We start from the raw sequence: 144,179 nt of genomic DNA, 5'->3' as shown, positions 1-144,179 counted from the left end.
GTTTGTTAATTTTATCATCTTCTGCAGAGACGAAAAAAAGTGTACGGCAAAATCCAGTTAAGTTATGAATTTTCTAAATCATACAATGCATTTGAATTCTATTTATCTAGGGCATGCTATGCCTAAAAACTTTTCCAGATACACAGGTTTGCCTGTACTCAGAGAAAATTTTGAGGTGAAAATACGGCCATTTTAGCCATAGGGGACTCCACATGAACCTTTAACTTGGATCGTACTCTGAGGGATCGTATGTGTAAACATCTAAGCTTTTTCTCTTTAAGATTTCATTTAGTACTCCAAAGGTTAAATAAAATTCTTCAATTGTATGCATAAAATAACCAAAGTCATCAATTAAGGGAGCTACCATTTGATTTTTATGAGGGGGGGGGGATGGCTAGGATGAAAAATTTTGTCCTGCATTTTTTTTTCACTCTATTCGGTCCTGCCTTTTTTTTTTATAGTTTATCCTGACTTTATTTTACCTAAATTGTCCTCAGAAAATTGTCATCCTGATTTATTTTTTTGCAAGTGTCTCATCCTGCCTTTTGTTTTACTCAAAATTCCTGTCCTGCTTATCGTTTTCAAATTTCATCCTAGCCTCCCATAAAAATCAAATGGTAGCTCCCTAACTGAGGAATGATTAAATCGGACCCTCTCATGATCTCTTAATACCTAATGCTACAAGGTAGTGTAAAGCATGCACTCATCATTGACAGAGTTTGTATGGACTTATTACTATTATAGTATACTTAGACTAAATAACATATGATTTTAACTGTATGATAATAACATTAAATTAACGTTAACTCAATATTTTTAGAATTGGTGCTTAGCGGGCTGATATGAAAAGTTTATCACATGCTTCGATTGTTATCAAATGCATTCCGGTGATACTCGGCAAATTCCGGAAATACACCTCAATGTTACATTTTCAAACTATAAAAAATCTGGGGTCCCGACGTCCGTGAACATTTCAATCTTTGAACTTCGATTTTGGAACCACGTAAAAGGATCAATATATGAATCTGTGATTTTTCTCCATTGTTGAAGCACATGATAAAAAGATCATAACATGTCATTTTTCATATCTCATGTATTATCAGCCCTCGAGCCATGCGGCTCTTGGACTGATATTGAACCTAGGGATGATAATACATGCGATATGAAAAATTCAATGCAATAATCTAATATTATCAAACAATATTATACATACTTGTATTAACAACTAGGGTTTATTTGTTGTGTATGTTTAAAACAATTATAACATATTCCACCAACTGAAATGTCCAATATTTAGCAAAATGACCAAAAAAGAAAAGGTTGTTTTGGTGGACTAGCGTGGAAAGACAAAAAATTAGGAGCCGAAAATTCTATCTACTGTTTCACCATAGAGATTAAAGGGACTTGGATAGAAATTGATTGATTTATTGATGTTTCCCATCCAGTCGCCTTTATCTCAGTTTAGGGCGAAGAGACATCACCAATAAATACAATCAGTAGATCATGTAATACAGGTTGTTCAAGATGTAAGGTACTATCAATTTCTCAGCGTATTTGCTAATATTTCATTTAAAGGGTATCAATGCATAAAAATAGTTATAAACTGCATGCGTTCTTGCTAAAAATATCAAGAAAAACAATTGTAACCGACAACACAATTCTATTAGAAATACACCATACTTTATTAAAGTTTAAGTCTAAACTCCTTAAATGCAAAGTTTGAAATATGTAATTATGTATAAATACCATATACCAACATACCATTGCATATTTATAAAAGAAATATCAAAAATTATTTTATGGAAGAGATCTTAAAACTTTTTTCATTTTGTAATTGTTAGTGAAACAAAATTCCGGGGAAATTTGCTCTTTATCGTTAGGATACAACTTTGTAACATAAGATAAAACTGATGTCCCACTTCCCCAGAAATAACAGAATTTTGCATGACTAAAAATCCTCACTGCATCCTTTGAACTATTTTGAACTATACATATTCCGAATAATCGTCAAAACTAACACTGCTGTGCTTTCAACTGTGGTGAGATCATTTTACGTTTATTTACTATCTGATAAGATCCGAAATATAGATTCTCTATTCGCATTTCTACATAATTATTATGATTTAACAGTACTTAGTATATGCCAAATATATCTAAATCATATAAATTAGCCTTTCTACTTAATTTTGTAATTATCAAAATAAACCAATGAAATTTGTTCTTTTAAACAGTCATCTACAATTAGAGCAAAATAAAACAAAAAAATTGACTGTATATTCTTGCACGCCTGAGAAAACAGTATTTCATTTTTTTTGTTTATAAACAACAAATGAATACAAGGGTAATAACCAGAGTTTTTCTTTGACATTTTCTTATACTAAGAGGAATAACTCAAGGTCTTCACTTACCAGTTGCATTAATTATAGTCTGTTTTTTCAACTATCTAGCAAAGAATAAAATCATTTTCTCTGTAATGTTTTATACTTATACCACCGCAAAATATTCTAGCATGTCAAATGTCTTTGGTGAATTGATATATTTTGAAATTTCAAATTTAAAAAAAATAGGAAAGGGTGTGTGGGTGGTGGTGGTGGTGGTGGGGGGGGGGGGGGGTCATACTTTTTTTTAAAGATTGATAAAAATTTCAATTTAAAAAAAAATGGGGGGGGGGGTTGTCTCACATCGAAGCAATAGTAAACCAATAAATTAAGGAAGATTTGAATTCATCACAGCTTTAATTGATTGGACTGTATACTTCAGACCTCAGACAATTCAATTTACTTCTATTGAACCAGACATATATATTGTATAGGCCTTAGTCTGTCAACGGAGGTTATCAATGATTTGCGATAATGCAAATAGTAACTTAAGGATATGAATAAATATATTTTACCAATGAATTTAAAATACTGAGATCTATTCAATTTAACAAATATGTACTGAATAAGCATCATGTAAATCATTAAATGAAGAAGCATGAAATTTATAGTTTTAAACAAGGGAAATAATAATGAACATTCTGAAATTGATTATACTCGGAAGGGAGACAACTACATATACACTTTCATATTCAGTCAACGTGCATCACTGTGCATTATCTATAAATTAAGCGGTGAAGAGGAATTATTGTGTTCAATACAATGACTGTATCTGTATAAAAAATAGATCCAAACAACATAATAAAAGGTGCAAATAAGTCAAAAATAAGGGTCCTTTCAAGATCATTGTCTGTGTCAAGTTGTGATTGCACTGCGCATTTCAACTTCCTGTAAAATATAGAGTTATTGTCCTGTAAACCTAGTGGCAGGTAGAAAGGCTATATAAATTACACAAAGAAATTACAAGCCCAATGTTTTTCAAATATTTTTTGTAATTACATTTATTAATAAATTTAAATCATTTTAAAAATGCCTTTGATTTATTATACAATATTGCATTTCCAATACCTCTTTGTATTGAGAAGGCGATATAAATGTGTCAGAGGGACCACACACCGACCAAAGAGTAGAAAAAACAGCCGAAAGCAACAAATAGATATTCAACACAGTGCGACAATCACACAGTGCGACATTCACACACACAGAAGCGAGCTACAGTTGGCTCCACACCAAAAGGTGTACCAGTTCAATAAAAATAGATGTCACGCTAAACTCTAAAACATATAAATGGACTAGATTTTAAAAATGACTTTCAAAGGTCAGAGGCCTTTTCTGTATGATCTTGTAAACCTTTTAAGATATTTTCATATTTAGAATATAAGAAATGCAATATTTGTATCAGCATTTTTGCAATATCACTTTGGTTTTAAGGACCTGTATCGTCGTTGTAATTTATGTCATAGTTTGAAATTATTAATATCTTTTTTATTCTGATGTTGGTGTCTGCCTTAATATATATCATTATAATTGTAGTAATTAACCATTATTCAAAACGATTCACATATGATATCAGTTATGTTTATTATTTCTTAACTGCAACCCTTTTCCCCTTTTCACGAACGTGACCAACCGAATTAGACTATTTACCGGGTTTGTAACAACATGAGCAACACGACGGGTGCCACATGTGGAACAGAATATGCTTACCCTTCCAGATCTAGAGCATCTGAGACCACCTCCAGTTTTTGTTGGGGTTCGTGTTTCTTAAGTCTTTAGTATTCTGTGTTGTGTTTTTGAATCAAGTAAATGAATATCATTGAAAATTATTAGAAACATCGCCTACTATTGAAGGTTTGTTTACCGAATAAATATCAATCCAAACAAAATATTGATAGTTCAGTGTTCTAGTTGAATACCACTTAATTGGATTAAATTTCTTTTTAGGACAATGGCAAGTAACTGGTCAATCTGTGGTATTTGTGATTTTCGACATGTCACCAAAACATCAGTGGTGTGGTGTTCCGAATGCGACGAAGGACTTTGTGATGACTGCAAAGAACACCACAGCATTTCCAAATCATCACGTGATCATGACACCGTGCCTATTAGTGATTACGAATACTTACCAACTGAAGTTCTACAAATTGCACAGTCTTGCGGAAAACATAACCAAAAATACCAAATATTTTGTAAAAAGCATGACTGTCCATGCTGCAAGAAATGTGTTGTCGAAGAACACAATGTATGCAAAGATATTGTTGATATAGATGACGTCATCAAAAACGTCAAATCATCCAATGCCTTCCAGGAAATTGAACACACCCTTTCCGATATAGCTGAATATATACAACGTGTCGAGAAAAATCGCGAAGAAAGTTTAATTTCCATAAGAGAACATAAAGAACACATTGAAAACGAAATTCAACAGACTAGGATAGCAATTAACATTCATCTAGACACACTTCAGAAGAAGTTAATAGAAGAACTTAATTTAACTATTGATAAAGAAAATAAAAATATTAACCAATTCATGAAATCAGTTGATGAAAATGAAAAAGAAATCAAAGAATTACAATCTAGTCATTTGAAAATAAAGCAGCATGCTTCTGAACTACAAACGTTTCTTTCTTTGAAACAAATGGAACGCGACATTGCTACAAAGGATGAATATATACAATCTATCAACAAAAGCGGAAGTCTCAACCGTCATCATTTTTCTTTGAAGATCGATTCAATTTTAGAGAATTTGACGAGTAATGTTAAAAGATTTGGAGAAGTTGTTAAAGTGATTAAACCAAATGATATTCCTTTTGTTAGACAGAAGGATAAACAAGCCCAGCTGATAATTCCTGTACCAGCAAAATCTATAGATGGGACAATACCCCTAATGCGCCTTCAAATGAGGAACACAAAAGTCACGTGTAAACAAAAAATCTCTGTGTAGTGATATTTGACACATTTCTATGATAAACAAATGACTGAGCTCAACCATTAGTGTTAATTTAGAAAGTAAGAGAACACAGAATAAATGTGTAAAAACCATGGAGCTATTAAATGTGTTCAAAGTATTAAAATTTCAAAGAACTTATTGTGTTAAAAAAGGGATTTTTTACCATGAGGAGCCACATTGCAAAAGGATACTCGGGGTTTGCTAAATTACGGAAAAAAGAATCACACTTCGTACCCCGAAAATTTAACCACATATGTAAAAATGTCTCAGCTTCGAAACAAGCCATCATACATACACAAGTTTACGATATGGGCTGAGCAACAGAAGAAAACGTTACCATTATGGCCTATGGAGAAACAATTGCGCATATTGCCCCATCTGACTTAACACTAACGTCATTTCAGTCCGTTAAAACCTATAGTGGAGAGGTTAGAGGTTGTACAATGATTCCAGATGGTAGAATGGCGTTTACTTGTTACCTTAGAAGGGGTGATGTAATAGTAGTGAAACCTGATGGAACAAAAGACTTTGAAATTAAAGCAGGAAATGCCTTCGATGTTATATATGTAGTCGATAATACCATAGCTGTCACTTTTGGTGTATACTCAAATAATATTAAATTGATAGATACAAAATTAAAGAATATCAAGAAAACAATGATTGTTGGCTCCAGTAATGATGGCATTGCACTTACTGATAGCGACTTAATATATTGGGGAAGAGAGGCCGGATTGAGGAAAATAAATTTGAGTGACGATTCCGTTAGTACAATAATCAATTCAATATTAGTTGGTATGTCTTACGTAACTACATGCAACAACAAAATTATCTTTACAGAAAAAAATACGAACAAAGTTACATGCTGTAGTCTGCAAGGACAAACAAACTGGATTTTCAAGGATGAAAGCATACTGAAGCGTCCACTTGGTATATCTGTAGACAATGTTGGTAATGTGTATGTGGTAGGACGTGATTCTTGCAATGTTGTTGTTATATCCCCTGATGGGCAACGGCATAGAGAAATATTATCTGCAAAAGAAGGTCTTCACGAGCCTTCGGTTTTGCATTATGACCTGGCATCTAACAAGTTACTAGTAGCAAACTTGAAAGAAAAGGCAATTTTGTTTGATGTGGCATCCTAAACTTAACATGATAATAGATTTCTATGGTTACGTTGGAAATATTTTTTTTTTAAATTATGAAAAAGACCCCATAATGAAAACGTCTGTGTATTTTGTTATTGTATTCATAATCAAGTATTCGAAGTCATCCTCGTCAATAATTAAGTCCTAATATATTCGAACGATATTTTGCCATATGATTAAAAATATCCTCTGTCATACAAAACGTTCATCTTGAATTTGTGTGTAGCGTTGAATGACTGACAATCTTCATATACCTTAGATGTACTTCAGGTTTTAATTCAGCCCATAGTTATGAAAATTCATGTTATTCAACCATTTAAGGTGTGATATTTTTCATTTTATTAATCATTGCAAACCTTCTTAACCAGGTTTTTTTTTTTTTTTTTTCAAGAAATCGTCATCATATTCCGCTAATTAGTTTACATAAGTTAGCAATTCGTCGTGTGAATATGATAGTTATGTATTTCCCATTTTTCTTAAAAGTAAATTATAAAAAATACTGCACTCCGTCTAAAATTTAAAAACAGAAAGTCCCTAATCGAATAGGAAATATAAAGGCACAAAAGAGGGACGAAAGATACCAAAGGGACAGTCAAACTCATAAATCTAAAACAAACTGACAACGCCATGGCTAAAAATGAAAAAGACAAACAGAAAAACAATAGCACACATGCTTATGTGATAACAAATCCGGTAAATAGTCTAATTCGATAGGTCAAATTCAGGAAAGGGAAGGGGATTGTAGTTACGACGTAAGGAACATGTCCGATATCATTTCTGATACGGTTATTCCATAACGGTCAACCAACTCGTGATGGCGTCCGTAAAATTTACGAATTTACTCAACAAACGAATGGATGACAACTGTCACATTCTTGACTTGGTACAGGAATTTTTTTATGTAGAAAATGATTGATTAATCCTGGTTTTATAGCTTACTAAACCTCCAAGTGTTTGGTAAATTAAATATGAAGTTTAAATTATATCATTAATATTTGTATGCGACATAAGATGTTATTTGGGAAGCAAATTCACTAAGAGAATGAAAATGAGTTATTATAGACAAAAGGACAATTATAAAAATCAAAATCAATTCAAAGAAGAAACATAAGATATACAGAAAACAGTGAAAAAAGAACTTCTCGCTAAATTTTGATAGGGTTACACTAATACCGTTAGTTATAGAGAGTTTGTTCTGGTGCTTTGGGATGGTCGACAGTCCTGTTTGACTATATTGATATTCATGATACTCTCGTAACTATCCAAAAGTATTTCATAACCGATGAAAAGGAATCATACATATACGATAACGGGTCGGGAAAAAGTAAAATAACAAAACTACTGAACTCCTAGGAAAATTCAAAAAGGAAAGTCCTTCATTAAATGGAAAAATCAAAAACTAATACACATAAAACGAATGGAACTGTTATATTTCTGATTAGTTACAGGCACTTTCTCATGTAAAATGATTGATTGATGATTAGTTGCGTACCTTCCAGAATCAGATATTTATTCATTTCCAAGACGCCGAAATAAACATGCTATACAATATGTAGGTGCTGCAATTAAAGCTGTCCGGGAGGAAGGGTTTGAATATTTGGACTGCAACTGAAAAATATAGCGGTAAATATCTTTTGCTTAACCCTATACATACTAAAGGACATTACAAACAAATTATTAAACAATCTGTACAAGTACATCTTCTTACTTATTCATATAAAAAAAGATATGCATGAATTTATGAACAGAAGTATCTAATCAAGAAAGTAAATACAAAAATAATGTGGACTTGGAAAATGCAGTAACAGATTATTAAACATCAAAAGAGATAGAAAGTAAAATCACAAAAATACTGAACTTCAAGGAAAAATCAAAAAAGAAAGTCCCTAGTAATGTTATACAAAAGAAATAAGAAGAAAATACATAATTAAAAAAAAACAATAGACAACACAACAAAAACCCCAACAAGCAATCAATCAAGAGCTGCCCATGAAACTAATATTGACTGACATGCACTAATGGGTTGGATGCACATGGTTGCTTCGGAAAATCCTGTTCCAATATATAAGTCGTCATGTAGCTATCCTTTAATATATTATAACGGATGAAAATGCAACAAAGATGTACAATAATGGGTCGGAAAGTCTTTTGTCTGACCCTATAGGAAATAACTATCAAATTCTCAAACATTCGGTACAAGTAAATTATTCAATCTTTACAAATTACATGAAAGGTGTCAAAACATTTATGAACAGAAATATATTTGGGGAAAAGTAAATAAACAATAAAACACTTGGAAAATACAAAACAGGTTATTAAACCACAGAAGAGATAACAAAATAAGAATTTAAAACACATTCTATACGATTACATTGGATGCTGACAGTGACAGCACTAGAAGAGAATCTTAAAAGACATGTAAAACAACTATATGTTTCACTTATAATCAAATATAAATCACATTGTAATATATTTATGATCAAAGAATATACAATAGGTTAAAGGTTGTTAAACATCAGTACACACATTTCCAAATAAGGAAAAGGCTCATGTATTGAAAACAAATTAGCTACAATATTGTAACTTGTAAAGTAGATAATTATGTCAATGATACATCTAAAGCATTAATCCTTGTAGATGAAAGACAGTGTCCAACCAGAAGTAATAAGTTAAAAGCAAAATTCTTGTTTTAAATATTTGCACAACAGTTTCCCCATACAAATTATCACCGGGTGTTAATGGTGTTGAACTGTTAGTGGATGAGAATTGAAGAATTATGTCGACAAGAAGACAATAAAAAATCCAATGAAGTTGAATAAAAGTTATGACCGACAGAATATATTAAATAACTTCATAAAAAGCGGGTGTATGTGTTGTTGTATTGTATTTAGAATGAGAATAAGTTATGATATACAGAGACAATAAACCCCAAACAATCATTCAAATAAAAAAATATGACCGACATACAACAGAAAAAAAAAGAACTGTACAGGAAACTACGATTAGGTTGCACAATCAACGCCAATTACAAGGAGTTTAATCTGGTGCTTTGGTCCGGTGAGCAGTTCCTGTTCCACTATATCAGCCATCGTAATAATTCCGTAACTATATACCATGCATCCGATTTCACCTTTATTATGTACTATATGCGTACGCTTCATGAAGCTAGTTTGTCTAGTGAAATATTGCTTATTTCTATTTTAAATACAATAAAACTTTTTAACAAATCAATTAGCATGTTTAAGTTATATTCTTAGACATTTATATAATTTTAATTTAGTAATTGTATCAGTATATATTCACAATCTGATAAGATTGAATGATAATTGTTGCTATTTTTAGACATTATATATATATATATACATTTGATGCTATAATATATAATTTGGTAAGCACGATATCTTATTAGATTAAATGTGTATTTTATTGAACGAAAAACAAAGAAAAACGAAAAACGTTCTGTTCTTTCGTAAGGAATATTGCTACATCGTTAAATAAATATTACCCATACCTATATTATTCGGAATAAATTTTCACTAAATGATTATCTTTTTTCCAAACTCAAACTTTCTCACACCGATGCTGATTATGTTCACGATTTTATATTTTGCCATTGTACACATTTAAAAACTGCCGCGATTTAAGTTTATTAAAATTATCAATATTTAGAATTATTATTATTATTATTCCTTGGTATGTATTTGTAAGGTAGAATTTCCATAGAGACAATAAACCCCAAACAATCAATTCAAATAAAAAAAATATGAACGACATACAACAGAAAAAAAAAGAGCTGTTCAGGAAACTACAATTAGGTTGCACATTTTAATGCCAATTACAAGGAGTTAAATCTGGTGCTTTGGACCGGTGAGCAGTTCCTGTTCCACTATATCAGTCATCATAATAATTCCGTAACTATCCAATGATAAGACAGCATACATGTTTCTCGCTGCATTTATTGAAGACTTAAATAACAAAGATTCTCTTTCTGAGATAACATAATCTATTTTGGTTAAAGTCTTCATTCAAGCAATGCAAAATTTGAAATATCCAATTTTTCATAAAAAGCCAGTAATGTACCATTGCATATTTATAAATAAAAGAAATATGAAAAATGATTTAATGAAGAAAATCTTTAAGATACATTTCAGATTATGTCACTGTTAGTCAAACAAATTCATTGGATATTCGCCTATATCCTTATAAGATAAAACTGTATAATGGAAAATAAACCGATGTACCTCTTCACCCTAGAAAACATAATTTTGCATGACTCAAAATCCTTGTGTACTGTTTTGTACTACTATATATTTTCATAATGATTGTCAAAACTAACGCTGCTCGGCACTCAATTGTGGTGAGATTATTTTTACATTAATTTATTATCTTATTGAATTAATAGTCTAACATGTCTAAGATATTGAATTTCGATTGGAATTACAACACAAATAACATGTTTTAACAGAGCAAACTATATGTTGAATTGTTTTTTTGAAATATATAAAGTATGTAAAGAAACAACAATACTAACTTTTCAAACTCTTTTTTTTTTGTAATTACATTTATCGATAAATTGAAATCATTAAATGCCTGTGATTCACTATACAATATTGCATCCGAAATACCTCTTTAAAATTGAGAATGGAAATAGGGAATGTGTAAAATGGCAATGACCCGACCAAAGAGTAGAAAAACAGCCGAAAGCCACCGATTGGTCTTGAACACAGCGCGAAAATTCAACACCCTGAAGCGGGCTACAGCTGGATAGAAACCAAAATGTGAACTAGTTCAATACAAATGGACGTCACACTAAACTCCTAAACATATAAATGAACAGAAATTTAGAAAAAAACCATATAAGACTAACAAAGGTCAAAGGCTATTTCTTTTCGATCTGGTAAACCTATTAAGATAGTTTTATCTTTAGAATATTCCAAATGCTAAATTTGTTTCATTTTTTTGCAATATGACAGTGGTTTTAGTCACCTGTGTCGTCGTTGAAATCTATGTCATAGTTTGAAATGTTTATTATCTTTTGTTGTATTCCAATGTTCCTGTTTTCTTAAATAATTATTATTGGACGTTATAAGATACATCTTCTGGTATTGATTGTTTGTTTATTGTATAGAGATATCAATCCAAACAGAATGTTGATAGTTAATAGTTGAATAATATTGAAATAAATTAAATTTGTTTTTAGGACAATGACAAGTAACTGGTCAATCTGTGGTATTTGTGATTTTCGACATGTCACTAAACCATCAGTGGTATGGTGCTCAGAATGCGATGAAGGGCTTTGTGATAACTTCAAAGAACACCACAACATTTCCAAAGCATCACGTGATCATGACACCGTGCCTATTTATGAATACCAAAACTTACCAACAGAGGTTCTCCAATTTGCACAGTCTTGCAGAAAACATAACCAAAAGTACCAAATATTTTGTAAAAAACATAACTGTCCATGCTGTAAGAAATATGTAGTCGAAGACCACAATGACTGTAAAGATATTGTTGATATAGACGACGCCATGAAAAACGTGAAATCATCAAATGCTTTCAATGAAATTGAGCTAACCCTCTCTATAATAGTCAAGTATATTGAAAGAGTGATGTCGATAGCATGCACAGACTGAAAAAAGTAAAATATTCCAGACTAAAAAAAATATCATTTCAGCGAGCATCATTTTATATCTATTGACGAAAACATTGGGACTAATAGAAGCACGATAACTGTAATCGCCAAAATTACTAGTCAATAAAGTTTGTCTGTTGTGGATCAATATTTTAACCGAGTTGATAAAATTTATCTTTGAAGACGAAGTCCAATTCTCACGAGTCGTCACACTCTTATAAGAATAAACCCCCTCTGATGATAAAACGTGTCTGTGTCCTTGTGAAAACTTTCCAATTTCCCTCACTTCCTTTCAAATATAAGTCTGTTAACAGTATTGAAAATATTATTTTTTTTCAAAAAAAAAAAAAGCATATCTTCACGTAGGAAAAAGCATTATCGGACCACAACAAAAACAATTTGAAGATACAAAATAGACATTGTATAGCTATGTCAATAAAATCATCCTGGTCTTAACATCAAAGCAAACTCACAAATACTAACGGCTCGACTAACGGTAAAAATGTGAATTTTGAATTTTAAATCACGTTAGTAAAGAAACTTTGAAACGATAGAAACGACGAAATTAATGTACGTTTTACTGAAAGAATAACAAGATACATTATTTTAAAGCATTCAGAGGTTAATGCAGACATTGTAGAGCAGTGGAATATAAGAAGTAAAATAATCGGGGTAGATGAGCCAACAAAACTCCCCTCACTTATCTATATCGTACTCCATTAAGTGGGAAATAGATAAAATGGTTAACCATAACAAGAGAATATAATATCTACACCAATCGAAAATATAATTATGAACAAAAAAACTAAATGAAACATCCCCTATTCAAATTGTACTTTACAAGGTCATGTTCATGTTAAAACCCAATATCAATCACACCATACAATCTTGATAATGAAATAATACAAAATGATGAAAGGTTGCTCAACATCGGTGAAAATATTTACAAATAAAGACGAGGCAAATATATTGAAACAATTCATATAACTGCACTAGTGTAACTTATGAAGTAGATAATGATGTAAAGGATACATCTTACGAATTGTTCCTTGTAGATCAATGGCAGAATCTAATCAGAAATAATAAATTAAAGACAAAATTCTTGTTTTGAATATTTCAAACACTGTTTCCTCCTACAAAACACATGCTTGTGTTAAAGTCATATGAAACCTCAAATAAAAAAAAAATGATTCATATGTTTTTTATAACTAAATGGTTAGTTTTCATTATAAAACTTATGTACATGAACTTTTTTCTGGAGAAAATTCTTTGATTTGACCACATTTAGAAGAAGTTTACTTTGTTTTAATTGCTTGATTCCAGGAAGCTATTCGCTGACATATTATCTGTATATGCAAGTGACTTTAGCGTGACCCTCTCGTAAAAATTCGGTGATCGCAGTATGCATGGGTCTGTCATTAAAATAAAATATTATCTGATTATACATGTTATAGACGTGCTCAATATCCTTGCTTTTTTGTTGATTGTTTACTATAAGGTGATAATCGATAAACTACGGCTCCAAAAACACGACAATTGATTACCCGCCATGTTTTCACATAATAACAGACAGAGAGAAAAAAAATATGACGATTATACGTTATGTTTGCGTAAAAATATGATTTAATCGTGCACAGAAGACTAAGTTTATGATATATGCATGCATTGGTTCAGGAATTGGATAAACATTATTTTTCACCAGTCACTCGTTTCATATGACTTTAAACGTACAGTTAAATAAAATAATTCATGAGAAACCAAGGAAATTTCCTTGACATAGCCACCAAATTCGTCAACAATAAACAGTCAGTAAAAGTAAATCATCTAACCCTTTTGCGGAAACAGTTGTTTCCTTGCTTTGTTAACCCCATCTGGTGAGTTAGTATTATCGTACGTCAATACCACATATCGTTCTGTCAAGGACATTATTAAATCCATATTTTGTGATGTAGGCTGATTAATCATTATTCAAAAGGCTAAAGTCAAATTTTCAAACGCCATCCATGTCTCCCACGCAACCGATTGTTTTTCTTTTCCTGCAAACAAAAATACCGTATCCCAACCAGCAAAGGCATGCAACACATGAAGTGTGTGTGCTCGCTCAATGCCTCGTGCCCTCCCGAAATTGCCCTGATTTGTCTGTCTAGATGTCATGGAATTGTGAAACAGCCACGACAGAAACATCAGGATCAACTGTTCGAATCATGACTCGTTTAAGTCTGTGTTTCACGGCATCAGATACTTGAACCATGATTCTAGTGTTAGCCTCTTCATGTGAACATGTTGCTTTCACTTGAAACATCATTGCGTAGAGGATAACACAGATCATCCTAACATTTGTTGCTACAACTAACTTTTCCTCAAAATTTTGTTGAGCACAAGAAATAAAGCTTAAACGTTCTTTTGTATTGTCGTCATCTTTCAGAAAACTGTGCCAATTTTGAGGAACTTTGTTTTGACCCTGGACTCGCCTGTGTATATCATTTTCCCTTCAGTCTTCAAAATATTGTATATGTACGTATACCAGACTATATATCAACTCTTGTTACAGTTTCAAGGTGTTCCCTAATGTAAGGATAGAATACCAAATCAGCATTATCGGTAAAGTTACGAGATGCTGATGCTTTAAAGATATTTACAATAGCTAATCCGTCAATAACTAAAACATCCACCTCAGGAACATCATCTTGACGCTTTTGTCAATGGTTTCAAGCACTTTCTAAGAAAATACAATTTGGTTCCGAAAGGCAGTTTCTTTTCTGGCTCAATGCTGGCGGACTTCTATTATTTTTATAAGTAAAGAGGTCTGCCGAGTCGCCACCTCTTGTCTGGCAAGATAAATAGAACTTTCAAAATAACGACAAATCACTTTCAGTATGCTTATTTTGTCCTTCATTGCCGAAACAGTCTTCCCATTAGGAGTTATAAGAAAGGCCATTCTAATTTTCTTGATTGGTTTATAAATGAGAACACGTTTCATCATTGTAGCAGGATGAACACAATTTTTCATTAGCCGCTAGACTATTGCGCAAACAGACAGACGAATAAGACAAAACCATGAAAAGACATTCAGACGTCTCTAAACTTCCCATGATACATACAAATTGTCATATTTCCCGCGGACTATCAAACAATGAAAGAGGGACGAAAGATACCCGAGGGACAGTCCAACTCATAAATCGAAAATAAACTGACAACGCCTTGCTGAAAATGAAAGAAGAAAAACAGACAAACAATAGAAGACATGACACAACATAGAATAGAGAATAAGCAACACGAACCCCACCAAAAACTAGGGGTGATCTGAGGTGCTCCGGAAGGGTTAGCAGATCCTGCTCTACATTTGGCACCCGTCGTGTTGCTTATGTTATAACAAATCCGGTAAATAGTCTAATTCGGTAGGTCATATCCATGAAAGGGAAGCGGATTGTAGTTACGACGTACGGAACATATCCGATATCATTTGTGAAACGGTTATTCCATAACGGTCAACCAACTCGTGATGGCGTCCGTAAAATTTACGAAGGGATGATTTCAACTACACCATTTGGAACTCTTGGAAACTTGTTGCCTCAAACTATTATCGGAATCACCTCTGTTGACAGATTCAGAGATCAGCTGAGTAAATATCAATAAGCAAGTTCCTACCAAATCATATACATAAAGTAATACGTTTGATCACAATCTGTATAAACAAACACTTTAATTGTTATTTATCATGTTTACGAATTTGTATACATTTTCGCCAATTACGCATGTGCAACAACAAGGCTTTTCTTCCTCAGGAAAATATTACCTTAGCTGTTTTTGGCAAAACTTTAAGGATTGTTGGTCCTCAATGCTCTTCAACTGCGTCCTTTATTTGGCCTTTTTAACTTTTTTTGATTCGAACGTCACTGATGAGTCAATTGTAGACGAAACGGGCGTTTGGTGTAATTACAAAATTTAATTCTGGTATCTATGATGAGTTTTTTAACAACCAATGGATCGCTGCTGGTGGAGTTTTAATTCCCCGAGGGTATCACCAGCCCTGTATCCATCACTTATGTGCTGACATGAATTATCATTGATAGGGTCATATTTATAAATTAACTGTTTACAAAACTTTTGATATTTTTTTAAATACTAATCCTTTTCTACCTCAGGAATAGATTACCTTAGCTGTATTTGGTAAAAAGGTATTATAAAGATAGTCGGTAAGATAAATTCGTTAGCTGTAAAAACTTTTAGGAATTTTGGTCCTTAATGCTCATCAACTTTGTACTTTATTTGGCCTTTTTAACTTTTTTGAATTCGAGCGTCATTGGTGGGTCTTTTGTTCACCAAATGCGCGTCTGGAGTAATTACAGAATTTAATCCTGGTATCAATGATGATTTTATTTATAAGATGTCAACGAGTACTTGCTCGGAAGGCCGAATTCAATACTTATTTAAAAGCATATTTTCACAAGACTTCAATGTGTAACTAATTTGTCTCGGGTTTATCTTTTAATGCAAAATGTGTTTTAGCAGCATAGTCGACATAGTCTGTTCCTTCCGAAATAATTTGTTCATGTGCAGGACTTGTTGTAACAAAATTTAGAAACAGACTTTCATCTGAAGTTGTAAGTTAGATCATATTTCTAAACAAGAACAAAATCAAAGTACCCTGCGGTGAACCCTACGCAGATGATTAGATACAAATTAATATTAATAAATCACAACCTGTAAACTAACTTGTGTTTGTTAATCAAGACTTCTATGTAGACTTGATTGGTATGAGATCTACATTTAATGTATTAAATGTTTATTTGAAACTTTATCTTTGTTTAATTTATAATTAAAAGCAGTTTTGTAAAAGATAGGTAATATAAGATTTAAATTAAAATCAAGTCTAATATTTTGTTGACAAATTATGAGACAAGTCTTATTAGATATGAAAAATAATAACTCCACAGGAACAGATGATACAGATTATCTATCAAGTTGGACTTAATGAACATATTGATGGTTTTATTGGCACCTGTCTGATTTGGTTCATGGACACAAAAACAATAATTGCTATTATAGTGATAGGTTTACTTTTAGAAACGAAGGTTTTAATGTTACAAAAAAGACTGGCGATACACATAAAAAAGGATAAAGTTGAATATTGTAGTGATACATTCCCACATGTGGAGCAGGATCTGCTTACCCTTTCGGAGCACCTGGGATCACCTATAGTTTTTGATGGGGTTCGTGTTGCTTATTCTTTAGTTTTCTATGTTGTGTCATGTGTACTATTATTTTTCTGTTTGTCTTCTTAAATTTTTAGCCAGGCGTTGTCAGTTTATTTTCGATTAATGAGTTTGACTGTCCCTATGGTATCTCTCGTCCCTCTTTCATGAGTTCTATAGCAATTCTGTCTTTCGTTAGATTGTCAAGCAATGTGATCATATTATTATTAGGTCTATGAAATGAAAAAACCAAAATGTCACATCCCAACAAAAATCAAAGCTTTTCACCACACGTTCAAGATTTATTTGAGAACTCGACTACTCGCTATTAAAGCTTTTGCCCAAAGAAGAAAAACAAGAATGTGTAGGCAAAAACCAACCCCGTACAATTTAAAATCCTTCTTGTATACAGCAGAATATTTCAATTTGAATTTAATAGGCCAAACATATCACAATACATTAATATTTGAGACAAGAAGCTTATGAATTTGTGTGGATACACCAAATATAATGAAGATTCCTAAATAGTTTTTCCTATATAAAAAGTGTTGAAACTCTATCACTGGCTACGAGATATATGAAAAATCTAAAGTATGATTTGTTTTGTTCCATCACTAATGAAAGTGAAATAGTGAAATAATTATTTGCTTTTATCAGCTAAAATGGTTCAAATTTGTCAAATTAGGCTAATAAACATTGATAATGAATTATTCACTTGCATGATTCGACCTCATTAAATCCGTATTCATGTGAACTCCAATTTAACCCCGTAGAAAGAGATAGAATAACGCATGCATTGTCAGTGTACGGTTATTTAAAGTAAAGGAATGTCAACCTTGAAAGTGAAACAAAGGTAAATAATTTGATTGACTATTTCTAGCCCCAAAAAAATCTTTCATATAAAGGTAAAAGCGACGATAAACATAAATGTTTAGTCAATAAAACAAAATTTAACAGACCTATAAAAATTCAATTGCACGAGGTGCGTAGTCTATTTATAAATATGTGTATGTTTTCATCGCTTATATGATCATATAAGGTCAACTCGATAGTTAATTAGATGGCGTCTTGGCTAAAATTCTTACGAAACGAAGCTACATTCTTTTGAGACCATGTCCTGTAAATTGTTTATTTCATACTTTTAATAGTTTGGAAAAATGTTTTACATTGTTATAAATAAAATAGAGAATTTGAGTCAAATCGGTCCACATGAATTTGGCAGCTAGTGCCCCTTTAACAGATAGGACTGCATCTGTTAAATTTGCTCAATTCTATGTGGACTCAGTATAGTTTAGTGCCCCGCATGTTCTATAAATATTTTCTGAGGTCGTTTTTATTTGTTGAATTGTTGTCTTATTGCAAAAAAGTCGAACTGTCATTTTGATTATATGAATAATATATCGATACTTCTAAACAAACCTTTGCAAAACATTGTGCGTTTCAAGGTCTGATGAATTAGAATGAATTGAATTGGATTATCATACAAATCTTAGATTCAAGTTGTCAGTCCTTAAAGGGTTTCAACACCATTAAGTTGATATGCTACGTGAGAGAAATACATCTAAACGTGTCTTCAAACTGTAAGCAACATACGTTACATTAAAGGAGCACTATCTGTCAAATTCATGTTCACCGATTTGACTAAAATGCTCATATTTGATTTATTACAATGTAAAACATGTATCAAAATTATAAAAAGTCTAAAATAAACAAAATACCGGACATGGGCTCGAAAATATGTAGCTTCGTTTCGTGTGTATTGTAGTCTAGACACCATATAATTAACTATAGCATTGACCTCCGATTGCCATAGATGGGATATAAACATGAATATAGATATAAATAGATTTCCCATTAGTGCATTTGAATTTTTCTAGGTTTGCTCAATTTCATATTATAGATTAAAACATATGTTAATCATCGTTTTTATCTGTATAAGACTGAATTTTTGTAGATCGAGTCAGTCAATTTAATGATTTACCTTTGTTTCACTTTGATGAACACGTACGATGCATGCGTTATCCATCTCTCGCTAAACGGTTCCATTGAAATTCACATGAATACGGATTCAATGAGGTCGAATTATTCTCTTGCAAGTGAATAATTCATCATCAACTTTTCTTAGCTTATTTTGACGAAATTGAAACATACTGGCTGCTAAAAGCGATATATTATTTCACTATTTCCTTTTCATTAATGACTGAACAAAACAATCATATCTTATATTTCTTTTTTGTATATCTCGTAGCTAGTGTGCCTTTAAAGATGTTCATACTTTTTTATGAGTGATTGTTTCTTATAACTAAATAACTGTTCTTAAATATATGAGTACATGATGCCTTAAATACAAGTGGTTGATTACAATTGAAGTATCAAAATACGAAATAACTATTTTTTGGAATTAGTATCCCCCAAATAATAAAAAGATCCAAAGGACATCAAAAAGTTCATTTTGTGTTTTGTTTATGATGAAACATCATACAATAATGCCTTTTTCTTAAAGCTTGCTACTAACAACTTGTTAGTTAACGAATCATAGTGCACAACAGAGGGATTTGTAAGACCGTCCTTTGCAGATAATATTTGTCTATGCCGTTGTCCATCAGGGGAGATAACTACCACATTACAAGAATCACGCCCTATCACATACACATTACCATCGTTGTCGACAGATATACCAAGTGGATACTTCAGTATGTTTTCACCGTTGAAGTTCCATTTTACTTGTCCTCGCACACTAGCGCATGTGACTGTGTCCTTGTCAGGATCTGTATATATTATGGTGTCATTGAATGTTGTTACATACGACCAATCACTTAGTTTTGAATATATGATTGAACTAACAGAATCATCTCTCAAACTTATTTTCTTCAACCCTTCTGCTCTCCCACAGTAAATCAAGTTCTTATCAACTACTGCTATGCCATCATTTCTGGAACCAACATTCAATATTTTCTTGGTGGTCTTGAGATTTATATCTACTAAATGAATATCAGATGAGTAATAACCAAATGTGACAGTTATAACATTATCGGCTAAATATAGAACATCAAAAGCATTTCCTTGTTTAATTGTAAAGTCTTTCGTTCCATTTTGATTGACTACTGTAACACAACCTTGACTGTAACAAGTAAACACCATTCTTCCATCTGGAAGCATGGTACAACCTCTAACGTCTCTACTATACGTATTGATGGACTGGACTAACGCTAGTGCTAAGTTATCTATAGACTTTGCTGGTACACGAATCATCAACTGGGCTTGTTTATCATTCTTTTTTACAAATGGAACATCATTTGGTGTTGTCTCTTTAACAACTTCTCCAAACATTTTAACCTTGCTCGCCAATTTCTTCAAAGTTGTGTCTATATTCAAAGAAAAATGATGACCACTCAGACTTCCACTTTTGTTTATAGATTGTATAAATTCTTCCTTTTTAGCAATGTCATGTTCCATGTGTTTCAAAATAAGAAACGTCTGAAGTTCAGAAGCGTGCTGCTTTATTTTGATAAGGTTGGATTGATATTCTTTGATTGTTTTTTCATTCTTCTCAACTGATTTCAAGAATTGCTGAATGTTTTTATTTTCTTTATCAATAGTTAAATTTAGTGCCTCAATTAACGTCTGCTGAAGAAAGTCAAGATGATTGTTAATTGCCTCCCTAGCCTGGAGTATTTTGGTTTCAATTTGTTTTTTCTGGTCTTTTATGGAAAGTAAATGTTCTTCACGATCTTTCTTGACTCTTTCAATGTACTCGACCATATTAGAAAGGGTTAGCTCAATTTCGTTGAAAGCATTTGACGATTTAACGTTGTGCAAGACGTCGTCTATATCAACAATATCTTTGCATTCATTGTGTTCTTCGACAACACATTTCTTGCAGCATGGACAGTCATGTTTTTTACAGAATATTTGGTACTTTTGGTTATGTTTTCTGCAAGATTGTGCAACTTGAAGAACCTCTGTTGGTAAGTTCTGGTAATCATCAATAGGCACGGTGTCATGGTCACGTGTTGATTTGGAAATGCTGTGGTGTTCTTTACAGTCACCACAAAGACCTTCGTCGCATTCGGAGCACCACACTACTGATGGTTTGGTGACATGTCGAAAATCACAAATACCACAGATTGACAAATTAGTTGCCATTGTCCTAAAAATAAATTTATTAAATTTCAATAGTATTTAACTGAAACACTTAATAACAATCAACATTTTGTTTGGATTGATATCTCTTTACTGTGAAAAAAAAAACCAAAAAAAAACCAACACAAACATATACCAGGTGATGTATCTTATAATGGTCAATGTCATATTACAAAAAGTTCGAAACAAATTCTGCATTTAGAATATTGTACACAAAAATATCTGAATGGGTACTGAAATAGCCTCTGATTTTGAAAGTCTTTCATGTTGTTTTTCTTATTGAATTTCATTTATAAGTTTAAGAGTTGAGTGTGGCGTCAGTTTTTATTGAACTAGTATACATTTTGTTTTGGAGCCGGCTGAAACCGGCCTCAGGCTGCGGGATTTTCTCGCTATGTTGAATACCTATTGATGGCCTTCGGCAGTTTTCTGCTCTTACACAGGCAAAATTTGTTCACATGAAATTCACATGAAAAATTTCATGTGAGATTCACCTCAATCGAGCTTATACATGAAACTCACGTCAATATTTACATGTGAATTTCACGTGAATTGAGATTCACATGAATCTGATGTGAAATTTTTCACATGAATTTCACGTGATATTTACAACATTTCATGATTTTAACTAAATTTGAAAATTAAGATGTTATTTGAAATACTCTTTTTTTTAAATTTTTAAATTTTACGTGATTTTAATGTGAAATTCAAATGAGATTCACATGAAACTCACAATAACTTGTTTTCACGTAAGTTTCATGTATAAGCTCGTTTGAGGTGAAATTCATGTGAAATTGATGTGAGTGAAATTTGCCTGTGTAGTGTGGGTTGTTGTCCCTTTGACAAATTCCTTATTTCCATTCGCAACTTTAAGAAAGGTATTTCGGATGCAATATTGTATAGGAGTCACGGGCATTTAATTATTTCAATTTATCAATAAATGTAATAACGAAAAGACCATTGTAATTTCTTTGTGTACTTTATATTCTTTTGATTAATTTAACATATAGTGTGTTATTTTTAAACATGTTATTTGTGTAGAAATTTTAATCAAGATTAAATTTTTTTGGACTGTTAGTTTAATCAGATAGTAAATTAATGTAACAATAATCTCTGCACAGTGGAGTGCATAGCAGTGTTAGTTTTGACGATTTTTAAGAATGTGTATAGTACAAAATAGTACGAAAATGTGAAAGGGATTTTAAGTCCTGCAAAATTCTGTTTTATGGGACAAGGAAGGAAATATGTTTATTTTCTACTAAATATCTTTATGTATTGATACCTTACAAGTGACATATTCGGAAATACGCTGATAAATTGATAATACCTTTTGGCAAACATTGAGAAACTGATAATACCTTACAGCAAACACATGAAGCGAGTCAAATGATTTGTGTTTTAGTCGAGATAGAAAAATGCGCTCGTTTTTATATAAATTTATTGAAAATTGTCCCTCTTTTTTTATTGTTGTAAAATGACAGCAATAAAACAATTTATTTCTAATCGCAACAGATGTTTTTAAATCTCGGTCATGTATATATTGTAAGAGATGACAAATATATGATTGTTTCTATAAGAAAAGATATGCCCCTTCATCCATCAACATCAATGGAAGATAAATTGTCGGTGCATAAGAGAAGGGACAAATCTGTTTAACAAATACAATGATTTGGAACTATTTAAAACAATTTGCTAACATATACCATCCAAGCTGAATGATTTGCTGGAGTCCTATTGTGATTAAAGTTCTGTTTTCTATTTACTGCATGCTAGCGGACTTTTTCGACTTTTTCTACAGTGTCTTCGAAATTTTGCCTCTTGTCATCTTCTTTTCTTTTTTCTATTGTTACATATTTTTGTTTCCTCTTTTCCCCGAGGGTGACTGGAAAACAGAGGAAAAAAAACTTTGGTCTTTAACCGGCGGTCCTTTGAACAACTCTTTATGTGATCCCTAGATGACCTAGCTGTTGCAAGGCTTAATGTATGTTCATAACCAATTTTATAATAGGAAACTTTTACAAGGGCAATTCAAATCTACTCGATCTTCACCCCGAACGACTAAAATTACATGATCCACCTATTGTATTTATTGATAATTTGTTTTCTTCCTCAACCTAGATATTTGTAAATGGACATAAAGAAAACAATAGTATACAGCAATTGTTTCTATCCAAGTCCCTTTCATCTCTGCTGTAGTAACAGTAGATGGAAGTCTCGGCTCAGTATTCTTTTTCTGTCCATGCTCTTCCACCAAAACATCCTTTTCTTCTATTGGTGAATTTTCATTTGTTTGGACATTTTATTTCTTAAATTATGTTTTTATTGTTTTACACATCAACAACAAATTATTCTCAGTTCTTGGTAAACGTACATGTATGTATATTTTTTTATTATTGTAAATAGTTCAAACAAACTCTTGTATGGATGAGTGCATGCCATAAGCTACTATTGGTCATACGGTAATAAGTGATCATGAAAGGGTCCGATTTATTTGTTCCTTAGTTAAGTGAAGACTTCAGTAATTGTATGCATACGATTTAAGCATTTTGCTTAACCTAGGTAGTACTAAGTTATATCTAAGTTTAAGAAAAACTAAGATTCGATGATTTCTGCATACCTGCCCAGTTTTAAGGTTCATCATAAGGAATTGAAAAATATGGCCGTGTTTACACCTCCAAAATTACTATGAGTACAGACAAACTGGTACATCCAGGAAAGTTTTAAGGCATGGCAGGAACTAGATATATAAAAGTTTTATGAAGTCTACGTTTCAGAAAATTAAAAACTTACCTGGATTTTGATGTTCATTTTTTTCCAGTCTGCAGAAGATAGCAAAATAAACAAACACCCGAGTTTCATTTGATACGGTCCACTCAGTTACACAGTTTAAACCTGTTAAATCACCTATTGTGTACAGGTGTCTATTGTCCATCTATTGTCCATTTAGATCAATACTACTCACAACATTGATTATATGAGGGGAGCTTCTCAATCGTTTTCACTACTTAGTTAATTTTTGCACCTTCTGCAGGAACGAAAAAAAAATGGATAGCAAAATCTAGAAAAGTTTATAATTTTCTGAAACACAAAATGCATTTAAAATTTATATATCTAGTTCCTGCCATCCCTTAAAACTGTTATGATGAACCTTAAAACAAACGTATAACACAAGAAATATAAATAAACCTGACAATTGTACATATATAATGAAATGGTCTGTGAAGTTATGACGGTTTAAGGCTGTCAATAATATTTCTTTCGCCTCGTGCCAAAAACGTTCATTTTTGAAATTCTACCTTACAAATACATACCATGAAATAAGTAATGTTAACCGGAAAGAACGTGATTCTCCCTACATGCAACATACTCTAAATATAGATAATATCGATAAACTTAAATTGCGGCAATTTTTAAATTGTATAATGTCAAAACAGAAAATGGTCTACTTTATTAGCGTCAGTGTAAGAAAGCCTGAGTTAGGAAAAAGATAATTATTCATTCATAAGTTTTCAGGAAAAAAAGGTAACATTGTTTAAACGATGTAACAATATTCCCCATGAAAGAGCAAAGCTTTTTTTTTGTTTTGCATTGTTTTTGTTATAAAATACAAATTTAATTTGATAAGATATCGTTATTACCAACTTTGATAATATTATATCATCAAATCTATACTATTAAACGAGAAGACCTCATTTTGTGTGTCGCTTCTCTTCCTTTCACGATAAATTAATCATCATGCCTCTGTGTTCTATAGGTAGCATGCATAGTCGCATTTGTCATCCATTCTTATGATTATTCAGATTGAGTTATTTTTTGAAAAAAACGACAAAAAAAGGACTCCGAGTATTGAGTCCGTCATCAGACTGACTTTTAGTCAGAGATAAGACTTCCGGTTTGAAACATGCACAAGTACAACCGACCGTATGATAGATAACAAAAATGAAAAATAAATGAGACAATCAGAGCGTTCTCCATATCATGGTGTTTAGATCGCAAATACCACAACTATTATACCTCCTTCGAGAGGGCAATTATTTTTTTCGTGTTTATCTACATGTAAACTACGATTATACTATTTAATAAATAGAGACTCTCTGTAATCTGTCTACTGTTTTCTTTGAAATGTTTACTATTTAAGGGGTCATACCAGTTACATATATATTAAAATACGTAAAACATGTGGAAACAAGAATGTGTCCATAGTACACAGATGCCACATCGGCACTATATTTACTAAGTTTTTACTAAGTTTCCAGTTGATTGGACTTCAACTTCATCAAAAGCTACCTCGACCAAAAACTTAAACCTGAAGCGGGACAAACGGACGGACGAACGAACGAACGAACGAAAGAACGCACGGATGCACAGACTAGAAAACATAATGCCCATAAATGGGGCATATAAATTTATTGTTGAAAGTGAAAGTAGTGATTTGGCAAAAAATGAAAGTAGGGTAGAGATTAGAGGGAGGCAAGACGACCTTTTTCGGAACGTCGGGATTGGGTTATTTTAAGCTCGGGATTTGGGGATTGATCCTTAAGGGATACGGGAATATATTTTTCGATTTCGGAATTTCTTTAAATGCTGCATCTTGGGATTTAATGTTTTTAAGACCGGGATTTCGGGATCAGGACCCCTCCAACCACCCCTCAAATTAGCCTTAGTCGGTCTTAGTCCTTTATACAAGATTCATATCCTACCATTGTCATGTTCATAAGGCTCTCAAAAGTAAAAGCACTGATGAATTGTCCTAGAAGGTCCCTACAAGCATATTTCATTAGACTAATGATGGTCTATATATAAGTAGTTATATTTATTTCATGTATGAAGCGGTGCAAATTTTCAATTTAATTTGACTTTTACCAAAAGATGCACTGTAGCAAAGGAGAATAATAATTGTGGTCTGAGGCCAGAAACACGAAAATAATTGAATTTAACAGAAAGGAAACAAATATTGTACTTTGGAAAAAGGGAGAGGGCTTTTGATACCTTTTATGAAATTCTCTCTTCTACAAAAAATCATCCTACAATAGTTTACAACTGTAAATGCCTGCGATTTCGCGGGTGTGTTCTAGTGTATATATATATTGAGCAGGGTTTTAAGGAACACGTGATCAAGAAGTGGACAAAATGTTAGACTACTTCATTTTATGAACAAAATCTAGGAAAGAATTTCTTTGATTTTACCAAATTCCTTAAATTCATCTAACCAATTTAGAGTGGAAACAAAGTAAATGACCATTCACAGTTATCACAATAATGATTTCCTATGATCACGTTATCACCGACGAAATATTTAATAAAACAACAGATAATCATCAGTACTTAAATTGACATTCTTGTCATGCAACGCACGTAAAGTGAAATATCCCTTTCTGTATGGCCAAACGGACCTGTGCAATAGTCTTATACAAAGACCTACTAAATATTAGTCGAGAAAAACGGAAGTCGTAACTACTAATTCAAAAGGACCAGTTGAGGCTGATTGAGGCCAGTGTCAAAAAAGCTCAATGCTATGGAATGGCTGCAATACAGTGCATTACTTTTAAAAACAAATAATGTACGTCTCCCAGGTCCTGGTGGCCATTTTAACTGATTTAACATGCTTGTGACACTGATCATGTTATCGTAGCTGTTGTGTACGTAACAAGCAGCTCTTCTCTGTACCTAGTTTTATCTTTCTTTCATATGCGGGTCTCGGACACTAACACTATATTCTAGTGTGGGTCTTACTAGTGCCTGGAATGCTCTTCACTTTTTTTCAGCGTGTACAGTAACTGCAACTTTGAAATTTTGTTTTTAAAAAAAACAGGTTCTATTTGATACTATACTGTATATATGCTTGTTCCACTTTATATTAGTTTGTAGGGTAATGCCGAAATATTTTGCAGATGTTACTGATTCGAGAATGTGCTGGTGAAAGATGTGATTATGTCTGTAGTTATTTTCATCTGTGAGATAGTAAAATTGGCTCATTTATCAGGGTGAAATACCATCATAACAGCCAAAAACAAAGACAGTCTTTATTCATGTGTATCATCCAGAGGTTATGGTTCTAGTTGCTGAAACCAAAGATGAACGAAATTGCACATAAGAAAACCGCTTTTATTCTTCTGTTTCTTCAGAATTTAGTTTGAGCGAAATAATTGATATAAGGAATAAAAATGGAAATTAAATGTTACAAGTTTATGGATTTCTAAATTGCATATTTACTGTCGACAAAGTCTGAACTTTTTTCTGATAGATGTAAGTGAGTTTACAGCTGCTTATTTCATGTATTTGGCAGTAAAGTTTCGTTATGCAAAGATATTTCACAATGTATCAATAAAAGGTCGATATACCAAGGAATATTGTTTTTTAATTATATTTTTTTTTTGTTTGCCTGTTTTTGGATTTTACAATAACCTCATAATTTTATAGATCACAGTTACTCCATGTACTTACAACTTAGAAAGCAAAAAATGCATATTCAGGCAATTAAACCAGAAAAGACAAGACAGAACAGCCATCAACAAAACAATGATAACTTATCAATTTGACAATAGAAAAAAGACGCAATTAATATCTCATTACTATATTTCATGCATTTTGAAAGTTTTCCTGCAACTGACAAACATGATATAGTGATAATTTGCTTGTTTTATCGACACTAACTAAATTGCTCTTTTTAGAAAAAGAGAAAAGATAAAAATATTTATTTATTACTTTTATGTAGTCGGGAAGATGTTAATTAAGTCATCGTAGAGGAGTGTAATATAGCGACTCAACTATTCCTGGTAGATAGGTCAACAACATTTGTGTAATTTAAGTATCACTTTTTCATATCACACTGCCTTCAGTAAGATATGAGAAATGAGTCTTTGTGCGGAAAATAGATAAAAGGCTTAACCATAACAAGAAAAGCTTTTATCTACACCAATCGAAAATAGAATTACGAACAAAAGAAATCATGCAAACTAGTATGAAACATCCCCTATCTAAATTGCGCTCATATATCTTATCAAAAGATGTTCCGGGACATATTCATGTTCATTTTAACTTAAAACCCAATACAAAAGAGGGGCGAAAGATACCAAAGGGACAGTCAAACTCATAAATCTAAAACAAACTGACAACGCCATGGCTAAAAATAAAAAAGACAAACAAAAAAACAATAGTACACATGACACAACATAGAAAACTAAAGAATAAACAAAACGAACCCCACCAAAAACTAGGGGTGATCTCAGGTGCTCCGGATGTGGCACCCGTCGTCTTGCTTATGTGATTACAAATCCGGTAAATAGTCTAATTCGGTAGGTCACATTCATGAAAGGGAAGGGGATTGTAGTTACGACATAAGAAACATATCCGATATCATTTGTGAAACGGTTATTCCATAACGGTCAACCAACTCGTGATGGCGTCCGTAAAATTTACGAAGGGATGATTTCAACTTCACCATTTGGAACTCTTGGTTTAATAGCTTCCTTGTGAGCAGTAACCCTCTATCAAGAAAATCATAATAGGAAATGCAAGCACGGGAATATCGTATCAATTGGGAGATATATACCCCGTATGCAGGTGCTGCTGGAATGTTGCTACTTAGAAATGGAATTGGAAAGCTGAAATCATCTCTTTTGTCGTAAAGTTTTGTTTTCAACCGACCCTCATTGTCAATTTCTAGATGTAGGTCAAGATATGAAGCCGACTTAACTGTATCTGTAGTATCCTTTATCTCCAATTCGATGGGATAGATGCGTTCCACATAGTCACCAAATTTTGAATTGTTTAGTGAAAGAACGTCATCTATACAAATCATTCCAAACAATATTGATAATCAAAGTATGTACAATGTTAAAGGTTGGTCAACATCGGTTCAAATGTTTACTATTAAATAGACCTTTTCTCCCTGTTTTGATTCAAAACCTCCCTTATGTATGGTCATAGATGAGATACAAAAAAAATCTGAAGTACGAAAAAACTTGAAAAAGGTACAAAACTTTGTTCCGGAAATTGGATATAGAGAAATAAATTTTGACCCCATGAAAACAAAACAAAATATAGCAATGACAGTGAATAAATAAAATCAACGAAATTTGATCAACTTCTTGTAAGAAACCGAAAGGTCATTTTCAGGAACGGGGGAAGGACACTATGACAAAGGGACAATGTATGTTGTTTTCGGGACATTGAAATAAAATTTCATACGCAGGTACGTTAAAAAAATGCACTGCTTACAATGTTGTAACATTAAAACTAAAAGTCAATTATATTTTTTTTTCAAAATTTATCATGAAAAACATCAACTCTAACAAAATATCTTGAAGCGGAGAATTTCCTTAGACCTTCAAAATTAATATGTGATTATACCTCCAGAAATTGAATATGTACATCAACTAAGGTGAAGATCGGTTGCAAAATACCAATTTGGTCATGTTCACAAATGTGCTGCGGACGTACGGACAGTCTAGTAATTATTTTTCATAAATTTTGGAAAATTTCATAAAAGCTTTTACACCAACAAATTAATCGTTTTTTACATGCGGCAAATAATTGGTAAAGGACTCACATAATCATAAAATTGAAGAGAAAGCGGATTAGGAAGCAGAACGGTTGCTGTATTTGTTTTAATCATTCACCATAATATGTCGTGTAAATACATATAAAATAAGAATATTATATGACAGTTACATATATTTATTTATTTATTTGGTTGATATAATTATATTCTGAAGCTATATAGTCAAGACAGTATACAACCGCCAAACCAATATGTTACGTATTGATAATCATGATGGGTTTTGTCTTTGAGACGACCCATCCATTTTACCTGTAATCTGTAGGTGTCATTAGTCGGTGTTGAGAGATGTTGAAAAGGTCTAATAAGGACACGACACATATATTCAAAACAATTAAGCGGCAATATTGAAACTTGGGAATTATATAATGATGTAAAAGATACATCTAAAGAATTATTCAGTGTTGATGAAAAGCTTTATTCGATCAGAAATAATAAATCAAAGCCAAACTTCTTGTTAGAAATATTTGCAAAGTTTCCTCATACAACCAATCACCGGGTGTTAATGGTGTTGTATTGTATTTAAAATGAGAATAAGTTATAATATATATGTTACCAGTGGCGGATCCAGGGGGGGGGGGAGTTCCGGGGGTTGGAACCCCCCTTTTTTTGGCCGATCAATGCATTTGAATGGGAGCATATAGTTGGAACCCCCCCCCCTCATTTACTCTGGGTTGGGAACCCCCCCCCCCTTTTAAAATGGCTGGATACGCGCCTGGTTACAGTGAATTTGTATAATCAGTGGTTATGTAGAATCCCTGAAATTTTCAGGGATTATGTAGAATCACTGGCCAGTTTAGGGATTATATATAATCACTTAAATTTTAGGGATTATATATAATCACTGGAAAAAACGTCAGGGATTATACTTAATAACTGAAATGAAAAATAGTTTTAATTATAAAGAAAATTAATAAAAGTCAAATAATTCATGCTATAAAAATCATATTTTAACAGCATTACACTGTATAAACATAAATTGTAAAATGTCAATCCTTAGTTTTTCTATACATTTCGATGAGTAAGTTCTCTCTGAACTTCTTGTTCATTTGAACAAAAAAAAATGTTCCATAGTCTTCTTCACCATTTGTTTTACATGTACCACAAATAACATGCTCTGTGGTTTTACAAATAGAACATGAATATCCATTTGACGTAGGCTTTTAATAAACAAAAAAAATACATGTAAAGGTAATTATCGCTATAAAGGGAATCTTGATATTATTAATTTTGAAGTCTTCAACTTTATCTCAAAACCCTGTGTTGGTAATATCTTTAAGATCATCCTCTGTGTTTAAAAGTATTTTTTTTTTCATGAAAATGAATATGAAAGTAAAAAATGATAATTTGTCTATTATATATAAAACTTTTTTATCAAACAAACTTTTTTTAAGGATCGATCCTTATTTTTAGAATTATTCATAACCCCTGAAATTATATTTGGGAATTTGTAGAATAATTATGAAAATGTTCAGTGATTATGTAAAACCACTGGTCATTTTCAGGGATTATATATAATTACTAATGATTTTAGTGATTCTACATATTCCCTGAAAAATCAGGGATTCTACATAATCCCTAATTATACAAATTCACTGTAACATATATACCCAGATACAATAGATGTCACAATAAATTTAAGTTAAAAAGAAAACCAAGACCGACATAAAACAGAAAAAATAAGAGCTGAATGGGGAACCTAAGATTTAGTTGAACGAACTCGACCAATAACAGGGACATAACTCTGGTGCTTTGGACGGGTCAGCAGATCCTGTTCTGTTATATCACTCGTCATGATACTCTCTTAAATTTCCGTTATTGTGATGATAAGGTATTATACATGTGCAATAAAGGTTCGGTAAATGGTTTGTTGTAACCATAAAAGACCTTCAATCGGTACAACTAAGCCATAATAACATGACAGGTGTGCAGACATTTGTGAACAAAAAATGTAAGGGCAAAAAAGTAAACAAATAAACTATAAACACTTGGTAAGTGCTATAACAGATTATTAAACCACAAATTAGATAAACAAAAGGTGAAAAGTTGTTAAACATATTTCCATATAAGGAAACGGCACATGCATTTTTGTAAGTTCTGATGTAGATAATGATGTAAAGGATACATCTAAAGAATTGATCCTTGTTGACTAAAAGCTTTACCCAATCAAAAATTGTAAATCAAAAGCAAAGATCTTGTTTCGTGTAGTAAATATTATACTGACATACTTTCCTCATACAACATGTACAAACAATCACCGGGTGTTTATGATGTTGTGGTGTATTTAAATTGAGAATGAGTTATGATTACCTATATTGCTAGAGACAATAAAACCCCATAATAATAGTTATCAAAAGTACCAGGATTATAATGTAATACGCCAGACGCACGTTTCGTTTCATAAGACTCATCAGTGACGCTCATATCAAAATAGTCATTGACAGTCACACCTATATCTATATATATGGATGTGTTCTGACGAAAAACTATGCTTGAAATACCAGCGTCGCCAAAACAGTTTGAAAGGTACTGGTACAATTATTTCTGTCAATGTTAGAGCGAAAAATAATAAAGTCGGTGATCTTTCTCGCTTTTGAACAGTTTTCGTCATAACAGCAGTTTTGTTTTCCGAACCATCGTTTAAAAGCGAAGAGACGTAAAACTTTGCTTCAATGATTTGTAATAAACCGAGAAAAATAATGTACATGTGTATACATACAATAACACATTTTAATCACTAATTTAGTATTTGATATGTAAAAATTGCGTGATTTTAAATTAAAAACGTATAAATGGAGGATAATCTACATTAATTTTATAAGAGTATGAAATTAAAGGTTACTTTTAGAAACGGTCCAACATCAATAATGAGATGTAACACTATTGAGTGTTTTTTTGTGTTACAAGGCCCACTTTATTTTTGCCCTTATCTGACTAACTCTTACTTCCAGTGACCTTTCTAATTTCCACCCTTCATTCCGGCCGATCTACCTTAGCAGAAACAACATTTAGTTTTTATTGTTGATAGTTTCTGGTCCTAACCATGCATGGAATATTTGCCACTGGACGATAATCAAGAAACAATCATTTAACCAACCAATCAATCAACCAATCAATCAACCAATCAATCAATCGATCAATTAACCAATCGGTCAATCGATCAAGCATTCAATACATTGTTATTAAAGTCCAAATAACAACAAATTCGAATATGTCTTTCTGTTTACGCTATGAATGCATTAATTGATTTGTTTTCTGCTGAATCCGTAAATATTTTAACCAACAAATGAATACAATAAATCTGAAAATCGCTCATAGAAAGTTCAACTAAGTTTCAAAATGTTTTAAAACTTTAAATAAAATAAAATTGATTTTTTTTATGTTTTCAACAGTTTTGTTCGATAAATTGATATAACTATGTCACGAAATAGAAATAATTAGCTGAGAAACATATAAAACACGAACATTTTCATCATAACATTATGCTTAACTGCATAATGTAACAAAGTTTTTATTTTATTACTTTAATGTTCAGGAAATGTTTCATGTCAAATCGTCCTTGGATAAAACTGAACACTATGTTAATGAAGAAACAGTACTTTGGTCGAGATTGTACTAGCAGGTCAAAATGTATCCATGTTTTAGCATGTCGGGGCCTTTTCTTCTTCTTTCGTTACAGAAAACCATCAAAGTACTGATGTTTTCTTTCCGGCGCATGCCTGGTAAATGTTTCTAAATAAATTGATGTGGATAATTTTTGTGTCAATACATAGATTAACAAAAATATTTCATGTTTAAAGTAAACTGTTGTTTTTTGTCATATATTTTCGTATTTTCAATTTTTACAATTTTTCTTTGTTTTTAATCTATTATACAATTTTTATAGCTCACCATACGGTATTGGTGTTTTGCTTATTGATTACGGTCGTACGGTGATTATATCTTTTTACATCAGTGTCTTTTGGACTGTGATAAACAGTAACTGTTGTCTCGTTGGCAGTTATACCACGTCTACTTATTTTCTTATAAATTAAAAGTTATAAGCTTTGAATGCAAGAAGTGAGGACGGAAATTTTGTTTATCTTTCTATTATGGTTATGGTGTTACTTTCTATCTTCATCGTACAATTTGTGATTGCTGCCGTAGTATCTTTTCATACATGTATTTCCACTGGACGCTAAACCAACAATCAACTAAATGTTGATATTATTTGGGCTAAGCACTTGACTTCAAATATAGCTACATGTACATGTAGTTTTTTTTTTATAATTTTACGTGTTTAATTAGATATAATGTTTAAAAAAAATTAACAAGACTCTGTATATCCCAGAAATTCTGATATCTGTCAAATGTAGGATCAAATATCTAGATACAAAGCTCATTCAAGAGGGTCTGGTTTGGGGTTAACAGAATAGAGAATAATGAGCTAAATATCCAAAATTTGGACCCCCCCCAAAAAAAAGGGGGAATAATGGGATACTTAACTTGATACAAAGAATACTAAAATAGAAAGAATAGAAAACAATTGGCTAAAAATACAGAGACGAAGAACCCCAGTCCAGACCCTTACTATAAAAAAGCATATGAGTATACATACATTTTACCCATTAAGAGACTTAGTTCCCTGTTTTTGTTTACACCTTCATAAAAGCAGTACAAAGAGTAAAACTTTAAAATAATGTATTCCAGGTCTGAGGAACGTGTTAACCTCGTTTTCTGTCAGAACACGAAAACTATTTTTCTGATTTCAAGATTTAATTGGTAAAAAAATCACATGTTTCCAGGCAGCCCGAGTGACCCTATCCCACTAACCTATAACGTATATAATATTTAAACATTAGAATCAACGTCAAGCTAGGAATGTTTTAACCTCGATTTCGTGATTTCAAGATTTGTAAAAAATTAACATGTCTCAATGCAGTGTGGGTACCTCTATCTAACTCACTACCTACTTTTTTAGTTTGAGTAAAATTATACCAACCTTCATTTGTGTAGACACATTTGCAGAACCATCAAATTAGGCGCATTGTGTACATGGTCTAGCCTGGAATATATATGAAATACTTGCCAATGGACAACACCGCTTATTAGAAGCAGTCTAAAAAAAAGAAAGTTGAAAGTTTAATCGATTTAAATGTTCACAGAAGATGTTAATGGTCATTTGAATATATCTATAAATAATAAAAAAAATCATTTACTGCACAAAACGAAAAATTTCATTTGTATTTCTTTTTTACATTATTATTTTTTTTAATTAAAAATAAAATCTATCTACGACCACCATGTTGCGTCTACCCGTGAATTTTTTCGATTAATTTGTTTCTCCATAACACTCCTCGGCTGTACCAAAACATAAACTCTGCTTGTGATACACAGAAATTGCATAATCTGTCTTTTTTATAGATTTAAAACAAGCATTTAACTAATATGATTGTCAGTTTATATTACTTAACATTATAGTAATGTCATCTGAAAAACTTGCCATAGGAATGTACCATTTGATAAAGCAAGTGACGCGTGACGGATGTACAAGAATTACCCGACCATGTCATACCTAAACATGATCAGTTCATCTTAAATTATCAGTCATTTTCGTATTTTGTGTTTAGTAGTTAGTCATGTTTCGTTTTTGTTTGTTTTATTTGTGGATATTAGTTAAAATAATTTATGTTAATTGCTTAATCGACACAAAAGGTAAGATTTTATAGATATTATGTATTTCTAATTATTTGTTTTTTTGTTTTAATTTGGTTGTATTCATTTCGAACACACTTCCTAGATCCATATCTAACATGTAAATATATTGAAGAAATAACATCGATACTAATTAATTTTTATTTACTCGTCATTATTATTATTTATTTATTAATCTTTATTTATTATTGCTGTTTTTATCAAAAGGTTAATTTCAAAATGACATTACCATGCTTTGTTGCAAAACGTGTTTCCCTCTTCAGTACCATCCGCCGTCCATTCTTATTTTTCTTTTCTTTTTTATTTTTTGTGGAAAGGGGAGGGGGTGTAAATTCTTGTTTGAATTAATAAATACATTTTTTTAATCAGCGTAGTTTTTGATATTTAGTTAAATAAAAATGGAAATAAAATATTTGTTCGCTTTCCTTGTGATACAATTTTTGTATGCACCCAAAACACTAATGATCGGTTAACATATATACCCAATACCCTATAGAAAAAATATGGCAAATAGAAAAAATATGGCAAATATTTAATATTATGAAGAACTGTTTATTTATATTTTGGTGCAATCATGCATGCCAAACTGACTGTCACGTTTTTGATGTATTGAAAATTATGTTATTTCGCATGTATTAAAGGTTACATTTTTTAGTATCACTGACCATGAAGCGAAATATTATTTTGGCTATCATTTATAAAAGTCGTGATTTGGAGGAGCGTTGTACCACATCTTCTTATAGCTATAAATATAAAAGTTACAGCCGAGAGAGCTCAGATTAATATCTAGACATCGGGGCCTATTATAATAGCTGACTATGCAGTATGGGCTTGTTCATTGTTGAAAGTCGTTCGGTGACCTATAGTTGTTAATTTCTGTGTCATTTGGTCACTTGTGGAGAGTTATGTAATTGGCAATCATACCTCATCTTCTTTTTTATATTATATTACAATGACCTTCCTTGTTTAAAAGAATACACTTACTACATGTAATTTTCGCTGCCTTCAGCCTTACATGTACATTGTATTTTACACCTAGATGTCGTTAAATCAATACATGTAATTGGATATATCATGCATTAATCATGTTTTACCATAATATTTGATCTAGTAGCTTAGTTCCCTCTAAAATAATTGAAATCTATCTTTGTTCATTTACAATTATAATATCTTAGAACCTAATTATGCTTCATGGTCGTATCCAATTTTCATCAACTGTATTTTATACTGTTTATCATGAAATGGTTTTTATGCAAAACTGCATGGTATTGACTTATATTTTATGCCCCGCCCACAATAGTAGAGGGGATCATGTTTTTCGGTATGTGTGTCCGTTCGTTCGTGCGTCCGTCCGTCCGTTCGTCTGTACCGCTTAAGGTGAACGTTTTTGATGATGTTGAAGTTCATTCAATTTGTACACATGTTCCCTATGATATGATTTTTCTAATGTGTATGCCAAATGAGAGTTTGCACAATTTGCATGGTCCACTAAACATAAAAAAAATATAGTGCGAGTTAGGCATCCATGTCCTATGGACACACTCTTGTTAATGTATCTCATGGTATTACTTTCAGCTTGACTTTATTAGTTATAATTGTGAAGTCAGAAATATCAAGTTTGTAATGAGAAATGCCAGTCAAGTTTCTTTCGAGGTGCCCTGTACGATTCATCCCTGTTTACTTTTATTTAGCTTATTCAAACTTCCGTAAGTCAGTTTATTGTGCTAATTGAAGTTTATATGTATATTTGGTTTCAATATATTTGAAAGCAAGATTTGGTGTTTTGTAAATGAGCACAAACATACAATCGCATTTAAAATTGTTCTTGATTGTTTGAGACTAATTAATAAGGATAAACCAATCTGAACATTGTTTAATTTGTTTCTTGCTAAACGTCCAGCGGCAACTATTCCACGCATATGTAATACTAAATCCATTTAGTAGAATAATCGTCAAGTTTGTTAAAGCGAGATGACAACAATTCAATCACTATGATTGTCCGAAGTCAAAGCCCCCACTGATTGACTGTAGTAAAACAATATTGCCACTCCTGACGTTTTCCCGTCCGGAAATGATACCCTTGCTAAAGTGTGAAGCCCGTTTGGCTACACGGGGTGTATAGATTCCAAACACCGTCCTGCTTTAACAACATTTCATGATCTATTTATAGTATGATTGTTAATTTGTTGGGTATGAATAAATATGAATGAACTATGTGCTACTGAGCGTAAAGCTATATTGCATGGTTGTATAGCTCATGATGACAAGCATAAAACCGATGAAAAGTCGATGTGCCAGTTTGTGTGTTTTTTGTTTGTATGAAAGACATATAACAGTTTAATATTCTATTCAATTCTGATCAATTGATATTTTTTTTAATTGGGTTGACATATCTTGTTTAAATAGTCTCAAGTCTATAATTTATTTATATTTGGGTTTGCATAAGGTCATGATTTTCTCAGACTGTTTGTGATGGGTTTTGTTTTTGGTTTGAAGTCCTTCACACTTCGTCATGTCGAGGCCTTTTATAGCTGACTATACGGTATGGCTTTGTTCACTGTTAAAGTCTTATTTGCCTCAATAGTTGTGTCATTAGCAATCATATCACATCTATTTATTATAATTCTGTTAAGGCATATGTCTTTATATAATGACAAGCTCCTGAAAAAAAGTAATTAAACTTTTTTATCAGCACTTAATTTACTCATGTCCCTCCTACATAAATCTTATATAATTATAGACACTAACTATTTTTTGTCTTTGAATATCAGCTGTATTTAAACGAGGTTAAGAAACAGGAGTAATGCGAGCTTTGACTAAGCTTTAATAAGAAAAACTATCTTTCAATTAATTGATTGGTTATTGGTTGCTTAACGTCCAGTGGCAAATAGTTCATGCATGTTCAGGACGGTATGTCAGTTGATAAAAAAATTAGATAGATGTGAACTATTTAAACAGATATTTTCCAATATTTGATCTTATAATTCATTGCATTGGATAGTATAACGAACTTTCATGTCCGCTCGATAAATCTGAACCCCGATCCGATAGTAGATCTTTCTCGATCCGATTGCAATGCATGACCATCGTTGATTATTCTTTCACGATCATTTTTGTGAATGACAGCCTTGTAGGTGCGAATACGATATTGTCTTGTTTGTTTACATACATTGATCTGTGATATTCAATTAATATCAGTTAACTATATGTATATGTCATATACTTGTTGTTTGTGGTTTATATAGTACATAAAAAACAATAAAAATGTACATATTGATTGTAACATAAAACCATGTGATATATTAACTCTTTCTAGGGGCGGATTCAGGAGGAATTATGTAAGGGGAGCGTTATTTCGGAACACGGATCATATGCCTAGCAAAGCGATGCGAAACAAGTAAAAGAACGGTTTTACAACCGATTTCATTGAGTACGTAGGGAAAGGTAGAATCCTTGGTCAGCTTGCTTATGAAAATGAACCGTGAAGTCGTTGTTAGGTAAGGTATACTACCCTCTTTTCGAAGTAGGCTAGTCTTACAGACAGGTAGAATGTTTATCTGTCAGACTAGTCCACTCTTAAAGAAGGGTAGTTAACCTAACCTAATGATGACTTCGTGGTTCAGCTAACAAGAAAGCTTATCAAGGATTTTACCTTTCCCTATACACTCAATGAAGTCTGCTGTAATGCCAAACAAATATTTATTTTAGACCCTCTACGCTTTCCCTGATATCACAAATGTGTTCCAGAAGAAAATAATGGAAAAATAAAAACGACAATATCTATAAATAACTTGTATAATTTATTTCAGGAAATGTTGCTAGAATTCCAGAATTATCAACATACACAAAGAATTCCAAAGACTGCATAAATGAAAGCAAAATAGACTTTTCACTTAAATTCCAATTTGGAGAAAACTTGCTATTCAATGTGACAAAAACTCAATCAACTACTTTAAATAAACCTGTATATGTTATAAGAAAGGATCCGAAAGGAAATCTCTTTGTGATACAGGAAGCACTGCTAGACATTCAGGTAATTTAGTTTGTATACTATGATAATTATAGGGATCTTGTTGTTTTTTGTTGTTTTGGTTTGGTTTTTTTTTTTTTTTTTTTTTGGGGGGGGGGGTCCTTCATTTCTATGGTACCTCTATTTTTTAGGACATTTTTGCCTATGCTTTGTTTTGGGCATCTTATTATTAATCTTTTTTTTTTTTTTTTTTTTTTTTTTTATCATAAATGTAAATCAAATTTATAACAACTTTGAAAATAAAGAATATAGCAAAATACTGAAGGAAAAATAAAAAAACGAAAAGTTCTTTATGAAATGGCAAAATCAAAAGCCCAAACACAAAAAACGAATGGAAAACAACTGTCATATTCCTAGCTTGGTACAGGCATCAAATGTAGAAAATTGGGGACAAAACCTGCGTTTATAGCTGGACAAACCTCTCACTTATATGACGATCACATGTATGCAAAATTTCATTGGAAATCTTGCAGGTTTAAAGTTGACACTATATATTAGCATATAAGATAAATGCGTAAATAATCAGATTCTACTATTACAAGAAATCAAAAATAATTAAGAAGTCATGTATCCCATGACCGTGCCTTTTGGTTAACGGAAAAGTTGAAATCTACATGATTTTTTAAGAAGAAAAAAAAAAAGCTATTAAAACTTCACCGGCTTTCGATAATTAAAAAAGGCGAACAATTGATCATAAAAAGTTTGGAGGGCACAAGAAGAGCATTGCATCGTTAAAGAAAAAAAGTTTAGAAAGAACGCTACGTGCATTTTCGTTTGTATGTCTATTGCCCGACTCGTGTTTTTATTTAAAATTCCCGTGTTCTAACGTTTAATATAATGTTCTACTGCCACATTTATATAGTTTTAGGCAAAATTAGATTTAATCAAACGAATGAATTTAACGTATGTGTCAATTTAGCAATATACCATTTAGTCCTTTAGCTGTTTCTTCTTGGCTTAGTTTGGCTTACAATTTTTTATGATGTTACTATTTAAAGAAATAAAGAATTAAAAAATACATTTTTTTTCAAGTTCAAACAAAAGTTATTTTAATTTAACGGGAATTTATTGGAAATGATTTTTAATTTATACCTTTTAATACTTTGCTTGTTTTAACATTTTTATGATTGAGTGTGAATGTGTATTTAATTTTCATACATGCATTTTCAAAGGAAAATATTTGTATGGAATAGAAAAGTAACAATATAAATATTTTTTTGTTGTTATTGTAAAATGTTAACAAATATATAATCTGTTAAATGTTATCTAGTTATACACATTTTATTCTTAAGGCTACGAGTATGTACAAATTATGAAGATGCTATGTTGATAAACTGCTTTGAGCGAAAATCATACATTTCAAATCTATTAATACATACTTTGTTGTCTTTAATATTTATAATTTTCGATTTTTTATACCATTGATATTTTTTTGTATATTTTTGGGATTAAATTCATTGAAAGGGTTTTATTTTACAATTGCAACCAGTCGGTGAATTATTTCATTTTTTCCTTCTTACATCCAAGATCGTCTAAATATCACTTAATTTTTGCTTTTCCTTAAGCCAAAGTTTTGGAATAAAGGAATGTGGAAATCATTGTGAATAAACTGGGACTGATATACTATTCCTAGAAATAAACGACAAATGATATATAGATCTTTTTTTATCGAAATCATACACAAGGGAGAACTTCGCATTTTATATAATTTGCACAAATCAATAAGTAATATATTGTTTACATATTTCCATCGTTTGAGAGGCCATAAATATAAATGTTTAAACAGTAATGTGCGATCTAAATTCAACAAAAAGTTGTTATTTATATCTTTTGACATAACTCAGTATCCCGCCTTTAACTCTACTATGACATAATATTGTTTCATAAAAACAGTGTAAAAATCATCCGAAAATAAAATCTAACTATTTCCCTCGGTGTCAAAATAAACCTCTAAAAAGTTATCTAAGCAAATGAGTGTTAATTAGAAGCACATAGAAAGTAGTCTTTACAGAAATTGTCGCAATGGTGCTATGTAAAAGTGCTTCTTTTTCATCCATTTGCATTTTTAAACACATTTGTATGCATTTAAGGGGGTAGACCTAGGATAACTCTTTAAATCAGTTAAGTGTTTGTAAAAGTCAAGTTCATCAATGTATTTTAAGCATTTACCTGAAACAGATTGAAAATAATCTATGTAACCTAGAAGCTTAGAATATATTTTTGAAAATGGTTGACACAAACGTACTGATGATTTTATTATTTTATTATTTTACAATATTTATATAGCGCATTATATAATTTGAAAAATTACCCTAAGCGCTTAACATGAATAAAGAGTTATTTCCCTTAACCTAGGTCTACCTCCTTAAATCAGAGCAAAATCATCGAAAGATAATCTTAATACGGGAAAATATACTATACAATTCTACTTTAATTGTTTTTTTTTTTAAATCATATGTGCACTCTTCAAGAATAGAAAGAAAACTTCATATTAATTACCTTTCAGAATTTCCTATCGTATGACAATAGTATAATCTAGGATTTTTCATTTTTGATCATTTGGACTCCATTCTCGCACCTGAAGTAAAAGTTTCTATGTAAACTGTAGATGAATTTCAAAAGTATGCTTAACAGATACAAGAGTTTGGCTCACTTTATTAAAGGATGATCGCTTGTCATGTTAAATGATTTTTGTCAGATTTTCAGAATCCTCTGGTTTTATCTAATTGAATGCCTAAAAATGTTTTGGTTCCTTTATTAAATCCCTATCAATATATACTAGTTGTGTAATGAAAAGCTTGTTATTTAAAACTGAGTAACAAACTTCCTTAAGCAAAAAACAAAATGTGATAATACTATATGAACAGGAATAAGTGGTGCGTTACTCGTGTTGCTGAGTATATTTTTTATAGCCATGTATGACATAAGTATGTAACTTTTATCTAATTATATTTTAATTACAGAACGTGCAATTCTACGTGGATCCTAACCATGGAGCCTATCTATCATTCAATTGTATACAAGACAATACAGGAAAATATAAATTATATCTTGTAAGTACAATATTGTCTATTGATAACGATATAGTAATTAATATGTACAAATTTATGATTGCCGTAATTTATTGGTTTTTAATTAATATTACTTATTGGCAAAACAAACATGGATTGTCTCATTTCGGTATACCGAAAACCAAGACAAAACCGGATATATCCGACTTAAAATTTTGCAGGTTCTTGCATGGTCTATCAACTGATTGTGGAAAATAAGGAAGAAAATGTAACTATCTGATTTTGTAATAAAAAAAAGTTGAATTAAAGGCCGGTTCATGAACAGCACAATCAACGAGTTCATTCGGCAACGCGCATCAATAGTCTGTAGTGGAGTGAAAAGGGGGCCGGGTAAGAATATATTGTGTGATTCAAAAATTCTTTAAATAAAATAGTTTTTATCTCCATTGAATCATACATTTCAACAAAGTGATAGTGTCAACATTTTGGGCTTGAACATAAAGATCCTTTTCCAATGTATATGATATTGCATTAAGAATTAATTGTTGATGTGAAAGGTCGAAGATTTTTTTTTCTCGGAGAACACCGCCCCTTCCCCTTTTTTTCCTTCCCCAAAAAATATACACACAAAACAAGAATGGCTGGTACCTAAAAATGAGTTATTTTAGATAGCCGGTCTCTCTTTATATATACATAGCTATTTCAGTAAAAGGCTTGAAGTTTTATGAGGTACTGCGTGTGGTAAACATTGACTTCCGAACGATTAGAATAATTGACATTAGCCATTTATCTGTCGACCCCTCCTCTGTCGTATATAATGGTCTGTGTTGACATTTACAAAGCTGTGTACCACTGGAGACTGCAGGTCCGTGTATATTTTTTTTACGGAAATAGAAATTCTTTCAGTGTTCCCGTTTTCTTGAGAACCGAAGTTCTGATCTATTTGAATTTGCTTACGTTACATTTTTTCAAGAAATAATAATAACTGTAATTCAATTATTTGGTTTGATTTTGTTTTTCTTGCAAATTTTGAATATGTTGGTTTTTATTCTTCTCTCGCACTTTGACCATGAATGGTTTCTTTTGTTATGAAAAGGCTCCATATGTTACACAAATGGGTTGTTAGCAATGTCTGGCCTGTTGTTTTAAAATTTGTTGGATCTGATTTATTAAAGTCTGTCTCGAAATGAAGAGATTGTAGTGGAATTGTAAAAAATTTAAAACACATCAGTCATGCTACAAAAAATTATCACTGAAACCTAGCGGATCTGAGAACAAATATCATTAAACATGACAAATTGTTCTGCACCAGATGCAAATTCTAGCAATCAATGCTTTTGCAGTGAGATAATAAAATTGAGAATGGAAATGGGGAATATGTCAAAGAGACAACAACCCTGACTTGGGACAGGCGCAAAGATGCGGCGGGGTAAAACATGTGTTATGAGATCTAAACCCTCCTCCTGTACCTCTAGCAAATGTAGTTTAATGACCATTTGATTTTGTTATGGATTTTGTTCGAGTGCATGTAATATTGACTTTCAACTGTTGTTCCTATTTCCTGCATTTTGTAGAACAAAATATATATTTTCATTCTGCATTGTGCAAGATTAATTTGTTAAGTTCCCAATATTCCAGATTTTATTTCCTACAATGAAATGATTATCAACCAAAGCTCGTAGCTTAAATATTCAAAAAGCCAAAACCAAATAGAAACGAAAGACATGATTAAATCGAAAAAGAATAAATTAAACATATAAAAACTGAAATAAAAGATTGACCAATCCAGACATGAAATCGAAGCTTCAGAGCTTAGCATGAGTAAGACGATATCCCTATTTTCAAATTAGTTTCTAGTTTTACAACAGCAGCTGTTAATAAAAAAAAATATAATAATAATGAAAATAATTGTCTGTGTTTGCATACTATTTTTTTCCCGTTCATTAAATAGTAAAAATTAAGTCAGAGATAAATTGAAAAATATGGATTTTTAGGAAATAAATATATAAAAAGTGTGTGTTTTTTTTTAAATACTTCTATTGTTTTCTTTCATCAAATAATAAAATTAATTAAAGATGTTTTACACTATTAGGATCGGAAGGTAAACATTTAAGGTTAAGTGATAAGGTTAATGTTGATTTCCTAACATTCATTGAAATTGACATCTGTCTCTTGTCATCATTTCTTGTCATAGTGTTGACTCCGTAACACCACACTCCATAATAAGATACAGCAAAGAGACATAAAGCAGTAATTAAAAACCATGTTCTTTTGTAAATTGTCTATTTAATGTTTTGTAGGACAACAGTAACTGACACTGATGGGGATTAAGACAGACAAAAAATATAAAATATGAAAGCTAAACACTTTTGTTTACATGTTTAAGTAACATGTTATGTCGAAAAAATATTTGACCTCACACTAGCTAGGCTTAAATGTATAGTGACATGGCTCAACATGTAAATTTTTGTAGTTCGTAAAACAGAAAGAAAAAAATTGTGATATATGATGAAAGAGAATTTAAACCAAGAAAATTGTCTATGTTAATTTTTGTTCCCATTGTTACCACGAAGTGAGAAATTGAAAACGAAATTGTAGTGACAGAGAAAAGTGAAGGGGAAAATTGTCGAAAGATGGTCTATCACTTAGACTTACTGTGCCAAATACAATTATAAGCTTGCTATACAGTATGAGTTTTGCTCGTCGTTGAAGGCCTTACAATAAACTACAGCCGCTTATCTTTTACGTCATTTGGTATCTGCTGAGGAGATATCTCATTTGCAATCTTACCACATCTTCGTGGTTTCATGATAAAAGCTGATGTAGAAGGCGACACATAGTTAATGATAGACACTTTTGACGCAGGATGTCAATCTTCTTGGAATCGTCCTGAACTATAAAACATTTTATCGGTTAATTATATCAGAGGCGAATCCGGAGTTGAACCCCCTTTTATTGATGATCAATGCATTTGGATGGAGACATATAGCTAGACCCCCTTTTATCCAGGGTTGGGAATACCCATTTTAAAATTGGCTTGATCCGCCCCTGTAGATAGAAGCAATCATGTATCTGACTCCAACACCAAATCTCGAAATAAGGAAAAAAATATAAATGACGTACCATAACTAGTGACGAGGTTTCTGTCCTACTAAGACTGGTCGTTTACAAGATATAAATGATGATCAATGATGCAATTTTAAAATTAAATTTACAATAGTGACGTACGTCAACTAGTGACTAGGTTCCTGACTTTAGATAGATTAATCCCTTACAAAGTGTTAATTATTTCACGAAAAAGTTTATTTTAACTAACACAATTCAGTTAAAGAAGTTCTTAATTTAACAGCACTAATTAAGTTACCTAGGGTCTTAGAATATAAGATTGCTGATTTTTGGCAATCATACTGCACATTTGTTTCCCACCACTATGATTATAGGAGACATTAAAATGTTGTCTGGTCTTCCCGTCCGTCCTTCTTTTCCGTAGCAGGTTAAAGTTCTGGTGTAAGCTTTTCCGCCAAATCATCGCGGATCTTTGTACGCAGGTTTATTACGATTTGAAACTTTAAACATATATATGCCAACCAAGGGTTTTCATATTTCACTGAACATGTAACCTTTCCATGCATCATAATTTTGCAAGCTAGTGGGGCATGGTTTGCCCTGGACACATATTTTATTTTGACAGTCATTTTAAAGCAAGTGGGTTTTGAATTAATTGACGTGCAAGGATTTCTTGTTTGTAGCAATTTCGCCCAGGGTTCTAGGGTACTATTTAACACAATTGGTGCTAAAAAATAACTTTGGAAAAGTGTAATACCAATGATTCTGTAAAGCATTGTAGATTTCATTCAGAAATACAAAAAAAAGAAATCCAAATGTCGAAATAACTCATTGTTGAAGATGAACCTTTCTATATCTTCAGTGGATGGGGTTCTTCTTATTATCTTGCTTTGGGGGGGGGGGGGGCGGGGGTCATGGGGGGGCGTTAACATATCCTGCAACCCAATTTTAACTTATTCGATTATGTCTGTATATGCCTTTATCGCCATTACTTATAAATTTGATATTTCCTTTAAACATTGAAATGTACAATATTTAACTTGTATGTTGACAGACCGGTACATTCGTCCATGATGGTGTGGAATTTACATTATCTCCCGGAAATAAACAAATAGACTCCAACCAAGAAACATGGTATACAGTTGAGAGAAGACTACAACTTCAAGCTGGACATCATGATTACGTTCGTAAGTAGCCGTATATCCATTATTATTTAGTTTATTTAGGGTATTTTATACTGATTCATGATGATCGATGTTCGTAAGGAGCCATTGACTCATTGTTAGTTTGTTTTAAGATAGGAAAAAGCTGATTCATGACTTCGTTCGTAAATTGCCATAAACTTGTTGCTACTAACATAAATTTGTTTAAGATGGTAAAAACTGATTTATCCCTTTGTTTGTAATTAGTAATCATATCATTGTTACTTAGCTTGAGCTAATTCAAGACTATGTTCATACGTTGCCATAAACTTAGGTTGTTTACGATTGGAAAAAAAACCTAATTTTTATGGTACATGTACATGTTAATACATTTGTAAAAGTAAGGTAACACTATGTTTGCCCCTTGATGATATCGGTAAGTAGTCATATAAATAATTGTGGATATACATAAACATCCTATCGAAGTTTGCAAAAGCTGTATTACAGTACATATCGTGATTATGTTTTTATTTGTGTTTATAAATATCGAAAAAGTGAAATAAAATCAATTGGATATGTGAGTGCTGTTCAAAAGCTGCTGACTATGGATTGCTACTCATAACAAATAAAAAGAAATGCTTAGTTTTCTAAATGTACAAATAACATATGGAGAATATATTTCTAAGTCATTTTTTTAATAAAAATTTTACATGTTAATTTATATTTTATTTTCAGCACTAACACAGGCAATTCCAGCGACACATATAGACAGAATAAGAGGTCAACTTGAAGTTCATCGTTCCAAAAGACAAGTCCAGATAACACAGCCATTTATAATAGATGTATTAGTAGTTATAGACTATTCAATATACAAACGGTTAGTTTGTTCATATACAACGTACGAAGATTTGGTATGATTACCATGAGAAACATCTTCACCATGCAGAGACCGCATACTGAGGATGTAAACAACTTCGAGTAATAGTCAATGTTTACTGCCTTCAACAATGATCAACACGAACACCGTAAACTAAGCTGTAAAAGTTCCGAGAATGACAAAATGAGAAACGAGTCATTCTTATAACAAAAATACAAAAGTTTATTTTTTGTCGACATTGAATTTTTTAAATTCTAAATAATAAAAAAAGAAAGTAGAAACTGTGATTTACGATCGACGCGACGAGTACATGAGTATAATTAGATGCAGTATTTACACTGAGACAGTAACCAAGCAATACAAAAAGAAAGGACATACCTAGATGTCAACACTTGACAGTCAACACCATCCTATTGTCTATAAAGCATTTCAATTGTTATGAATATTATATTCATTATTTATTTGGTGTTGTCATTTGATTATGTCAAAATATATGAAATTAGATACATTTCCACAATTATGGTGAAACGATAGTGTGCCTTTATTCATGATGAACTCATTAATTTTCCTTTAAAAATCAACGAAACACAATTTCAACTTTAAAATAAATATATCAAGATATCGTATTGATATATTAGAACATGAAGAACAAAACCTTAAACTATTTTTTATAACCTTGATTTCAGATGGTTATCGAAAACGAAAAATGACAGAACCGCAAAAGATGAAATTAGAAAATACTTTTCTCATTTTATGAATGAGGTAAGAACTATATTTACAAATACAACTTACTTGATGATCAAACAAATATATCAATTAAATCATAATTCATTGAACAGTCATATGACAACAGTTTCAGTGAATATGGGTCGTGTTTCTGGAGGGAAACTAAGTGCTGTCAACAAATCAGAAGTATCGATCACACATGCGTTCAATGGTGTAATAATACTCAAATTAATTGCCAATATATCCGACACATGAAGCATTTAAAACAGTCGCCAGTCAACCAACCAATTAGATTTGTTGAATTAGTAACTTAACAATTTTTAATCTTTAGTTAGCAGGAAATGTCTCAGTAAAATATTTCTTTCTAAACAGTTAATATCAGTTCCAGAGAACTTTGTGACTAGTTAGTACGTTCCTTTTGACTTTTGTAATCAGTATCTTGGCAAGGTTCAAATATAATATGTTGCGCTTTTACTTTGCATCGATTCTCTAAATGGAACTTTGTGACTGGTTGATAAGTTCCGTTGGAACATTTGGGCTAGTTTGTTAGTTCCGGTTTTGACTAATTTGGCAAAAAGGAACTTTCTAACTTGTTGATATGTTCCGTTGGAACTTTTCAACTAGTCACTTTTTTCCGGTGGAACTTTTAAGCCAGAGGAAGAACAAAGTAACTAGTTAATAAGTTCCTCCGGAACTTTCGGCTAGCTAGTTATTTCCGCCCGGAACTTTCCAACGTCGGAACAAAAGAGCATTTACACCATCATCTCAGTAGTATTTTGTACTGAGATGATTTATAACAAACATAAATAAATAAAAAATGTTCCGTTTATAAATTTTGAAATAAACTCATCATAAATACCAGGATTTAAATTTTGTATTTGCAACAGACGCGCGTTTCTCCTACAAAAGACTCATCACTGCATGATGCTCGAATAAAAAAAAGCTTAAAAGGCCAATAAAGTAATCAAATAAAAAAAGCTATGATTTCAACTATTTCAGGCAGAATTGGTCTTAAACAAATTTGTATATTAATTAAGGTCATTGTGAAATAAACCTCATCAACGGTATTAGTTCAAAAACATTTTTATTTAAAAAATATAGCATGAAATGTTTACGAAATGTAAAATTATGAAGATTTGATGAATTGATATACAAAAAAGTAAAATAACAAAAGTACCATACTCCAAGTAAAATTCAAGTCGGAGATAACATTATCAAAGGGCAGATGCATTTCCTTATGTAAAATTATAGATTTAAACTGGTTTTGTAGCTAGATAAACTTCTCGCTTGTATGACAATCAATACATATATATTCCATATGTTGTTGATACTATAGCATTTTCGTATATGCCAATAGCAATAAACTTATTAAAATATTACAGATGATATAAAATATGAAAAGAATACATATTATGATCTGCTCACTTGTACCATCAAAATATAGCTCTTTCAATTCTATCAATCTTTATTTTACCATTGTATATCATTTTCAATTACAAGTATAAGAATAATCAGTTAAACTTATCAACGTACCAAGTGTTAATCCTTTCTTCCACTAAAGTGAAGTGCATTTTACTATCAATTACTAATTTTGTTTTACAGGTTGATATGAGATATAGGTCGATACGAGACGATGAGATTAATATTAACATACAAGTAACAGCATTTTTAATAGCAGACGTATGTATGCGATACAAAATTGGATGTATTTTATCTTTACCCTTCCGGGTTACCTAAGTTACATCAGTTTTTTAGTTGGGTTCATTGTTGCTTTAGTTTTCTATGTAAGCTTTGTAAACTTCTGCCTGTGACTGTTGTTCTTTCTTTTGCAATGACATTTTTAGTTTGTTTTCGATTTATGAGTATATCTTGGTACTTTTCAATTAAAAGAAATGTTAACAAATACCAATGCTTTTGAACTATCATTTTTAATATAACCGCATTGTTGGTCTAGTCGTACCAGCGTGCTCCTCGGGAGTATGAGAGATCGTAGATTGATCAAGGTCTAGCTGGCATTAGAGAGTACTGGCAACCTATAATCCACCATAGTCATGATTATTTGTTCTGCTAGGGTGTCATGTTGTCTTGTTAAAAGGCACGTTTGAAATATGCTTCACCATGTCAGTTTAATACAGAACAGGATTCATATCCCATTTCAAAAATATTCTTGTCCTGAATATTTGTTTGATTTGCTTAACTGACTTAACTAGCCATTTATCATCATTTATTTACATTTTTTTCTTTAAAATATTTTTATATACTTAAGGTATATTTGAACGATTATTTAATTGTATTACCTTGCATTTTATATATTCAGAATGAGCAGGGTTATCCATGGAGTGAAGTCAGAAAAGAAAAATCTTCGACTAGAGACTTGTTGAATGCTGATGCTGGATTGCGAGACTTTCGTTCTTGGGTTGCTAATACTGTTAATTTACCGTTACATGATCATGCCATTTTATTCACCGGGTAAATAGAGTTATTTTATGGCCTTAGTAGTAATTATTTACTATAATTACAGCAGATCATTATATATAAAATACATCTTTGTATATCTTGTTTGCTATTCTCAATGTACTGCAAAACAATTGAATAACATTATGTATTAAGTCAGCATGTGCAATCAAAAACAACATTTTTAATAGTTTGCACTATGGAAATGTATATAGTTATAACCATATCTAAACATTATACAATTTACATATGTTTATCTTAATCGTAACAGAAACGACCTGTATTTATAGTTTTATTGTTTTAATGCAAGTTACTAACGGTAAAGTAAGATTAAAATTTATCATGTTTTCTTCTTTTAGTTATGATTTGTATACAGAGGTGAATAAATTCAAACTTTTACACACCGCAGGTAAGAAAAGTAATTTTCAAAATCAATATTGATTAGAAATATTAGAGGCAATAGAACTTTACCAATGTTCAGATCTCTTAAATCGATTAAGAATGCACAAACCAAGAAACAAAAATGAGAGAACCAGGCTCGAAATTGAGACTAAACTTAGATTTAATGCTTGGCTTGAATACTTTCTATATTTTTACTATTACTGTTTACCAGTAACAGTTTATAGAGACTTTTAATTCCGTCTATGTTCTTTAAGTAAGTCGATTGCTAGTATACTAAAAAGTAAAAAAAAAGCACAAAAATACTGAACTCTGAAGAAAATTATCTATTCTTGAAATAGAAAATCCTTAGTATTTCGAAAACTTCAAAGTTTTGCAAACAGTTAATTTTTAATTATCAACATATTCAAAATAAATCATGACAACATAGAAATTCTGACTACTGTTCTGGTGATACCATTGGAGAGGAAACCTCATCCAGTAGTGGTATTGATCCTAAATAAATTAAAAAAAAAATGTAGTATATATCGACAATTTTTCTTTTAATATAAGATGTTTATCTCCAGATTTGTAATAACATAAGCAACACGAAGGGTGCCACATGTGGAAAACGATCTGCTTACCAAGTCCGGAGCACATGAGATCACCCCCAGTTTTTGGTGGGGTTCGTGTTGCTTGGTCTTTAGTTTTCTATGTTGTGTATTCTGTACTATTATTTGTCTGTTTGTCTTTTTATTTTTAGCCATGGTGTTGTCAGTTTATTTTCTATCTATGAGTTTGACTATCCCTCTGGTATCTTTCGTCCCCCTTTGTACAAAGGTATTATATAATTCTAAGGTTTTGTTCTTATCGTTCTATCAGTCTCATTACTAATGACTGCAGGAATTGGAAGTTTTATGTTGTATCTTTGGTCGTATCACGTATTTCTAATTACATTAGTCATTTGGTTAATGCTAAAATCATATTATCCTCCCTATCGTCGATTATCGTTTTCTTATTATTCCCTTTTTTACTGCAGTTGTCAATATGACTAGTACAAGTAATTAGATGATAGTTCCTTTTACAAATTAAAGCCACTTAAGTTTACCGATGTTCAAATCAATTTAGAAGAAAAAAAATCATGTTAATAAAACAAATCTGATAAACTCCAGTAAGAGTGAGACCGGTATTCTACTATGCAAACATCAACCGCCATGCAATTCGACATTTAGTCAATCGGGAACAAGACAGATAAATTGTGTCGCTAGTTAGTTGAGGCAACGAAACAACGGTATTGTGATGGTAACAGTAAAACTGATGTAGTGTCAATTCTTATCCTTTATCCTTTCATTTGTATTCGTTTAAATGTCACATAATAGGAACATACATGAATAGAAGGTTATAACTGAGATATGTAAATGCCTTTATACTAATAAATGGTAAGTTAACAAATTTAAGCTTGACATCAACACTTTGTCATAGATTCTAGTTTGAAGTCAACATATGAGTCAAAAGTAAAATCACAAAAAATACTAAACTCCGTTGAAAATTAAATCGGAAAGTCCCTAATCACATGGCAAAACCAAATGACAAAACACTTCAAAAACGAATGGACAAGATCTGTCATATTCCTGAACAGGCATTTTCAAATATAAAAATGGTGGATTTGAACCTGGTTTTATAGCGCTAAACCTCTCATTTGTACGAAAGTCTCGTCAAATTCCGTTATATTTACAACGATGCTTGAACAAAACAGACATAGGGAATAAAATAGTCAAAATATGGGTACAGCAGTCACCACTGTGTTACAATTTTAACAGAAACAATTTTACAAAAAAGCACAAAAGTATCTATCAAACATTGCTTTGCGTGTCTGGCGTCAGAAAAATTTATACGTCGCATAGGAAGAAATTTTGTCGTTCAATGTTTATACAAAACAATTTTATAATTTCACATCGGGAATGTTAGCATTCAGAGTAAAAAAATATTGAGGAAAAGATCAAGATATGAAGCAAACTTTCTACTTTCGGTAGTATCCTTAATATCAAGTTTACAGGGATACATGAGATGTAAACGTTCTTTGAAATGTTGGTTAAAGAGTGGTAGGACATCATCAATATATTTGAAAGCAAAAGAAGGGTATTTAGCAAGATGTTTTTTTTATCTTTAATTCGAGTTCAAAAACAGATTGGCCAGTAGTGTTGCACAATTGGAATTACCCATGGAAATACTGACGGTAAAGTAAATCCACCAATTCATTTATTATCTTGTTGTCGAAAATGTTTAGCATTTAGATAATATCCTCGTAAGTGTAATAGTTGTTGGAATCAGTGTGGATATGTCAAATCTTTGTTTGATGATAATTTCAAACAAATATAAAATGATACTAATTTTTACTTTTTCAGGATTAGCTTTTATTGGCTCCTTATGTAGACCAAACGGGGATAGTGTTTCTATAGTGGAAGATAATGGTGGATTTCAGAATGTTGGTACTGCTGCACACGAGCTAGGACATAGGTATATAATCATTTATACAAATCAGACTCAGAGTTCAAATGAAAATTAAAAAAGGAGAAGTCAACAAAAACTGACAGAATCAAACGCTATCAATTTGTAAAACTAAAAATATGTGCAGTATGTACCAAAATATGTGTAGTATGTACCAAAATATGTGTAGTATGTGCCAACTAAAATATGCGTAGTATGTACCAAAATATGTGTAGTATGTGCCAACTAAAATATGCGTAGTATGTACCAACTTTCAATTGATCACATTAATATGAACATAAATGTTATGTTTACAATTCCTAATGGAAATGTTTGTATCATTCTAGTTAGGGAAGTTTAGATCAAATAAGACTAAAATGAATTATGTCATGTGTGGGTTTCATCTAGTTCATAGTTCATATAAACATATTTAATCAAGCTACTGTATTTCAATTTTTTTGGTCAGATATATTTGTTTTTTTCATTCTACTTATTAATGTTATTTTGCTAAAGATGAATGTATGTGTAGGCTCTTCGTAATTCTTTTTAACAAAGTGAGCCAAAAGAGCGTATTCAACAGAACAAACTAAAACATTGTGTATTCATTAACAAAAAGACACAAGTGGCAAGAAATAAAATTACCTACAAGGAAAACCAAAGACCATCTCCCAACATATTTTAACTCATTAAAAAATCCCGAGTACTTTTTTTAGTTTCCAATGGTTAATGTTTACACCAATTCGGCTTATTTGAAAGAAGATACCAACTCACACTTCGCAAAATCAATAGCAAAGAAACATCTCTTTTATTGCTGTTCCTCGTCTTTCTATTCTTATTATTCATAACACCGAAGATATGGTATTTATAGTAACCAAAATTGTTAACTTTTAACTTTGCAGTCTTGGTGCCTTGCATGATGGTGAGAAAAATGAATGTCAGTCATCTGACAGATATGTTATGGCGACATCTACAAATCAAACTATCCCAGTGGAGAAAAGAATAAACCAATGGCAGTTTTCACGTTGCTCTGTTGAATATTTCCGTAGCTTTATTTCTGATTTAATGAGGTATGTAATAAGATTTGTGATAAAAATATTCTAACTTTAAAGTTTGACGTTAGAAACTGTAAAAAATGAAGAATTTTCAAAGAAGACAAGAACGTTAATAATATGGAAAGTCTGCCTTACCTAGTTCAGGTTGCATCTTAGCTTCTCTTTGTCTTATCCCTTTTGCAAATTTTGGGAAATGAAATATGTGTGTTGACACTTTGATACATTCCTCGTTTCCATTCTCAATTTTGATATCTATCACAAGTTTTGTTTTACATGTATCGCTACTAACATGCTTTCTTGGTATTCTTAAATGGAAGAGTTTATACACAAAGAAGAAGACGTATACTTAAAAAATTATTTTCCTTAATAGTGCATAATATGACGCAGGTTTTTTTTCAAAAGGGATGATTTTCTAAATATTGTTTAACATTTCACAGTGGAATCATACTTTAACTTTGTTTAAACCTGTTTATTGTCTTATGATCTTAACTATTTAACCCTTATAATTTTTATTAACCATGTATCTGCATTCAAGTATCACAGATCAAATTTTTCGTTCATTGTGTGTTAGTTTACGTTTTTTGATTGAGTTAAGCCTTCTTATTGATATTTTATACTGTTTACTATGTTGTGATGTAATACTACTGTTTCAGAAAAGGGAGAAGGTTTGGTACCATTAAAACGTTTAATCCCGCTGCAAATGTTTGCACCTGTCCTAAGTTAGGAATCTGATGTACAGTAGTTGTCGTCTGTTTATGTAGTTCATAAGTGTTTCTCGTTTTTCGTTTTTGTATAGATTAGACCGTTGGTTTTCCCGTTTGAATGTTTTTACAGTTAGTAGTATGTTTTGGGGCCCTCTATAGCTTGTTCGGTGTGACCCAAGGCTCCGTGTTAGGGCCCATACCTTGACCTATAAATGATTTACTTTAATTTATAAATTGTTACTTTGATGGAGAGTTGTCTCATTGGCACTCATACCACATCTTCCTATATCTACGTCGTAAGTCTACAATAAAAAATTTCAACCAGATTTGTATGATATTGAGGCACATAACACCCAAAAGATGAAAGAAATCATGACAAAGTCAAGTATGACATGTATGACAGATTATTTGTTGATGTTTCAATGAAGCAAAAATAAAATTTGGTGTTATAACACTTAGTGGTTACAAGGGATTTGTGGGACAAATTTTATAAATGCTGGTCTGGTGCTTACCTGGCACAATATGAAAAAATATGCAGTCTTATCTCTGTAAAACTTGATTAGTTTTTGTAATAATTCATTATTGCAGCAAAGGTGCTACTTGTTTGACAGAAAGTTTTAAAGATGCTCGAGTTGTGGACTCGAAAAATATGCCAGGACAAGTTTTTACTCCAAACCAGCAATGTCAACAGATATGGGGAAATCAATCTTACATTTGTCAGGTATAATGATCTATACAATAGTAAAAATTATTAGAGAACTTAAACAAAATAACAAACAGCTTCTCAAAAGGATGAAAAAATAAAAGCTGTAATAGCAGAAAAGTTAAAATATTGATCACGAAATCAGACAAATAGAAACTTATCTATGAGTGAAGTTAGCTACATAAAAAATGAAAATGCGAATAAACGATGGGAGCGGGTGGCATGTCCTGTCTCTTGTGCTAAACCTATCATGATGTCTCCCTGCACATGTACAAAATACCATATGCATTCTTATTCTCAATGTTATTTTAGATAAATCAAGAGCTTTAAGAAAGAAAAAAACATGAATTGTCGGTTTATCATGTTTCTGTACTTTATATTACATGTGGTTACTTAAGGGAAATGATCAGTTAGTAAAGTTTTCGGTTTCAGATAAAACTTTTCCGATCGAACTGGTCTATTTAAAAGCAACGCGGATAGTGTTTAATCTTAATTCTGAGATATTTCAAAAATGATTCTTATATAAATACATCAAAACTTTGTATGTTAACAGCAGAAACATAATTACAAATCATAAATCTCTTGTTTTATACATGCAGGGTACAGAGTTTGGAAATGCTAGCAGTATATGTACCTCTATGTACTGCCTTGATCCAAGTACGGATAACGATTGTGTACTACAAACAGCAGTGAGAGGAACATCATGTGGATTTAGAAAGGTAAACATCTCATTAGTTTCGAATCTAGTATCAACTAAAACGATAACATTACCTACAAAATAACACCACATACATTTTACTTCCCTACTTATAATTTCAATCATTGACTTCTCTAATTATGAAAGCTTCCCAACTAAATTTGTAGAAGATAAAAAAAAATAACATGTGTGTAAATAAATTGGTGATAAACTCGAATTATAAGGCAGTGTCACCAAAGATGTATTTTGCACGTTTAACTAAAATAAAACTCATCAATTAAGCTCGATTCAAAATTACCGGAGGTAAAATTATATACCAAGTTGAAGAGCATATTGAACCAAAAATTAAGAAGTTTGGTTAAATTTGGCACAGTGGTCTCAGAGGAGATTTTTTGGAAAAAAAATAATAACGGCTTATTTAGCCAGGTAGGTTAAAATGAGGTAACAGCGTTTTAGAAATAAATTTCATTCCTTTTTTCAGTGGTGTGTTGAAGGCCGTTGTATTTACTCCGACGATGCACCAGAAAAAGATGGTAATTGACATACAGATTAGCATAATTTTCATAATCAACCAATAGCTGGTATCTTACATTTCGTCACTTTTTCACGGTTGAAATGCTGTCTTAATCTTTCATTTACAATTTTTATTAGTTTGAAAAATATCAAAACTTTGTAAGCAGTCCTGTATTATCAAAATAATGAAAGCAGTGAAAAAAAAACATTTCAAACAACATTTATAAACAAGCAATTTTGCTTTTCCGTCATTGATGTATAACAAGTTTTGGGTGAAAGTTTTTTTAAGATTCGTTTTGTGTACAAGTCAAAACAATGTACGAAGTTCAAGAGCAAAGTCCTTAAATTCCGACAGGTTTTGCCAAAAAATCTTTGAGTACAAAATCTTAAGCATTTTGAAAAATTAAGTGTTTTTCTAAAAATTGTTGATTTACAATGTAACCTGTTTAAACCAAACCTCTTCGGAGTTTAATATTTTGTTAGTTTTGGGAGCTGCTACAAAACGTATATAATTTGATATGACTGGGATTATGAACATGGAAAGTTAAGCCAGGTTTTCGGTTTATGCAAGATCTGGTTAAGACAGGTTTCACTGTAACACGTATCTTCATAATTTTAGATAAATGCCCACATGGTGATCAGCCTGGCGTAGCATTTGTTGGACAAACATGTGAGGCTCTTGTGAGTACCACACCAGCATATTGTTATCAAGAGAAGGTCAGAAGCAGGTGTTGTGCCTCATGTGCCAAACTTTTTACCTGGCAAGCAGGTAAGAAAACTGTTTAAACTTTTGAGCGTATATCATGTACATATATGTGGCAACTTCAGGAATATAATACTAACCTAGTATTAAACGTGATCAATTTTTCAGTTTTCATTTTTAGTCAAAATCTTAAGATTTTTCAATCAGTAGTCTCATGACTTGAAAAGTGATTTAATCATTCTTATTTGAACTTTCCTGAACTTCATTATTATCAATTGTAATAAATGTATTCGCCCAAAGCTTTGGTGCATGAACTCTGGCTGTTCTTATGTACCCTATCAATTTACAGAATTTAATATTTTAATTACTGAAGTGTTTGGTTTGTTTAAATTATTGAGTTTGATGTATGCAAGTAACGTTTGGGATACTTGCAAACATGTGTTTAGATAAAAATAATATATATAAACACTGAAGATTTTTTTTATCAGCTATCAATACATTTAGATTGATTATCAAAAAGACGCATTCATTCCATGCAACATGACTTTATAACGGATGTATTACATGTAATTCAGATAACGTTTTGAAATAAGGCTATTTGATGTACAGTAGTTGTCGTCTGTTTATATAGTTCATACGTGTATCTAGATTCTCGTTTTTATATAGATAAAGGCACTGGCTACGGTTACATGGAAATGTAACAATAATAAAAATATTATTGTTACATTGGAGACTAACTGCCGGAATGCATGGTTGGGTAAGGACCTGTTTAATTACGAATGTAACAATAATTATTGAGGTTACGGTTACATTGCGTTATTGTTACATGAAAAACCAGGTGATCCGCAGGGCGCAGCTTTATACGACCGCAGAGGTCGAACCCTGAACAGTTGGGGCAAGTATGGACAAAACATTCAAGCCTGATACAGCTCTGAATTTGGATTGTGATCAAATTTTTGACATTACATGGTTTTTTTTTACACAAAACAAATGTCAAGATTTTACAAATCAATTAAAGATTTCTTCTTCAAACTTTTTAAATCACAAATTAAATAGTTGACACAGCATAGGTTTCTGACACAGAATGAATGTGGTCTAATGAACTTAAAAGTATTTTTTTGCCTTTGAGCAATTCACTGTGCTGTTGAATATTAATCCTCTCAAAAAAATGTTTGAAGAAATTTTCTTTTTATTTATGAAATCTGAAATGAGAAAAATTTAACCCCCCCCCCCTTTTTTTCACATCCCCGTTTCCCTTTTTCCAAAACTGATATCAATTCAAATTTCTAATGGAGTTTGCAACAATAACTACTCTTTTAAATACATCATAAAATATTAAAATGTAAAATAAAGTGCTTGTTATCACTGAATGGTAAAGATTGGTTGGTAGTAAAAGTGAATATACATTGTTTATTGTATAAAACAATAAAAAAAACTTCATCAGCAACATTTTATATTGGCAAATTTCCAATGAAGTTATTTACATAAAGTTATTGGCAAATAAAAATAGAAAATGACATCATAGTCATGTCTGGCAAATGTCCAACATACATTATCTAAAAACATTTTAGATAAGATAAGGAAAAAAAGCTTCATCAGCAACATTTTATATTGGCAAATTTCCAATGAAGTTATTTACATAAAGTTATTGGCAAATAAAAATAAAAAATGACATCATAGTCATGTCTGGCAAATTTCCAACAGATATTATCAACTACTATTCTATACAAAGAAAGATAACTCCAATTGAAAATTAATTGCTATTGCACAATATTGTGCAATTAGATATTTCTTGCTATTGTGCAATACTGTGCAATTGAAAATTTCTTGCTATTGCACAATACTTGATATGGAATCCTGATTTGGACCAACTTGAAAACTGAGCCCATAATAAAAATCAAAGTACATATTTAGATAAAGCATATCAAATAAGCCCAAGAATTTAATTTTTGTTAAAATCAAACTTAGTTTAATTTTGGACCCTTTGGACCTTAATGTAGACCAATTTGAAAACTGGACCAAAAATTAAGAATCTACATACACAGTTAGATTTGGCATATCAAAGAACCCATTTATTCAATTTTTGATGAAATCAAACAAAGTTTAATTTTGGACCCCCATTTGGACCAACTTGAAAACTAGGCCAATAATTAAAAATCTAAGTACATTTCTAAATTCAGCATATCAAAGAACCCCAAGGATTCAATTTTTGTTAAAATCAAACTAAGTTTAATTTTGGACCCTTTGGACCTTAATGTAGACCAATTTGAAAACGGGACCAAAAATTAAGAATCTACATACATAGTTAGATTCGGCATATCAAAGAACCACAATTATTCAATTTTTGATGAAATCACACAAAGTTCAATTTTGGACCCTTTGGGCCCCTTATTCCTAAACTGTTAGGACCAAAAACTCCCAAAATCAAACCCAACCTTCCTTTTATGGTCATAAACCTTGTGTTTAAATTTCATAGATTTCTATTTACTTATACTAAAGTTATGGTGCAAAAACAAAAAAATAATGCTTATTTGGGCCCCTTTTTGGCCCCTAATTCATAAACTGTTGTGACCTCAACTCCAAAAATCAATCCCAACCTTCCTTTTGTGGTCATAAACCTTGTGTTAAAATTTCATTGATTTCTATTTACTTATACTAAAGTTATTGTGCGAAAACCAAGAATAATGCTTATTTGGGCCCTTTTTGGCCCTTAATTCCTAAACTGTTGGAACCAAAACTCCCAAAATCAATCCCAACCTTCCTTTTGTGGTCATAAACCTTGTGTCAAAATTTCATAGATTTCTATTCACTTAAACTAAAGTTATAGTGCGAAAACCAAGAAAATGCTTATTTGGGCCCTTTTTGGCCCCTAATTCCTAAAATGTTGGGACCAAAACTCCCAAAATCAATCCCAACCTTCCTTTTGTGGTCATAAACCTTGTGTAAAAATTTCATTGATTTCTATTCACTTTTACTAAAGTTAGAGTGCGAAAACTAAAAGTATTCGGACGACGACGACGACGACGACGCAGACGACGACGCCAACGTGATAGCAATATACGACCAAAAAATTAAAATTTTTGCGGTCGTATAAAAAGCAATATACGATGGGACTAGTAATATATATGTACGAAATAATAAAAGTTGAGGACATTTATTACATACATTTATAACATACAATTTATTTACTGTAATTTTTTATTTACAATGACAATTTCTACAAATTCAGTAAGTTGTTTTTAAAGTCCGACACATTTTTGATGAACGAAATTACGTCCTCCACGGATACGTGTATACGTACATACATAATTTCTTAGTATTTAAGTAACAGTTAGCAAACTTTGCTTTTGATTATCAATTTGCGTCAAGTTATAAAGCTGTATGAAATGTATGTCTTGATATTGTTTCAGTTTCGTTTAAAACGCATCCCAAGTTTTATTTTTTTTTTCACCATAAACAAAATTGGTCCAAAGTATAATGGCAGTAATAAGAGTAGGTGTGCAGTTAAATACTTTAAAAAAGTGAAACCACTGAACTATATTTTTCGCCTTTGACAGTCACACTCCTAATCTTGAGTAGTATCTTTAAGAACATCAAAACCATTAATACGTAGTAAAACTATTCAAGTTGTACACCATTTGTTGAATAATAATATTTTATTATTTATCAGTATTAAATTACAAGTATTGTTTAGTACATATGAAAGAATGAAGCAATACAACTATAGAAGATTTAAGTTTAATCAATCTAGCGTACATTGCTGTTTTTCATGTAACAATAACGTAATGTAACCGTAGCCTCAGTAATTATTGTTACATTTGTAATTAATCGGTTTCTCACCCAACTTTGCATTCCGGCAATTAGTCTCCAATGTAACAATAATATTTTTATTATTGTTACATTTCCATGTAACCGCAATCGTAACTACTCGGCCATTCTCGCTACGCAGTACAATAGCGTTATTTCTTTATCGTGCAACCAGAAAGGCCGAGTTGTTCCGATTGCATGTAACCGTAGCCAGTTCCATAGATTAAACCTTTTGGTTTTCCCGTTTGGATGGTTTTACATTAGTAATTTGTGGGGCCCTTTATAGCTTGCTGTTCGGTGTGAGACAAAGCTCGATGTTTAAGGCCGTACCTTGACCTATAATGGTTTTCTTTTATAAATTGTTCTTTGGATGGCGAGTTGTCTCATTGGCACTCATACCACATCTTCCTAACTCTCTCTTAACTCTTTCAACAAGATGAATGTTTCATTTGTCTCTCTCGTCAGGTTGTGAGTATGGGGATAGAGTAAAGGGTTGTCAACCATGGCACTGCACAATTGCCACCCAAGACCGTGACCTCAAGTCAGAGTGTTGTTCTACATGTAAAACAGGGATACCTATCCCAGTGACACAGAGACCTACATACACAATCAGTCCCTATACTACGAAGGCTCCACCTGTAGTAGCTCCTACGTTGGACCAATGTGAGGATATAGCTACTATCAATGGATACATGTGCGAAAATTTCATTGAAAAGTATGGAAGACATGTATGTTACGATAGCGTAGTAAATTCCCATTGTTGTCAGTCTTGCACAAGAACACAGACTGAACCTACACGTGAGTTCTTAGTTTCAAATATAAATATATTAAACTACTGTATCTAAATTATATTCGTTACTGTTAATTTAAATATCATTGCCATGATTTTCCTGACACTTGAGAATGTATATTAATAGAACTACTATATGACAAATTTAATGCATAAATATCAATTTCCCAAATATTTACTTATATTCCGTTAAATTTGTGTAGTTTGCCATGAAAACCAAAATTTAAAGATTTGTCATAGATATACATAGAAGAAATACCAAATGGTTATTCAAACTATAAACAAATTGGCAATGCCATTGCAAGAAAAAAAACCGACGAAAACACAAACAACATTACACTAAACAAACCAAAACACGGAAAACTAAAGACTGAGCAACACGAGTCCTACCTAAACCCGTGTGATCTCAGGTGCTAAATATAGTTCTCATTAAAAAAAAAAGAAAGAAAATTTATGGTTTTGACTCAATAAAAATTGTTATTTCTCTCTTATTTCAGATTGCATGTATGGTGACAAAAATCCTTCGCTGTGCCAACATCATGCAGAAAATCAGACATCGGTTTGTGGTGCTTTAAAAGATTACTGTTGTCATTCATGTGGGTTGACCTTAGGATTGAACTCAGGGTCATCCATAGTGAAATGGACAGTTGTGTCCATGGCAACTAGTTTAATAGCTTTAATAAATCTTTACTTTTAAACCATTTTTAAACCTACTGTAACAGTGCCAAAACATGTTTTGCTTTTTAGTTTAAACAGACTGCTAGTCATTTTTATTTGTTTTAAAATGTTGTTACCTTATATTGTATATTTTTGTTTACATCTTAACAGATTGATGTAAGTTTGTTGGTCAGTAATATATACTATAAGTATACAGAAATTCTTGAATTCAGTAGTATATCAATAATTAATGCAATTAGAGTATAACACTTGTTGACAATGGCCGCTGTACCTAAGGCAAACAGCAAATCAAGTCATTGTCAAAAATAGGTTGTATAAAATCAGTATTATCAGACTATATGCCACAATAGAAAATAAAACCAAATTATCACCCTCCTTTCATTTTAATGCATTTAGTTACCTTATCTGAGATGATTTGAGCTACAGTACAGCCACCACAAGTGGAAGTTTCTTAGATTTGTTTATATGGATATAGGAAGATGTGGTATGAGTGCCGATGAAAAAACTTTCAATCCAAGTCACAATTTGTAAAAGTAAACCATTATAGGTCAAAATACAGTCTTCAAAACTGATCATGAGCATTGGCTCACATCGCACAGCAAGCATAAAGTGCCCCAAAAATGACCAGAATAGTCTTTTAACATTTGGTCTGTCTTTTTCTTTCATATCTTGTCCCCTTTGTTATCTTTTGACTTCTTGATTACCAAGATTCAGCGTAATTTATATTAGAGTAAAATAGAATAATTAATTATGTGATTTTAAAGTGTCTACCATGAAATGGCCATTAGAGGCCTGGGATATATATGAAGCTAGTGTAAAAAATTATGAAGTTTACTTGGAAATTTGCCGAAAAATCTAAATCTATTTCAACTCCATTTTTTTATATATAGAATGCTTTTATATATAGGTATTTTTCTTAACACCAAAAGATAATCTATATAAATTATGAACTAATACAGCATTTGTTGAGTCAAATTCAATTTCGTCTGATTTTTAATATTTTTGGTCTGCATTGTAATTCATCATAAAGTAATTTTTATGTATTTTATTTCATCATTATCTCTACACTTGAATGTTATCCAAGTTATGAAGTTCATTGTTAAGTTTTATCTCTGTGAAGAAGAAAAAATCAATTCATCATGCATCTTTTTTAAGAAAAAAGGCAGGTATTTTGTTTATAAGTAAAAAAAAAATAAAAAAGCAGAACAATTTCTTTTAACAAAAAATTTACACTTTCTAAAAGCATGTTCATTCTAGAAATGTATGCATACTTAAAAAAAAAAAAGAAATAAAAGGCCCAATTGGTGAAAACAATGTACAAAATTAAAGTTGTGTGGTAATTTTTGAAGTTCTACAAATACACTAGAAATTATGCATTTTGTTATGTGGAGAAGTTAGGAAAAACGCTATATTGACCACAATTTGTATACGTTTATATGTTTTAATGGACTCTGTTTTAACCAAATAATTTATACAATGCAGTCAGATCACAGAATTAAAAAAATGGGATTAGTTGTAAAAACTTTTATGAAAAATAATTAAAATTTATCTTATGCAGGTCAGTTCTAGTCCAGTAGCTTTAAATGGCTATTTTAAACAGTCGCTAACGCTAAAATTGATGGATAATTCTTACACTAAAGGAAATTCATATCATAAATATTCCTTCCTTGAAAATGCTTCTTTTCAGTTTTTATTTTTTCTTACTTTTAAAGGCAATTTTTTGTAATATCAATCCTATTAAAATATCATTTTATAAATGTAAAAGAATGATACTTGAATTGATTGTGATTGCAGGATGATTGATAAAAAATGTCTTTTCTACAAATATAATTTCTAAAACATGCCTGCCTTAAAAAAATCTTACAAAGAAACAAAAATATTTAAAAAAAAAAAACAGAACAAAAAAAAATCAATAATTAAGAAATTTATTGCTTATTGTTTTTTTTTACAATGTTTAACTTAAATGTAAGTTTTGTTTTCATTTGCAACAAGACTTTATTTATCTGTTCTTCTTCAGTTTATATTTTGGTAATATTGAGTGACATATTTAAAGTATGTTAAATGTTTAATAGTCATAATGTACATCATTAAAAATCATTTCTATCAATCTGTTATTTTTCTCTCATTATGAATCATATAAAAATGAAAAAATGAATAAATATGTTTAAAAAATGTCTGTGGTTTTTATGGTCATTTCAATGTTATTTAAAATATTTCTGCAGACTCACAAATGAAACTTTGTGTCATTACCAATCATATCACATATTCTTATTTCTTTATATTACAAGTTAAATGGAGAACTATATATAGAAATAAGTAACTGTGGTATGAGTGCCAAAGAAACTAATCTCCAGCGAACTCACAATGTATAGAAAGTAAACAATTATCAGCCTAAAACAGAGAGCATTGGCTCACACTGAACATCAAGCTATAAAGGACCCCAAATGACTAGTGTGGAACAATTTGAACAGGAAAAACAACTGTCTAATCTATATAAAAAACGAGAAACAGAAATACTTATGAACCACATTAACAATAACCACTAAACAACAGGTTCTTGACATATGCAGCGGGTTTAATTAAGCTTCAATAAATCTGACTTTTTTTCTAAATTTTGAAGCACGCATGAAGAATGAGAGAACCTTGAATTTTACCAAACTTGTAAATTGAAAATATTTAGGATCAGCATAATCATCTGTATTTGGGAGAGGAGGCTTGCTGATCTGATTGCCTTATACCCTCTATACACTTTTATTCATATGCACTCTTTTAACAGCATTTGTAGATATAAATTTCCTTAGCATAGTTCTGACATATAAAAATGCCTTCTACATGTTCTATATCATAATGCACATCTACCACATTATCAAGTTTTGTAAATGATAAAAAAGAATTAGAAATTATTTTTATTTAACATCATGACTTCTTTGACATTTTCCTCATCTGCCAATTGTCAAATTTACTGAATGCCGCACTCAACAATTCCTCCATATGACCAGTGAGCTGAAAGATAAAAACAAGTATTAAAAATAAAAATAGGATTTCTCTAATTCTTACCAAATCTGTACTTTTAAAAAACATTGATTATTATTCTTTGAATCAATGGGATTTTTGTTAGAATCAGTTCTTTATTGGTCAAAATTCAACATTCCTGATGGTGTCACATATTTTGCTGATCATTAAAGAAGATAGATAAGATTTGTCTACATGAAGTCTTAACTCATTAAAAAAAAGTAAATTGACACTTTTTACAGAAAACTTAACACAAAAACTGAATTCAATAAACAATAGAGCTATCAGTCACTTATGAAACCTCGATTAATGTTTTTGGTAATCAGGAAGTTAAATAGAGAAGCATCAGAAATGCATAACACCATCAAGCATAATCACATGAAGCTCTTATTAAACAGTCCGAAGAAAATGCGAAAAAGTTTTTTGTAGTAAACATATGGATGGATTCCTTAAATGACTTACATTCAATGCATAATGGTACTGTTGTATACTTTCTTTCAAAGGTTGCAATTTTGCCATCTGAAATTTCTCAAGTGTACTTTTCATTCGAACAACCTGAAATTATGAGGATCAGTATGATTACCTGTATAAATTGTAAGAAAATTCAAACACTATCCAGCTGTCACCTCTGTATAATTAGAAGAACAATTGAAGCTCATTGTGTAGAACATGGATAATTCAAAAGGAGTCTGTACATCATACTTTATTTTAGTTTTAAACTTTATAAATGTATTCATTATGAAGCAACTTATTGTCAATCAGTTCTGGTTATTATTACATCAGCAAATGTAGGACTTACCTTCAGATTGTGAAGGTGTGTTTCATAACAATAAAAACCAAGGCTCCCCAAATGTCTTTCAAAATGAGTTTATTCATTCATAAATTACAATGACTTCTATAAAAATGTTTTTCATGGTTTTTAGAATTAGTCAGGCCCGTGGTATTCTCTTTTGAATTGTTTTATATTTTTTCAAGACTGATCCCTTCCATGCTGACTTTAAGGTATGATTTTTGCTCATTGTTGTAGTCTGTACAGTGCTCTATAGCTTTTAACATTTTTGTCCTCTGATATCTGGTAAATTATTATCTCGTGGGAATTATACTACATCTCCTTACTTCTATATCTATGCTTTACGACACAACAGTTTTTAGGGTCTTGCATGTTTATATTTCATTTTGGTTTCATTTATATGTTTTGGAGATTAGTGTGATGTCTATTTTCGATGAACTAGTATACATTTTTGTTAAGAGACGAGCTGAAGCCAGCCTCTGGGTGGGAGATTTTTTCACTCTCTTGAAGACCCCTTGGTGGCATTTGCCTCTTTTCTGCTGATTAGTTGGGTTGCTGTCTCTTTGTCAACCAGCACAAAAATTGAATCATCAAGAGTTGAAATAGACACAATTTTTCATTGCTTTAAGATTTTTCTCCACATTATGACAACAAATTTCACAGTTTTCTTTAATTAGACTCTTTAACTAAAACTTAAACATTAAGTTTGTAATGTCTGAAGTAACATTTTATTATATTAAGCCAAAAGAGTGCAAACAAATACATGAAATGAAGTGTATAAACATGTGAAGCATGCATTGAAATTGTCAGACACATACGACAGATTTATTTTTTACGTGGTACCAATTTTCATGGATTTAGATAAAAATGATATTTTTGTAGATACTTGATTTCTTGTTTCTTTTTTCAAGTAAAGTAAGTCTTTATAAACCCCTCTAGACAGTAAAGTAAGTCCTTATACACCCCTCTAGACAGTAAAGTAAGTCCTTATCGTCCCTCTAGACAGTAAAGTAAGTCCTTATACACCCCTCTAGACAGTAAAATAAGTCCTTATACACCCCTCTAGACAAGTAAAGTAAGTCCTTATACACCCCTCTAGACAGTAAAGTAAGTCCTTATACACCCCTCTAGACAAGTAAAGTAAGTCCTTATACACCCCTCTAGACAGTAAAGTAAGTCCTTATACACCCCTCTAGACAGTAAAGTAAGTCCTTATACACCCCTCTAGACAGTAAAGTAAGTCCTTATACACCCCTCTAGACAGTAAAATAAGTCCTTATACACCCCTCTAGACAGTAAAGTAAGTCCTCATACACCCCTCTAGACAGTAAAGTAAGTCCTTATAAACCCCTCTAGACAAGTAAAGTAAGTCCTTATACACATGTTATACACCCCTCTAGACCGTAAAGTAAGTCCTTATACACCCCTCTAGACAGTAAAGTTAGTCATTATACACCCCTCTAGACAAGTAAAGTAAGTCCTTATACACCCCTCTAGACAGTAAAGTTAGTCATTATACACCCCTCTAGACAAGTAAAGTAAGTCCTTATACACCCTTCTAGACAAGTAAAGTAAGTCCTTATACCTGCAGGTTTATGTGTATTCATGGTATTCATGAAAATTGGTATCCAAAAATTAATAATGAAGCAACAGTATATTGTTACTGAACTGATTCCCACAACTACCTTTTCTTCTAATGATTTACTCTGTACAGGGAAACAGGCCCAGAAATGCCGTAATAATTCAAGTAATGCATTATACTGTGTTTTTAATTCTTCTTGCATTTCTTCTGGCACCATATCTGTAAAAACAATATGAAAAGAGTTTCTTGTAAAAACCAATTTTCTTGTAGTCATGGTAATTATAATTATAATGTTAAATGCATAAAACATACGTTATAGTATATTTGTCAGCCTATTTTCAAGGGATAACTTTCTCCATAGCTAAGAACTATATAATTCCACGAAAACTGTTTATTTAAAATTCTAATTCATGGATTAAAAAAGAGGAAGGATAGAATATTAGCTTGATGGAAGAATAGGGTATGTTGGAGAAAGACAGATCCTAACCATTGTTATAGATCATCTAAAGAGTTAAAGGAGAGAGAAATATATAAAGGGACATAAATTATAAAATTCATCAGTGAGTTTATGACATCCCTTTTTCATAATATATTTTAAGCTTCTTAATGACATAGATTATTCTAATATAAAAATCAGAGGATGTGGTATAATTGCCTGTTTTTTTCAGAATTGATTGAATTTTGTGTTTTAAACCATTATCAGCACTATTGACTATATCATGTCAGCCAGATTTTAATGATGGAGGCTGGAATGCCTGGAGAGAATCCAAACTTTTGGCAAGAAAACTGGCAATTCCCACTTCCCTCCCCCTCAATTCCCAGTCCCCCCCCTGAACTCACATTTCTCTCCCCCTCATTCCCAGGTTCCCTTAACCCTGTCCACCCCCTCTTAAATGTCAAGCAACTATAATGTTTAAATATCAATTCCTATTGGTTGTGGTAAATTAGAATAAAATAAGTTAGATATATTCCAGTTGGTTCTTGTATTATATGAAACGACTTCCTGTTGGTTGGTGTTGAGATACATGGTACATTCCTCTTGGTCATGGGGGTACTTAAAAAATGCCTTCCAACTCTAGTACCTCCTTTTTAATGGAATAGCCTTAATCTATTAAGATTAGAGTCAAATGCTCTTGCCACATGAAGGGGTTTGAACTCACAAGTTCAGCTTTTCAATTGACAGGCTAGACTACTAAGTTCAATCAGCCACTAAAGCCCTGAAACTGCTTTATGAACAAAGACCAAACTGACTTATTCATGTTATTTAACACATTACTTATTTACAAGCTATGGTTATCTTCCTTAGTCTATAGATGTCTAACCCCATATGCCGATATGGTTCTGACAGTATGATACTTACTGAACACAGTGCATCAGATATAATTCCTCATTATGACCAGACAATATGACTAAAAAATATGCAGGGTATATGTCAATGGAGACAGCAACTGGTAATATAAATAATCAAAGAACATCTAAAAGTCAGCCTCTAAAAGTCATCTTCTAAAAGCCTGCATGTTTGTTCATAAAGCACAGAAAAAAATAAACCTGCTTAGACTGGATTTTACTGCTAAACAGAAGTTCAGGTATCAGTTTTCTATAGTTTTTATGGTTTTCTATCAGTAATATTTAAGGTCAATGTACAATTTTTTTATTCTTTTTAAAAAACACAAATATACTGTTATCCTTTACTACAACATGTACAAAGCCTCTAGTCCAATATATATGATAATGCAGTATGATGTAGATTATTTAACCTTTGATAAAAACTAATTAGTATCAATGTAATATAAGCGTTTAGTTTGTCATAGAACATGTAGAATGAATTTTCTAAAATCCAAAAGACATACTTTTGAGACATTCATTCTTTAATGAATTTATCTAACTTTCCCATAGCAAAATCAATTTAAGTTATACTCACGTTGCAATTGTTGTTGACTAGTTCCATGCATTAGACTGCCCCCTGGTGACAATTCTCCCAGTACGCTCACAGCCGTTCCACTAGAGACAACCTTAAATTATGTACAAATAAAGTAAATATTTATATCAGCACATTTTGATTTTAATAGATATTCTAAACCCCAATAAAGTCGTCATTTCACTTGATATCTTAATCTATCTGCATGAATATGCATATAATTTTTTTTTCTCTCCAAGCTTTAGGAAATGAGCATTCATATAGAAATGTCTTAACACTACAGAACTGACAATTGATTTGATTTTGAATGAAAAACAAAATTTTGCTCTAACATTGAATACAATAACCAGATTGCAGGTGTACTTTCTTTTATTTGTGCAATATGAAATGTATGAAGAGCATTAATTATAAGCAGTTCTTCAAAAAAGAGATGAATTATTTGTCATAAAATTCTCAGATATGAATAACCAGTTGGTTTACATTACTGACTGCAATTTCAAGCATGTCTATCATGTCTATCAAACAGTTCACATTCTTTCTTTTTAACTTTAATTATAAAATACAAGATGAATAATTAAAATTCAAATTACTAACTCCAATCATGAATCTTTTTCAGGAATAGCTTACATTTTTTTCTTTTTAACTTTTTAATACAGATTTAAAAGATGTAAAATGTTGACTAAAATTACAAGCTTTTCTTTCAAATAGAGTGGGCATTTTTTCTTCTAAACTTATCACTATAAAACTTCAAGATGACTGATTCCATTTTCAACTTCTTTGTAAAACAGAGCTTATGTTTTTCTACTGGAATTTTTTATAAATACAATGGGATTTAAATTACTGACTCCAATTGCACAGATTTCCATCAACCAATCAACATTTGATAATTACCTGACATGCCTGAAATAGGGTCATTCTATCAACCAATCAGCATTGATAATTACCTGAGATAGGGTTAGAACCCAATTATGCATTTCCTGCGTAACATTTTGTGTCGCTGCTATCACATCTTCACTTGTTGTATATTTAGTTGTCATGACAGGAGTAGGTCCATGTAAATATCCCTCCATTTTATGTAATCTCAAATTTACACTAGAAGTTTCACTGGTGTCTTTAAGGTCAGAATAATTTATTTTCTCCTGCATTTTGGCTTTTTTAGTCACAGGTTCACTAGAATCTTTTGAAGAATGAGCACCGTTTGAATTATTTGAGTTTCCGTTAGTCAATGTTGGGTTACTTGTTCCTGAGCTTTCAAGAGTTTTAGTTGATTCACTATTTATATCACAAGCTTTTAAAACCATGGTTGAATGGTGGTTAAATCTTCGAATCATTGTTAAATTTGCGTGATTTGTACTAAAGGACTTTTGATCACTTGATGAACCACCATATCCCTACAATATAAAATACGTTAGCAGGTGCATTTACATGGTACAATTTGCCATCTTTCTTTAAATATATAATGTTGTTTTTAATATAAATTGCACCGTGTGAATACTGATATCTTTTAGTTAATCCAAATGAAAAGAGTATCTTTTGAACAAATTTTGTACAATTTATCTGCATATTCCTGTGAAAATGCAATTGCACTGTGTGAATACTTAAATCAGATGTCTTTTGATTAATTGAAATGCAAATCATATCTTTTGAACAAATTCTGTACGATTTATCTGTATATTCCTGTGAAAATGTTTACAAACATAAGCTAAAATCAAAATCATGATTGATAAATATTACACATTTATACTTCTTGTTTTTAATGATTGTTAAATTGTATCTATTTTTATGGAACTTTAATTAACGCAATACAAACATATTTAAGGTGGTACCTAACACTACAGGGAGATAACTCTGTTAAACGTTTTGTAAAAGGAATATTAAGCTTCTCAATGATCAAAATTGGTGTTTGTCAAATTGCTATATAACCAGTGTAATTTTTCTGACAAAATGGTTGGTTCAAAAATTTTTAAATTTTTATATTTTTTATTTAAGGCTAAAAGTAAATACTTTGACAAAATTTTATGAAAATTAAACGAGCCAAATTAATTTTAGTGAAAGTGTTGAGTACCACCTTAAATATAAAAATGTCAATAAGACAGCAATTAAATGGTATAAAATTACTGTAGATTCAATTTTTTTCGTTTGATACCAATTTTCGTTGATTTAGTGGTTACCAAGGAGACACGAATTCTAATGTACAACAAATTATAAATATCATTTAAGAAGGTATGAATACTTTGGCAAAACAGCGAAATCAAATATCTACGAAAATTCAAGTTTTTCTCAATCCAAGAACATTGGTACCCACAAAAATAAATGAATCGACAGTACTAAAAATAGATTTTTTAAATGTTGAAATATTTTGAGCGTTTTGTAAATTTCGTCAGCTTCTTGATATCTTTTCTTTGATGGGTTGGCTTCTAGTGTTGTTGAAAATATCATGTACCCAATGGAAAATCGACTTTTGCTAGTGAACTCAAAATATCTTTGATTGTGTCACATAAATGGAAACTGTGTTCCATAAGGGTCAATTCAACAAATCATGTCTCTTTTAGAAAAGCATTTACAAAAGTCAAACCATGACAGTCTCTCTCATCTACTGCATATATCTAAAATACCATCAATTCCTTGATTCAAAAGTTAAGGCATCATGCCAAAATTTGATTCTGTGAAAAAGAAGTGACCCAGTCTTTTTTCATTTGGACGACCAGAGCCAAATAATGAGATTTGAGCACCTCTGAGCATTAGGTATCACTATTTTCAAACTTGTAATAAAAAATCCTTCTGTGACCGATAAACTACTGTGGATTCCTTATTATTTGTTGGATACCAATTGTCAGGGATTTCTTGTTTATCTGGGAACCATAATAAATGAAATTTTGCTCAATCCAGGAAAATATAAGTGAATCCACAGTACTCTCCAAAAAAAAATATCTATCTAATGTTGTAAAGTTACTTATAACTGATAAAATCAATCAATCTAGATGTCCCTATCCAATGTTGGATAAATTGCAAAACTATCAAGAGACTTAACCGTGAAAAAATTTCCAACTTTACCATGTTAAGGATGTTCGCTAATCTTGTTATTGGAAATTTGTCAGATGTTCCAAACTCTGTTGTTTTATCTATGTATTGCCAAATTTTAACCCCTAAACCCAACTTTTGTTTTCAATTTTTCTTTATATAGTTTTAAAAAATCCATATTTAAAAGTCTTATAAAATCCTTGTTACTTTCTGCTAGTTCCATTAATCATATACTATCAAATTATGAGTCTTTTCAAAAAGCTAGTCATTTTGAAACAGATTACGAACATCCTCCACAGAAAATGTTTTTTTCTTTTGACAAAATACATACTTCCCCTTGAGACACATCAGCCCCTGCCACAAGATCTATCAATGGATCACTCACGTTCTTCTCAATTTCATCAGAGATTTCTGTAAAAAAAAAATAATACATGCAATTTCAAAATACTTCATTTTCGTCATTTATCATCAAAACATTGGTCAATATAACATGATTAACAAAAGGGTGGGATGTTTTTGAGCTAGTGTGACGTCTATTTTTTTTATAGAACTAGTACAGTTTTGTTTAGGTAACAGCTGTACCCTGACTCTGGGTACAAGATTTTCTCGCTGTGTTGAAGACCCATTGGTGGCCTTCTGCTGTTTTCTGCTTTTTGGTCAGGTTGTCATCTCTTTGACAAATTCACCCCTATATGTAACATTTTTACCTATTATGTCCTATTGTTTTGTTTACACATCATTGTCAATATAATGGAATTTGATGTGTCTTGTCATACAAAAGACAGGTTTTGCTATCTTTAAAACCAGCAAACCAGATTTAATCCATCATTTTCTGCATAAGAAAATGCCGTTACCAAGTCAGGAATATGACAGCTTTTTTTATAAATTTTCCTCAAAGTTCAGTATTTTTTTTTATTTTACTCTTTTTCATTCTCAGTTGTATGATATTAAACAACAAACAATTATCAAACTGGACTGCACTTCTATTAACAACTTACCTTTTTCATCATTTTTCGCACAATCTGAGAACATTTCAGCTTTGCTTATATTTGTTCTATCTCTGTGAAAATAATGTGATTGGAAGAACCGTGTCCAGAATTCACTTTCTGACAACTGATGTGGAACATATTCTAGATGTTTCTTCTTTACTGAAAAATAATCTATATACAACATGTGGATTTATTTTTTTCGTGGTTATCAATTTTCGTGGTTTAAGGAAAACTTGCAAGTTCGTGGATATTAATTTCGTTGTTTACCTGTACCCACGAAATCAACGAAAATTGTTATCCAACAAAAGAAAATTAATCCACAGTATATTTGACATACAAATAAAATGCCTTCCTGATTAATTTATATATATAAAAGAATCATAAAATTTTGCAATATATATGAGGTGAAATTAATTTAACCTGGGAATAAGACAACAATTCATTACAGAGTTAATTACACACATCCCGTCCCCTTTCACCAATGTAACCTACTGAATTAGACTTATTACCAGTTTTGTATAAACATGAGCAACATGATGGGTGCCACATATGGAGCAGGATCTGCTTACCCTTCCATAGCACCTGAGATCACCCCTACTTTTTGGTGGGGTTCGTGTTGCCTAGTCTAGTTTTCAATGTTGTGTTTTGTGTACTATTGTTTTATTTGTGGGTCTTTTTCTCCTTTTTAGCCATGGCTTTGTCAATCTATTTTTGACTTATGACTTATGTCCCTCTGGTATATCCCCCCCTTTTTAAAATGAGAACTTTATCAAAGCTTGTATTCATCAGGTCAGTCTTCTTATCTACTGTTCAATGATTTTTTCATTACTCTTATAGTTCAAATGCTTTTTTTTGTAAGGGCTATTCAATTAAAATGTATTTGGGAGGGTATGAAGGGAAATTAAATGATTGAATGTGGGTAATGGGTCTTTTATATGCTTCTATTACCATTTAAAAAAAATTCTAAAAAATGGTTCTTGGTTGTAGGGATATTTTTTGAATCCCTTCCTACCCTCCCACAAACATTTTAATTGAATAGCCCTAAAGTAAAAGACTTATTGATTTCTGTTTCCTTTAACTTGTACCTATACATCTTTCCTCTTCTGAACCATTCACTATATTTTCCAGATATAAGGCCATATGTAAATTGAAGGGAAATTTATAAGTTATAAAAGTTTTGGTCTAAAACTTGCGTCTTTAGTTTTTCTCTCATGCTTACCCATTGGATATGTTCTAAAAATAGATTCTATTATATCTGTGGTCAGGTTGTATTTCAGACCATTGCAGCCATCTGTCTCTGGTTTAATGTCTGCCTGTAGGAAAATTAAAAAAAAATATCATATTACAACAAAACTCATAAAAATGTTCAAAGATTTTTAAATTGTTTAAATCAGGATTACAAATTTCAGCATCATGGTAGTACCCTGATGGTTAACCCTTTCCCTTTCATGCATTTTAGACCTTTGCTTATCGAAAATACATTATCGAAGTTTAAATGAATACAGAATTCGCATCAATGGTCATACACATGCCATGTTGGGCTCAAATGAACGATAATTGGTAAAATATTTCAAAAAATTATGTTTGAAGATAATTCGTCATTTTTTGGTCACGTGGTATATTTCCAAAAGTCACGTGACTGTTGGAGAAAAAGTGAAAAAATACAAAATCCTTGGGCAAAAAGTCGTGCAGAGACATATTGGTGGGCTAATAGGGTCAGGTTTTGATGGAAACACAATGCCTCGAGTCTGTTGAAGCCATATAAGTTATCATAGTGGTATAAATAGACGCATAACGTGCTATAGGCCTTGAAATATCGATGTCCATAACATTCAAAATAATTGATTTTAGACGCTCTTTTTGTCCGATTTCAAACTTGGACCCTAGTTATTTGTCTAATTCGTTTTCAATCAATCAGCAACCTAAACTTTGTTTTTACAAGGGAAAATTCATTGAATTACCAATGCTAGCTCGATCTGGGACACCCTTGACTGAGCCCGATGGAGCAAAAGGGGTAACCAGGTGCTCCGCAGGGCGCAGCTTTATACGACCGCAGAGGTCGAACCCTGAACAGTTGGGGCAAGTATGGACAAAACATTCAAGCGTGATACAGCTCTGAATTTGGATTGTGATCAAATTTTTGACATTACATGGTTTTTTTTTACACAAAACAAATCAATTAAAAATTTCTTCTTCAAATTTTTTAAATCTAAAATTAAATAGTTGACACAGCATAGGTTTCTGACACAGAATGAATGTGGTCTAATGAACTTAAAAGTTTTTTTTTGCCTTTGAGCAATTCACTATGCTGTTGAATATTAATCCTCTCAAAAAAATGTTTGAAGAAATTTTCTTTTTATTTATGAAATCTGAAATGAGAAAAATTTAAACCCCCCCCCCCTTTTTTTTTCACATCCCCGTTTCCCTTTTTCCAAAACTGATATCGATTCAAATTTCTAATGGAGTTTGCAACAATAACTACTCTTTTAAATACATCATAAAATATTAAAATGTAAAATAAAGTGCTTGTTATCTCTGAATGGTAAAGATTGGTTGGTAGTAAAAGTGAATATACATCATTTACATTGTTTATTGTATAAAACAATAAAAAAAACTTCATCAGGAACATTTTATATTGGCAAATTTCCAATGAAGTTATTTACATGAAGTTATTGGCAAATAAAAATAGAAAATGACATCATAGTCATGTCTGGCAAATGTCCAACATACATTATCTAAAAACATTTTAGATAAGATAAGGAAAAAAAGCTTCATCAGCAACATTTTATATTGGCAAATTTCCAATGAAGTTATTTACATAAAGTTATTGGCAAATAAAAATAGAAAATGACATCATAGTCATGTCTGGCAAAATTCCAACATATATTATCAACTACTATTCTATACAAAGAAAGATAACTCCAATTGAAAATTAATTGCTATTGCACAATATTGTGCAATTAGATATTTCTTGCTATTGTGCAATACTGTGCAATTGAAAATTTCTTGCTATTGCACAATACTTGATAGTTAGATTCGGCATATCAAAGAACCCCAATTATTCAATTTTTGATGAAATCACACAAAGTTCAATTTTGGACCCTTTGGGCCCCTTATTCCTAAACTGTTAGGACCAAAACTCCCAAAATCAAACCCAACCTTCCTTTTATGGTCATAAACCTTGTGTTTAAATTTCATAGATTTCTATTAACTTATACTAAAGTTATGGTGCGAAAACCAAAAATAATGCTTATTTGGGCCCTTTTTTGGCCCTTAATTCCTAAACTGTTGGAACCAAAACTCCAAAAATCAATCCCAACCTTCCTTTTGTGGTCATAAACCTTGTGTTTAAATTTCATAGATTTCTATTTACTTATACTAAAGTTATGGTGCGAAAACCAAAAATAATGCTTCTTTGGGCCCTTTTTTGGCCCTTAATTCCTAAACTGTTGGAACCAAAACTCCAAAAATCAATCCCAACCTTCCTTTTGTGGTCATAAACCTTGTGTCAAAATTTCATAGATTTCTATTCACTTAAACTAAAGTTATAGTGCGAAAACCAAGAAAATGCTTATTTGGGCCCTTTTTGGCCCCTAATTCCTAAAATGTTGGGACCAAAACTCCCAAAATCAATCCCAACCTTCCTTTTGTGGTCATAAACCTTGTGTTAAAATTTCATTGATTTCTATTCACTTTTACTAAAGTTAGAGTGGGAAAACTAAAAGTATTCGGACGACGACGACGACGACGACGACGCAGACGACGACGCCAACGTGATAGCAATATACGACCAAAAAATTAAAATTTTTGCGGTCGTATAAAAAAGGGGGGGGGGCAATTTTGCACACACATTCTTTTAAAAAAAAAATTGTAGGTTTCCTTTTTGAAATTGAAAGTAAAGTGAAGTTAAGTTACATTTAATATAGGAAATTATTTTTCCAACTCCGGCAGTGAGATTCGAACTCTCAATCTTAGCGCCTTGGGATAGATCAGCGTACCCCTGCGCCACTGGCATTGTAGTGAATTTATCGAAATTTAAGTACTTAAGTCTACTACTACGAAAGAAATGGAAAAAAAAAAAGTAATATAAAGATTCTCACCCAGTTTGTTTTCTTTTTGGAATTATGTTTTCAGATGATAATTTTTTTGTTGCCAAATGCATGATTTTTATGCAAATCTAGGAGGAATCCACTCTTTAAACTGTCATTTTTTCATTGAAATATACATGTTTCTTCATTCAAACAAAAGTGTTTTCAACTTTAGTATACCGCAACACTTACGAAACCATGTTTTGTTACACCTATTTCAATTTTGCCAAAAAAATTCAGAATATTTTAGCGGTTTTTGTCTCTTTTCTCATAATATCTTTAAGAAATGACTTCAGATTTTTAACGTAATTCAAGTTTGTGATTGCGCTGCTACACTAAAAATTACATTTGCAACTAGTGTACAAGTTAGAACTATTAGTTTAATACTATTCTTCAACAAGAATGTGTCCTCAGTACACGAATGCCCCACTCGCACTATCATTTTCTATGTTCAGTGGACCGTGAAATTGGGTTAAAATCTCTAATTCGGTATTAAAATTAGAAAGATTATATCATAGGAAACATGTGTACCAAGTTTGAAGTCGATTGGACTTCAACTTCATCAAAAACTACCTCGACCAAAAACTTTAATCTGAAGCGGGACAGACGGACGAACGAACGAACGGACGGACGAACGAACAAACGGACGAAAGAACGGACGCACACACCAGAAAACTTAATGCCCCTCTACTATCGTAGGTGGGGCATAAAAACTCACTGCACAGTTATTGAAAAAAGACATAAATCCTCTTAAAAGAGCAGTTTTCTTTGCACTTCTTTTTGAGAATTTCCCTCAAAATTCCAAGAAAAATAAATGGTTTTTACAGAAAAATTACACATCAGTAAGGGGCGACTTGTTTATTAACTGATATTGATAGAGGTTTGATGCACATTAAATCGCATTGCTGGTTATCTGAGGATTAATTTGAGCCCTTAACCACATCTGTACGTCAGCAAATGGCGATTAAACATGTCTAAATGTCCCAAAAAAATCTTGAAATTGGTTTCACCGGTAAGCTGTACCGGTGTGAAAGGGAGAGGGTTAAATATCCTAAGCAGAAAACTGATTCCTTTTTTTTCAAAATCAACCAATCAGGACAAAGTAGAAGGTATGATAAGGGCAATTACTTTGATTGTGTTTAATATTGTAGCAGCTAGTTTAGCCGCTATATCTTAGATATCTATCTTTGTTGTACAATATGCTATGTAGCTAGCTTGTCAAAATGATGTCATTAGTAATAAAATTTTTAACACCATTTTGGGTTCTCTAATTAGCATGAATTTCTCCAGGCTATCTAGATCTACTTAGCGTCTAGGCTAGCTCAACAATCAATATCCAAAATCTATGTAGTACTACATAGCAGAGTCTCTACAATATTGAATGCAACCCTGATCAATGAAATTCAAAATTTTATTAAATTCTCAAATAATTTTAATTCTAATGGTTTAATTAAAACAACAATTAAGTTGATACATGTACATATGGTTTCATTTTTAGACATTTTAGCAAACAATATTAAATATCATTAAATACAGATATTTCACCTGTTTGAAGAGTGAAAGAGTTGACAGCTAAGTTTTGTACAATTGACATAAAAATTACCAATAAAAACCTGCATGAAAAGTTGACTATTAAAATACTTACTAGAAAAGCAGCCGACACTCCTACCACCTGCTTTCCTTCTGATTTTGTAGAAGTTGACTTTGACTGCATCTATAAATAGAGGTAATCTTAAAAATTATTTACTGCTGACCATACATGCCATAATAGCTCTCAATCGAAATACAAAGCCTTTACTTACAATAATCTGACAAAACTGGTCTTCTTTCCATACTTTCTGTTCATATAATTATTACATCAGCCAATGAAATGTAAGCCTTTAAATTTTTGAATGTACCAGCAAGTACATGTATCATGTGTACCATTACAACAAAACAAGAGGGTAACAAAGGTCTTTAAAACAGAAAGAAGAATAGAGCATTGTTATATTACTGTGGATTCATAATAATTCATATGATACCAATGTTCAAGGGTTCTTAAGGGTTTTGTGGGTACATGTGAACCATGAATACAAAAGTTCAACGAATGAAATTTTTTTATAGGTTTTGTGTGCACAGATTGGCCAAACCACAAAACCAAAGACCCATGAAAATGCAAGTTTCCTTCAATCCACGAAAAATTGATACCCACGAAAGTAAATGAATCCACAGTATTGCCAGGGAAGGGTAGACACAGTATCTAATTAATTGAATAAAAGAATAGTGTGACCATGTGTCCACTTTTAAATATGGAAGAGTCAATGTACTAATTGAAACTTAAGGTATCCGACCCATAATAAAGATTTACGGAAAATTTTCCGGAGTTCACCAAGGTGTCAATTTTTTCATAAAAAAGGGGCATAACACAAGAATGGTAAATCTGATGCAAACCGAATTCAAACTCAATCTTTTTTGGTGGTGAAAAGAATTTTGTATAAGTTTCATAACATTTGGTTGTGGCACACTAAAGTATGAGTGGGGAAACGGATTTTTATTTTTAAATTTCCATTTATAAAAGGACATAACCTAAGAACAATGAAGAATGATGAAACAACCAAATTTGAATTTGGTCTGTTTGGTGACGATAAGTATTGTGAAAAAGATTCATAATATTTGGTAGAGGCAAACTAAAGTTAGAGAACAGAAACCTATTCATGAACGTACAAATGGACTGGCCAAGGTTAACCTTAATGCCTTCTTACCCAGAGGTGGGGCATAAAACCCTCTTTAGCGCTAGATGTAAACATATTTCCAAACAGCACTATGGTTGGTCTGTAAAAGTGTAAGATGAAAAACACATTTTTTTTTATACATACCTCAGCTCTTTGAGCCCAGAATTCATCAGAACTCATAACTCCACTGACCACTAAATCCTTATATAACTGAAATATTTCTGGGTTATCCTGTAGTAATCTATAAAATAAATTGCAACATCTGTATGAAAAGTAACAATATTTTATGAACAAGAATAGTCTATACTGGCACTGAATAATAGATTGCCAATTCATTCACTGTAAATTCAAAATTATTGCGTGCATTTATTATTGCGATTTTGTCATTTTAGACTTAAATGCGATTTTAATTTTTGCAAGTTTTGAGAAAAATCCTGTTAAATTCATATTAAATATTTCAAAATGCGAGTTTTAATTATTGCGTTTACAACTCTGTCGCATTTTTCGCAATAATAAAAAACTCGCAATAATTTCTGAATTTACAGTATATATTTATATATTTTGATATACCCCGGTACTGTACACTTATCATTAAAAAAAAATTATGTTCAAAGCGCTTTTCTGGATTTACCAATGTTTACATTCATCATGAATGTTCAAAGTGGAATGCTTTAAATCCAAGGATGTAAAAGAACTAACATCTTAGCTAGCCAAGGGTTACGATCCACTCCCGTTCTCTTCACCCTTGGCGGATTGAGATAAAATTTCTGAGACACAAGGTAAGGATTTTTATTGGTTGCAGTCGAAACTCGCTGCATCCAATCAAAAAGCCCCAATAACATGACCACGTGTAAATGTAGAAAGTGTTTGTTAACAATTGCCACGTGTTTATTGTGCAAAAAGTCTTTACATCCCTTAACATACGACCACATTCAGTGACAATTTTAATATTTTTAATCGACTAATAGAAGTTCCTTTGTATATTTCTTACACAAGTGCATGAATGTTGATGTATATTTCGTTTCCGGCTTACCAAGTGTGTAGAATCTAGACGCCACCGTGTTTTTACCTCCAAACTGAAGAGTTCAAGTGCTACCATTGGTCAAGAATAATGTATTTGGAATGGGCGTGACTTTAATTTCCCGATAGATGGCGCAACATTGTTTTCACAAATGATGGCTTAATCTGCCAAGGGTGAAGAGAACGGGAGTGGATCGTAACCCTTGGCTAGCGAAGATGAAGAACTAAATCCGTTAACATGGTTAAAGGGGCAAAAACCCTATATGACCTAACAGAACCTTAAAAAATAAGCCAACTCCATCTGTTATGGTCAACAAATAAAATGATGTAACAGTGTTAAATTGTTGTTTTCATTTGTTATGGTCATTTGACCATTCTAAATTTAAGACATGTAAGAAGCTCCCTCAATTGTAACACTCATTGTCTCTGATAGTGGCATACAAAAATGTCTTTTTCTGTGTACAATAGTTGAACCCTATCACAAGATAATGTGCCAATCCCAATTATTAAACCTTGCCAGTAGTTGCCTTTGTTTGCCTAAAGTAGTTCCTTGTATTTGTTCATTATCTAAGATTACTATGGTGCAAATTGACAAATTTGTTATGTAAACATTGTTTAAATTGTTTTTTTAACAACTGTAACAATGGCACTTTGACTGTATCCAATTTCTTCACTGATGCTTCATGCCTATTCGATTAAATATGGAAGACAAATGTGTAACCAGTTGAATATAGAAGTTCAGGACAAAACCTAGCCATTTCCACATGGAGTTGATTGATTGATTTTTTGTGTTTTAACGCCACTTTTAAGCACTGCATTTAGGCTATTTTGTGGCGGACAGTTTTGATTGGTGAAGGAAGCCAGAGTGCCTGGAGAAAACCACAACCTTCGATAGGATTACTGACAATCTGACAATTCTAGTCAATTAAGATGGGATTCGAGCTCACATGGAGTAGAGGCATTACAACAAGATGAAGATTATCATGATTATATCTACTTTTAAATAAAAAAATAAAAACCTATTTTTCTCTTCCAGTTCACTGTTGAGTTTTCGTTTAAATTTTGGTAACAGTTGTAATAAGAGTTCTTTGACTGTATCCCTGTCCTTTACTGCTGCTTCCCGCCCTTTAGGATTGTTGAAGTGGAATGTGTTAGCACTTCCATCATGCATATTTAACTGTAATTGTACTTTCTCTTTAGTATCTGGTGAAATTTTCTGAGCTGAAAAAATATAATAAAATATTTTTCATGTGTTATTTTTTATTTGATAATAATAAAATATTTCATTTTTTTATTTGATAATAATAAAATATTTGATTTTTTATTTGATAATAATAAAATATTTCATTTTTTATTTGATATCTTATTTGTTCATTCTACAATGTTCTATGAAAATAAGATAATAATGTATGATTGCCAACAAGACTAAAAGACCAAATGATGAAGAAGCAAGTAGTATAGGTAACCATACAGTTTTTAACAATGAAGATCTCATTCTGTTCATTTATTTGAAAATTTACATGCATACATGTATATTATTTATAGAGGACTACTAAAGCCTGCCTTCCTATAGAAAATTAAGTGCCTGGACACAAAATGCTGGATGACAGCTTGAGCTACCTAATCTTTGAGGCTTGATGTCTGAATGCAGGCAGTGGCGGATCCAGAACTTTTCCTAAGGGGGGGCCTGTTGGCTGACCTAAGGGGGGGCCCGCTCCAGTCATGCTTCAATGATTTCCTATATAATCAACCAAATGATTAAGATAACCAGTAATTGGTAAAGTATTCGAATAGTAACTCAAATTTTCTCACCTTTGATATCTGAGTATAAGTAACTGTAGGTGAAGTTACTTTTGCTACCTTGCATCCACCCAACTCGTTCCCCCATCATGTACAAGTTTCCTTCGGTTTTCTTATTTTTGACATGGTTTACAATCAGTAATACTTCTTCTGATGATCTCCCAGACATCTGAAATATAGTTCATTGTCTTGTGACGATTTTAAAGGCATACATGTACATTGTGTACAATACAAAAGCAAGCTAAGGGAAAAAATGAACATAACAAAAAATTTACTTCTATAAGTATATTATTACTTTTAAATTGCTCCTTCAAGAAAAGAATATACAAGTTATATAACTTGTGCAAGAAGTACCCCTGACTGTTAAAAAATTTCATAAATAAATCTTTTTTTATTCTCTATACATGCTATAAAAAATATTATATTGGCAAGGAATCGTTTTAAGTATGGGCCAGATTGGCATGAAAGCGCACCAGCAAACAAGTGTTTTATTTTTTTACTATTTGCAGACCATAGAGCATATGGATTTTTCCTATTTCAAAATGTTACGAATTGCGACCAAGGTTTAGATTGCACTTATTTCCTAAAAATTCATTGTTTATTGTCCATGCATACAAATGTCAATGAATGTAGCTTGTCAATATATATGCCGGTCTGCAAATAGATATACATGATATAGGAAGATGAGGTGTGAGTGCCAATGAGACAACTCTCCATCCAAGGCAAATAACAATTTATAAAAGTAAACCATTATAGGTCAATGTACGGCCTTCAACACAGAGCCTTGGCTCACCCGGAACAATAAGCTACATGTATAAAGGGCCCCAAATTTACTAGTGTAAAACCATTCAAACGTGAAAACCAACGGTCTAATCTATATAAAAAATGAGAAATGAGAAACATGTGCAAATTACATAAACATATAAACAAACTACAACTACTTTACATCAGATTCCTGACTTAGGACAGATAAGATGCAAACATTTGCAGCGGGATTAAATGTTTTAATGGTAGTACCAAACCTCCTCCCTTTTTCTGAAACAATAGTATAACATCACAACATAGAAAAACACACGATAAAATATCAATTGGAAGGCTTAACTCAATCAAAACAGATAAAATTAACACACTATGAACGAATAAATTTGATCTGTGATACCTCAATGCAAAATCCACCCGAGCTATAGTGTACATAGTTTATAAAATATTAGGGACAAAAAATCAAGGCCAAAAAGCAAACAAACAAGTCCAAACAAAGCCATAGCAAGACACCACTGTGAAATACTTAATAACCCTTAGAAAATAATCAATTTTGAAAAAAAAAAAAACGGTTTTCATAATATACACATGATACACAGCTGACAGGTAAATGAAAAATAACTTTGTCGTTTAAAGCCAACCTTAAAAATATGTTTGTTTACTGTTTTTTGATTGTACCTTCAGACTGAAGGGTCGGTAGGTAGGAAAAATATTTTATTTTATCAGCCAAAATACAGTTTAAACAAGCAGTTACACTAAACCAAGTTTCTTGTGAAGAAAAAAAAACCATTTTAAAACAACAAACACTGGACATGCTGAAAACCAACATCAAATGAACAGGCATTTTCAGATAAAAAACTTTTTAACCAAAACTGAAACTTTAACATAGTGTCTTTATCCAGATTTATGACATAAAATATGATATAATTATTAAATACTGGAACACTTATAAACAAGGAATGTCATTATGACTAGAACTGTTTTAAAGAAATATATTCAGACATGTATGCTTCTTGACTAGAATGTTTTCATGAGTAGAGTATTTTCATCAGAAAAATGTATATATTATAGATTTATAATACAATTTAAAGAGTGTATTTTTAATAAAAAAAATAACCATTGAATCTTCCTCAATTGAAAAAAAGGCAACTTGAAAAAAAAGTATTAAGACATCCGACTGTTTTCATATTTCTAACAATATTTAATTATATGTGATAAGGTTATATTTTTGCCAGGCTTTAATGAAAACCAAAGAAATCTAAAGTTTGGGGTGAAATCCATAGCACCCCATTAAACATGTTAAAAGTAAATGGTCTGTACTGAAATGTTTTTAATGCATAAAAAAAATTGGCAGCATAGCTCCTAAGGACATGTTTTAATTGAATTCACACAGGCCACACAGTTTGGGTATATTTAATATTGTAAGAAAGAGAATAATTGCAATGAGTGGGGCAGCCCCCCTTATCCTAAAGGAGCATACTCATTGCAATCGAAGATAGATTTAATATAGAGAGAGTATATTTATTTTTCAAGCTAACCATTCATTTTCTCTACATCTTTGTGTAGTTAGGGTTGCTTCTTATTGATTTGGCATGATCTATATCCATTAACATTTCAAATGAGCCCTTCCTCCGTACAGGTGTGTTTACAGATATCCATGAAGATTTAAGTCACGGAGAAGTGGTTTCATCTTTGTCGTCTTCACAACGATTTGTAGAAAATATGCCATACTTCAAGCTGCTGTCGAATTATTTAACCACTGAAATTGGTTCCATAAAGTCAGGCTCCACAGATTCTGAACCCGATTAGTCCAAATAATTATGACGTCTTGAAAGGCTATTATAATTTTTTTCTTTGACGCCTTACTTCGACGAAGTAAGGCATCAAAGAAAAAGAAAAAAATTATAATAGCCTTTCAAGACTATTATAATTTTTTTCTTTTACGCCTTACTTCGACGAAGTAAGGCATCAAAGAAAAAGAAAAAAATTATAATAGCCTTTCAAGACATCATAATTATTTGGACTAGAACCCGATTTGTTTGAGACAGAATGGTTATCTTGTCAGTTATGAATATCCGCTGCATCATCGTCAATGATATCATCACACATCATTACATGTGCCTAAATCTGTATAAACAGTTTACTAATAAACTTTTTTGTATGTTATTTGTCTTAAAATTGACACGAGACGACAGGGTAAAGTACTCCTCCGTAACTTCATGGATACCTGTAAACAATTTCCATGTGCTTTATCATTAAATGATCACATGAACGCTTGACGGGAAGCTAAGAAAAACCGAACTTGAAATGCGTAATTGACCCAGACTTTAAATCATTTCTGGAAAGGACCCAATGTTCTGGATCGCGTCAATAGAGGTATTAAAAAAAATTTCTTCAAATTTAAAGCAATAAAATTTTCACAGTCGGGAGGATTTTCAAGGGTCGGTGGTAAACTGCAAACAAACAATATTTTAATTTAAGCCTAAGGTATACTCGTCTGAAAATAACAGAAGGACATATGAGCTACAGTTATGCAGCTACCTTTTGTTGTGCCTATGGCGGGGCATAAAAATGTGGAATGGACCAACACAACCAACCCCAAAATTGGTATTTAGCCAAACAAAGATTTGAATAGTGACACTATACAAATCCTTGGCCAAAATGACAAACAGTCAATTTGGTTCATGGACGAATTGTATCGAAAGCCTATTATTGACAGTGTTGTTGTCTACCAATATGTTTTTTTCTTTTACTGTTTAGACTTTTGTGTTTTGACTGTTTAAAGCTTTTGTTCTAAGAACATGTACAATGATGTATATAATTCGGAGTTTAGTATGGCGTCCATTATCACTGTACTAGTAGATATTTGTTAAGGGTCCAGCTGATGGACGCCATAGGATGTGTGAGTTTCTTGTTGCATTGAAGACCTATTGGTGACCTTCTGCAGTTGTCTGTTTTATGTTCGGGTTGTTGTCTCTTGACACATTCCTATTTCCATTGATTCTCAATTTTATCTGATGCTTTAACATTTGTTTATGTGAACTTATGTATGCCAAATTAATTTTTTATTCAGTCTAGCATCCTGCAAATAAAACCAATAATTATGATAGCATATAACATCAGACATAAAAATACAGATACATGCCGGCAACTTTCTTTCAACTTGAGACAAAAATTATCATCTCTATAGAAGATAAACAGATAAAGAGGAGGAGAGGAAACAGAACCTCGATAGACAAGAAATGAAGATTTTGCTAAAAATATGTTGTATATAGGAACTTACTTTTTGCTTTAATCTTTATTCTATTTTAAATGATATTTTTTTTCTTAACTGCAAATAATAATAATCTTGCGACATTTGCCGCACTCCGTCTAATTTACGACAATTAAAAACGGAAGTGAATAACGGTCATGCGCATTTGCATAGCAACATTGATGCCAGTACTTAGCAAATAATAAGATAAGGAAGAATCACATAAGAAACCACGATTTTATTGATATATCAGCACTAATCTGGTGTTCAAAACAACCAATAAACATGGAAGGTAACAAATACACGGATGAATTATACGAATTAAATGTTGACAGACAGTAAAAATGCAATGCCAAATTATGAACATGTTTTCAAGACCGTATTTTGACTTTTATGCAAATTTGTCACCCTAAGATATCATAAGATCACAAGTTTCCAACAAATTATTGTATCACAAATAAAAAACAAATGTGATGTCTTAACCCTCTTGCTGCCGACCGTTTTTCAAGGTTGCATTTCATATGCCGGAAAATACGACACCTCAACGTCTGTGACGTAACATGCCAAACAACAACGTCATTCGATATATGACGTCACGACAAAATGACCACTACATTTGGGACCAATTGGAGAAAAACATAACCCTGTTTATTCTTCCGTATTTTAATTGAAAGAGATACAGCATTGATAAGAAGCTTGCATACATTTATCCATGGACATATGTGTCCCTCCGGCACTGCCGGTTTGGACATATGTGTCCCTCCGGCAGCAAGAGGGTTAATCATGCAATGAGTGATTGTCGCATGGTGTCAACATTTTGCAAGCAAGCTCAGTGTTAGTCCAAGTCGTAGGAAGGCGTGCCAGAAAAAAAATAAAATAGCCTTGCCAAACGTCATAATTATTTGGACTAGCTCAGTGTCATTTCTCTTTTTGAATCAGCTTTGCAGTGTTATCGGTAATCATGTCATTTCTGATTACAAGTAATCATATTGTAATTGATTACATTGCAAAAAACAGGTGTAATCATGATTACTTATCCTTTACATTCATATACATGTATATGCTCACTTGCTGATTACAAATCTCATATATATGAAAATATATTGATAGGCAATATGAAAATAAGAAAATGTAAAGCATAAATGAAAAATCATGATTCTGTGATTGTGACATGTAAATACATCTTTATTTGTTGGAGTGAATCTGAAAATTTATATGTTATTACAGAATTAATATACATTCACATGTTAGACCATTAAAATATACCCGACCGACCCTAGTTAAAAAACCCAGACCCTAGACTTTTTTTTTTTCATTTATAAAAAATAAATTTCCAAACGATCAAATTTTGAGGACTGTGACCATGGTGACTTAAAATAATTAAAGTCATAGAATTCTGTCAGGTGAATTTCTATCGGTAGCATCTGTTATTGCCAAAATGGAAGAATTCATAACAGAATGCAACAAAATTAACTTAAAACGTATCACGACTTACTTTACAACCAAACACATGTAAAAATGACGGAGTTCCAGTTGGGGCTTGTATGATACCGGAAACAATTTCGGTAAACACACAATTTATATCCGGATTTTGACAATCAAAAATAAATAAAAATGAAAAATAATAAAAATTGCCAACCTACCTATTTTTTAAAAGTATGTAACTGGAACCACACATGTTTATATTTGGCCTTAGGGTAATAATTAGGTCACAGTATCCAAATTGCCCCAAGAATCTGTTTTGCCAACTGCAAAAAAAGTAAAAATCGAATAGCTTTAGTTTGAAACTTAATTTTTTTAGTATTTTTCTATTTCATAATAAGCCATTGTGCACAATAATCTTCCAAAGTAACAAATTAAATACATGAATATGCACATTATTTGTCAACAAATGCATTATAAAGACAATAATTGAAGGATCGCTAGAAACTTAAAGAAAAAGAAGAAGTAAATTTTGCATGCAAATGAACATCACATATTGATGTCAAAATTTTATGGGAACCTCTGTGATGTCCAGCAATTGTGGACAAATAGTGAAAGGTGTATTGCAAGCATGCATGGATCAACACATTTGTTGATAGAATTATCCATTGAAAAAAAGAAAACTTTGCATGCAAATTAACACCAAAAAAAGTTAAAACCAACCAGACATCCATTTCTTACAAAATGTATCATGTGTATGGTAATCTATTATCATGGACACATTACAACAACAAAAATATGTTTGTCAACAGATTAATTATCTATTGAAACTAAATACTTGCAAAAAACTTTGCATGCAAATTAATGTCAACAAAATTTTAAATATTATCAATGACACCCATTCCTTACAAAATTTATAGTAAGCATTGACTTAGTGATCACAGCAGACACCCATTCCTTACAAAATCTATAGCATCTATAGTAAGCATTGACTTAGTGAACAACAAAAAATACTGTAAACCAACTTATTTTTGTGGAATGTTCTACAATGTACAAATGTATCTGACTTCACTGTGATTTATTTTCATGATGTTTTGATTTTCTTGATGTATTAATATAAGAAAGATCTATGTTTAACATACTTCACATTGATTTATGTTCACATTATTTTTCTAAAATTGCGAAAATGTTTTGGTTGACAATAATCAAGAATAACTTTTTATATATTGTTACAATCACCACATGCCTTTCAAAGAAATATAGTTTACTACAATTATTTCTCTTTCTGTCATTTGTAAACATGCATTTTAATTAATATTGATAATAAAAAAAATTGTCAATTGAAAAAAGTTATTTTTGCATGCAAATCAACATCACAGACTGACATCTTTTTCTTAAACCTGTGAATTTGATTTTGTATTTTAGTGGACAAAACTTGTGAATTTGATTTTATATATTTTAGTGGACAAAAAACCATCGAAAATTTCATTCATGACAACTCTGGATAGAGAGCTGTTCCCAATTAAAATGCCTCGGAATCGGTTTGGGAATGAAATAGCACCTTTAAGAGGAGCACCACATCGAGGCCCAGGTTGTTATGAGAATGAAGAAGTAAGTGGAAATAAACTCATCATAGATACACTTGTACCATGATTGAAATTTAGTATTTATGCCAGAAGCGCAATTCGTCTACAAAAAACTCATTATGTTTTTATACGCCCGTCGTCTTTTAGATGGGACGTATTATGGTATACCGTTGTCCGTCCGTCTGTCCGTCGTCCACACTTCGGACAATAACTCAAAAACACTTTCACCAATTTCCATGAAACTTCAGTGAATTGTTTATATCTATTGACGTAAGCTCCCTTTCGTTTTTTTTTAACTTCAGATTTTAAGTTTTGGATTTATGGGGCTTTATTCATAAAAAAGGGGGGATTTTCAACACTTCGGACAATAACTCAAAAAGGCTTTCACCAATGTCCATGAAACTTTGGTGAATTGTTTATATCTATTGATGTAAGCTCCCTTTCAATTTTTATAAATTTCAGATTTTAAGTTTTGGATTTATGGGGCTTTATTCATAAAAAAAGGGGGATTTTCAACACTTCGGACAATAACTCAAAAAGGCTTTCACCAATGTCCATGAAACTTTGGTGAATTGTTTATATCTATTGATGTAAGCTCCCTTTCAATTTTTATAAATTTCAGATTTTACATTTCCGTGTTATGAATTTTTATGCTTAAAAAAGGGGGGATTTTCCAATTTTGGGACAATAACTAACACTTTCACAAAATTTTATGTAACTTTGATAAATTGTTTAAATCTATTGACATAAGCTCCCTTTCCATTTTTATAAATTTTAGATTTTACGTTTTCTTAAGTAATGAATTTTTATACTTAAAAAAGGGGGATTTTATTAAACTTTGGTGAATATATTTATGTACATTGTAACATCCCTTTTGATTTGTATATATATTTCTAGTTGATCATATAAATTCATTTAAAGCATAAAAGACAAGTTAAAAGATCAACGGGCGTATCATGCGCTCAAGCACAGCCCTTTATTTAATTTACTACATTCTTCTGTATCAACAAAGATATTTTAACTGAATTAGGCAATTCCTCTTCTTTGATCTTGTATATTCATACTTTTGAAGATGTAATAATGCTTAAGATTATGAAAAATTGTATTTACAGAAATAACTGTACCACTTTTTCAATAGTACATGTAGCTAGCTAATATTGCTTAATTAGAATTTTGTATTTGTTTTAAAAGATTGCCAATTTTTGTTGTAGAAAACCAATTTTATTTACCAAGTGGACACAAAGCTTTTAAGCAACAAAGGTTATTCTATGGGAGCTAGAACAGGACCTAGGATACGGAGAGATTTTGTGGTAAGTTTCAGGGTTCTCACTAAGGTGAGTCCAGGAGTCCTGCAAGCATGGACTCATCTTTTTAAAAACTTGTGAGTCCCAATATGCATCAACATTGTAAAAATGAGTATCAACTGAGCACATATATCATTTAATTAATGTCAAATGTTAAAAATAATCTTAATTTTGTGTAATTTGCTAATGCTCTATTTTGTCATTGGGACTGAAATTATATTAATATATACAAAATTGCATCTTCTGACTGCAGGACTCACCATGGCAAAAATGATGCGTTCCAGTGGATTCGTCTTCAAAAAACCTTAGTTACAGAACCCTGAGTCTGTTTAAATAAAAATAACATTGAAAAAATATAATGCCTTTGAAAATTAAACTAATGTCAGATTGTTCTAAAACTAAAAAAATTATTACATGTCTGGAAACAGATCATTTCTTTGATACTGTGAATTCATTATTATTCATGGGATACCAATTTTCATCGTTTTCGTAAGTACAGGCCAGGTGAACCACAAATTGAAATGTTTAACAAACTTATAATAAATGTTCAATCAGGTTATATGATGACTTTGGCAAAACCGTGAAACTACATATCTTTGAAAAGACAAGTTTTCCACAATCCATGAAAATTGGTACCCACCAAAATAAATGAATCCACTGTAATCACAAACACTGATCAGAATAGGTTCTGCTTTACAATGCAGATTAATTTAAAATAGACACCCTACATGACATTAATTAATTTACCAATAAGCCATATTGTGTAAATTTTTGCACTCTTTCTGCTTGTAAAAAAAAGAAAAATGAAAAATAGCATTTAAATCAACACTTGAGGTTAAACAGCTATTCATCATCATCGTCATCTGTCATCTTCCTTCTTCTTGACGACATCATGACATCATCTTCAACATCTTCTCTCCTTCAAGTGTTGATTTTTTAAATTTTTATTATGCTGTGTATTCATTATTCATTGGTTACCAATTTTCATGGATTTTATGGCTATGGATGAACCACGAAATTTAATGTTCAACGAATGACTAAGTTTATGAAAGGATTGTATGCAGACATTGGCAAAACTACGAAATCAAATATCCAAGAAGATATAAGTTTTCCTCAATCCACGAAAAATTGGTACCAGAGAAAATAAATGAATCCACGGTATAAGTATTGAACTTTTTGATACATTGTAATTAAGGTTTATGTATTTTTTGTAGTTTAGAACACCTTGTCCAACAAGCTACCAGAAGAACAACACAGATCTTCAAACATTTGAAACAGATAATAAACCATTTTTAGTCGGAGCAGACAGATTTCCAATTTACAAAAGAGATATCGTAGATGTATTACCAGGGTAGGTTTATATGATTTATTGAAAAAAAAAAGTTTTTATACTGGATCTCTTCTGAGTATTTCTTTTTTCTACAATATCTAGACTTCTTAAACACTGTTAAATAATGATTTTTGCAAGAAAACAGGGCTATTTTTGTTAATTTTGCAATTAAAAGAAAATAATGAAAATATGCTTCACGTAAAATCATTATAGAATTATAAACAGGAAGGAAAATCTATCAAATATTAAACCTTTAATAAATTATGTGTGTATATTAAAGTAACTATACTATACTTGAGTTATAGATGGTAAAAAAGTTACACTTGCTATTTAAAGCATTTGTCATGGTTTATATCAATATAAATGTGTTATGAATTCAATTTTACATCTGCAGGGCTGGAACATATGAACATGAAATACCAAAAAACAGAAAAGTACAGTGGCATCAATCCTTTGGAGGAACACCCATCTTAATGCCCTCAATTACCGTACAGAGTACAATCAACAAAAATACAGATAAGGTAAAAATGCAGTGCTCTATATAATGTTTTAAAAGAAGTTTAAGTTTAAGAAGAGTTATTCCCCCTTTGAACAGTACCATAAGTTGATTTTCATATTTTATTTTTAAAAAGTCATTTTAACCATAAATCCTAGAATTGTTGACAGAATTCTTTTAAATTTATTTATTAATATTTTATTTTTCATTTATATCCGTGAAATTATTATTTGATTTAGTGATAAAAAAATTGGAGAAATTTTCCTTCATGGCAACCCCACAATTTAACATAAAAAAAAAGAATGTTGAATTTTTAAATTCCGTTTTAGATATTTTTATTTCAATTTTAATGTACATATTAAATCTTTTGGATTTCAAGTCAACCAATAGAGTCTTAAAAAATTGGTGAGAATATTCCATCTAAAATTAGGTTGTTTTATATTTTAGTATTTTGTCTTTGTTTTTTCAGTTGTACAGTACAAAAGAGGAACAGAAATATCACAGAAAACTGGCATACCTGAAGCTGTATTATGAATGAACTCCTTTGTCAGACAAAACCAAAACAAATATTTGTAATGTAAAAAATGAAATGTTGAACTTTGGCTCTTTTGGATAACAGTTACCAGCTTAAAGTATATTTCAGAAATGAGAAAACACAATTGTTATTTCTTTTTTATTTTGTTAAGTTTTACTTGTACATATATATATGTATGTATTTAAAGTAGACCTTGGTTCAGGGAGATAACTCTTTAAATCATTTATGCGTTTGTAAAAGTCAAGTTTCATCAATGTATTTTAAGCCCTTACCTGAAACAGATTGAAAATAATCTATGTAACCTAGAAGTTTAGAATTTATTTATGAAAATGGTTGACACAAACATACTGATGATTTCAAGAGTTATTTCCCTTATCATAGGTCTACCTCCTTAATCAATTTGAAAAAAAACCTGGTTTAGATTTGATTTTTTTATGTCTGTGATATTTTACAATCACCATTGTTTGGAGAGTGGACATGTGACGAATGAATGAGAGTGAGAAATGCTTGGACTACCAGAAAATAGTTACAGTGCAACCTGCCTAATCTGACACCTGAGTATTCCAACAACCTGATTTAACAGACACATTTTCATGATCTGAAAATATGCTTATCCTTACAGAAAAAAAACCTGCATGAGTATTTCAACACCCTGCTTTATCTGACATTTTTTTCTGTTCCCCCAGTGTGTCAGATAACACAGGTTACACTGTATTTGATTGATGATAATAGATGTTGAATTCACTGTTGAAGATTCTCAAGTATTATGGGTAATTTCACTTTTTTACAACAAAATAAAAATAATTTTTGTAGCTTTTGATGTATATTCATTGTCAACCAATCACATTTGGTGTATGCTTACCAAGATTGAATGAGATTCTGAAACAGTGAATTGTTGGTAATTGAATGAAAGATTGCATGGTTGAAAAAGGGAGATAATTATAGAAAACATGGGTGTGTGAAATGAAAGTTAGTATGTACGTGTGGGTTTATGGAGGTTTTTTTAAATGTGGATGTTTTAGTATAAAGATGATGATACCATATAAACATATAATACTGAGTTTTTAAATTTTTTAGAGATGATAATTTTACCATTTTTTTATGCACATCCTTGGACAAGATTTAATTTGTACATACATGTATATCTGACACTCCATTTTTTTTTTTAGCCATTAATCCTAATTTTGTGAAATTATATGTTCATGAATACATTTTAAAACTAAATTAAGAGTGGAATTTTAGATATTTTGTCATCATATAGTATTTCATTTCTTAGAAAAGTGTAAATTTAAAATTTAAACTACATATTGAATAATGTTAAATCAGAAACTGAATCAATACTTATTTTTAAAGATTTAGTTGTCAATCTGATTTTCTTACATTTTCATTGAAAGGTAGCAGGTATGGAGTTATCTCACCTTTTACTGTATTTGTTCTATTTTTTATTTTTTAAAGCTTAATTTTATCCTAAAAGATATCAAAATAACATTATATACATATACAGCAATTATTGATTATCTAATAACTAATCAGGGTTATTGTCTTAATTTCAATTTTACAATATAAACTTAATCCTATAGTGTTTCAATAAAGGAATGTATGATACATTGAACTTATGTCAAAATAATTAAAGGTATTCAAAATGTAAGCATTTGATACATTAGAAAACATCTGTCAATAGTTCTGTTCAATGCATCTTGAGAAAGAGGAACTAAGATTACAATAACATTACATGATTGATCTCAAATCAGATATTCAAAATTTAATATCATTTAGAGGTGAACAATGAATTAAAGAAATATATACAACAGCCTTATTTTGCTATTTCAAAGAAATTTTTCATCAGCACAAATAATGTTCTAAATATATTTTCTTATCATATGTATCACCTGAAAAAGTTGATGAAGCATGGTAAATATGTTGTTGACGTATAGATCATACATTTTGAAAGGTCTGTTTAAGGTATTCCTTCTTTTTATCTTGAATGTAATTTATAAATGAGATAAAATTACTTAAATAAAACCTTCATTGGCTGATTTCAGGACAATAATATATGATTGTTATAATTTTACACATGTGATGAGAATAAAACTTTGAAATCATTATACATGTATTCTTGTATTTGTGTAGTTTGACATATAATGCAGATATATTGATATTCTAGCACTGTCTGATTGAAATGAAGGCCCTTTAACTAGCCCACAATGATCTGAGAATACTCCTTTCTACATGTTGTTTTGTAATTTTATGGTTTTGCTATAATGATACATACCTTCAAAAAATTTGAAATTTTTGTTGTCTCTTTGACACATACCCCATTTCTATTCTCAATTTTATTTCATCACTTGATGTAATAAGTTCCAGAACGGATAGTTGAACATGCACCTGTCCGAAGTCGGGAATCTGATGTACAGTAGTTGTCGTTTGTTTATGTAATTTATATGTGTTTCTCGTTTCTCGTTTTTTATATAGACTAGTTGTTTATGTCTGTGTTATTTTGGTCATTTGTGGATAGTTGTCTCATTGGCAATCATACCACATCTTCTTTTTTATATAGACCGTTGGTTTTCCTGTTTGAATGGTTTTACACTAGTTAATTTGGGGCCCTATATATATGTACAGATATGCATCTATATATAAAAAAAAGCTATTAAACGAATTTTCTACCAAACGGACTTGAGCAGAAAAATTAACATTAGGAATTGCTGATTAATTCAAACTCACTGGACCATGACCTAGGGAACACTGTTTCAAAAGAGTAATCAAACAAATATGAACTGATAGTAATGCAACTTCATACATTATTATCATTGATCTATCAGAAGTAGTTCCTATCAAAATAACTTAAGCAGAAAACTAAACAATTGTTGAATATGTTGATGCCGTCACTGGTAAAGTGTTCCCCATCTCTCGCTTTCCGCGACTTTCCTCTCGGGGAAATAGAAAAGGGTTTAACTCATCAGATCTATACAAAGCAGACAGATGCATTTAAAAAAAAACGGAAGTTGTAAGGTATTTATATATCACAAAAAACAAAAAAGTCACCAAGTATACAGGTCTGACTGTTGTAGCATTTATTGGCACAGGTATTGTATGTACTTACAATAATCACTCTGATGTATTCTATGAATTGACCCCCAACATTATTATTGCACTTGTTCCGTGGATTTTGTGTCATTTGCAAAAAAAGTTTTAAACTAAGATCATATGGATCATAACTGAAAGAAATATTGATAAACAAGAATGCGTCCCAAGTTCACAGATGCCCTATCAGCACTATCATTTTCTATGTTTACTGGACCGTGAAAATCGGATAAAATCTCTAACTGGCATTAAAATTAGAAAGATCATATCATAGGGAACTTGAATGTTTATTCAGTTTCAGATTGATTGGACTTCAACTTCATCAAAAACAACCTCGACCAAAAACTTTAACCTGAAGCAGGACAGACGGACGAACGGACGGAAAAAACGAACGAACGAACGGACGCATAGACCAAAAAACATAATGGGGTATAAAAACACAATTAAGAGATTGATTAGATGTTCTATTTTCTAAATTAAAGTTATGACTACATTAATGTTCATAGCAGCTATTTTAAAAGCATAAATTATGAGAATATTCCGTTCAAAAACTTTGAGAGCAATTAGTCTGGTTGAAAACATTTGTAAAATGTTTGAGTTCATTTCAGGGTATTTGTATGAATCATTAAAGTGGGGAGGGGGACAATACCGTTTTATGTTAACCTGTTTTGGTCTTTTTCAAGGTCTTGCCAACTGTTATCTGAGATAAATTTAAACTGTTAACTGTTTTCCACCCACTGTGTTAACTGTTATCAGCATTTTTGCATTTTTGTTTACCAAAATCGAGGTGTTTTTAACATATTAACGGACCCCCTATTGCCCCCTCATTAACAGAAAAAATCGAAACCATCGTTACTTAAAGTTTCAAAACTTCAAGACTTTTTTCGCACATGCCGTTTCTTTGTTATATTTTTTCTTTCGTTCGATAATTTCATTGTTTTAACTTCCTAATGAAGACGGGTCTGCAGTTTAATTATACGAATTATATATAGTGTGGTGTTTTTAAACACTTACACTTTGAATCACAAGAGGCAAACAAAAAACTCATTATAAATACTGTTTCTAGACCATGTAGATTTACTTCAACAAGGGTATACACGCATATAATTCAGATGAATTAGCGTTTAAATGTGTTTAAAAAATTTCTACATCGATTGAAAATGTTGACTGAGTACATAAAAGGCCATACTTAATATGAAGTAAATGTTTAGAGTTTACTGGATTGTGAACTTATGAACATGTTGAGTATGGTTTTCAAAACAGACCAGTGGTTTTAAAATTCAACTTATATTCCCTTTAAATGCCATATTTTAATATCGAAGCAGTTCTTATAAAACTCATTTTTAACAGCATAACTACTGCCAATAGTAGAACAAAGCTTAAAAAAAAAATTGAAGAAATTAGCACTTAGTGGATATTCAAATGACAATCATTATATTAGATTTAATACATGGCAAAATCCGTATCGGACGCTGAAACCAATATATCAGTCACAAGGGCCGCAGGTTTCTAGTCTGAATTATACATTTCTATCTGTGTTGTCTTTTCTTTGAGTTGATCAGCATTTTTCGTGTCTTGCCTGAATCAGGGGTGTTCATAACTTTAACCCGTTGTGTCTATTCATCTTGAGGCGCAGCCGAATTATGTATGCATTTTCAACACCCGGTTTTAAACTCTGTAAGACTATGTAAAATTACACCAAGATAACGAATCTATTTCTTATAAAGCCCTCCTTTACTCATATTTAAACCTGACTGTAAAATTGAAAAATGCCAATTAAGATTTTCAGTGCAACCTTTTTTCAACACGTATATTGCTGTGAATTGTTTAATATTTTTTTTTAATATTTTTTCTTATGTTTGAGAAACTTAGATTTTTTGCTCTTTTTTTAATTTAGACTTAATTAATAAATGTAATAATTTATATATTTTTTATTTTCAAATTCTTTTTTTTTTTTGTCCACATTTTTTTATAAGTGTAAAATGAATTTCATATATGATATGTCTGACACTGATGAACCTCAAAATACAATAGAAATTTGACTTCAATTACAGAAGGACTACGGGCAACTAGCTGTATAGGTGATTGATATCATAAATTCATCAGTAAAGGCACTGATTATTGTTTTAAATGATAGTATGTTAACCTAAATTTACCCAGCTTCATATTCCACATCTCTATTGAAATGTAATTTCTGTATGTTTTATTTAGCATTGATGAAATAATTGTAATATTTTTCTTTAATGCTATGAAAAATACGAACCAGAAACGTACAGACAGTCCATTCCAATTTACCACCACATAAAACAAAATATCATTCAATTATATACATGATATATTCAGGAAGCTATAATATCACATATACATCAAAACAATATTATGTAGCAATCATATTAAATTCCTTCGCCTTAATCAAACTGTATTAAAATCGAGATTACTACAATTGCAATAGATCTAATCGGTTAAAACGGATGTAAATCTAATTGTTAAATATACACCGCGTTACACTGTACCATTGAAAGTTATTATTCGATTTAAGATCATTGTATTTAAGAATTGAATGCTTCTTTTTGTAATTTCATTTGGGTGTAAAGCGTTGACCAAAGTACATTTTTTTCAATCTAAAAATGTGCACACGGTCAACGCTTTTACAACCATATTAAGTTACTAAAAGAAGCATTCAATAATTATAATTACATTTTTTAGCTAGGATCATGAAAACACGAATTTTATCATTGTTTTATTTAATTCACCGGTTGTTGGACCTCGTATTATCATGAATGATAAAGTTTTATTTAAGAATTGAATGCTTCTTTTTGTAACTTTATTGGGGTGTAAAAGCGTTGACCGAAGTACATTTTGTATGAAGCGCGGAAAAATGTACGCGCCCGTATGAAATTGTAAGGCGTATTACGCCTGGAAATAAGGCGTAAACCAGGCGTAAGTGGTATTTACGTGTCTAGATCCAGGCGTAAGGGAGCAAGAAACGTTAATTTGTAGTCCTTACGGGCGTAGAAAAAAGCAGTAAACCTGGCGTAAATTGAAATAAGCAAGGTGTAAGTTTTCTTACGGGCGTAAATTGAAATAAGCAAGGCGTAAATTTTCTTACGGGCGTAAAACTGTTGGTATGGCGTAAATAGAAATACCCATAATCCTTTGTTTAAAGTGGTATGGGGGTCTAAAATAAAAATGATAGAATTTGTTCATACATTGCCAAAACGTTGTATCTATTGATACATGTTGAAAAATATAATAAAAATGATAGGTCACCGCGCATTTTCTCAAGCTACAGGACGGGACAAAATGACACATTTTGTATGGATTATACAGGAAAAAACACCATTTTGTGATTAGAAACTAAATAAAATGATAGAATTGTTAAATACTTCAGGAAAAGATAGCTATCAGACACTGCTTTGAGAATATCAAAAGAAAAGATAGGGTCACCGTACGTTTTTTCCGGCTAAAATACAAAATAAGAAAATTCCATACAGAATCCTTCAGAAAATGCACTTTTTTAGAGTTACCTCCCCTAAAAATGCCAATTTAAAAAAAAAAAAAAAAAAAAACAACCAAAAATAATTAACATTTGCAAAAATATCAATATTTAGAAGTTATATTCTTATAAATTGGTACTTTTAAATGAAAATGTACATTAAACATCTGCATTCCTGCACCAAATTTTGCTAACTTGATGGAAAATCTGGACCTTTGATTCTCTGTTTTTTACAATCCAAGATGGAGGAAGACACCCATACCACCTCAAAGGATCATGGGATTTTTTTTCAAAATTTGGCTCTTTGGTTTTAGTTTGCAAGAGTTAGACACATGGCAGCTTCATATATCCAGGGATAATTAGCTTGTTTTGTGCTTTTTGGAAGAATCTTAAATTGGATATACTGAATCAAATAAATTAATGAAAATTGTGAAATAAAAGGAAAGTAGTAATACATGGTAAATAATAATAATGTGAGTATAACTAAGTTATTAAGTATTATGTTCTATCAGAAATTTTGAAATCCAAAAACCTTTATCCTTGGATAATAACATTAAAATCTTTTACTTGAAGTTAAATTGCAGTATGACGGTCAACGCTTTTACAACCCTATAAAGTTACAAAAAGAAGCATTCAATACTTATAATTACATTTTTTAGCTATGATCATGAAAACACGAATTTTGTATATTTTATTATTTAATTCACCTGTGCACTTTATTGTTGGACCACGTGTTATCATGAATGAAAAGTTGTATTGAGCAATGCAACTGCTTACGGAATAACACGTGCTGTGTAGTTAGCCAATCAGAATAAAATATTATAATGAAACATACATCTAATGTAATTATTGTGTAATGCAATTGCTTCAGGAATAGCACGTGATGTGCAGTTAGCCAATTAGAATAACATATTATAATGAAACATACATCTGATTTAATTATATGGATACACTTTTTTGCAAACTCGTTTGTTCAGTAAGAACAACAAATGAAAGTTTTTAACGACCTTGACTGGCTAGACAGCAATTGCACGGTCGGTTCAGTAAGAAGACTTGTATGTTAGAGTTTTTAAAAGAAGATTATGTCCCCTTGAAGGGTGGAATGGAAAATTTTTTGCTCTGCTGAATTTCGTTGAAAATGTCGTTTTAAGTTATAGCTAGCTAGCTGATTTTTGGAGATGATTTTTATTCAATAATGCAGATGCGTGAGTGTTAACGTCGAACTGTTTGAAGTGAAATACAACTTTTGCAAATTATTGATTATTTTATTTCCTAGTACGGGCACAAAGATATTTACACAACACAACCTAAACATCGCTCACACTAACTTTTCCGTGTTGATTACTAAACAAAGGAGAAGTTTTCGATCGAGCATATAAGTTGGACTTTGGACTTTAGTGTATATGTTCCGGACCATATGAGTATTTGGACCATACGCGTATGGTCATGACCATATGGGTATATACTCATATGGTCCGACCATACGCGTATGGTCGGGGTAATTAACACGTTTACTGTTAAGACTTTACTTTTAATAAGGTATGATCCTTCTAGTTGTCACGTCATTGAGAAGACGCTATCAAAGGTCGATTAATTAATTAATTAAACAATTATCTTAATAAAAATAAACAGTTTCATATAGTAAATTTTACTCACTGGTCAATACTATAGTAAACACATTTTATACCAGTCCTATGGTCATTACCGATTTATTGTTACAAGTGAATGGCAATATGTCGTCTTGGGAAGATAACTTTCAAATATTTCTGAATGAACTTTTACAAAAGAAGTCAACTGTTTTACTAACTGATGAAAAGGTTGAAAGGATAAAGAGTCTTATAATTGACACTAAAGACGGACAGAAAACAGATACACCCAGATTTCGGCAATATGTCAAAGACAAAGGATTCCAACTTGTAACTTGTGCACAATAAGTGATGATAACTAACTCGTGTAACTGTGGCTTCAATATGTAGTGTTTATGTATAATCATGTAACCTTTGAATTATAAAATTAATCTATTTTCATGTTACCAAGGTTGTGTTTTTTTATGGTAAAGTTTATTGTATAATTTCAACGTTTCTTGTACATATTTGTAAAATACCTATATGGTCCAAATACTCATATGGTCCGGCCCGTTTATAACCAAACGAGTATATACTCATATGGTCCGACCATACGCGTATGGTCGGACCATATGAGTATACCCATATGGTCATGACCATACGCGTATGGTCCAGATACTCATATGGTACGGAACATATATATGATATGCAAATTAGAAATGACACTTTTTGGTTAGCCTTTGAACCTTTTGTTTGTGTTAAGTATATCTAAAGTGTAAAGATATCACTGAAAGAAACGGCGGCACTTCTCGCTGAAAGTCGCAAAATAGTTAATCAATCAAACGAAGATGATTCGTACGTTCTCTTAAACATGATCCTCCAAGTCGTCACGACCATGGATAACAGAATGCAAAAAATAGAGAAAGGTGTAAATAAAATAGATGAACTGAAAAATATAATCACATCTATAGTAGCGAGAATTGGGGATCTGGAAAAAACTGTTCATGACATTAAATTAAAGAATTCTGAAATGGAGAGTAATATTGAGGGCATAAGCAATGTATTTGACGAAGTAAATAATAAAAATACAGAATACAAAGCAAAAATACAAAATCTCTCGTCGAAATTTAACCAACTTGAAAACTCAACAAAATCTGAAATCGGCAAACTCAGGGTAGAAAATGAAAAGGTACAAAAACTTGAATCGAACATACTAGACCTCCAGTGCAGATCCATGAAAAACAATTTAATATTTTCTGGCCTAGCATACAATAAAGATGAAAACTGTCAAGCAAAATTGAGAAACTTCATCTACGAGGAGCTGCAAATTGAACACCACATAGAATTTGGCAACGTCCATAGATTTGGGAAAATTGGGATGAACAGAGCTAAACCAATTGTAGCGCGTTTTCTGTATTGACAAGACCTCGAATGCGTTCTCCGAAAAGCATTTCGCCTCAAGGGAAAGCCATTCAGTATAAACAAACAATTCCCCGCAGAGGTTGAAACTCGCCGTAAAAAACTTTATCCTATTATGAAACAGGCGAGGCAAGAGGGGAACCAGGTGTCATTAGTGCGGGACAAACTATACATAAACGGAGAACAATTCACATTCACAGAACATGGTAATATAGATGATCAGCACAGAGGGCAACCGAATGGAGGGTTCAGAGACGTAATGATGACTCCAGCAAATGCTAACGGTCGACCTTACAAACGGCAAAGATTTGGGTCAAGCCCAAGTAGTGAATCAACTCACCTATAGGAAAGCCAAGGAGAGCATAACCAACATTTGATAGATGTAATTTTTAACTGTAACAATACTTTAAAGACTACAAAAACTGTAAACATAAAAAATGATATAAATATTTTGTGCCTAAATTGTTGTGGGGTTAAAAAAAGATTGAACTATCCAGAATTCCAAACATTATTGAAAAATAACGATATAATTTGTTTAGTAGAAACAAAAACTGACGATATAGATATATTGATTTACCAGGTTATGAATTTAAAATGAAAAATAGAAAGAAAGTGTCAAGAAATAGGTCAGGTGGTATAACTTTAGGATACAAATTAGAACTAGCAAATAAAATTAAATTTTTACCAACTGACAGTCAATTTGTTCTTTGGTTCAAAGTATCGTCAGATTTACTTGATATTGATGATGACATAGTTTTTGGCATAGTATATATTCCTCCGGAATATACAAATTACTCATCTCAAGATGCTTACAGTCAGTTAGAAAATGAATACATTATTTTTTCTAATAATTATAAATATGTGTCATTACTTGGCGATTTCAACGGACGAACAGCAGACGACGACGATTTTGTTATTATACATAATGATAAACATATAGATAATTTAACAGATTTTATAGAAAATAAAGTGTATATGCTTGAAGAATTGAATATCCCAAAGAAAAGAAAGTCTTTGGACAGGGTTAAAAATGGATACGGGAAACGATTGTTAGATTTATGTAAAGGAAACAATATATTTATTGTAAATGGTCGAATTGGTGATGATAGACAGTATGGTAAATTAACATGTAGAAATAGCAGTATTGCAGATTATTGTATTAGTAGTGTTGAGTTGTTAAAATATTTTACTAATTTTCATGTACTTGATTTTTGCACCTTATATTCTGATGTTCATTCGCCATTACAGATAACTTTGGCGAGCACTAAGCAAGATGTTGTAAACAATCAGTGTTTAATTACTGGAACAGATACATGTAATCGTCCAGAAAATATTAAAAAATGGGATAATGATAAAATTGTGGATTTTCAAAATGGGATAGATGTAGAAGAAATTTACGCTCTAATTGAAGATATTAATAAAGTTGAAGCAAATATGGACAAAAATGAAATGAACCTGATTGTTAATAACATGTGTGACTTATTTTTGAGTTCTGCTAGGGCAACATTTGGGGTAACCAAAACTAGCGGGTTAAAGAAATATAAAAACAAGCCTGTAAAATTGGATAAAGAATGGTTTGATTATGATTGTAAATTTGCTCGCCAAAATTATCGCAAACTCAAAAGAAAATTTAAGAACATGAGTTCTGAAGAAAATCGTCAAATTATGAAATCTTCGGAGAAACAATACAAAAAAACTTTAGATAAAGCAATTATTGCTCATAGAAAAAAAATGGCGAAAAAAAAAATAAACACATTGAGATCCAATAACTCAAAAGAGTATTGGAAATTACTTAACAGTAGAAAAAAGAGAGCCCAACCTGACATCCCTATCAACAAATTATTCGATTTTTTCAAAAATCTGAACGCCGCCCCAGAAATTGAAGAAAATACCAATATTCCAACTCTAAACCCGAATGATGTCGATAGGCTTAATGAAAATCTAAACAGAAGAATTACTAAAGACGAAATTCTTAAGGGCATCAAAAACCTGAAAAATGATAAAGCATTTGGGGATGATCATATAATAAATGAATATATCAAGTCTACAGCTAGTTTATTCATTGAATTTTACGAAAAATTATTTAACGTTATATTTCGCACTGGTATTATACCTGACAGTTGGCTAGTTGGTTACATTAAGCCTGTATATAAAAATAAAGGTAACAAGTTGGACCCCAAAAATTTTAGACCAATTACCATTTTGAGTTGTATGGGGAAACTTTTCACCGCAATTTTATGCGAGAGACTAAATCTTTTCTCTGAAGAATTCATGATTTTAAACGAAAACCAATGTGGTTTTAGAAAGGGTTATTCAACAACCGATAATTTATTTGTGATTCATACATTGTTTGAAATTTTAAAACTAAAAAAGAAAAAACTATTTTGTGCATTCGTCGATTTCGAAAAGGCTTTTGACACGATTTGGCGAGATGCACTGTGGTACAAAATGCTTTTAAATAATATGAATGGATCTATGTATAATGTAATTGTAAATATGTATCAGGTAAAAAGTCATGTATTTCATATAACAATGCCTTATCTGATTTCTTCCCATGTAGTAACGGGGTTAGACAAGGCGAAAATTTATCGCCTTTTCTTTTTTCTTTATTTTTAAATGATCTTGACTCTTTTTTGCAAAATTGTAACCTAGAGGGCCTAAATTCAGTGTCAAAAGAGCTTGAGGAAAAACTTGACATTTTTTTAAAACTTTTTATCATTTTGTACGCTGATGATACTGTTTTGATGGCCGAATCAGAAACTGAACTCCAAAAACTTTTAGATTGTTTCCAAGATTACACAGATGTATGGAAGCTAAAAGTTAATATTGATAAAACAAAGGTCGTGGTTTTTTCAAAGAGACGACCATCATGTGATTTTCAATTTTTATTTAATGGCCAAAAACTTGATATTATTGATGAATTTAACTACTTAGGAATGGTTCTAACAAGAACAGGCAATTTTAATAAAACAAAACAGTTTAATGTAGAAAAAGCTACCAAGGCTCTGTACGAAGTGTTAAGACTAGGTCGACTACATAATCTTTCTATATGTAGTCAGCTGGATTTATTTGATAAAATGGTAAAGCCAATACTACTGTACGGTCGTGAAGTATGGGGTATTGGCAATAACGACATGATTGAAAGGGTACATCTAAAATTTTGTAAATTGTTATTAAGTCTGAAAACATCTACACCCTCTTATATGATTTATGGGAGCTTGGGAGATATCCTATAGACTTGGACATAAAAACTAGATTGATTTCATTTTGGGGGAAATTAAACTCTGGTAAAGAGACAAAACTATTATATATTTTATATAAATTGTGTTATCACATGTCTATTAATGACAATGTGAATTTTTCATGGTTAAACAGAATAAAGACTATTCTGAACGAATGTGGTATCCCAAATGTATGGGAAACGCAATCTTTTATAAATTGTAAGTGGTTAGTTTCATTCATCAAACTTAGACTTAAAGATCAGTATGTACAAGTCTGGCATTCTTTACTTGAAAACTCGCCAAAAGCAATAAATTACAAACTTTTTAAAGATTTTTTTGGAAAAGAAGGTTATTTTGAAATTCTTGGGAACAAATTGTCTATTGATTTGTGTAGATTTAGGACCACAAATCACAAGCTCCCTATTGAACAGGGTAGATGGAACAATATAGCTAGAAACAATAGAATTTGTCTTCTATGTAATAAAAATGATATTGGTGATGAAATGCATTATATATTAGAATGTAAATACTTTGAAGAAAACAGGAAACATTGTCTGTCAAATTATTATTTAAAAAATGCAAATATTGTCAAATACAATCAGATTATGTCTTCAAAAAACAAATCAGAATTGATTAAACTATGTAAATTCATAAAGATTATTAACACAGGTGTATGTGCTCCTGGCTGAAATGGACTTCATATATTGTATTAGCAACTATTTTGTTTTGTTCTGTCTTCTTGTAAATATTGTACATAATTCATTTGTCTTCTCTATACCTATGTAATATGGTTTATTGAGAATAAAGATATATTGTCTGTAGGTAATAAGCATGGGTTCCAAGCGAGCTCAATTAAATATTAATTATACTGCACAATGCAAATCCGTTGAAGGCAGGAATGCATAATTGGACGGTATTAATTTAATGAAATATTTCATCGATTTGAAAGACTACACAACGTTAAAATTATCTATGTATTCTTAATATATTTGAGAGCCACTATCAATCATAAAGTTATGAAATAAATCAAGGAATCATGAACAAAAGTTCTTGGATTCTTCAACAGAATTGGTGAAAGGATAAAGCTGTATTGCGTTGACAATTTCCGTTTAGTAATATGAAAGTATTTAGGTGTGCCATATTCGTTTTTTCGATTAAAACCAATAATATACTTGTGGTTTTTTTTTTTATAAAAAGACCTGTCAAAAATTGAGGAAACAAAACGTAAAATTTAAAAGAAGCGTACTATCATGACGATTGCGCGCTGCAAAATGTCAATGTTTGTTTACAGTTTTTCTTCAGTAATTTATAAAGCTGAATGAAACTGACGATTCCTATATATTTTCACATCATTTAAATGAAAATATTCACTGCAGTAAAATTTTATCTTAAAAAGTCCGTGTATAAAAATTCGAAGGAAAAACCTCAAGTATGAAAAGCCCTCATCATGCCAAGAAATGCTAGCTAAAAATTCCGATAGACCTCCTACGGCACTCATTAGTAGTTAATGATTTGATTTCATTCAACAAATTAATTTATGACCTTTATGTACATGTCGCTTAGAACACGGTCATATACCAAATGGTCAATATTAATCATCCATGTAATTTGCTCTGTGGGATATTTGCAAAATTTCAACGGAGGCAATTTCTTGGCATGCATTTACGTAAATTCTGTCAAATTTATTTATTCTTTGATTTTTTTATATAAATAATTATCATTATTTAATTAATTATATCTTACATTCTTGTATTGATTTTTTTTTCGAATAATGCTGCAAATATATATTCATGAATCTCAATAATAATGGTAACACAATTAATATATTACGACTAAGATTGATCGTAAGTATATTGATTGTTCATGACTTACGATCAACTTTATTAGTAAGAGTTTTTGTAAATCGGTCTCGCCTTTATTAAACTAAATTATAATCGTGAGCTAGTAATAGATATTTTTTTGTCTAAACCGTTGTAAATGTAATTGTTAATATGCCGTTGGAAGTTAAAATTATTCGATTTAAAATATCAGTTTTTATGGTTAAATATTTTTGCATCTCGTTTGTACAGTTGTATTTTTATTATTAATTGACTATTTTAATTACTATGTCTGTTTTTATTCACGCATCGTTGTAAATATAACGTAATTTGATTAGACTGTCTTACAAGTGAGAGGTTTAGCGCTTGAAAACCAGGTTCAATCCACAATTTTTTACATTTGAAAATGTCTGTACCAAGTCAGGAATATGTCAATTGTTGTTCATTCGTTTGGTGTGTTTTGTCATTTGATTTTGCCGGGTGATTAGGGATTTTCCGATTGAATTTTCCTCGGAGTTCATTATTTTTGTGATTTTACTTTTTAATATTATTTTATTCAAGATTTTTTGATCGATTTCATAGCTTTTTAAAATGAAGTAGTTTTGAAAAATAATCTAAAGAAAAATTTCAAGTGTGCAGTCAGTTATTGATAAGATTTTAGGTTTCTACTAAATTTTCCGTTCTTTTTAAGGGTTTTGTGCTTATTAAATCAAATCCTGTTATCTCTAAATATATTCATTATATCATTATAATACTAACAATTTTATTTGAAAATCAACAAAAATTGAAATTCAAAATTTCCAATGTTACTATGGTTACTAGCTGCAATGAAACGAGAACCCTTTTGGTATACTGTTCAAATACATTGACACGTCTATATAATTTCAGCGTTCACAGGGAAAGTGTCATTCTTACAACTGATTTCAATTGTATAAGACTTTAATGTGTTCAGATCAAGGTTATTGTAAGAATACATTTAATACTAGAGCACCTGAGATCACCCCCAGTTTTTGGTGGGATTCGTGTTGCTCAGTCTTTAGTTTTCTATGTTGTTTGTCTCTTTTGTCTTTTTCAATTTTAGCCATGGCGTTGTCAGTTTGTTTTCGATTTATGAGTTTGACTGTTCACCTGGTATCTTTTGCTCCTCTTGTAAAGACATATGAGACTGTTTTTTTCTCTTTCGGCTAGAAACTAATATTTTTCATTTCTGCTTATACTATTTTTTTCTCTGTTATATCTTTTGTTTAATTTTGTTCAATATTTTTTTAAAACAGTCTGATACACATTGGGATGCTGTTACTAATCATTATCAATATGTTGTTTTTTAACCGTTAAATTATATTCCAAATCTCAAGAGGACAAATGCACTGTTTCTAGTTTTTACTGCGACATAAGTAACTACGCATTAAGTTCCAATTATATGGTTTTAGACATGTTCAAAGAGTTTCAACATCAATCAAAATTGATCAATAATAAATAAGCATCGAGTATATAAGGGGACATCCTTGATGTAAAGTTTGCATACTATTTAGAGTTTACTGGAACGTATGAATGTTGAATATGGTTTTCAAGACATATCAGTGGTTTAAAATTCTACTTTTATGTTTATTGACTTTTAAAGCTGGCGGTAAGTTGAGTTTTGATTTATATAGTTATTTCGCTTACCAAAGTCCTTTTAAATGCCATACCTTAATATCGAAGCAATTCTTATATTGCTCATATTAAACAACAGTACGGCAAAGATTGTCAACGTTTAATACTTGCAAATTAGTGGATATTCAAGAACACAATACATTTTAATGTACGATATATTTTTATTTTTTCTGTCGTTTCTTTCTTGTAAACGTTTAAGGATGTCTGCTGCTCAGTTTCAAAATAAATAACTTTCCACAAAACTAGTATATACTGATAGGGATTTAATTGAGGAATCAAAAAAGCAAAAAAAATATAGGGGTCAATGTGCTTGTTTTAGAGATATTAGCCATTGGAATTATGGCCGGAAAATGTTCTCTCTTGATTTTCCATAACTTTATCATTGACCAGTTAAAGCTCTCAAAAACTATTAAAAAATAAATAAGATTTTATGAGACTTTTACAAATGACTTATAATTATACATGTAGGAGATAAATGAAAAGAAAAACTGGGGGTTCATGGGCAAATTTTTTTAAGGCATTCAAATTGATTAAAACCAGAGCATTTCGAAAATCTGACAAAAATTCCAAAACATGACAAGCAAACATCCTTAATACTTGCAAATTAGTGGATATTCAAGAACACAATACATTTAATGTACGATATATTTTTATTTTTACTGTCGTTTCTTTCAGTTGATGAGCAGTTTTTGTGTCGTGACTAAAGGCGTATATTGATATGAATATTTGAAATATTTCTTTTCCGTAATATTAAGTGACTTGATGACTCTTGCTGCAGTATCATGCATAATCCAACGTACATGACTTCGTCAGTTCAACATAAGAGAAAATTTGGAATTGCCCTTATAAGTAACTTCCCACTGAGGATAACTGGACACGATGATCACAGAACAAACTGCATCAATTCAAACAAATTGTATACATGTTCGCACGTTATAAAAAGCTTGTAGATGACAAAATAAGAAACAAATTGAAAGGTAAAACCATCGACTAGAAATGTTATAAACAATACCTAAATCAAAATAAAATGATGGCAGATAGCAACAAATGCCAAACGATTGATTGCAGTCTCCTTCTTAGGACAAGCATATTGGGACAATATGGCAGTGTTAAACACGTATATGAGCGTTTTTGTAACAGTACAACAAATTACTTTGACAACACTTTTGTTTACTTCACAACTGTTTGGTCCACATTCCTGGAGAAATAAAGTATATATTAAATATGTACAAGGGTTAAAAAAAAAAAGAAATATCAATTGAAAGCCTACGATCGGAAAAAAATCAACAAATAAAACTAGATATAAATTGAACACATTAAATTATCGTCTAGTCTTATTACCATCAAATTATTGGTAATAAATAAATATCAATCTGAACAGAAATGCACATGAATTTCTGTCTGAAAGTCTGTGGATATTATAAAAAGTAGCACCCTTTAAGGAGGTAAATAAGATGTTAAATTAATACAAGATTGAATATTAACCTGATGCATTGTTTCTATACCTCTCTCTATATAAAGTAACATAATTTCATACGATGTATTTACGATACATATGATATAATTTATGTTTATATATAGGTGTACAGATAAAAACCAATGTATCGACTCAGAGCAACGATTGGGTTAGTGCATGGTATACAGCTGATATCATGAATTACACTATTGACATAAATAAGTGTAACCTGGACCTGAGTGGAATAACGTCGTTAGTGTTTGAAATAAAGACATGCAGAGAAGCACAAGTCCATCTGTCAAGTTCTGATGTTAGAAACTCGTCAGAACCATTGTATGCCATTGTCATTGGACAAAGATTTTTTTACATAAACTACCGCGCAAACGATTCTGTTGAAAGCACGAATACCGAATTTTTTACAAACCTGAATTTAATTAACTGCTCTGTGGATCTACCATTATGGACTAGTTGGGCGGATGGAGAAATTAAATTGGGAAGTGGAAATGTTGTTGGTGAAAACGTTTTGGGAAATTTGACAAATACGCATCATTTTGAAGTGAAAAGTATCGGAGTTCTCACAGATCCCTTTACATTAGGAAAATGGAAAATACAACTTGAAGGTAATGCTAAAGTTATAATAACATTTGTGTTTACTCTTAACCGTAAAGGCAATGCCATTTGTGCTTTATGTTTCATTTTCATTAATAAATTTAACGTTGAAATTTGTTTTGCTATTTCATTTGTAAAGAGTACGTCAAGATTGACTTTTTTCTCTTGAACCTGTATCAATTTATTAAACGTACCCTACAGCTAGGTCTACTCGGTAATTGGAAATGACTTGCTTTATCGTTTTCATCTTTTTGTCTGTGAAACATGTCTGCTTCTTGCAAATAGCTTTTTCACAGAACAAAGGAAAACAAAACAATTAACTACAGCTGTACATGTAATAAAACAATAAATCAATGTTTTGTTTGTTAACAATTTTGATACCCGCATTCTTGGTACAGTGTTGGACCTAATATATTCTCAGGAATGCGATAGTTCCAAATGAAAATTAAAAACATATGTCAGTTTTGGTCAAATAATACATATATAATATACACTGAACATCTATTGTGCAATGCAAATGAATATATGATATTTGTTTTTAAAACATATATCTTTTTTATATATACAATAAACTCATCATATATACCAGGATTAAAATTTTATATTTACGTCAGACGCACGTTTCGCCTACAAAAGACTCATCAGTGACACTTGAATCAAAAAATGTTTTAAAGGCCAAATAAAGTACGAAGTTGAAGAGCATTGAGGACCAAAATTTCCTTAAAGTTTTACCAAATACAGCTAATGTAATCTATTCCTGAGGTAGAAATGCCTTAGTTTTTCAAAAGTTTTGTTAACAGTTGTCAAGTTGTTTATGTTTTTAATTTCACAAATTGTATATAATCTAGACAAAGAAACTTAATCGTCAAACTCGTATTTTAATTTGATAAAGATTTTTTTATATTAGATTTTGTTTAACTGAATTGTTCTCATTACTTCTATTTTCTGTTCGAATTTATTGCACTATAACATTGTATAATACACAATTCTTCTTCTTCTATATTTAAAACACTGATTTCCTGCCAAATCGTCATCACGTTACCATAACATGTGCAGTTCAGTAATACTTTAGGAAGTATGAAATTTTACATATATTTGTACTACGTAATCATGGTAACATTTATGTTTGTTTTAATTGAATTCGTAATGGACCAGAACAACCTTGTCGTTTCACATCCTTCATCTTCAACATCTTCGAGAGGAAAACTTCTTCATGTGGTATAGGATTTTGAATAATGCTTTCGAATCAATAGATAACACAAATTTGATATAGTTTCAGACAAATTTGCTGGATATTTTGACACCTGTAGTATGAATAATACCAAGTCTGACATGGTTGTAGTCGATGACATGCAATGTTCAGAAATGAGATGTGCTACTAGCTGTGGAATGTCGAAGACTTGTATGGGTTACAATTTCAACAGTGCCATTAACAAGTTGTTGTTATCTCAAGCTTCACCTCTTTACACTTACATTCCCTTTTGTTTTTAAATACACTTTTGTCGAGCCTTCGACTTTTGTCGAAAAAGCAAGACGCAGCGATTTTACATTCCGTTGCCGGTGTCGTCGTTGTCGTCCACAAATATTTACTCTTTGGTTAATGTTTTGAAATTTTAATAACTTTCTTGAACGATCCTGGATTTCTTTGGACAAAAGCTAGTTTATGATTATAAGATAGTATTCAGAAGTAAATTTTGTAAAAAAGACAACATTTTTTTTCAGTATTTTACTTATAAATGGACTTAATTTTTCTGCCCGAAATATAACATTAACTCTGTGGTTACAGCTCTTCTATGAAAGCATACAAAACAAAACATTGATCACCTTGCTTGCTATGTTTGCTTGGTTGTTTGCCAACAATAGGTAGGCGGAGTTTCAGTCTGTTTTTATATATTCTGGGATTTGATTGGACAATGAACATTAAATTCATTTCATGTCCATTCTTTTTGTCCAACAACCAAGCAAACATAGCGAGCAAGTTGATCATTTTTGTTTTGTTTTGCATGCTTTTATAGAAGAGCTGTAAAGCTTTTAAAATTTTAATAACTTTCTTCCATTATCCTGGATTTGTACCAGACTTTGATAGAAGCTTGTTAATGATCAAAAGCTAGTATCTAGAAGGAAAGTTTGTTAAAATTTTGTTCCTGTTTTCCCGTACTTTACTCATAAATGGACCTTTTCTAGTTAACTTTACATACAGTCTGCAGTTAAAGTTTTAAAAACATTTATAAGATTCATACACTATCCTATTTTTTTATTAAAATTCTTCTTGTTGTTTTTTCATCATTTTGGTTAAGCCTGTAATTAACAGCAAAGGGAGTCAAGACACTGGGTTCCACGTAACCTTTACGAAATTTTATACATTTAGTTACACATAAATCTGAAATTCGGAAAATTGATGCCAATTATGCCTACATTCTGCTTCCTAGGCCATTCTGTTTTACTCTTTACATAAGATATTTGAAAGGGAAAACTTGACGTCAATGAAATCCGATGTTTCGAAACTCGACGTTCAGGGAAATTTAGAGAGTAAACAAAACTTGACGTTAACGAAAATTAAACAATCAAATCGTATGAAGTTATTTTACACCGCGAAAAGACTTTCCTGATGACTAAAAAAGCAGAGACGATTCGTTTACCATCCTACGCATTTTTGATAATAACAAGTACTCGTAACATATATTCAGTTCTGTAATACTCAAGTCTAGTAAAATTATGTGCAGTTGCCAACAGATCAAAGCCTATTTCAATTAATTACAATTTTTTACAAATAGATGTGGAATGAAGAAATGAGAATAAAAGAAACTAAATGCTGTACGAAAACTAAAGGCAATAAAATATATCAGGAAAGGACAATACAATCGGATATTCTAATAAGTAATTGTCAAAGTCGGATACCTGAGGCCTTTGTTGGATATTACATTGACATGTATTTAAAGTTTTACAGTTTACAACCTATTTATGATAATGTGGAACGATTACCAATGAGACAAGTCTCAACAAAAAATCAATTAACACAGAAATTATTAGATAAATACAGCACTTAGACATACTTTTTTAATACAAAATAATCAGGTAAATTTTGAACAAATAATTGAAAAATAATAAATTTTAAGACAAAAAGACTAAGATCGGCACAGTTACAGGTCCTAGTAAAAAAAAATACGTCTCTCAATATAAAATTATTCTTGTATTCTTTAAAACGAATGCCTTTTGCTGCATTTTAGATGTGAACTTCTCTGGTTTGGATCAGACGTTGTGACAGACATACCACATCACACTGAAGCGATATGGAGATTCTACAGTAAATGTTTTAATGGGAAAACTGCTTGTCTTGGGTGTTATTTTTAAACGACCTGTTAACATTAAACTTTAGAAGGATATCATTTGCAATTGATTGATTTTTGTTAATTTACACCGAACAGATTTTCTTAGATAAACACTACCAACACGTCAATGTTTTTGTGTGTATAGCGTTCAAAAGATTCATTACAACTTTGCGTTTATGGAAATCATTGTAAATTGTTTTAGCTGACATAGAAATTGAACGAATAAGAAAACGCGAACTAAGATCCTACATTGCGAATGAAGCGATTGTTTTCATATCAACGCAAGAAATAAAGAAAAAAACATTGTCTTCACAAGTATCAGCTCCGAATGATTTTGGATATATTCATATTCCACGACATGAAAACATTACACTGCCAGTGTGAGGTCCTGCTTTCTCCGTATCATTTGATGAAAAATAATTATATTTTTTTCAATAATATACATGCATATTGATTAGAGTTTTAAAAACGTTTGAACATTAACAAACCATGTTTAAATTACAATATTTGATGTGTAGAATATCGAATGAGTCGAATATACTCGCATAGAGTCGTATTAAAATGGATTTGTCGTGATTTTACTTTAGTAATTTGTTCTGTTATTTATAACTCTAATGCTGATAGTTTTAAACATTTTTTTTAAATTGATCATTGATATAGTACTTCATTACATGTAATATAATTTCAAATGTAAATAATGCTTTATATTCGTTGTTCATCCAAAGAGCGTTTATATCTATATCCTGAACGATCACTTTTTTCCAACAATTCTGCAAAATATTTCATCGAAATTTTGGTCATGTGAATTAATTAGGGAAATAAACTTGCACACAAATGAAGGATTCTTTTTTTTTTTGCATTTTGTTTAAATTCATTCTATTACATATAATTTTACTATGTTGAACTTCATCTCAAATAATTTTAAATGGAATAAATTATTCTCATTTTATGAGTATTTCAATTGTGGAATGAAAAATTTCCATCATATGAAAATCAGATTTTAGTTGGACAGAAGAGTTTAATATTCTTTGAACTTCGTACGATTTACATACAAAACAATTTGAACAATTGTCATGTTATAAGCTTTTAATATGAAATATCCTTTTTATATTTTGCATCTTTAATTCAAATTGTAAAGTTGTTTATTAATGTTTTATCCTAAATAAGTGTACTACTACGTATCATCTCACTGCATATCTGTTAGTCGTAGCTTTATATTAAATTTCTCTTCGTATATGTGTGATTGTGTATATATTTGTATAGAAGTCACATGTGTTAATAACGATTTAATGTCTTCAAGTTATTTTTACTCTGATATTGACTGTGTCCTGGGAAGTGCTTATAGGGGTAAGAATTTCATAAAAAGCTTCTTGATATCTCCTTTAATAGACTGTCAATACCGCCTTGAAACGTGTTGAACCATGTCGTCTTTTCATGACAAATGTTTGTATCTAGTCTGCCATAAAACAGTTATTATTTGATTCTGTCGTTAAGGATTATATTTCTTAGTTTTATGGAAACGATTTGACTGTTAACCTTACACTGTAGTAACTGTTTGTTTCGCCGATTATGTTCGATATATCGATATATTTATTGCAACCGTAAGATAGATCTTTTCAGTTTTAACGCACAGCCATGTAAAAAATAAGACTATATGAGGAAAGAGTTGATTACATTATTGATAAATATCAAAGAAAGTTTTATAGTTGAAATCACGCAATATTAAGAAGTGTTTGTTTAGCTGCTGATTATATACACTATTATCAATACATCAATTAATCATTGGTTGATATCTGAGTAGTTGGCTGAATAACCTCTCACATTTGAGTAAAGGTTTGTTCTAATGTCAAGAAAGTGTTTTTAATTTGCCAGTCTAAGCATTACCCACTAAAGACTGTTAGGAAAATCATACTCTACTCTATCTAATTATTTATTGCAGATTCGTAGCTCCACTCTTTACCTAGTAATGTATGCGAGGTAACACAGAATCAAAATCTATAATTTAGTCTAAAAATTCATGGTTCAATGTCAAAAGTGCGGCCACTAAAGATCTTTTGACTAGCGTCTACAGATGCATGTTCGATTAAAAAATTATAATTTGATGATATCGATCAATTCAGACAGAGAATACATTTACAATGATTCAATAAATATGTTTTATTTGGATGATATATTTATCAACCAGGATAGATTTCGATAAAAACTGGAAAAAAGTACAAAATGTATATAAACAAACCAAGAACTATAAAAAAAAGGATTACATGTTCGAGGGACAAACTTTTGTCTTGACATATCCACCCACTGCTACCAAATGATGCGGATGGAACATAATATTCATGTTGGGTCCATTTGCCATGAGATTTTACGTATCCGTTTATTGTCTGAGTTTTGAGTGCCTACTGGATATTTCTTGAATGAAGAAAAAGTTATTTTACAGTGTTAATAAAGTTGCTAATTTGTAATCGATGAAAAACTGAAACATCCGTCTAATTTCATAGTAGTGATATGTTTTAGATTTCAATCTAAAGCTAACATATTTTATAACTATAGATGATTGCTATTTTGTATTTTCATAATAATCAAACGAATTAATAATTGACAGACTTGTATCTTAATGAAGTGTGTAATTATTTTGATAAGAACGAATATTATTATTTTCATCTTTTTTTTAATTTAACACTTTTCCGTCGAAGTCATCAAAATAACTAAAAACGTGTTCAAATGAGTTGATTTTCAAGATAGAAGACTTTCAGAAGCGTACATTTTCAAATAGTAAAAGTACATTATGCTCAGTGATCCGCCCTTAGAATATAATCGTGTCGTTCGTGCGTACATTGTATGACAATATTGACGTATTTATTGTTTATTTTGTGGCTGTGCTGACATCAACTAAAGAGGTACCAACATAACGTTATTTTTATTTGAATGTTTGATCAGTCTGTTCACATAGCTGGTACATCATTGTACCAGCTTGATTGGGAAATTACCAATCAACGTACCCTGGGATCAATTGTGTATAATGCCCAGCTTGAACGGTTACAAATGTTTTTAGTCGAATAGGTTCTGTTCTCAATCATAGTTTGTATAAATAATCAAAACTTATGGGAGACGGACACAATGCATAAAATACCTTTAAAGCACTATTCGGTGTGGTACTATAAAATAGTAATATCTATTTGCATTGAACGATTATAGCCCGATTCACCAACAAACAGAAGCGGAATGAGACATTTAAATCCAATATTTCTCATACCGATTAAATCATAAGTTATTACGTATTTAATTAATGATTTGTAGCTTTTCTTAGCATCATATTTTCACGATCATTTTCACGATCTTAAAAAAGCGGAACACGATGTTTCACGATCCTTAATTGATCACCGTTAGGTATACTTTCACGATTTCTCGATACACCGAATGACGTCCGTGTTGACGATACGTTTGGTCATATCTTAAGATTAATAAATCGAATCACAGACTACCAAAATGCATGTTATATGTAGGTTTCAAGTTCATCCGGTGTATTCGTATCGTACGTGTTATTAGGTCTATACCTCTGGTGGTAGATTGTTAGTCATCGAGGGTATATTACGACCTTAGCTAGTACTTACGTACAAAGGCATCTTTTTTTTCATTTGTTCTGAGAAGTTTAAGGTTTGAAATATATTTCGGCGTCGAGCATTACTATAAAGGCATATATTGTCCAATTGCTCATTGGTGCAGATAAATTGGTAGAGTGAATTGTTCCTTCACTTACTTTTAGTGTATTTACTTTAGGTCTGAACAGTTAATATATTTTGTTGAATAAATCATCGACTGAACAAGTTCACTTGACAGTCCTGTTAACCTATTCCATTCATTATTCAAAGAGTTTTCATTTAAGAAAAAGTCTTAACTTCAAAAGCAACTAATTCTGTCATATTAACTATATTGATTGAATTTTATCCAATCTTGATTGTTTGTTTTTTTAATGTGCTCATTTACCATGTTTACAATTTTAAAGCGTAATTATTTGTTGTGGATAAAAAGCCTGATCATTGTGATATAATGTTATAATCGATATATTTACAAATCTGGATTAATTATGATTCATTGGTTGTTTTTTTTTTATCTTTTTAACAATTCTTTAGACCATGATTATATATAGCTATGTATACGGTAAGTTATTCTAATTACCAATAAGAAAAGGTAGATTGAGTGTTAAACAAAAGATAGTCAACCTTCACAAATGTTACTCATAGGTAGAAGCAGCACCATCCTCAGGTCAACATGTAGTCATCAACAATAAATGAATATATCAGACGCTTCAGTACACCCAAACACAGCTAGGAGTGAATACATTATAATAATTCCACCCAAAACCGGCTACAAACACTTTGAAAGAAAATAGAACGTTGAATATAAATTGTAAGTCTTAAGACAGCAACCAAACAATCCTATATATATGACAATAAAGCAGCAACCAAATGATAAGAAAAGACAAAACGATCACTTAAGTTAACTTTGGTCGCGTATGCATAATCTATATGCATTCTTACTAAGACATGGTAGGTTCTTGTTTTGTTTTTTGTTCGGGACTACGCTTTTGACTTCTTTAATGTTTCAATGAAATTAAAAGTATGATGAAATTACAAATATTGAAAATGATCTAACAAGTCCAAATAAATGTAGTGAACGTGTGGATGTGATAGGAATACTGCATGTTTATCAGCTTATTTTTAGTTAAAAATATATCTTGCTACACGCTAGTCAAATTATCCACAGGCATTTTCTAAATTTCGGCATTTTGTAAAATGACTAAATTTTTAGGCAATTTAGAAACTGTCCAACCTTGACAGGCATTAAACAAAATGATTAAAAATTTCAGTCATTTTGTAACATGACTGAAATTTTGAAGGAAAATTCCTAAAATTGCCTGTTGAGTTTCAGGCAATTTGAAGAAGGAGGATATCATTGAGATGCATATGGCAAAAGTTAACAAAACACAATATCTTGCAAAGTAAATAACTATTGGATCGGTAGAACTATTTTATTCTCCAAAAACCAGATCGGAAGTTTTTTTTATGGCTTATAATATATATATTATTATTTGTAGTGAAACTACGTTAAGTACGTACTGACTCTGCATTTCAGATACCAACAGTGAATTTATATTTATTTTGTCAAAATGGCAGAAATGTCAAATTGTTCTGTCAATAGAACAAAATTTACAATCAATTTTTTAGAAAATCTAGATTCAAAAAGTGAAACATCTGAAGTAGAGAAAAGTTCGTTTTTAGTTGACCAATTGCTGGTTTTTTTTTTGGTTTTTTTTTTTTTTGCTTTCAGTCGCAAATATTTCATGCATTTTTAAGACGTGAACAATTTGGTTACAATTTGTATACGTTATTTTTACAGTGGCTTGACCTGGATAAAGGACAGACATTTAGAATACAGCTTGCAATTGAAATGAAGGTACTTTTGACAGGAACAGAACCCCCTGCCGAAAAGCCATAGAGTTCGCAATGGGTTGTTCGATTGTCTGAAAATGTGAGGGCTTATATATCTTAACCTTGCGAACTTTTTCACTCCCATGTCAGATATGATCTAAATGCATTAGATTTAGAGATATATTCAGCCAAAAACTGGATTTTAACCCCTATGTTCCCTTTATAGCCATGTTGGCAATAAGGGATTTACGGGACATATTTTTTAAACAAGATACTCTAATAATGATTATGACCAAGTTTGGTTAAATTTAACCTAATAGTTCCATAGGAGAACATGTTTGCAAAAGTTAACAGACGAAGACGGAAGACAGCCGCTGAGAGAAGAAAAAAAACTGACTTGACTCCTTTAGCTAGAAGAGCTAAAAATCGACAAAGAAAAGAAAAATAACAGTGCTTAAACAGGATAAGCGTTTCCTGCTAAAGAGGGATCACCCGTCATGGGCAGATCTGCTTGAGTCCGATTTAAGCTATAAGTAAAAAAATGCGGATAAACGAATCATGATAATATGCTTTGAAGTTTTTGGGAACATAGGAAAACGAAGATATGCATGTGTGACATGTGTGCTTATTGCGAAACCTTATGTCGTGCAAACATTTTGAGAAATTTAAAAAAAAGTGTTTAGTTCTGTGCTTGTGTGAATTGTAATTATTCAGTAAAATGTATTCTTGATTATTTAAACTCTTCTTTTTTTAATTCAGTAATTATCATAAATAAAACAGCTCTTGTAAAATGCATAGAAATTTAGTCATTCTGTATAATGACTGAATCTTGCAGGCATTTGAGAAAATGCCAAAGTTTTCAGGCATTTTACAAAATGCCTAAATTTAGAAAATGCCTGTAACATATACATATCAACGCACAGAAAAACAAATAATCAAATTGTCTAACAGAAGAGCTACAATTCTATTCAATATCTACAACTATATTTTTGTAAAAGGGAATTTACTCTGATCTAGTTTTTTCTAGCATCTATGACCTCTATCACCCATGCATGTTTGCCAAATTGGATATACGAAGTATCCAGTAAAATGCAAAAAAAATATGCAATCCGATTACAGCTCAAAGTAAAAGTTATTGGTTGATCAAAAGACTTGGAACATGGGTATACAATCTATAACAAAATATACCACAAAAACAATCAACTCTATCTGGTAGAATCAACACTTATTACCTAAGACATGTTCGGTGGTGTAACTTTTCATTCATTTGTTTATCCCGCATTACAACTGTTATCAAAACATTTTAAGAAAAAACGAAGTTAACTTTTTTGATCGGCGATATTACAGATTGATTTCATTTGAAATGTTTTACAAAGGAATATACGTGATCAATGATCAAAGAAAGATAACCATGTGTGTAAACAACAATATTTTTCAGTTTATGACAAAAATCAAAATAAGGATGTTGTAAGTCATTTGTTCACAGTTAAATTCGTTGTTTATTATAATTCTATTATTCTCATCAAAGTTGTTGTCTATCGAAAATTCCATCATCTTGGTAATTTCTTCAGGATGTCTTGTGGTACATGTGGGAAATAATCTACAATCCGATGAATGCTTGCATCTGATATATCTAAGGAACTTAAAATATCTTTACGTTATCTTTGATTTGAAACCCATTAACAAATTCTATGACAATCTTAAACATGTTAAATGAAGACCTACTCAGCGTTTAAATAGTTTACATATTTCACTTCCTTATTCCAGTGAACTGCATGAAACTATTTAATATAACGGTTTGAATTTCTATAAATAGCTCGATGTACCGATGGTATCACATAAATGAACCTGATAGTATAGACATCTCATATGTCTTTAAAATTTAAAAAGATATATATGATTTGGTCTGGTTTAAAGAAAGGATACTATAATTTGATAAAAGGTTGCATTTCTGAAATACATGGATCGACATTGCAATTCGAAACACTGTTTTTTTTTTTGTAACCTTGTTTGTTTTTCATTTTTGCTTTGTGCTTTGTCTATATGCCTTTTCATGTTGCTTTGTAACATATATGAAGTGGGCCTGTACTTATAGATCTCGCAATTGTGTTATTGTACAATGGTATTTTTGTGTATACTTGTCATCATTTTTTTCTAATGTGCTTGGTCTATATGCCATTGGGTGCTTCTTTGTTACATATTTGTTTGGTTTATTTGGTGATTAAGACAATAACATAACCATGACAACGTTGACTGCTTCACCCCTTTTTTGACAAGTTTACCTATTGTGTTTCTTTTTTTTTTCTTCACACATCGTTGTCAATGTAATGTAATTTGATGCGACTGTCATACAAGTGAGAGGTTTAGCTAGCTATTAAACCAGGTTCAATCCACCATTTTCTTCATCTGAAAATGCCTGTACAAAGTCAATAATATAACAGTTGTTGTCCATTCGTTTGATTTGTTTTATCATTTGATTTTGCCATTTTATAAAGGACTTTCCGTTTTTGAATTTTTCTCGGAGTTCAGTATGTTTGTGACGATATTTTCTTTTTTTATCTTGTCTCTGTATCATTTGATAAAATGATTTTTTTTGTTTCCATATTATGCATGCAGATGACGTACAGTTTTTAATAGTTTAACATGAAAAGCATAAGTTGACAGTACAATATCTGAGTTCAGTATGTTTGTGATTTTACTTTTTACACTTTTTTTTACAATTTGAAGAAAAATGTATTACTTTATGTTTTAATATATATCTTTTGTGAGATTTCTGTAGTATACTTAGTCGTTTTGTGACAAATTTGGAGCCTTCCCTTTCCCCCCTGTTAACCAATTAAACAATAATTTTCAATTGACAAACTGATTGAAGGAACATTGATTTATTTATAAGTCTATATGTCTATTTGAATACAACTCACGTGTACGGATATCAATAATGCCATGTGTAAAATTACCCGGTTTTAAAGAGTATAATAGACAGCACGTTATCCCTTTATTAGCTACTAGTTTCATGATCGAAACAAATATTGAAAAGGATCGATATGATATACGATCGCGAGTCCACTGACTGTACATACATATCAATATTCATTTATGTAACATGTACACATTACTTTATCCATTTTTGAGTTATGTCTCTTTGTGAACAGTTCAGTAAAGAAAAATAAATTGTGAAATGAATCAACATAATAGAAAAATGAAAAAGATTATTTTTATAAAAGAAAGTATTATTTAATGGTAATTCAAATTATGATTTTCGTCATTCTGGTAATTAATATATGAGCCAAAACTGTCCAATCCATTGTTTTTTCTTGTTTTAAATATAATTTTGTTTTGTTAATTAGAAGATACGAGATTCGAAATTCTACTGATCAAAAGGAAATAAAAACTTTTGGATTGATCGACTTGTGATTGTTTATTTTCTTTTATATATTGGCTTTACATAGATGATTTAGTTATAAATTCTTTCAAATCGAACCGGAATCAACCAATATTACCGTCTAATAAAATGTCTAAATTTTCTCTGACTCTATCAATTAACTCGTAGCAGCGTGTAAATTTTTAATGACATGAAAGAAATCTTGTTGAACAAACAAAAATCTAGTGGAACAAATAACAATATAGCGCAACTGCAATCAATGGGAAACTGCAGAGCCAATTATTTGTAGTTATTAATGTCTTCTGTAGATATTTCTTTCAAAAAGATTGTATTCAACATGTTTTGGTATACACATATAGTTAACCTTTCTAAATGTTCTTTGTTAATCTATTGTTAATTTCACAATTGTGTTCTTAAATATAAAGTGTTCAGAAAGCATAATCTTCCTTAATATTTAGAAGTTCAATAAAAAGCCCCAATATGACCAAGAACAACGATGGTAACCAAACAACATTACACGTAAAACTGAAAAAATCAGTTACACAAACCGCAAAAACAAATCCGGAATAAAATTCAGGGATTCCAGACAATTAAGCAGTACTTGCTCCTTAAGTAGAGCCTTCCGTATTATTCTTGTCATTCTTTTTCGCTAATGTGATTAGTCTGCATCTGTTTTTGTGTTTCTTTGATAAAAATGACGTGGTTCTGTTCTTATTCATCTCGTCATTGTGAAATTGTGCTATGAAAAATTTGTGTATTCTTGTCTTTCATGTTTACTTAATTGCTTTTTCTACATGCCTCTTTGTGCCTTTTTGTTACATCTTGTTTTGTTTTTATAGAAAAAAAGATTTATTATTATAATAAAATGTTGACTGCTGTACCCCTATTGTTGACATTTTTACCTATTATATCTGTTTGTTTTGTTCACACATCGTTGTCAATTTACATGATATAATAGAATATGATGCGACTGTCGTACAAATGAGAGGTTTAGCTAGCTAAAAAAAACAGGTTTACCAACTATTTTCTACATACCAAAAAAGTTCTTTTACCAAGTCAGGACTATGACAGTTGTTATTCATTCGTTTGATGTGTTTGAGCTTTTGATTTTGCCATTTGATAAGAGACTTTCCGTTCTGAATTTTTTTCGGAGGTCAGTTTTTTTTAGTGATTTTACTTTAAAGATAAGCTTAGCTGTAGTTGGCAAAACCTTTCAGAATTTTGATCACCAAAGCTATACGACTTCGTTCTTCATTTTAATCTTTTTGATGTTTTCTATCTCTTTTTTTGTGAATGTCATAAAAACTCTTGTGTATACGGAAACGCACGTCTGGTGTGTACAATTTTTATTATTATACAATTAAGAAGATGATGTATGATAATCAATGAGACAACTCTATAACAGAAACCAAATTACATTGAAGTTAATAACTATAGGTCCTCTTTTGGTCTTCAACAATTGGCTCAATCCATACCGCATAGTCAGATATAAAAAAGTCCCGAAATCACAAATGCAATACAATTTATCCGAAAAAGTAACGGCCTGATTTATCAACATAATAATGAGCACAAAACAAATATCATATAGATTAACATACAACAACCACTGAATTACAATATCCTTACTTGGGACAGGTACATAGAGAATGTTGCGGGGTGAGTAGTGTAACAGGACAACATATGAACAAACTATAATAAACTCTTGACACGAAGGTTTGTCTTGCCTATCGGTATAACATAAGGAAAAAGACAATCTAATGCACAGCAACATAAATTCAACCACTGGACAATGAGACATACTGAGATGTCGAGACAGAAAATATCGTTGTTAACTTGTTGTTGGCTTCATAAATATTTGATATGAGCGTCACTGATGAGTCTTATGTAGACGAAACGCGCGTCTGGCGTACTAAATTATAATCCTGGTACCTTTGATAACTATTAACTACAGTTCTTATCCATATAACTTAAGCAGAAAAACTAATTACTGAAAATCAATTCAAAGTCACTGGACCCTGTTTAAAGGAGAATTGCTTTGAAAAAAATCATAAAACTGCAATGTACTGAAAAGAGGGCCACAACATAATCGTCAAACTAATGTATACTGATTGTAATTCAACTTCATACAAAATAACATTGATCTATCATAAGTAGATCCTACCAAAATTTCTTAAGCACAAAACGTAACATTGAAACTTGCTTATCTCTTCAAAGTCACTGGACCATGTCCTACGGGACAGGGCCACACAGTATCATTGATATATCACAAGAAGATCCTTCCAAACTACGCAAAAAAATCGCTAATTAAATCAAAATCACTGGATAGTGTCCTAGGGGACAAGGGCCTCTAAATAGTCTTCAAACTGATATGAACTAATTGTAATGGAACTTTATACAAAATTTCATTGAAATATCACGATCTTATCAAATTAACTTCCTAGTTTCTGATAATCTGAAATCTACAAAATATCTCATAAGGTTTTAAAGCAGAAGATGCGCATGTCGACAATTGATGTCTCTTCAGCGATGCCCAATAGCGCAAAATTTATAAATCCAATACCTGGAGCATACCAAAAAAAAAAAACTTGCTTATCAAAATTTTAAACTTAATTGACCATTAGGTAACATCTGGATGAAAGATGAATACACTTGAACCAGTAAGTTGCCTGCATCATCAACCGATTGCATCTATAATACTTTGTACTGGCGTTTCTTTCAGATATATACAAAATTATTACTTTCAGGAACGACAATGTAACATTGATGATATATGGAAATGTCAATTAGAATTCAAATAGTTAAATACCAATTTTACTTTTTTTCCCCTCGTTTTTTGAAAAACAAGTTGACAAATAATTTACCAGTATTTAGAATCACATGGCTTGTGTGATGCGGACGTTAACTGTAATACTGCACACAAAATACTGCGCTGAAAATATGCTATTTCCACACAGTTGTCAGCTACAAAGAAATACAATACTCTATCAAGTATCCAAACAAATTACGCAATGACATACGTATAATATTCGTACGTATAGCGTAGAAAAACTGAAAATCGATATAACGAGCTTTAAAAACAGTCAATTATATATTCACGAATCTATAATATTACAGATACTTCTAAAGAATATATCTAGCAGTCACATTAACATGATTAAATATTTTCGACTCAATAAAACTATATTATAATCATGACTCCTATAATTGGAGTAGATCTTATTAGCTAAAACTATTGTCAATGTAATTGTTAAATTTACCCTGCGTTTCAATATGCCGTTGAAAGTTATAATTCGATTAAAGATCAGTTAATGTGGTGATAATATTTTTCAACTCGTTTTAAGGTAGTATGGGTGTCTTTCGCCATATTGAATTGTAAAATAGCAGAGAACCATAGATCCAGATTTGCAATCAATTCAGCAGAATTCGAAGAGGAATGCAATTAACTAATGTGAATTTTCATTTAAATGGACAACTTTATAAGATTTTTACTTATAATTACTAATATTTTTACAAGCGTAGATTATTTTTGCTTAATTTCAAAATTTAAAAGTGGCGTATTAAGGGGAGGTAACTCTGAAATAGTGCATTTTCTAAAGAAATCTACATGAAATGTTGCTATTTTATGTTTGGTGGACGTTTCGTCCCCGAGGGTATCATCAGCCCAGTAATCAGCACTTCGGTGTTGACATGAATATCAAATATATGGTCATTTTTATAAATTTTCTGTATAAAAACTTTGAATTTTTCGAAAAACTAAGGATTTTCTTACCCCAGGAGTAGATTACCTTAGCCGTATTTGGCACAACTTTTTGGAATTTTGGGTCCTCAATGCTCTTCAACTTTGTATTTGTTTGGCTTTTTAACTATTTTGATCTGAGCGTCACTGATGAGTCTTATGTAGACGAAACGCGCGTCTGGCGTATAAAATTATAATCCTGGTACTTTTGAAAACTATTAGCAGGACAAAACGTAATGTGACCCTGTTTTTTCTTTTGATATCCTTAAAGCATTTTGTAAAAGCTATCTTCTCGTATTTTTTTAAAATAAATTTAATAAATTTTATCATTTAGTTTAGCTTCTTTTCACATAATGATGTGTTTTCCTGTATAATCCATACAAAATGTGTCATTTTCTTCATAATTGTAGCTTGAGAAAAACCTCGAGGTGATCTATCAATTTTAGTATATATTTTGAAAATATCACAATAAATACTACGTTTTTGGTAAAGTATGAACAAATTCTATCATTTTATTGTATATTCCCATACCACCTTAAAGTAAGATTTTCATTTGAGGGATTTTATTGCCTGTAATAAAATAAAAAGTTACATTCGAGCTTGATATAAAATATTTGACAATCAATTTACCGTACAGTACAAACCCAATTAGGACAAGTATACGTTATTGGACAGTATTTCAGATTTTTATAAAATATTGTATGGATTCAAAACTCATATGACTATAGCTAAATATAGTTACATTGTAGAATGATCTGTATCCCATTTATTCTTTCAAAGATACTTTCAATTAACAAGTTATGAAAAAGATCAAGGAATTTATCATATAATCGAAAAACAGATGCCAATAATCCAATTTTGTCAATACAAATTGCGATTTCTTGAAACTCCGTTAGCAGAATATTGTTTGAAAATGATGTTTCATTGATATAAGCATTTCCGTTTTAATGAAATTATCAGGGGGTTAACGGATTTTTTTTTCTTCTATTAGGAATCAAATAGTTTTTGATTAATAGATGCTATAAAGAGAGAAAAAACTTGCACAATAAATAAGCGTAATAACGTAGTAACGATGTCACGATGCAAAATATCTTTTTTTTCTTCTTCATCATTTGTTACATAAATTACTCAATCTTCATAACTTTGACAGCAAAACGAATCTGGCGATTCATATATATTTTTATTTAAGGAATGACTGTAATATTTTTTCTGTCTATGAAGAAATAACATAAAAAATTTGGTGCACACTGAATAACGCGCATAGCGGGTTATTTAACAGTGTGCACCACATTTTTTATGTTATTTCGAATAGACAGAAAAAATATTACAGTCATTTCTTATAATTTAATTCTAAATTCCATTTTAAACCGTAGAAAACCATGAAAAAACGTTGATTACGTCACGGTCACATGACTAAATTATGTCTATGGGCTCATAACAAAATAACGTCAGCCAATCAGAAGACGCGTTACATCCAAAATTAAATTATATCATCATAACAAGATTAACAGTTCATATTTAAACAAAAGTATGTAGCGGAATTTTGCGAAATCATAATTTTAAGTGGAACAGCGTTTTATCCATATAACGTCGATTATCTACACAGAAGATCTTTTATAATGAAAGCTACCGGTTTCAAATGTCTGAGACATTAATATGTAACTTACATGGTTATAGTATGTTTCATTACGCTTTCAAAAATATCTTTACTTTAGTTTCAAAACTGCTGAACTTTATTTCCGCACATACCAGATTTTTTTTTACGAGAAATGCATTTCTTTGTTGTTGTTTTTTTTTCATTTTGTTTAATATTTTTATTTAGTACAATATTTTCAATTTATTAGTTCAATATTTTCATTTTAATAACGGCCTAATACACACGGGGATGCTGTGCATTATACATATGTTGTTTTTTTTTATAACAATTAAAAACTGTTGCTGTTTCAAGTCTTTATTGTCAAAAATGTAACCACGCAAGGACGAAAAAAATGAGCACTAGTGGACATTCGAGAAATAATCATGAATTGAATGTAATTATATTTCTATTTGTGTTGTCTGTATTTATGAGCATTTTTCGTGACTGAAGGCTAGCGTTCTTTGGATATTTTAGATATGCTTTTTTTCGTAAATTTAAAGTCTGTTGCTTTCTGTACCCTTCTTACATCTACTTTCTTAGTTCAATATAAAAAAGGATTTGGTAAGATTGCCTGTATGAGAAACTATCCACCGAGGTCAACTGGACGAGATGGGAATAGCTACATGTCACAGATTAACATTTTCAATGAACAAATATCATACTGTTTAGCCCGTTTAAAAGAAAGCCCTAGATGAAAAAATGTAAAACAATTCAAAAGGTATGACATTTGGCCGGATATGTCCTAAACAATACCCAAAACAAAACAAAATGATTGCATATAGAAACCAACGTCAAACATTAGTTGCAGGTTCCTTGCTGAGGACAAGCATATGGACAATATAGCAGTGTTAAACTTGTGTGAGCGTTTTTGTAACAAAACAACAAAAACACAAACTGTAACAATCTGTTTAAAATGACTAGATCAGTTTTAATATTGAACAAATGATTTATTTAATTGTTTTATAAGCTTTGAACTTGCTTTCAGTAACAGCGGGTACTCTAAGATCGGTATATATATAGTTTGTCTATCCTTTTGATAATTTCTTCTTGTGCTTCGTGCCAATCTGATGAGTAAAAATCTGTCCAACTGAGATTCGGAGTTTGTTTTAATGGGGTGCTGCTACACACTGTCCTACATTATGAAAAAGGTTCAGCACCGATGAAAAAAGATCAACCCTGCCACATTAGTATGTACTGATCGCAGATCAGGAGCCTGTAATTCAATATTTGTCGTTGATTACTGTCCGTAATATTTGATAATCCTTTATTGCGTTTGCATAAAGTTCGAATTTTCCTAAATGTCTTTGGCCCAATTTTTGCTTTAGTTTATAAACGTTTTTTTGGAGTATGAGGCGTAGCGGGTTATTTATAAGAAAAAAATTTACAGTCATTCCTTATAATTTAATTTTAAATTCCATTTGTAAAGAGTTAATCATGACAAAACGATAATGACGTCACGGTCACAAAATTATGTCTATGGGCTGATAGACAAAAACAGATCAGATAAAAGTCCACAAAATTAAAGCTTGCGATCTGACCACTAAAAAAAACATATAAAATCAATTTCATTTGTATTTATTCTAAATTCACGAAATCAATGAATCTGTGCTTTATTTTGTATTTTCATTGATTGAAGAAATGTACACATATGCTTTCCGTTTCATTTTTGTTCTTCGCCATTCAAAACTGCATCAATTTACTATACGTATCACAAGGCTTTGTATGCTCGATAAGTGAAAATGGCAATCTTTCAAGATTAATAAGCATTGATATATCATTAAAAGAATTCTCTTATTAAAAGAAAAACGATTTAAATACAGTTGTGCATATCATGAAATAATATTCTTATCACTTTGATAACTGCATTTTGGGTACAGTGTTAGAGCTACTATACTTTCACAAATGCCAATAGCTCAAAAGAAAAATGTATAAACAATTTGATTGATTGATTGTCGGTTACTTAACGTCCAGTGGCAAATATTGCATGCATGTTCAGGACGAATGAATGAATACAATAGGTAGACCTGTAATCGAGGTCGTCTGGAATGAATGTTGGGGAAATTTAGGCTGAAACTGGAAAATGAGGGTTTATTGGATAGAGATAGAAAAGTTGCCTTGCAAAACGCAATCTGATGACCCCTCAATGAGTTGGTGCATATGGCACTTTCTTTACACAAGGTATTGTATGTAACGTCTCAATTTCTTACCGTACGTGGCTGCTTACTTGAACATCCCACACAGCAAATCAGACGACCCACTTTGACAAGGGTTTAACTTCCAATCGGAACAAAATTTTGTTCATAAAATAAAAATAAAATTTACAATGCGCATATATTTTGTTATCATAATAAAAATATGATATTCGCACATATATACATCGTTTTTATATGATTTAAAGAAATATATCTTTTTATTTTCACAAATTAGTTATTTGTTTAAAGTAAAGGAACGTACTCGTCATACTAGTGTGTAAATTTAATGAAGAAATTTGGACTTTTTTTTCTCTCGTTCAACTGCAATCTTTGCTTTACTTTTACGCGTTATTCTCTTCTCAGTCATTGTTATCCAATGTTTTTTTTAAAAACAATATATTCTCTAGTAGAAGGAATATGCAGTTTTTTTTTCTGTTTTCACAAGTAAAGCGACAAAAGGTAACATTTATGTTTGTGCATTTGTGTGTATGTGCTCATACAAAAGATTCAATCGAAAATATAAAAAAACATGGCAGTACTTTGTGTGGAATTAAACTAAATTCATAGGTCAACGTGAAGTTTGTGTTTTTTTTGTGAGGAGGTGAAAAAGTAATGTTTTTTTACTGATCATTTTTTTTTATTCGAATTATTTTTAGGTAGTAGAAAATCAAAGACTTTGCAATTGACTGGATATATTTGTGTGTGCTTTGTACGCAGTAGAGTGGGGTGCTCATTTTCGCCATATCTTTCCAAGTTTTCTTCAGTTTATGTTCAAGTCCTTATGTTTTTGAAGTATACTGATATTTCTATATGAAGATAACTTCAACTGCAAAATATTCTTAGCTTTCAAAAAAGTGTTTGTTTTGAGAAAAATCATTTGAAATGTTGAATTAGAGGGTGTTTGAAATTTCCTGATGTTTTGTCAACGGGGGACACATATTGTCCGTTGCTACACATCTATTTAAAACCATATAACTGCAGCTTTAAACAATATGTATCAAATAAATTTCATTATAGATGAATAGCAGACATTTGAAAGGTGTAAAAAAAAACCTGAAATCTAGGGCAATCAGTCAAAGAATTACTAAAGAAATACTTCTTTGAAATCGTTTTTTTCATTCAGGAAATTGGCTGAAAGTCGTTGTCCGTTTTTCGGTCCTTTGCGGTAAGTGCCGAAATTTGGTCTCATTTTCAAAAATTATCATATTTGTTATAAGAATATAATTTACCGGCATATTTCTTAAATTTCAACCATCCTTTGAAGTTTGTACACCTCAAAATCATAAAACGGCGAAATTGTGTCCACGGCGAATATGAGCGCCCCACTCTACCCCTTTCGTAAAAGTATTTCACATTCAAAACGACAATCTGGTTCCATGTGCACGGCATATTTAAAAAACGATGTTTTCGTCGAATTCATAATTTTTTCAAAGGGATTTCGATTGTTTTGTCAATTTACGTTTAATTCATTAGGAATTTATACATTTTCTACTTTCCTCAAACCTTTTCGTAAATCAGTTTGAGTATTTCGAACAACTTAAGTTCCAAATTCCACTTATTTGAATAAGTACGTCTTTTTAAATGACCACAAAAATTCGACATGTCGCAAATTCTTCTCGACTTTTTCTTTACCATACGTAAAATTTTCAAACAGTTATGCTATAAGTTTATTCATAGCGGTGGTAGATCGATATTTTCTATAAAATTCATTTGATGTTATACTGACGGAAGAAATAAGATTACTTCATAAATATATTATAAAACATACATGAAAAGAAAACCCTTTTCTTTCAAATTCTAATAAGTAAAAAGCATACCCGATATGACGTAATACCATTTAATATATAGAACAAAAAGGCATGAAGCCGACAAAAGTTAGTGCCAAAAACTGCTGTATCGAATGTCTTTTATACATACCAAAACTAGAACTTTAAAAAGATATACCAGTAATATTTTTAACTTGATAAAATGCACAGGGGCTTGATCACGTGCAATGCTTTTTTTAATTATGAAACTTCATATGTAGTACTTAACATTTCTGTTTGTTTTTTCATAGAATTTATGGTAGGCAAGAAAACACCCTTATCGTAAATCATCCTTTAGCTTCGAAAAAAAAACCCCTCTTCATATGTATAAATTCTATAAGATTTTGAACAAGTTTTTGCATAAATATATTTAACAAATTTGATACAGTTTCAGACAAATTTGCCGGATATTTTGACAGCTGTAGCATGGATAATACCAAGTCTGACATGGTTGTTATCGATGACATCAAATGTTCAGAAATAAGATGTGCTACAAGCTGTGGAATGTCAAAGACTTGTATGGGTTTCAATTTCAACAGTGCCATGAACAGGTTTGTGTTTACAAAGTGTTTTACAAAGTTTTCCTTATTTACACTTATATCTTATTAGGTTTTAAAAGACATTTTTGTAAAGTATGGTAACACATAAATCCGGGATTCGGAATGTATCTTGAAAATATTAATACCAATTCTTGTCTTCTTTTTTCCTCTTTTACTATAATTTTTATACCCTGGACGTACGATATTTGACTAGCTAGAAAAACGCCCTCTTGCTGTTGAATACAAAACATAAGAGACACGCTTCAGGAGACAGCAATCCTACACAATTACAAAAACAAATCAGAAACGATTCTTTAATAAATTTACGGATTTCAATGAATGTCAACCATTCAGGTAGTGTATAACATATGAAAGAACAAGTAAATTTTTAAATAAATGTCAAATTTCATAAAGGACATCATAGTGGTATAAAAACGTTACAATTAGGGATGTTCGCTATTTTGTTTCAAAATAACAAGCTCTTTAAAAAACACACGAAAAAAAGATTCAGTTTTCGACTGATTTTTATCATTCAAACTTATCTAACTTGAAAACGAGTTCATGGACCACTCTTTTTTAAAATGCCATTTGGTTTGATTACGTAAGAAGATTATGTGTGCCAATTTTCATGAAAACGTAAATAGTGCAATTTTTTTAAATTTGATAAATATACAGCAAAAAATGACTTTTTTTTTACATTCGTGACCATCTGATAAATATGACTTATTTGCGAAACAAATTGCACAAATTTAAAGCATATTTATATAAAACAGAATTTACAAATAATTTAACAAAAAAACAGCTTGTGTTTATCTTTTAAAACAAAAAAGTTATGTATGTTTGTCAAAAGGAAACATACGTCCTCAAATCCAAATTTTGAGCAAATATATAAAATTTCGACTTCATTTTTCTCAAAAAGAAGCACATGAAGGTATATATTTTATTCCATATTTGATTTAATCAGGCAAAAAATAGCGTATATGCAAATTGTCAGCAAAATTTCAAAATGGGATCAAAACTGTATCATATGGCCTTCAGAGTCGTTGGTTCTTCAGATTGGTGCTTTTTGTGGTTTTTCATGAAAATAAGAGCGTAACACACAAAAGTCAAAATTTGAATGCAATTCATATGGGTGGGTATAGACTTTAAGATGCTTATAATAACCAGAATGACAAATTACTTGGATTTTGGCATCTCAGTAGAAAGACAGTAATATTCGAGGAAATTAAGCATAATCTTTATACCTTAAAAATAAAAATAAAACATAATTGAAGAGAGCAAACCAGTAAATATTAAGAATTATCTCTTCATCTTTACATCTCCACATTAAAGAAACTGTATTACTTATTAACGAGGGCTATAACTTACATTTTCATTGTATAAACACATTCTTTAGCCTTAAGGTGACTCTATTGTTTTCCATGACCACCTTGGATCCGCCTCTGCGATTCTTGCCAAGAGCCTTTAATCAATTGATTGATTTTGATTGCTGTCTATATCAAAAAGAAGATGTAGTATGATTGCCAATAAGCCAACTCTTCACAAGAGACCACACGACACAGAAATGAACAGCTATAGGTCACTGTACGGCCTTCAACAATGAGCCAATTCCATACCGCATAGTCTGCTATAAAAAGCTCCGTAATGACAAATGTCAAACATTTCAAACGAAAAAACTAACGGCACAATTTATGCACAAAATAATGAACGAAAAACAAATATATAACCACTGAAAAACATGCTCCTGCCTTCGGACTGGCGTATACAGAATGTGGCGGGGTTAAACATGTTAGCGGGCACCCAACCCGCCCTTAACCTGGAACAGTGGTGTAACTGTACATTGATAGTCGTATGGAAAACACTTTAAAAAATGCTATCAAATTAGAAATCGGACACGTGTATCCGTATTCTCAGCCAGTGATATTTGCATTTGTTCAGCAATTTTATTTTCCTACCAATTAACACTTTCGGATAGAATTTTTTTACATGTACAAAATACCTCCAACGGTGTTTCGATAATACAAAGGATATTATAGGTTGCTGTCTGTATGTTATGGTGGTAAATTAATTTTTTTTAAACATGTATATGGGCTAAAATCATTTCAAAACATACTTTAATACATGCAAAAAGTCATTGACAAATACAATAGTGTCGCAACGAAGCGTACAGTATAAAAAGTATAACGACAACGAAGCGTACAAAACATGAAAATAAAGAGACTTTACATGCTTTAGACGTGTATTTGTTTTGTTTCTAGATACCACATAAACCTACGATCTTTATAAGTTTGTTAATTTCAAACAATGCAATTTTCAAAAAAAAAATGTATGTTTTAAAAACTATGAGGCACGAGAAACATTAAGTTTTGAATATTTAAAATTACCAAGCATGCTTTTATCAGTGGCATTGTCGTGCGTTTTTTAATGTTTGTATATAAAAATGTCACATATGTGATAAACCTTGCAGTAAGTAATGAGTATTATGACAAAGAATTCATTCTTCACTGTCTGAACTCAGTGGTACACGGTGTGTTCGATTCGAACGCGTCAACATCCGGATTCATCTGTATCGGGGTTATACGGGGTGATGATATACGTTTTCCTTTAGAGGTTGCAATAAAAGGTCAAAGCCGAGTGACATGCATCGAAGATGTTGTTTCATAATTCCCTGAAATAAACCGGTAAGTGGAGTCTGGCTTAGTTACATGAAACTATCTCCTACCAAATATAATAATATCAAATTATAAACCTAACTTTACGTATAATAAAATACCATTGTGCCAACAATCCTCTTATCGTATGCTAAGATTGAAATGCTATTGATCGAAACGTGAAATTTAAATGCTGCTGCCTTTTGCATCTTAAGCAAAATGAACACGAACTACAAAAGAATAGGTGTGGTATGATTGCGAATGGGACAGTAATCAGTTGAAGACAGTTTGAGTAAGATTTGACCAATAATAGGTCACAGTACAAAAAACGTTTTGTGACAAATGAGTTTAATTTTGAAATTATTCCCCAGCTAAGCAGCAATATACCAACTTCATATGCATATGAGATATTCATCTTTCAAATCATTCGGTATTCAAGAGCTTTCAGCTGCTACTCAGACTTTATAAAATGTCACCAATGTCTAAGCAGAAAGTAAACGCACCAGGATAATGTTAACGAGCGTCTCGTCTTTTTTAAAAGAAAATTACATCAGAATATACCCAGACCTTGTTGATAATTATTCTGTATCAACTTCACAAAAAATACATGGTGGTCTTGAAGTATAGATTCTATGTACTGGCGTTGTTCATCATCTTAATTACGTGTTATAGTGTTTTTATTTGTCGTTGTATATGTTAAACCTTTACTATTTATAAAAATAATGTGTTATGATTGCCAATGAAACAAGTCTCCATTTGTAAATCTATGTTTGGTAATATCCTTTTGGCGTGGCTCGGTATTTATACATCCCGAAATTGGGTCATTGTGCTATGGTCATAGTTTGTCTTTCATTTTTGCTTATATTCTGTGTCTATAGAGTGTTTATATGCCATTTTGATTTTTCTTTGTTGACATAATTGTTTGTTTGTATGGTGATTAAGATCATAACACAATGTTGACTGCTGTACTCAATGTTTCACATTTTTACCTATTATGTCTGTTTGTTTCGATCAAACATTGTTGTCAATGTAATTGAATTCTATGCGACTATCATACAAGTGAGTTTTTTGCTAGCTTTAAACCACGCTTAACTCACCATTTTCTCCATAAGGAAATGCCTGTACCAGATCAGGAATATAACATTTTGTTTTACATTCGGTTGATGAGTTTGCGCTTTTGGTTTTGCTACTTGATTAGGTACTTTCCATTTTGAAGTTTCCTTGGAGTTCGGTATTTTTGTTATTTTACTTTTTATTAAATCAAAATATTCATGTTTAATTTAAAACATCCGTCTATCTATACATTTTAGGTGAGAACTACTCTGGTTTGGATCAAATGTTGTGTCAGACATACCACATCACAATGAAGCCGGATGGAGATTCTACAGTAAATTTTACAATGGAATAACTGCTTGTCTTGGCTGTTATTACTAGATGAATAATTGACAGAAAACAGTCTTTGATAAGGTTATCATTTTAAATTGTTGATTTGTTTTTCGTTTAAAATCCTTTTAAGAACAGCATATACTTAGCGATTTAATATTGGTGATTTAGAGACAACTGAAAATTAGCGATGTTCGAATCTCGTAAATCCATTTAGGAATGAAAAAAAAAAAAACAATCAAGGTAAAATGACAAAAAAGTTAAAGAATCACATGAACCCTTAACACAGTAATATCAAGTGCTTTAAAAGGGTAAGTGGCTCTTGCTACTTCTTTTCCTCAAATCCTTTCTTAAGAAGATTTTACGTCAAGACCATAACCCTATTGATTAAGCCGGTATAATGTAAAAAAGCATGCTCGTATCGTATTTCAATTGAGATATGTAATTATCGCACTTCGGATAAATTATGACAATACGATTGGTTTAATGCTGTAACGTGGTGACCTCCTATGGATCCATATGGGTTGTGCATATTTCATATGGGGTTCATGACGTCACGTTTACTATAAATGATTATGTCATCGATTTAATCTTTTTTATATTTCATTGCTTATAGTTATACATAATTTAGCAAGAAAAGTCCCGTGTGCGATAAATCCGTCATACGGTTCACAACTGACCCCCTAAGGACCCATATAGGGTGAGTAAAATTGATAGGATATTCTGCCTTCGGCCTCACCCCCTATGGATTTTACTAACCCTCTATGGATCCGTATGGGGTCAGTAGCAAACCATATAACTTATAAGATCATACTATGAAGTAGAGGATATGTTACTGCTAGGGAATTGGTGGTTAACACTGGGTAAGCTGAAGTCACCACATTGTCATAGATCTAATTTTGAAGTTGTCCTTCTGTGTCAATATCGGGGAAAGATCCAAACCTTTTAGTATAAGTAGTATCCTTAATTTATTTCAAGTTCACAGGGATTGACGAGAGACAATAAAAAACTGTTATGTAGGTAATAAGGTAATAGAGTAACAGAAAATGATCAATATGTCATTGTTTGCTCTTTGAATAACTTGGAAATATCATGGTGTTTCTTAATATTTGAGAAGATTTTGTTTGAATTTTGCTTCACATGAGTACAAAACAAGTCAACCAGTAGGGGTATCCATTTATACCCTTTGTAATAACGACTGTTTGTTGAAATATGAATCAACCAAATACAACAAATATGTTGTCAATCAAAAAGTCAAAGCAATCATTGGTTTTGGCTGTCGGTTCATTCTTTTCCAGTAAACAGCATTTTGAAATTCAATTATCATAATAACCAAGGTTTTAAATTTTCAAAATAATTTAACAATAATTGTATGGGTAAATTTGTAGATTAAACTTTTTTTTATATGCTTATAACATTTATCAAGACAAAATTCAAATACACCTTTAACATCATTAAGCACCAGCATCCTTAGCTTTGTAAATTGATGATAAAACAGTATTTTAAAAAACTCCCAGATCATGATATATTCTTGAAGTTACGTTATGATATAGATGAATTTAACTCAATGAAACTCCAGTCGATATAATTTGAACAATATGAAACACCTGTTCCACAGACGACCATGTGTATATTCCATTTGTCGTAACCACTTAACCGCCCTCCATTTCTCGTTTATTTTTAAACTAGTACAAGTTACTACATACTTGATTTCTATGATCAACACTAGTCGTGATCTTCGATGAGTAGGAGTTGCTCATTGGGATAATTTTTATCACCTTGTGTTGCAGGGTTCGAGACACTTAATCATACTTTTATATATTTTGTTAACTACAGATTTTTAATGCGTCTGTTTTTTTTTCTTTTTGAAGGTGTTTTGTCAATTTATTGGTAACACTGTTTAGTTTTATAAAAACAAATAAGTGATTTATTGCATTATTTAAGATATTTAAATAAATACCAAAAATTTGTGTTTTCAGAATCAATTTTTCAACTAAGCTATTTAAGGGCCGGAAACACTTTTAGTAAAAAAAAACATATTATAAAACCTATCTTCCCATATCATGCTTATTTTATTTCGAAATTCTATCTCCTAGATTTCTTTTTATGCACAAAATATGCAAATTTTGGCAATTTGACAAATTTGTAGCTTAAAAAATAGTAAGGTGACCCATACTTTTTTTTATTATCTATACTATTAAACGAGAAGACCTCATTTTGTGTGTCGCTTCTCTTCTTTCCCCAAAAAATTAATCAACATGCCTCTGTGTCCTATAAGTACAGTGCATAGTAGCATTTGTCATCCATTCATATGATTATTCAGATTGAGTTATTTTGGGAGTAAAACGAGAAAAAATGCATCTGGATATTGTTTCCGTCATTGGGTGAAATTTTAAGTCAGATTAGACTTCCGGTTTGCGTTTTTCTGTATACTTTGAACATAAAATATACTACGAATAAAGTGTATTTTCAGAATTCTATCTGCTATCATTTTCAAGTTTACTATCCACGGTGGTCACAGAGTTTATTAAATAGAGAGGGTCTGTATGATATATCAATGACCACCGATCGATTAGTAAACTTTATTTATATAGTAATGAATGTTCATAATATACAGGATCATACAGATAAGTCCTAAAATTATTCATGTGAACTTTTTATACCTTTTCTGAAATTCTCCAGTCATTAAATCTTTTACAAAAAATAATTGATTACAAAAAAAGAAGATGTGGTATGATTGCAATGTTGAGACAACTCTCCACAAAAGACCAAAATGACATAGAAATTTACAACTATAGGTCACCGTACGGCCTTTAACAATTAGCAAAGCCTATACCGCATTGTCGGCTATAAAAGACCCCGAAATGACAATGTAAAACATATTCAAACGAGAAAACTAATTGGCCTTATTTATGTACAAAAAAATGAACGAAAAACAAATATGTAATACATGAACAAACGACAACCACTGGATAACAGGCTCATTAATTGAATCTTCATATCATACTAAACATTGAAATTAATAGACAACAAAAAATTGGGAATTTTGGAAACAAAGGAGGAGGGATAAAAAAAACAATTTTCCTGTTCCAAGTACCCATGACTTTTGATACTTTTCCGGAAATTCTCCAGTCATTCAATATTTTACAAAATTCTTCCAACAACACTTTACATACTTTCAACTACGCTCTGAATGCCCGCGATTTCGCGGCTGTGTTCTAGTATTCTTGAAAAAAGCATGGTAAAATCTTCATTTTGACAAAGTATATGACAATTCCATATGAGGGAATATATACCGATGATCCATCTTAAATTCCATTGAGTCCTCGACTTTGGTTTTTTGTTACTTGTAACGGGAGGGCTGCGTTGTGGGAGACTCAGTTTTCTCTATGGGGGGATGGTATAGGGTAGTTTATTGCTAGCCTTTCAAAGTATACAATCGATAAACTAGAGTACTTAGAGCGTCTAACCCTTGTTAAGTTACACATTTGATTATGTTTTTAATAGGGGCAAAAATAATTCAAAACATATAATCTTACCTATGAATATCCCTCGTAATATCTTGAAAATCTGAATTTGAGGCAATAAAAGTTTACCGTTGCAATTTTGAAAAAAACGACTACATGGATATGAAATACAAATAATTACACCATTACTTACACAATTCTATATTTATATTCTTGTAATTGTAGAAAATATATAAAATAACAATATTACAAACTTAATCCTAAAATTATATTCTATTTTAAGAAATGTTCCTGTGGCGTAACTTTTTGTTGCGTTGATACATTCGTGTGACGCATGGTTCATAATGCTATTGTGGTTTACTGTATGAGAAAGTTGTCGGTTGTTATTTTGTGGTTAACATGTTGTAATGTACTATTATTTTATATATTTATGCATTTATCTGTCCTTAGTATTGTCATATAAGCGAGAGGTTTAACTAGTCATAAAACCAGGTTCAACCCACCATTATTTTCTTAGAATGTCCTGTGTTAAGTCAGGAACATGGCAGTTGTTATCAATAAGTCAGTTTCTATGTGTGATTGCGTTTGTTTTTGTAGCAGTTCAGTGTCTCTGTTATTCTGTTGTTTTCCTCTAATAGCTGATGTGTTTCCTCGGTTTTGGTTTGTGACCCGGATTTGTTTTCATTAATAGATTTATGACAAGTGAACAGCGTCAAACTACTGTTGCCTTTATTTGATACTTCACAAATAATTAAGAAGACACAAAGGCAATAAAACATTAATGAAGCCATTTAAGGACCCTTCAAAGGAGCTAGAACAGGTACGTCGACAGGATAAGTGTATTCTGCTGTGCATGTACCATTGGTCATGTGAATTATATTCAAAAAGACTGGCCAAATACGATAAAAAAATCCTGCTATTCGAACCTGGCAAATTTCAGTAAAATGTCACACTTCTGACATGAATACTGTTTAATACAACAAATAATATGTAACTGTCTTTTTTTCTAATTTCATGACTAGGTTGAATTTTCTTATTTGAAGTTTACCTCATTTTTTAGGTTTTTTTTACCCGGATTTGTTTTCTCTCAATCAATTTATGACTTTAAAACAGCGGTATACTACTAACACGTAAAAAAATGCTTTCATAGTAATATATCGTTTCACTCTCAGAATG

General features: G+C 31.4%; 3 protein-coding genes and 1 long non-coding RNA gene across 4 annotated transcripts in view; 3 read left to right on the top strand and 1 right to left on the bottom strand.

Moving 5' to 3' along the window:
• LOC143083378 (uncharacterized) overlaps positions 1-6,514 on the top strand; it is a 7,095-nt gene extending 581 nt beyond the window's left edge. The window contains exon 2 of the long non-coding RNA XR_012980669.1: positions 4,323-6,514. This is a non-coding gene — a long non-coding RNA (uncharacterized LOC143083378). The remainder of the gene's footprint in view (positions 1-4,322) is intronic.
• A 29,042-nt stretch (positions 6,515-35,556) lies between these two features.
• Positions 35,557-63,893, top strand: LOC143083377 (A disintegrin and metalloproteinase with thrombospondin motifs 7-like). Its single transcript, XM_076259635.1, has 17 exons — positions 35,557-35,700; positions 39,510-39,733; positions 42,694-42,783; positions 46,862-46,994; positions 47,685-47,826; positions 48,513-48,588; positions 50,155-50,232; positions 50,870-51,021; positions 51,366-51,415; positions 53,790-53,901; positions 54,771-54,938; positions 56,216-56,348; positions 56,930-57,049; positions 57,509-57,560; positions 58,160-58,309; positions 62,516-62,848; positions 63,338-63,893. The coding sequence occupies exons 1-17, from the start codon at positions 35,625-35,627 to the stop codon at positions 63,535-63,537; spliced, it is 2,289 nt and encodes a 762-aa protein (XP_076115750.1). The 5' UTR covers positions 35,557-35,624; the 3' UTR covers positions 63,538-63,893.
• Positions 63,894-66,411: 2,518 nt separating this feature from the next.
• LOC143083375 (general transcription factor IIH subunit 1-like) lies at positions 66,412-88,596 on the bottom strand. Its single transcript, XM_076259633.1, has 13 exons — positions 88,492-88,596; positions 84,462-84,618; positions 83,669-83,870; positions 81,774-81,870; positions 80,564-80,632; positions 76,050-76,143; positions 74,840-74,989; positions 74,173-74,252; positions 71,765-72,211; positions 70,824-70,914; positions 69,006-69,121; positions 66,993-67,085; positions 66,412-66,521 (listed from the first exon to the last, which is right to left on the bottom strand). The coding sequence occupies exons 2-13, from the start codon at positions 84,616-84,618 to the stop codon at positions 66,435-66,437; spliced, it is 1,683 nt and encodes a 560-aa protein (XP_076115748.1). The 5' UTR covers positions 88,492-88,596; the 3' UTR covers positions 66,412-66,434.
• A 23-nt stretch (positions 88,597-88,619) lies between these two features.
• LOC143083376 (ciliary microtubule-associated protein 3-like) lies at positions 88,620-95,739 on the top strand. The gene is made up of 6 exons (XM_076259634.1): positions 88,620-88,753; positions 91,346-91,494; positions 92,681-92,779; positions 93,988-94,124; positions 94,498-94,624; positions 95,069-95,739. Exons 1-6 carry the CDS (start codon positions 88,747-88,749, stop codon positions 95,135-95,137), a joined length of 588 nt encoding a protein of 195 aa, XP_076115749.1. The 5' UTR covers positions 88,620-88,746; the 3' UTR covers positions 95,138-95,739.
• Positions 95,740-144,179: the final 48,440 nt, after the last annotated feature.

This window comes from Mytilus galloprovincialis, chromosome 7, assembly GCF_965363235.1.
Source record: "Mytilus galloprovincialis chromosome 7, xbMytGall1.hap1.1, whole genome shotgun sequence".
Classification (NCBI taxonomy): Eukaryota; Metazoa; Mollusca; class Bivalvia; order Mytilida; family Mytilidae; genus Mytilus; species Mytilus galloprovincialis.
This window is presented reverse-complemented; position numbering and strand designations above follow the sequence as displayed.

What these genes read in the sequence shown, in the direction of transcription:
- LOC143083375 (XM_076259633.1), bottom strand. Translation starts at nt 84,618, where the DNA reads ATGTCTGGGAGATCATCAGAAGAAGTATTACTGATTGTAAACCATGTC. An exon ending in CTTATACTCAGATATCAAAG is followed by an intron (nt 83,871 to 84,461) that starts GTGAGAAAATTT and finishes ATATTTTTTCAG; the next exon opens with CTCAGAAAATTTCACCAGAT. An exon ending in TCTGGGCTCAAAGAGCTGAG is followed by an intron (nt 80,633 to 81,773) that starts GTATGTATAAAA and finishes CTCTATTTATAG; the next exon opens with ATGCAGTCAAAGTCAACTTC.
- LOC143083377 (XM_076259635.1), top strand. Translation starts at nt 35,625, where the DNA reads ATGTTTCGTTTTTGTTTGTTTTATTTGTGGATATTAGTTAAAATAATT. An exon ending in AAGCACTGCTAGACATTCAG is followed by an intron (nt 39,734 to 42,693) that starts GTAATTTAGTTT and finishes TTTTAATTACAG; the next exon opens with AACGTGCAATTCTACGTGGA. An exon ending in TGGACATCATGATTACGTTC is followed by an intron (nt 46,995 to 47,684) that starts GTAAGTAGCCGT and finishes TTTTATTTTCAG; the next exon opens with CACTAACACAGGCAATTCCA.
- LOC143083376 (XM_076259634.1), top strand. An exon ending in GTTGTTATGAGAATGAAGAA is followed by an intron (nt 91,495 to 92,680) that starts GTAAGTGGAAAT and finishes TTTTTGTTGTAG; the next exon opens with AAAACCAATTTTATTTACCA. An exon ending in GGATACGGAGAGATTTTGTG is followed by an intron (nt 92,780 to 93,987) that starts GTAAGTTTCAGG and finishes TATTTTTTGTAG; the next exon opens with TTTAGAACACCTTGTCCAAC.